The 144,179-nt window shown below is 40.2% G+C and overlaps 3 protein-coding genes across 5 annotated transcripts; all 3 read left to right on the forward strand.

The window, feature by feature from the left end:
* Positions 1-210: 210 nt before the first annotated feature.
* ILDR2 (immunoglobulin like domain containing receptor 2) lies at positions 211-65,208 on the forward strand. 2 transcript variants are annotated; one of them, XM_060770579.2, is made up of 10 exons: positions 212-640; positions 14,844-15,176; positions 16,051-16,170; positions 41,318-41,374; positions 46,749-46,895; positions 52,771-52,941; positions 56,475-56,588; positions 59,673-59,883; positions 61,599-62,292; positions 64,094-65,208. In XM_060770579.2, the coding sequence occupies exons 1-10, from the start codon at positions 595-597 to the stop codon at positions 64,127-64,129; spliced, it is 1,929 nt and encodes a 642-aa protein (XP_060626562.2). In that variant the 5' UTR covers positions 212-594; the 3' UTR covers positions 64,130-65,208. The 2 variants fall into 2 exon arrangements, with proteins under 2 accessions (XP_060626563.2, XP_060626562.2); XM_060770580.2 differs by lacking the exon at positions 41,318-41,374 and having other exon boundaries at positions 211-640.
* A 21,642-nt stretch (positions 65,209-86,850) lies between these two features.
* LOC132771959 (uncharacterized) lies at positions 86,851-107,295 on the forward strand. 2 transcript variants are annotated; one of them, XM_060770576.2, is made up of 6 exons: positions 86,851-87,055; positions 88,851-89,117; positions 95,673-95,927; positions 99,869-100,024; positions 102,794-102,913; positions 104,913-107,295. In XM_060770576.2, the coding sequence occupies exons 1-6, from the start codon at positions 86,986-86,988 to the stop codon at positions 105,101-105,103; spliced, it is 1,059 nt and encodes a 352-aa protein (XP_060626559.2). In that variant the 5' UTR covers positions 86,851-86,985; the 3' UTR covers positions 105,104-107,295. The 2 variants fall into 2 exon arrangements, with proteins under 2 accessions (XP_060626559.2, XP_060626561.2); XM_060770578.2 differs by having other exon boundaries at positions 99,887-100,024.
* An 8,216-nt stretch (positions 107,296-115,511) lies between these two features.
* CD2 (CD2 molecule) lies at positions 115,512-130,851 on the forward strand. The gene is made up of 5 exons (XM_060770575.2): positions 115,512-115,790; positions 117,698-118,012; positions 121,564-121,824; positions 126,925-127,050; positions 129,197-130,851. Exons 1-5 carry the CDS (start codon positions 115,730-115,732, stop codon positions 129,418-129,420), a joined length of 987 nt encoding a protein of 328 aa, XP_060626558.2. The 5' UTR covers positions 115,512-115,729; the 3' UTR covers positions 129,421-130,851.
* The last annotated feature ends 13,328 nt before the right edge of the window (positions 130,852-144,179 follow it).

Below are 144,179 nucleotides of genomic sequence, written 5' to 3' on the forward strand. Positions count from 1 at the left end.
GTCTATCTTATTTGTGTATATGAGTTAAAATAAGAGCTCAGTGGGTTTTTGTGATAAACCTTGCACGTCCTTCTGTGCCCTTTAGCTTCACCAATCTTTGCAGTTAAGTTTTCACTGGAATACATTCTTAATTTTCGCCCAGAAGCATTCTTCAATACTCTTGTATTAGTTGCTCATACTTTCTGCTGGTCCTGAATAGCTTCAATGAACAGGCATGTGATTTAAAAACTCTTGCAGCATTAGATGCTGGTGAGAGGGGAGTAGAGCAGTAAAACATAAGAAGCCTGAACGGTATTTTCAAACTAAGCTATGCTTTGGGGAAATAAGTAGCTAGCACAGATTTTCTCGGCTGTCTGAGATTCCCAAGTGAGCCAAGGGAGCCGAGAGGTGCCAGAGAAGAGCAGTGCTTGCTTTGTTTTTCCCCTGGCAGAATGGTAGCTCCCATTCAGAACTCTGTCGATTCACACAGTGAGTTGTGAGGTGGAGGACCGCCAGATAAAGGCAGGGAAGATTTTAGGTGCCAGTGGATTTGAAGCAGGGAACACTATTCATGTTGATCTCCAGTTTTCCCCATCTCTGCTAAAACTTACCAAGATGGATAGGCTATTCTTGGGCTGGACTGCTTTCTTGTGGGTAACAGGTAAGGATTTGACTTTCAATTTCATGATAAAGTCAATAACTTTAGAGTTATCAACTTTCTAGGTTTCAATAGGAGTTGCCTTTCCTCCTGCTGTGCATGCGGGGTCATTTTTGTTTATGGATGCTGCAAGTGGAGACATGAAGAGCAAATGATCAACACTATTTATGTAAAACTATATGTGTGTGTATACATGTATATAGATATTATAGTTTACCCTCGTATGACTCTTGCTTTATTCCCAGTGCTGCTGACATTAAAGCAAGACATGTTTCGGATCACATCTGCATCTAAACAGAAAAATCACCTTTATTTTTGTTTCTCTCCTTTCCCAAGCCTCTTCCCTCATGGATGCAGTTAGAGAAAGGCAGCCGCAGCCTGGCTATGAATTGCCACATTCTTTTTAGAGAAGGTTTAAGAGCAGCAGGAAGGAACTGCAAAGACTATGGAGGTGATTGTGTTTTCTACAGGGTGGCACTTCTGGAGTCCTTTAGAGTTGGATGGACAGTACATGGAGAAATACTTTCTGGAAGTACTGAGGGATGAGAAAAACCAGAAAAACAGGAACAGCTCAGGATTTTTGTGGGCTAAGTGACTTTTGATGAGAGTTCTAAATTTATCTCTTGATAATTAATATTACTTTAAGTGATAAGTAATTTTAATGTTTATATATGTGTATAGTCTATTTATGTCCCAGCATTGAAAGTTGGACGTTTCTATGTTGTGCTCCACACTGAGTCCCCTTTGGGGTGAGAAAGGCAGAAAATAAATGCTTTAAATAAACAAACTAACAAATAAATATACTTGTTCTCACAGCCGTTAATGCAGTGTTTCTCATCCTTCCTAATGCTGCAACTCCTTAATGCAGTTCCTCATGTTGTGGTGATCCCCAACCATAAAATTATTTTCATTGCTACTTCATAACTGCAATTTTGCTACTGTTATGAATCATAACGTAAATATCTGATATGCAGGATGAATTTCATTCACTGAATGAAATTTGGCACAAATACCTGATACGTCCAAATTTGAATACTGGTGGGGCTGGGGGAGGGGATTGATTTTGTCATTTGGGAGTTGTAGTTGCTGGAATGTATAGTTCACGTACAATCAAAGAGCATTTGGAACTCCACGAAAGATGAAATTTAACCAAACGTGGCACACACAACTTCCATGACCAACAAAAAATACTGAAGGGTTTGGTGGGCATTGACCTTGAGTATGGGAGTTGTAGTTCATCTACATCCAGAGAGCAGTGTGGATTCAAACAATGATGGATCTGGAGCAAACTTGGCATGAATACTCAATATGCCCAAATGTGAACACTGGTGGAGTTTGGGGAAAATAGACGTTGATATTTGGGAGTTGTAGTTGCTGGGATTTATAGTTCACCTACAATCAAAGGGTATTCTGAACGCAACCAACAATAGAATTGGGCCAACGTACCACACAAAACACCCATGGCTAACAGAAAACACTGTTTTCTGATGATCTTTGGTGATCCCTTGGGCATCCCCTCGCAACTCCCCCAGGGGTCCCAACCCCCAGGTTGAGAAATGCTGCGTTAATGCTGATTAATATATTCAATAGGGCAGAAGACTGGAGGAGGAATACACATATATGTGGAGGAATACGGGGTTGGGGACCTTCAAACATCCTTATCTAATTGTCTATTTTTGTATTATCCAAAAGACATAAGTGTAGAGAGGTTTTGTCCAACTGAAGCTTCTTGGCTGGGGAGCCACTTCTATAGACCCTCCTCAAAACTTAGTTGGGTGGTACAGCTTATCCTGCTCAGGAGCGTTTACTGTTTCTTTTTTGCCTTTGTATCTGTTTGGGATTCTGAAGATTTTAAAGTATGTGTTTAAATACAATGTGTTGTCAAAGGCTTTCATGGCTGGAATCACTGTGAATTTTCTGGGGTGTATGACCATGTTCCAGAAGCATTCTCTCCTTACGTTTCACCCACATCTATAGCAGGCATCCTCAGAGGCTGAGGGGTCTGTTGGAAACTAGGCAACTGAGGTTTATATATCTGTGGAATATCCAGGGTGGGAGAAAGAACTCTAGTGTGCCTGAGGCAAGTGTGAATGTCGCAAATGGCCACTTTGATTAGCATTTAATGACCTTGCAGCTTCAAAATTTGGCTGGTTGCTGCCTGGGGGAATCCTGTGTTGGAAGATGATTCTTGTCTGGAATTCACCTGCTTTTTGAGTGTTCCTCTTTATTTACTGTCCTGATTTTAGGGCTTGTTAAATACTGGTAGCCAGATTTTGTTCATTTTCATGGTTTTCTACTTTCTGTTGAAATTGTCCACATGCTTGTGTATTTTAGTGGCATCTCTGTGTAGTCTGATATGGTAGTTGTTAGAGTGGTCCAACATTTCTATCCAAATACACTTTCTATAATTTGTATCCCCATTTATGTATAAGATGCTGGCTTTTTTTGCTGATGAGAGGGTCACCAGTCTGAGCTGACCCCTACTTCTTTCCTGTCCAAGACAACCAAAGTTTGGTCACTCTGCCATCCTATTTCAATTTCCTAGAACTGCAGCATGTCAGCTGAGGCAAGAGCGTCTTGCACATTTGAATTTGAGAACACAGCTGTAGATCGCATGTGGGGGAGGCTACGGAATGGTATTTTAAGTCAGACACTATGGCACTCACCTGAGGTGCCCTGATCACCATGGATGTTCTCAGTAGCTTACCATAGCATAGCTTGCCTAGGAATCAATGGACCCTGCATCTTACAAAAGGAGGGCTAAGAGAAAAGTGAGCATGTGGCAGTTTCTATGTTGTCAGACTGCAGACAAAAGTCTTGTGATGGCAATATGGGTTATTTATCCCTTTCCTTATTCTCAGTGAAGTTCCATTTTTTCCAAATACCAGCAATTAGGCTTGTGAAAGAAGTGATGTAGACTTATCTGGCCCTGGAAGATGCATATTTTACTTGTTAGATTATCAGTTCTGACCAGCAGCTCTCATCATGGATAAAGTTGTATTTTTTGTTACAGTATTTGCTTAGAACACGTAATAGTTTATGTCACATTTCCCCTGTCTATATTTAAATGATCTGGCTTTATTAGTACCAAGTCTGAATTACTTCTTTCATAAGCCTAATTGCTGGTAATGTGACCATAGTTGCTTTTCTACACTTTTTAAATGCCATGTAAGCGTTATGTTCTGCATGAAGATGTCTTCAAATGTCTCCCTATCAGTGTAGGGATCAAGAAGGAGGTTGGATCCTCAGGAATCCATATCAGATTAGCATTTTTATGAGCAGACTGTCAAAGTCTCAGTCGTTTTTGCTGAGGCTTTTTGCAGGGTGGGGGTGGGAGAATTTGACTTGGCCTGAGCTTAGCTGGAGAGAATTGCAGGATTCCTTGCTGCTGTAATACTGAATGAAGTTTCCTAAGTTTTTAGAGTACACTATAACAACAGAAGGCAAGTTTGTTCCCAGTTGCTTTCCAGATTTAAAGTAGAAAGTAGTCCTGTATTGTTACACCCTTTCCCAAAAAAGCAAATGAACCACAGTAAGAACTCATGCATTGCTGCATCTTGGCACTGTACCCCATTTTAAGGTGAATCCGGTGTCTTAGGTTTTTTTCTATGTGTGAACCAAACCCGGTATGCTATGTAATATTACTTACGGTAGGTTGCTCCTGTCTTTTCATCTGTGAAGAGATGGTCAAGTTACAGGGTTTGTTTTTTCTACATTTCTTTTCTTGTATGTTCTTTGTCTGTTTGGTTTTGGCGCCAAACTAGATGCAATATTATCCATATGATGTGAAGAAATAGTAATCATAAATGAAACGTGAAAGATGGACATGAGTTGAAAGTAGATAAAGTATAGTGGACAGAGTGGGAGAAGAAGAAAATGAAGTTAACAACTGTGAAAATGAATAAGTAAATTCTAAAATGCCCATAATAGTATCAATAACATGTTTGTTGTTTTCAGTATCTTACTTTCTCATAAAATCATAGAGCTGAAAGGGTCTTCATGGATCATCAAGACCAAAGCCAGTAAATAGCTGCCCAGCCTCTTTTGGAAAACGTCCAGAAAATGAGGCCTCATAATCTCTCTAGGCCAGGGGTTCTCAAACTTTTTCATCTGCAGAGTCCTTTTTGAAGCAAAAGTTTCTCGTGGAGGGCCAATAATTATTAATCTTTATATATAAAATCTCAGCCTGCATATGTTTGTGCTTGCAAAACTCAAAAAGTAGTCGGTCGATTGACTTGACATTTTACCACAACGTTGCTTCCAATACGCGCATGTTTTTATAGTAAAATGAAAATTTGACACAAAGTTGCATTCTAATACACACGTGTATTTAGAGTAAAACAGGCACCCCAGGAATTGACAAATTGGAATATATGATGCCCAAAGCAACCACGCACAACCTAGCTTTCATTTCACCTCAGCTGTATAAGAAATAAAAACTGAGCTCTAGCAACCAATTGCTGCACAGCTTTCCTTTTACCTCAGCAGTAAAAGAAATAACAATCAATCACAGAACAGCTTTCTTTTTATCTCAGCAGTATAAGAAAAACCAACCAATCACACATGGGGGGGGGGTGTCTGGGCGGCAAGGAAAAGAGTCTGGGCAGTGAGGGAGGTGGGGGAGAAAGGGTCTGTGCCACTGCTGCTACTGCTCTTGCTTCCGGCAGCTCAAAACCTTTATTTCTCTGCATTTCTTAGGAGAGAGAAAGAGGAGACAGGAAGCAGCATGGTGCCACGGAGTCCCTCACTATCAATTGCTGAACCCCAAGGGCTCAGTGGAGCACGCTTTAGGCAGTTGGTTCCACTAACAAACTGTTCTTGCTGTCAAGAAATTTCTTCTAACACTCAGTTTAAATCTAACCTTCTGTAATGTAAAACCATTATATCTGATGCTACTCTCTTGGGCAGTAGAAAACAAGCCTGTACTCGCCTGTCTGTGAAAGCCCTTGAAGTATTTAATGACCATAATCATGTCACCCCTTAGTCATCTCTTCATCAATTTAACATGTCCAGTTCCTCCATATGTTTTGTTTTCCATGCTACTTATAATTCTTGTTGTCCTTCTCTGAACCCATTCCAACCTGTCTATATGCTTCTTAAAATAAGGTGCCCAGAACTAAATGCAGTACTCCAGATAAGGCCTGACCAATGCAGAATATAGTGGGACTATTACTTCCCTTAACTCTTCTGAAGGGGAAAGAACATTTGATTATTATTGTGTTCCTAAGGGGTAATGGAACAAAGTACTTCTTTTATTTTGCTTGACAATTTTCTTTTTTTAAAAAAAAGAACAAAAGTAACATCTGTATGCTATCTTTTAAAAGCAACACCACAAGCTCTGCGACATGCAGCAATTATCATTTCAGCATTTTACGAAGAAAAGTTCTTAACAGACCTCCTCCTGATGGTCTCAGTAAAAGACTGGATTTATTAAAAAAATGCTCTTAGCATTGTATTCAGGGCGAACAGGCTGATAAACTTCAGCCTGTTGTATAGACTTATCCACACAGAATATCCAATGCCTTACAGAAGTATTAACCCCTGCCCCAACTTGCCCATATCCAGTTGTCCTACAGCCTGGAACTCAAGTGGGTTTAACCGGCATCATTACCACTTGATACACACAGTGTGCTCAACACTGTAAAGGTGCAAAATACTGCGGCACAGAAGTTAAATAAGTAGAAAGAAACTGGTACTTGTAGGTTGCATAAGTGTTCACCCTGATTTGCTAATAATCTCTGGTGTAATCCACTGCTCCCAGAAATCACAGAAGCCAATTAAATGATGCCCACTTGTATGTAATGTCAATGTCATGTGAACTCAAATTAAAAATATCTGTCTCTGGAACTGGAAGGCCCCAAAGGTAATCACTCAAACAGCAAAATGAAAATCAAGAAACTATCCAAACCAGCCTGGAATAAAGTTGTGGGTTATAACAAAATATCCCAAACTATGAACGCTCTGACCTTAGGACTGTTGTTCATTCCTTGCTTACAAAATGCCAAATGACTGAGTATGAAGGACATTAGCAAACAAGAAGAATCTGAAAAGCTGGGAAGGTCCACAACTGAGCTGGGAGAAACTATCCATGAGACACTCCACAAAGCTGAGATTTACAGAGAATAGTAAGAAAAAAACCTGTTGTTCAAACAAAGCAAAATCCATTTAAAGAGCATTATAAGCAAAACTACCCTATTTATTCAAATCTTTTTTTTTTTTTTTGCTAAATAACCCACCCAATTTAAGGTGCACATTAGATTCCCATAACACAGTCATCTTAGTGCAAAAAGGGAAGATGCTTCAGGAGCACCTGGACCTCCTGTTTGAGGAACCTCTTCTCTAATTTAATGGCCAGGGCTCAATGGGATTTGTAGTTTGCTGAGGCATCAGCATTCTTTGGCAGAGAAGGTTCAAGGCCTTGTCAAACTCCAGCCTTCATGATATCATAGCAATTAACCAAGGCAATTAAAGTGGATTCATTCTACAACATAGATTCATTCTACAGCACCCTAAGGCCTTCCTTTCCATCTGCTGGAAGCTTTGGTGCTCTAAAACTTTTGCTTTTAAAGAAGGCATTCTAAGCAAGCAGCAACCTTAATGCACACCTTTTAGGGCCAAATGACAAAGAGGGCAGCTTTTGCCACTGTGCATTACATCCAGCATGAAATTCCTTTTTTGGTTTCAGAGTTTTGAAAATTGAGGTTAAACCACTAAGCTGCTGAACTTGAGGACTGAAAGTTTGGCGATTTGAATCCAGGGAGTGGGGTGAGCTTCTGCTGTTAGCCCCAGCTTCTGCCAGCCCAGCAGTTCAAAAACATTCAAAAAGGTACTGCTTCTGCAGGAAGGTAACGGTGCTCCATGTAGTCATGCCAGCCACATGACCTTGGAGGTGTCTAAGGACAATGCAGGCTTTTTGGCTTTGAAATGGAAATGAGCACCACCCTGCAGAGTTGGACACGCCTAGACTTAATGTCAAGGGGAAACCTTTACCTTTTTTTATAAGACTTGATGGTGCATTAGACTCCAGAATATGGGGACGTCCACTGGTTGTTTGTGTGACTTTGTCTGTAAACTGTTTCAAAAGTGTGTAGAACGGAAGATTATTAAGTCAGGAAGCAATAATTTTAAGAGCTACTGATTCACATGGAAGTGGCTGATGGAGCTTAATTTAACGCGTGATAGAGTCTGCCAGAATTGTCCATGTTAGATTGCTTTAGTGATGTTGAAGAGTGGGAGATCCTTGCTAGTATTCCTCTTGCATGATCCTTTAAAAAATTCACCAGGAATTGTGCAATTTTGATATATCACCACTTAGCTGTTTCCATGTTTCCCCTCTTTTTAGGGCCCTTCCACACAGCCTTATATCCCAGAATATCAAGGCAGAAAATCTCACAATATCTGCTTTGAACTGGGTTATCTGAGTCCACACTCAGATAATGTGGGATATTCTGCCTTGATATTCTAGGATATAGGGCTGTGTGGAAGGACCCTTAAACTTAGATTTCGGACTTCTGCAATTCCAAGGTTTTTCCTTTTTTATTTTTATTTTTAAAAGCAGTGTGGCTGGGGGCTACACTCACCTGTCTGATCGGAGTTATCAGTTCTGCAGAGAGTTTCTGTAGAAATGGACAAAAGTACATCACGTGTGATGAGTGTGAATATATTATCAGTTTTCATTATAAATGCAACAGAATGAAACACTATGGTAAGAAGACAATTCCCTCCACTCATGGGATGAGGCCTTGAGTGAAATGCATGGCAATCCTAGAGGCGTCGGTAAAAAGTTCAATATCTATATATGCAAAGTTGATAGAGACTTACCCAAGAAGACTCACAGCTGCCATTACTGGATGAGGTTCCTCTACAAAATAGATAGTTGGGTGTACATGTGAATATTCATGCAACCAGCAAGTATCAAATATTATGTATATTTAACTTCAAACTGCAATATATACACATCTTAACAACTTTGAAAAGACATCACGTGGTAACAACGGCAATTGAATTTCAGTTATGGATTATAGCACAAAAATGTGGAAAAGACAAAGGGATGTGTGATAACTTTCTCAAGGCAGTATAATATAAAGAGTCTTCTGTACTTGAACAGGCTTATTTACAGCTTTGGAAACAAACATACTTCCAGTGATGAATGGTCTACCACCACCAGAGACAATCTAATCCAGGGGTCCTCAAACTTTTTAAACAGAGCGCTGGGTCACAGTCCCTCAAACTGTTGGAGGGACGAATTATAATTTTTTCAAAAAATGAATGAATTCCTGTGCACACTGCACATATCTTATTGGTAGTGCAAAAAATACATAAAAATAATACAATAATTAAAATGAAGAACGATTTTAACAAATATAAACGTATTAGTATTTCAATGGGAAGTGTGGGCCTGGTTTTGGCTGATGACATAGGATTGTTGTTGTTGTTGTTGTTGTTGTTGTTGTTGTGTGCTTTCAAGTCATTTCAGAGTTAGCTTGACCCTGAGTGAGGGCTGGGTAAATGACTTTGGAGGGCCGTATCTGTCCCCCGGGCTTTAATTTGAGGACCCCTGGTCTAATCCATAGTTGAACTGTTGCAGTAAAGAAATTCTGCCTAATGGTTATTTAGGTGGAGTCCTTTCTTGTAATATGAATCCAAGGATTTGTGTTTCAGTCTCTGGAGCAGCAGAAAACAATCTTGCTCCAATGCCTACAGGACATCTCTTTAGATATTTAAAGATATCTGTCATGTCACTACTAATATTTTCTTTTCCAAGTAAACATATCTAACACTGTCAGTCATTTCTCCAAAGGCTTGATTTCCAGACCTTTGATTTCCAGAACTTGGTCACCCCTTCCTGTACATATTTTCACTTATCAGTATGTTGCTTTGATCATCATGTGTTGGATGACCCATTGGAACTCTGCAACTCAATGGTTCAGTCTTAAAATGAATTAATATTCCTAGGGACCACGTATGTTAAAAAACCTCATGTTAGGCCCGTAAAATGTGATCACAGGAATGTAGAAAGGAACATTTGCAGATGCTTCAGATTGAAGAAATTTCTGCCCCCTTAATCCACAAACAATAGTTATGAATGTTTTCTCATCCTGCAGAGATTTATTTATTTATTTATGGTATTTCTATCCCGTTCCTTCTCAACCTCCGAAGGGGAACTCAGGACGGCTTACATTTGGCAGCAATTCGATGCCACTACATATAACATAGCAATATAATAACAATTAAAACAATAAGTAAAACATTCATTAAAACAGTAAAAAACAGTATTAATAGTCGTAACATCATTTCAGTCAATTCTATATCCAATTCCTTATCCAAAGTGCTATCTATGTCTGTTGTCCAAAAGCCTGGTCCCAGAACCATGACTTCAATTTCTTCCTAAATGACAGGAGGGTCGGAGCTGATCTTACCTCAGTGGGAAGCGAGTACCACAGGCGGTGGGCCACAGCTGAGAAGGCCCTGTCTCTCGTCCCCATCAGGGAGCGAGAGCAGGGCCTCCCCGGGTGATCTTAAACTGCAAGTTGGGACGTAGAGGGAGATGTGTTCGGACAAGTAAGCTGGGCCAGAACCGTATAGAGGTTTCTAGCTATGTGGATTCCAACTTTAATCCCATGGCATGTGTTAACGTCACATAGCCTTCCAGATATTGTTGAATGGCAGCTCCCCACATTCTTCATTACTCGATATATTAGCCAGGTTTGTGAGTCCAACAACATCTTGAGAGTTATCTTAATTTCCACTTCTTCCCTGTGATATCAACACTTTTTATTATATGTGAGACATCACCAATTTCCTGATGAAATTATAATACTTGACTGCACCAAAAAATAAATCACAAAAACAGATAACAAGGTATTAAAGGTTATCGCTAATGATGAGCCATCACAGCTGTTCAAACCTGGTTTATCCACAGTTTTTAAAGCTTTAGAACAGGCTGTATTCAAAATAACCATATTGCAGTAGGAACAAAATATGACAACATTTTATTAACTAATCTGAAACAAGAATCTGTCAGTTCCTACCTTCTAATGCTTCTCCTCTGCTTAGTTACATCAATGATAATGTCATCTGGAACGATGAGAAAGAGACCGTTGAGGGATTTCTCAGTTCTATTCATTTTCTTCTCTACCATTCATCTAAGTCTGGAACGTCATGTAGCAGGGTTTTTTTTTTCTAGCCCACTTCACTATAGCTCTGCAAGGGGCAGATATTTTATTACAAACCTATTTCTTCAGAATTCTGTTTTCCATTTAAAACATATCATAGTCATCCATTGCTTACAACAATACAAAAAAATTGTGTGTGAGGAGCGACTTGAGAAACTCTAAGTTGCTTCTGGTGTGAGAGAATTGGCAATCTGCAAGGACATTGCCCGGGGATGCCTGGATGTTTTGATGTTTTACCATCCTTTGGGAGGCATCTCTCATGTCCCTGTATGGGGAGCTGGAGCTGACAGAGGAGCTCAACCCACTCCCCCTGGATTCGAACCACTGACCTGACAACAAAGTGATATGATTCTTATGTAGAGATGGAGACCAAACCTTGCAGAATTTAGATCAGATATAGTTAAAGAAAATACTCAAAAGAGAGAAGGGACAAAACATCACCAAGACAAGAGAAGTATTTCAGAGCTGTCCACCGCAGGGCAGACAAAAGATTAAAGGAACACAATTTCCTAAAATTTCTTCAGTATGTCATTTTGTAGGTCTTTCCTAGCTTACAGATACTTCTTATTGCAAAGGAATTACTAGCCAGAGCGAGCTTTTGTAACAAGAATATAAATCTTAAAAGTTTGCTTAATTATGCTCTGCAGATATTAGTTTTTTGGGTGGATTTGGAGATATTCACCATTAATAACAGAATAGTATCTAAAGGCCACAAATAGCAGGTCTACGTTCACTCTTGTCCTATCTAACAAACTTGTTTCTGTGTTTCCAGGGTACAGCAGCTATTATAGTCATAACCAATATTGCCTGTCCTCTTGGCAACATTCTTGTTATCTTCATTGGTTCTGTATAGATTCATACAATCAGGTTTTTTAAGTGCAATGTTTTGTAATGTTCATTGTGTTTGTTCACTTCATGAATTAATCAAATAGAGATGATAGCCATGGGTAGAAGAAAGGCTAGCCAAGGAAAGCCCAATTATCACATAAAATATTTTCAAATTTATATGTATGGATATGAAAGCTGAATAGTGAAGAAAGCTACCAGGAAGAAGACAAACACATCTGAAATTCCATTCTGGAGGGGAGTTCAGCAGCTATCATGAAATACCAAAAGAGACCTGAGAACACATCAAGCCTGAACTGTCACTAGAAATAACTTACGTAACTGAAGCTATTGCATATTGAACATATCATGGAAAAACTTGATTTATTGAAAAGTATAGTATTTGGGAAAGTGGAAGGCCCACTGCCTTCCACTTTCCCAAGTACTATATTTTTCAATAACTCCAGACAAAAAACGATCAGAAACAACTAATGACCTCTCAACAAAGGATTACCCTAGGCAGTAACAAGCCACTCCTAAAAACTGTCAGGCCATCAAATGCTAATCAAGGTGGTCAATTAAAACATTCACACCTAGCTCCAACAGACAAGAGTTCTTTCTCTCACCTGGACCTTACACAGATACATAAATCCAATTTTCCTAGTTTCCAACAGACCTCACAACTTCTGAGGATGCCTGCCACAGATGCAGGTGAAACGTCAAGAGAGAATGCTTCCAGAACATGGCCATACAGCCCGAAAAACCTACAACAACCCAGTGAAGATGATATCACAGGTAGAATCAGACAATAAAGGAAACTATAGACCTAGATTTGTAAGAATTAAATAAGGCTGTTGATGACAAGGGGTCATGGAGCTTTCAATTCATAGGTTTGTCGTAAATTAGCTTAACTTGATGACAAATAGTAACAAAGCAAACAAAACATCTTCTCATATCTTAGAATCATAGAGTTGGAAGAGACCTCATGGGCCATCCAGTCCAACCCCCTGCCAAGAAGCAGGAAAACCGCATTCAAAGCACCCCTGACAGATGGCCATCCAGCCTCTACTTAAAAGCCTCTAAAGAAGGAGACTCCACCACACTCCAAGGCAGAGAGTTCCACTGCTGAACAGCTCTCACAGTCAGGAAGTTCTTCTTAATGCTCAGGTGGAATCTTCTTTCCTGTAATTTGAAGCCATTGTTCCGCATCCTAGTCTCCAGGGCAGCAGAAAACAAGCTTGTTCCCTCCTCCCTATGACTTCCTCTCACATGGCTATCATGTCTCCTCCCAGCCTTCTCTTCTTCAGGCTAACATGCCCAGCTCTTTAAGCCGTTCCTCACAGGGCTTTTTCTCCAGACCTTTGATCTTTTTAGTCGCCCTCCTCTGGACACATTCCAGCTTGTCAATATCTTTCTTCAATTGTGGTGCCAGAATTGGACACAGTATTTCAGGTGTGGTCTAACCAAGTCAGAATAGAGGGGTAGCATGACTTCCCTGGATCTGGACACTATACTCCTATTGATGAAGGCCAAAATCCCATTGTCTTTTTTTGCTGCCGCATCACATTGTTGTTTCATATTTAACTTGTTGTCGATGATGAGTCCAAGATCTTTTTCACACGTACTGCTCTCAGGCCAGGCGTCCGCCATTCTGTCTTTGCATTTCATTTTTCTTCGCCATCTTAATTGAGGTTTCACCTTTTAAAATGTTTGCAGGTATCTCAGATCATCTACTTATATTTTTCCTGTACTCCTCAATACTTTATATACTGTTGCACAATAATCTTACAGTTAGGCTTATATATATTTTTCACATCCTACTCTACAATCTCCTCAAGCAATTCCTCATCCTTTCTCAGCATGATGAATCTCACCTTCCTTCAGAACTGTGAACGTGTGCTTTGTGCTGCCTTATTTAGATGTGTAAATATTTGAAGAACAGAGAGCTCATTTCATAAAAGTAATGTATGCATTAGTACTACTCCAAAGATGCTTTGAAATCCATAGCTTATCTTCACCCATGATGAAGATTTATAGAAGTTACTGAAGTTATATTCATTACACTGTTTCCTAAACTTTATGTAAAGGTAATATCTTCCAACCCATACTTCTTATACTTTGTCCTATGATAAGTCGCTAGTATTTGTAACTCCTATACTCTTTTATGGCTGTATAGAGATTTTTCTAATCTATTTTTATTAGCCTATTCAAGAATTGCTATAATCAAGATGCAGGTTATAAATATCAGTGAGCAAATGTACTATAATATTCAGCAATCTGTCACCTGAAGTTTAAAACTGGTCTTTTTGTATTTATTGCCTTTATTAGTTTCCTATCAGTCCTGTTCTGTAGGAAGCAAGAAAAGAAATGTTAAAAACAAAACATAAGTAATTCAATAAAGTATAATGAAGTGTAGCTGCAGTATAGAGAATAATAACATAGAGAAGGAACAACAACGACTGTTCTTTACTGATGCCCAGGTTTGAGCTATGTCCACACCAGGAGTTCATCTGCACAGTTAAAGTTAATACACCAGCAGCATCTGTTCCTTGAGAAGTCAGATAGGCTATTCTTCCCCATCTCTCTGCTGCCTCGCAGAGAAGGGTGTGGACCTTGGAAAACTATAACTCCCAGGACTGCATAATATGGAGCTATGGTATTTAAAGTAAGGTCCAGCTGCATTCATTTCACACTGTAGATGCACCCAGAGAAGGTTTATGGACATTGGGAAACTGCAATTTCCAAAACCATCTCATGGCATTTAAAGTAAGGTCCAATTGTATTCATTCCGCAGTAGAGATGCACCCAGAGAAGGGTATGGACCTTGGAAAACTATGACTCCCAGGACAGAGGCTGGATGGCCATCTGTCAGGGGTAATTTGAATGCAATATTCCTGCTTCTTGGCAGGGGGTTGGACTGGATGGCCCATGAGGTCTCTTCCAACTCTATGATTCTATGGCAGAATAATAATAATAATAATAATAATAATAATAATAATGGCATTTAAAATGGGTCCTGGCTGCATTTATTCTCCAGTGCAGGTGCACCCAGAGAAAGGTATGGACTTTGGGAAACTATAAGTCCCATAATCACTGTTATTTACATGTGGTGCAAGGGCATTAATTCCATATTGTAAATGCACCAAGATAACGTAAAGAGGGTTTACATTTGCCAATTCAGTAACACTCATGTTTTTGTTTTGTAGCTCTGACTGAGGCATTGCAAGTCATGGTGCCGGAAAAGAAAAAAGTAGCCATGCTTTTTCAGCCTGTTGTGCTACGTTGCCACTTTTCAACCTCTTCAACACAACCTGCTGTGATACAATGGAAGTTCAAATCCTATTGCCAAGACCGCATGGGAGAAGCTTTGGGAGTGGTTTCTGCAGGAATACAGGCAGTAAACAAGAGAAACCTGGAATGGGATCCCCACTTGGACTGTTTGGACAATCGGAGAACAGTCCGCCCTGTGGCTTCCAAGCAGGGCTCTTTGGTCACAATTGGAGAGTTTTATAAAGGAAGAGATGTCACCATTGTTCATGGTAATTGTACCCACCTTGCAGTTTATTAATGAATTGAGGTCTTCTTAAGTTGGTTGTGGGTGGCAAAGAATAAAGTATGTTCTAAATTTTCTTTGTGGCAATTATTTATCATTATTATAGACATCTTTGTACCATTCTTCATACTCCCAGGGCAAAAAACTACAAGTACCAATAAAAACGAAAAGAAACTAAGAAAAACAGAGACAAGTGAAAGCTTATAAAAACATCTAAAGACACCATAAAATTAGTAAAAATCTTTTTACTTTTATTGCTTTTTTCATAGTGTCTTCAGCTGAGACCCTGGAAAAATAGAACTATTTATGTCTGGCATAAATAGGACTGCAACCAGAATATCTGGAGAGGTTCTGCACGTGTGAGATGCCTTGGGGAATGATTAATTTAATTGGTCTATTTTCATTATAGAATAATACCTTTGAAAGGCATCAGTCAGGATCAGCTAGGGTAAATCAGTCTATGTCACCAAGCAGAGATAGACTTTCCCCTTTATTCTAGAAAATCTGGGTCTACATTTTAACTGAAGCATATACCCTTTGAAATTAAAGATTGCAAATTGGTTTTGTAATCTCATGATATATTTATATATTTTTGTTGTGGAGAGGGCACTTTACTGTGTTTCTAACAAAGCAAGAATGTGAGTGTTGGTTTCCTATATCCAAATCCAGAACAACAAAAAGAGTGCACTGGTTTTCTGGACTGTGTTGGACCTTTACTGTAGTATTTTATGACTCTGTGCTTTATGCTACATTGAGTTTAGCCACTTATGAAAATCCTTCCTTGGTAATTGGAGAGGGAAACGTATTTGTTTTTAGATCTTTTCTCTATTTGATTCTACTTTTTCTCTTTTGTCTTTTAGATGCAGATCTCCATATTGGGAAATTAATGTGGGGAGACAGTGGGTTGTACTACTGTCTAATTATAACACCAGATGACGTGGAGGGCAAGAATGAGGAGTCGGTGGAGCTACTTGTTCTGGGTAAGCAATGTTCTCAGCTTTCTCCTCCACGAAACGTAACTTGCTTCCCTGCTTCTTTCAATATACTTACATATGTGGGAAATATTAAGTGCAAAAAGGCTTGTAAAGCACGCTGGGTCTCATTCTTTATTGCTCTGTATTATGCATTGCTGATTCTGCTAGAGCAAATCTGGTACAAGATACCAGACGGTGAAACTACTTCAAGCTGTCATGTTGCATGTGACAAATGGTTTTGGGTGCTAGTTTTTCCCTGCTAAATTTCAGTGGGAAAATTCCATAGGAGGCGAATTTTATGAAGTGTGGTCTTCCTTAGCTTGGAAGATCTTAATCTATCTTTTCTGTGAAACTCCAGATGACTCATGTTAAAATAAATACCATAAATCAGTAATTTACTTTAAGCCAGTGGTTCCTAACCTGTGGTTCATGGACCACCAGTGATCCCTAAAAACTAAAATATGGTCCACAGCCTCACCGTTACTTCACTGTTGCAACGAGAATGACAGGTCTCACAAAACCCTCTTATAGTGCCGAGCCAACTGAGATGTTGGGAGGGGGGAGGCTGACTACCCACGAAAGGCACGACAACAAGCCTTCTGACTGCTGCTGTCTCTCCTCCTCCTCCTCCCTCCCCCCAGAGCGGAGCCATTCCATGTAACTCCTGGAAGCGGGGGCACCTTCATATCTTCGTTTTTAGGCTTGTTCTTGGCGTTATTTGAGGTTCTGATTCAGACAATTGTACTGGATAGACCACATCAGCTCTAGATTATTAAATATAATTTTCTGTGGGCAAGCAGATGGCGACTACTGGATGGCAATTTTCTGAACCAGCACCTCAAATAATGAAACCAAATCTAAAACTGACCAAAAACTGATTTGTAACCCTTTTGGTACTAATTTTGGAGAGTGGTCCCTTGTCAAAGTGGTCCCTGGTCAAAAAAAAAAAAGGTTGGAACCACTGCTTTAAGCCTAGTATACTATAGTATCATTACCAATAAGAATGGGGATATCACTGGTACATGAAGTAGTGATGGTTGCCAAAGTAGATGGGTTTTGAAGGGGACTGAATAAATTCATGGAGCATGGGGTCATAAACATTGGCCATTGTTTATTGTGATAAACCCTTCAATGTTTCACACATGAAAACCAGGGCATATGTAGAAGAGCAACATCAGAATGTATCCATAATGGCAGAGTATGTTATGGCAGGAAACAAACTCATGCAACCTGCATGCCTTCTACTCCTGTCTCTTCTTCTGGTGCAGCTTAAAGTATTACTTCAGAGGCCCTTCCCATTGTTTTTATTAATCATAGACTTTAATCCAAACTTTCCTAAAATGTGGTTAATCTCAAGAATGGTTTGTTTAAAATGAACCAGTTCTAACCATTATTGTGATGTTTGAACAAACCACAGTTAGGGAGTTAACCATAGTTTTGTGTCTGGATATAAAGTTAAACATCATCAAAAATGAAAGTGAGACTTTTGATTTCATTGTAGCTGTTCGTGGAGAGGAAAAACAAAACTGTGCAGGCTCATTCTGTACAGTAAAACTTGGTTTATCAGGACAACTGAAGGCAGACATTCGCATTTAGCCCAATGTGTTTTTTTAAAATTATTATTATTATTATTATTATTATAACTTTATTTGTACCCCGCTAGCATCTCCCGAAGGATTCGATGCGGATCACAATAGGCCGAAGCCCAACACAATACAATACAATATCTAGCAAATAAAAACAGTTAAGCAGAAAAACAATAACAATAGCAAAACAATAACAATAGCAATACGACAAGACATTATTAAAAACTGAGTTGGCCGGAGTAGGGGTACAAGGTTAAAAGTGCTGATGTATCGGAGGGCTGTGGGATTATGATAAACCTTAGGGAGGAAATACAGATAAACCTTAGGGAGGAAATACTGGATTCTTTTGAGGGAAGGGTAGAATAAATATATTACCTAATTTCAAAATTTAGAAAATCATGAAACACTCAAACACTGCAGCCTATTTTAAATGTTTGTAATACAGGCAGTCCTCTGTATTGAGTTACAAACATCCAACTTACAAACAACTCATGGTTAAGAACAGGGATAAGACAACAGAAAGTGAAATAAATCTATCCATAGGAAGAGAAATTCCCTTCTGGAAGAGTTATCATGGGGAAAAGGTGTATCTACTGAAACTTTATCACCAATCCTTACTTCCGAACAGTCTTCAAAGACAACCCCATGTAGAGAGCATTGAAATAATCTATTCAGGATGTGACCAGAGTATGACCATAGTGGCCAAGACTTACCTTATTTTATTTATATTGCACCTTTTATATTTGCACTTGAGAACTACATGTACTATGAACAGGAAAACTAAGGACTATCAGAAGAGAGGTCTTACAGCCACATGCAGGTAGTTTCTGATACCGGTAACATAACACCCATAGTTACTACAGCACTCATAGAGACAATTTCTCTGGTGTCTGGTTGAGACCCCCAATATTCTCAATTTAAGAGAGTTACATTGTGGCCTTTAAACACCCCCTATTCTCTATGCTTCTTCTCCAAAATGCTTGCACATTAACTCAGTGTGTTCTATAGAAGAGCTGTATGCTTGCTATCCAGCTAGCTAAAAATAAAAATAAAGTGGGTGGGGTTTTTGGCAGGGGAGATGGTTCTGCCAGTAGAGCTGGGAGACAAGTAGGAAGTTACTGGAAACAAGGTGTTTTTGGGAAAAAAATATGGTTGGGAAGGTAAAGGGAACCAGTGTGGGGTAGGAAAAGTAATGGGTTAGGAAGAAAGGTAGCTGTGCAGGTTAGGAAGTATAGTAGAATGTGATTCAAAGAAGCTTGCTGGAGCAATAGAAAGGGAAACTGGGATGCTGGTCTAGAGAGGTCATGAAAGGGAGGCGGAATGCCTAAAGGTCCTGGGAAAGCCAACCAGGGAGATCTTGAGGCAATGCCTGGAAGGGATTTTCAGGGAGATAGGAAGGAGGAAAGAGAAAGAGAGATGAACTGGATAGGTGGATTTTGTGACTAGATGGTGGATAAAAAGGTAAAGGTTCACCCTGACATTAAGTCTAGTTGTATCTGACTCTGGGTGTTGGTGCTCATCTTCATTTCTAATCTGAAGAGCCGGTGTTGTCCGTAGACACCTCCAAGGTCATGTGGCCAGCATGATTGCATGGAGCGCCGTTACCTTCCCACAGAAGTGGTACTTATTGATATACTTACCTTTGAATGTTTTCGGACTGCTAGGTTGGCAGAAGCTGGGCATAACAGTGGGAGCTCACCCTGCTCCCCGGATTCAAACCCGCCAACCTTTTGGTCAGCAAGTTCAGCAGCTCAGCGGTTTAACCGGCTGCATTACCAGGAGGCCTGGATGGTGGATAGGTTTGTGAATTTAGAAAGACACAATGTTATTAAGATTTATAGTAGGAGACACGAAAATGTCATGAGGGGAAATGAATACATGATCAACATTTGGATAGACAGTAGGATCTAAAAGAGTTTAGAGAATTTGGAAAAAAAGAAGATACTTATTTTATGGATTCCAATTCAGATTTCTGACTGGATACTTGACTATATTCAGATTTTTGAAAGAATGTTGCAGGAACCATTACAAACTGCTGTTATTGTACGGTGTTATCAGACACACTACTCTTGCAACAAAGCAAATTTCTTAAGGTTAAACTGATGAGGTTAAAAGTCAAAGTGCATTCCCACAAATGTTCAATTTTCTATCAAACCAATTTCAAAAACAGGCAATTAGCTTTTTTCTAATTGTGAGTCGCTTCTGGTGTGAGAGAATTGGCTGTCTGCAAGGACGATGCCCAGCGGATTCCTGGATGTTTTAGCATCCTGTGGGAGGCTGCTCTCATGTCCCTGTATGAGAAGCTGGATCTGATAGAGGGGAGCTCAGTCCACGCCCTGGATTCTAACCACCGACTTTTTGGTCAGCAGTCCTGCTGGCACAAGGGTTTAACCAATTGCACCACCGGGGGCTCCTCCCTAATTGTGGTCAATGGGTCACTTTTGGTCCATAGACTATAGGCTGCTGGTCCATAATGAGTGTCGAGGAAAGAAACAGGTGTAGCCAATGGGCACAAATAGGGTGCAGTTGCTAACACGTCAGAAAAAAGTTGTTTGCTCCCACAACAGATAGCAGTGTAAGATAGGCACTGCTCTGTACTACTGTTGCAAATGTTTGCCACTCATTATTCACTCTTGGATTTGGCTTGGTCAACAGCCTTTCATAGAAAACATTCACCACCCAGCTATCTAAAACAAAATCCAGTCCTATTTAGGAATGCTGAGTTTTGCCTAGGATCATAATATGAGCAGAAATTTCAGGTTTAGAAACAGTAGTCCTTTGAAGACTAGTTATTTTTAGATGCTTCTAACTGACCACTGCTGGAAACAGGATAGTATCCAGATGCAACGTGAGTTGATTCAGCATGACACTTTTTATATTCTTATACGTGAGCTTAATACAATATAAAAATGCATTCCAATTTTCTGTGTACCCAGTACTATTTTCTTACCACTTCTTTAGCATTTCTCCCACACAAGATGTAAGATATAAATTGAAGAAGAAAGGACGGACAAATCACTTCATAGACTGCATCCCACTGTTGAAATGTGAAAAGAATTCAGCATTTGAATTCTAGTAGAGTCACTAGATTTCCCCCCCTGTTTACACATATTCAAATGGGAGACCAATTACCTTAGAGAGGAATGCAAAAGTAGAACAGTAGAGAGATTAGGGGCTGCTTATTAATTATATAATACTTTGGGGGCTGCAATGCCCCCTTGGATTTATTTGATGTGTATCATTTTATGCTGCTAGGAGTAAACATTTTGAAATAATTAATAAAAATAAATACGTATGGGTAATCAAACAGAGCAGAGAGAATTTAATTTCTTCTTATTTCAGTAGCTTCTGTTGATAATTTATTTTGAAACTCTTTTTTTAAAAAATTCTTGGTTTATTATATTATATCTCAAAAGTGAAGACTGAGAATAAGGGGAAATAATATATCACTCAAATATATCAACTTAGATCTTGCAGTGCAAGGAAAAACTGATAAATAATGTAGTTTAAAAAACTATAAGTGAGTGTATTATTTGATCTGTTCTTTGTATCCTGTCATCTCAAAAGTATTATGAATATGAATATGTATTTATTGGTTTTAATTGAATTTTAATATACCGATGGTATTTAATTCATGTTTATATATTTGAAGATTTTTAATTGTACTGAAATGCTTTTAATGTAAGCCACTTTGAGTCTCCTTGTGGAGAGAAAAATCTGGGTATAAATAAACATAATAGTAATAATAGTAAAAAGAAGAAGTATTGTGTGCCTTAAAACCACTTATTGACCCCATGAATTTCATAGAGTTTTCTTAGGCGAAGGAGATATTTTGTAGAGTGATTTCCATCCTGATGAGGTTTGTGGACCACCAGTGGTACCCAAGAATTAAAATATGGTTCACGGCCTCACCGTTACTACACTGTTGCAATTAGAGTGACTGGTCTCGTGAAGCCCTCTTATAGTGCTGAGGTAATGGGGATGTTGGGAGGGGAGAGGCTGACTACACACAAAAGGTGCGACAATGATCCTCCTGACTGATTCTCCTCCTCCTCCCTCCCCTTCTATGTGGTGCCTGGAAGTGGGGGCACTTTGGTGTCTTCATTTTTAGGCCTGTTCCTCGGGTTATTTGGGGTGCTGATTCAGAAAATTGCGTTGGATAGACCACATCAGCTCTAGATTATTAAATATGGTTTTCTGTGGGTGAGCAGATGGTGACTACTGGGTGGCATATGTTCTGTATCAGAAACTAGATCTGATGTGGTCTCTCCAATGGAATTTTCTGAGTCAGCACTCCAAATAATGAAACCGAATCGAAAGTTGACCAAAACTGATTCGTAAGCCTTTTGGTACTAATGTTGGAGAGTGGTCCCTGGTCAAAGTGGTCCCTGGTAAAAAAAAAAAAAAAAAAAAGGTTGGGAACAATTGCTCTAGCACTTGGTATTTGTTGGTGATATTCCACCAAGTACAAACCAGGGCTGATCCTGCTTAGTGACCAAGATCAGATGAGATTTGGTGCCTTTAGGATATTTAGGCCTCATGCCAGCAGTAACAGTAGTCCTCCCCATTTGGTATTTGAAAAGACCGCTTCTCAGCATAAAACAGTCTGGAATAATTGCCTTTCCCCTGGTGATGTAGCGAACAGATAATTTTCTCAGTTCACAATTTGAAACTTTTGGAAAACCAAGCATTATGCCCTGTGTGTGCATGCTGTTTTAAAGAATGTTGTGTTAAAAACACAACATGACAGGGGAAGATAGAACCTTTTTCACGTTAACTACTCAATATTTTAGATGTAAAATGTTGCACCATAAGCATTGATAAAAACACAAACTGTGAAAGGTCATAAGCTAGACTGGCATTCATACATCATTCCATCACATCTAGAGCTCCCATATTCCTAGTATTTCAACATGGTATTTTCTTATGTGCTAGAAATATCTAAACTCTCAGCTGTGTCTATTGGGTTTCTTGTGGAACAGTAGGCTAGACCTGACGGATGAGGAGACTGAGTTTCAGTGGAATATTTTGATTCTGACTAGTTGCCCTATTCCACTGCCAACAAAGCTTGTACATGTTACACGTACTGCCTTGCTCGAGAGCAGTATGTGTGAAAAAAATCTTTAAGTTCTTGTGTACAATAAGTTAAACATGAGCCAACAATGTGTTGCAGTGGCTAAAAAAGCCAATGGGATTTTGGCCTGCATAAATAGGAATCTAGTGTCTAGATCCAGGGAAGACATGCTACCCCTCTTTTCTGCTTTGGTCAAACTACATCTGGAATACTGTGTCCAATTCTGGGCACCACAATTGAAGGGAGATGTTGACAAGCTGGAATGTGTCCAGAGGAAGGCGACTAAAATGATCAAGAGTCTGGAGAAAAAGGTCTATGAGGAGTGACTTAGAGCTGGGCATGTTTACCTTGCAGAAGAGAAGGCTGAGAGGGGACATAATGAGGGCCATGTATAACTAATGTGAGGAGAAGACCTAGGAAGGAGAGAGCAAGCTTTCTTTCTGCTTCCCTGGAGACTAGGATGCAGAGCAATGGCTTCAAACTACAGGAAAGGAGATTCCACCTAAACATTATAAAAAACTTCCTAACTGTGAGAGCTGTTCAGCACTGGAACTCTCTGCCCCAGAGTGTGGTGGAGTCTCCTTTTCTGGAGGCTTTTAAACAGAGGCTGGGTGGCCATCTGTTGAGGGTGCTTTGAATGCGATTTTCCTGCTTCTTGGCCGGGGTTGGACTGGATAGCCCACGAGGTCCCTTCCGGTGGGTGGCCAGGATGGATTTAGGATTCTATTGGGGATCAAAATTCTCAGGAAGGCTAAAAGAGCAGTCTACAGGCACATGTACACTGGTCTTTTAGGTTGGTGTAGATATGGATCAGTCCTGTGGTGCCTACGTGCTATGCCACATGAGGCCGATCTGGGGTAACTTAGGGAAAGGCCACTTTAATGCAACTTGCCCTAGTTAATCCAAAATCAGAGAAAAGTCTGAATCCTGCTCCAGTCTCATTATCCATGCCTTAGTAGACCAGTGCTATATCTAGAGCCTCTGGTACAGTATTTCTCAACCTGGAGGTTGGGACCCCTGGGGGTGGGGGGTGGGTGGCTTGTGTGGTGGGGTTTCAGAGGGTTCACCAAAGACCATCAGAAAGCACATATTTCTGATGATCTTAAGAACCTTTTTGGCAGAGAAGGCTGAAGATCTCTCCACCTGTCCTTTTCTTCCTTTTTGGAAACAGATGACAAATCCTCTCACTAAAAGCTCTCTTCCTGCTCTAATTGGCTGGCCTTTCAGCTGGCCTCACAGCCAAGGGGGGAGGGCTGTTTCTGAGACTCCAAGCAAGGAGGGGAGAGCAGGTGTACTCGGTGCATGGCAGTGTGGTTCACATGTGTGGTTGAGGGAGATTGAGCAAGGCTGGAGGGAGGCTTGCATCCCTTCAAGGCAGGGGGGAAAGCGCCCAGCAACTACAACTCCCAAATGACAATATCAACCCCCAATCCCACCAGTATTCAAATTTGGGCATATCAGGTATTTGGTCCAGTGAATGAAAATACATCCTGCATAGCAGATATTTACATTATGAATCACAACAGTAGCAAAATTATGAAGTAGCAGTGAAAATAATTTTATGGTTGGGGGTCACCACAACATGAAGAACTGTATTAAGGGGTTGTGGCATTAGTAAGGTTGAGAACCACTACTCTGGTAGATCTAGCTAGTCATTCATTGGCAAGGACATGGTACAGTGTACAGGTTGAAAACTATTTGATTTGACGGACCAGAATCCACAAACTCACTGCAGGATTGAGTTCTGGCACTCATGAGCATGTTTGTACACGGACATTGCAAGATGCAAAGGTCATCCTTTTCTATAAGAAAGAAGCAGTGTTGTCCTTCAATGGCACATGGGAATGCCTGTTTTGGAAAGGGGTGGTGTTGGTGCTCATTTGTTCTCTGCATAATGCAGGTTTTCTGCCAGTCTTTCTGTTGCAAATCCGCATGACACTGTTGGCAGTCCTTGAATCTCTGACCAACCCCATCCTTGACCCCGTTAGGGGTGTTTAGCAATGTGACTTGTTGCCAAAAGATTTCCCCATCATTCCTTCTCATTTGCCAGCCTCAACCACAGGCTACTAACAAAGGATCCCGGCACAATTCAAAAGCCTTAGTTACGAAGGTTTCTATGGTAACAGCCTGCTTGGCAGTCTTTGTTGCCTGTTAAAACTTGGATCGCTGGGAATAGATGTTGCTGTTTCTCCCTTGATTGACAAACCGAGAAAATGAGGGATGAGAAGACAAGTTTATTTTTGTCAGAGGGAGCAAGGTAGAATTCAGTTCAGTAGTCACGCTCTCCCAATAAATCTCCAAGCAACTTCCTGGCTGCCCCTCTGATTTACAAGAACTACATTTCCTCTCCAGTGTATTTTAATCGCTTTCTATGAGCCAAGGCTCAAATAGTGGCCAAAGAGCTGCACACTCCCGCTGCTGGAAGGACAATAGGGTCCAGGCTAATTTATGCCCTGGAGAACGCGCTCTTGCTGCCAGTTTACAGAAACAGATTACCATAATCCTAAACCTCTAAGAATACTATTATCATGAAGTCTTCTCCAAAAGATGCTTCCTCTTGTTATTTTACTACATTTCAGTTTACGTGCCATATATAATTGTGTATATTACCTTCATGTATAAGTCAAGGGCAGGTTTTAGAGGACTGAAATTATGCATTTTTATATGACCCATGAATACATCAAGGGTCACTCTGTCTCACAGGGCCAGCCATTTGACTGCCGGAGCAGAAAAAAAGTGACAACCACAAGTGACACCATGCCAGAGAGAGTAGAGGAGGTCAATGCATCTTCTAAGATCTCCTTAGCTGAACTAAACTTTTGCCTTTTGCCACTTTGCTCAGAGAAAGGAGTTGTTCCTTTTTTTTAATAATAGTTAATGTACAGTAATCACATTGAACCATGGTTAAGTTGACTCAGGTTTTTGAACTGATTTTTTGACTCAAATTTCTAGGACAGTGGTTCCCAACCTGTAGTCCGTGGACCACCAGTGGTCTCCAAGAATGAAAGTATGGTTCACAGCCTCACCATTACTACACTGTTGCATTGAAACCACATGGCAACAAGAGCGACTGGTTTTACGAAACCCTTTTATAGGGATGTTGGGAGGGGAGAGGCCAGCAACCCATGTAAACTACCACATCATCTCTAGATTATTAAATATGGTTTTTTGTGAGCGAGCAGATGGCAACTACTGGATGGCATATGTTCTGTATCGGAAACTAGAACTGATGTGGTCTATCCAATACAATTTTCTGATTCAGCAACCTAAATCACCAACCTGAATATAAAGTTGACCAAAAACCGATTCGTAACCCTTTTGGTACTAATGTTGGAGAGTGGTCCCTGGTCAAGTGGCCCCTGGTCAAGTGGCCCCTGGTCAAAAAAGTTGGCAACCACTGTTACAGAGTATATAAAACTGCTCTCTCTCTCTCTTGCTCTCTCTGTGCATGTGTATGTGTATATATGAGTATATAGTAGGCATGGGCAAACTTTGGCTCTCCAGGTGTTTTGGACTTCAACTCCCACAATTCCTAACAGCCTGCTTAAGCAGCTGAGGGGGAAAAGGAGAGGACCTGACACTGTTACGAATTGTGGGAGTTGAAGTCCAAAACACCTGAAGGACTGAAGTTTGCCCATGCCTGCTATATAGGCTATATAGGCTACAGTTCAGTGTTTGAAATGATGAGTTGTCATTTAGGCATCAATTTCTTTGCAATGAGGCTGTAGGAGGCAAGTGAAGTTTTGTAAAAATTTCATTTATTCTTAAGGCGCAAAGGAAATCTGTCTTGAAAACAGCTACGTTCTTTTACCAGCAGAAACTAGGAAATTTATTATATTGATGTCTTTCTTTCAAGACATTCAAGTGCATTTTTTACCCACCTTCCTTCACTGTTATGCACTGCGCAAACCATCCCATGTGTGCTAGTTCAGAGCCAGTTTATTTTCTTGGGGCAGAACATAAAACTTAGCTCTGGTTTTCAGCATTTATGTTAGAACATAATATAACCTAGAGGTTATAAGTTCCTTTATAATATTAGTTGGATGAGGTCTAAAGTTCTGGCCAGATATGAGACAGGCAGACTACACTGATTAAAAACCCAATCACAGAATGTTAGCACCAGGAATCAAGGAAGGGATTCTGTGAGGATGTATTTCAGGTGTGCATTTGTAGAATTTAACTTATTTATTTGGAACATTTATACCCCGTCCTTTCTCGACCTCCAAGGAGGAACTCAGGACAGCTACCAACAGGCAACAATTTGATGCCAAAACAATAAAACACATCATAAAATACAATCAAATGCCTAAAAATAAATATCAATATACATTAAAACTGTTCGCCAGGTTAAAACGTCATCCAAATCCATCCAAATTGCGGTCCAATAAAATCTCATCATTCCCAGTAAAATCAATCTAATCTGCAAATGCTTGCTCCCATAACTGGGATTTAAGTTTCTTCCGGAAGGTCAAGAGGGAGGGGGCAGATCTAACCTTAGGGAGGGAGTTCCACAGCCGAGGGGCTACCACAGAGAAGGCCCTGTCTCTCGTCCCCACCATACGCGATTGCCATGGCGGTGGGACTGAGAACAGGGCCTCCCCGGATGATCTAAAAGTCCTTGATGGTTTGAAGGGGGAGACATGTTCGGACAGGTAAATTGGGCCGGAACCATTTCGGGCTTTATAGATTAAAACCAGCACTTTGAATTGTGCTTGGAAGCTAATAGGCAGCCAGTGGAGCTGGTGTAGCAAGGGAACTTTTCATCAGTTCCATCATCTACTTCTTTCCTTTGCCATTTATCGTCTCTCTTATGTATAATTTTCCTCCTGCTTCCCCCTCCCCCCCACCTCTCTTCCAAGCAGTGAGTCAGTATATTTTTCCCTTGAATTACTTCAGGTATCAAAATAAGCTACTTCTTCATATGACCCAACATGACCAGCCAAATCAGCATGAGTGACTAATTTTAACACCTTGTTCTCCACTTGTTACATGTTATTGCATGGTGAAAACCTCCACTTATAGCTGAGAGGCAGCAGGTGCATTTGAGGAAATGACTGAGCGGCAGCTGCTGGATGTGCTTGCATAAAAGGTATAATCAGCAGTGCAGCGGGAATAGATACAATGACTGCACGTCCTCGATTTTTTTTATATTGAAACAAGGACAAAATTGCCATTTGGATGTAATCATCTGGGACAGCCCTAATAAACTGGGCCATCTAGTTACCCTAGAAGGAGGATAGCTGCTGCGAGCCATTGACACATGAGAACAGGAGAGGTTGTAGCCCTTCTAATAAAGAGATGTTTATAGAAAAGACACTGAAAACTACTGCTACTGTTACAATCCATTTACCAAATACCTGCACTTCCCTTTCCAGTGTGAAAAAGTAATAATAAACAGAAAGTCAATATGGATGATCTGCTGGCTGAATAACTGAACATGTTATTTTCTCTTGCCAGCTTTTGATTGTGAATTGAGTTTGGCACCTCTGCTAAGTGCTAGACAGAGATGTATTCCCAGTGTACAGTTATGGGAACAGGCATAATGGTGGAATCCTTGTCCTTGTTTATGTCTGTGAAGGAACGTAGGTTTGTTCAGATTGCCATTCAAGAAGAAGTTGCCCCTTGACAAAGGCAATTATGAAGGTTAGCTGTAGTTCCTTCTCCTGGAGTGAGACATTTACTTTGTGGTACTTCCTTCTAAGACATCCACATTGGTCATACTGGTTTGTATGACCAGTGGTATTTTGAACCTGTCTGATGAATGAAATGAAATTTTAAATTTTCATTTATGTTTTAGTAGGATTTTGTGTTTTATGATGTTTACTTTAATTTTATTTGTCTGTATGGTTTTAATTTTTGGTAATATGTTGGAAACCTCCCTGAGTCCCCTTGGGGAAATAGGGCAGTATATAACTAAAGTTATTATTTTACTGACACAAAAACACAGAATGTAACAGCAAACGAGATCTATATGCTGGATTTCGTATCACAAAATCACACATCTAACACTTCGCAAGCGTCTAGGACTGTGTGATGTGTTTTCGAATGATGCAGTCCAGAATTGCATTGACTTTTCCCCCCCCAAGACTGCACTATGCTACTGAGTCATATTTACTTTGTGGTCTATTAAGACCACTACATTATTTTCAAATGTACTACTTTCAGCCAGTGTTACCCATCTCTTGGAGGTCTTTCATTCACTAGGGTTGCCATAAGTTGGAGCAAATTTGATGGTAATAACAACCATAGGTAAGACATTTCAGGGTGTTTTTTTTTTAATTAGGAGGTGGGAGAGAACACCTGTATAAAAGTTCAGAATCTAGCAAGCAGTGTAATAAAAGGGGAAAGTGGAGTCTTTCACTTTTGTCCTAAACAGTGAGCCATCTGGATCTAGGGGCTCTGGATTCACAATTTCCACTTACTGTGGATTTTCCTACTCCGTATTATTAAATGGCAGTGGCATGAGTGTGGATACATTGTAGCATACACATTCACATCACCGCCATTTAATATGAGGCATGATCATCCATGGCTTTTGTTGTCTTGCAGATACCAGAGACGGGCACTGCATTTTCTAGGGCAGTGATTCTCAACCAGTGGGCCGCGAGAATGAAAATCTGGTCCGTGAAACTCCTTCCTCTTTATTTATTTAATTTATTTAATTTCTGCTTCTTTCTGCAGAGCTAACCAGCCCTGCCCCTTTTGGTACTAAGGTTGGAGAGTGCTCCCCGGTCAAAGTGGTCCCCAGTCAAGTGGTCCCATTCAAGTCGGTCCTGGTCCAAAAAAGGTTGGGAAGCACTAGGGCAACACTCCCCTTCATTATAAATATGATCATCTTATAATTGAATAGAATCATAGAATCCTTGAGTTGAAAAAGACCTCGTGGGCCATGCAGTCCAACCCCCTGCCAAAGAGCAGGAAAATCACATTCAAAGCACCTCCAACAGGTGGTCATCCAGCCTCTGCTTAAAAGCTTCCAGAGAAGGAAACCATCACACTCCCAGGCAGAGAGAGAGTTCCAGTGCTGAACAGCTCTCACAGTTAGGAAGTTTTTCCTCATGTTTAGGTGGAATCTCCTTTCCTTTAGTTTGAAGCCATTGTTCCGCATCCTAGTCTCCAGGGCTGCAGAAAACAAGCTTGCTCCCTCCTCCCTATGACTTTACTTCCCATATTTATACATGGCCATCATGTCTCCTCTCAGTCTTCTCTTCTGAAGGCTCAACATGCCCAGCTCTTTAAGCTGCTCCTCATAGGGCTTGTTCTCCAGACCCTTGGTCATTTTAGTCACCCTCCGCTGGACACATTCCAGCTTGTCAACATCTCCTTTGTGGTGCCCAGAATTAGACACAGTATTCCAGATGTGGTCTAACCAAAGCAGAATAGAGGGGTAGCATGACTTCCCTGGATCTAGACACTATACTCCTATATATGCAGGCCAAATTCCCATAGGTTTTTTCTTTTTCTTTTTTTTGCTGCTGCGTGACATTGTTGGCTTATGTTTAACTTGTTGTCCACGAGGTTTTCAAGATCTTTTTGGGTCTGCTTTTGGCTGATGAGATAGGATTGTTGTTGTTGTTGTTGTTGTTGTTGTTATTGTTGTGTGCTTTCAAGTCGTTTCATACTTAGGTTGCCCCTGAGTGAGGGTTGGGTAAATGACCTTGGAGGGCTGTATCAGACCCCTGGGCCTTAGTTTGAGGATCCCTGATCTAAGTCATTAATAAAGATGCTGAACAGGACTGGGCCCAGGACGGAACCCTGTGGCACTCCACTCGCCACTACTTTCCAGGATGAAGAGGAAGCATTGTGAGCACCTGTTGGGTTTGTTGACTTAACCAATTACAGATCCACCTAACTGTAGTTTTGCGTAGCCCACATTTGACTATTTAGTTTGTCAGAAGGTCATGGGGGACCTTGTCGAAGGCCTTACTGAAATCCAGACACACTACATCCACGGCATTCCCTGCATCTACCCAGTTTGTAACTGTTGTTGTAGAAAACAACAACTAAATTATGGGCGATAGAATAGTAAGCTTTCTCTTAGAGACAACTGAAATGAGTTGCTTTCAAGGTAGCCCTGCTCTGTGCTGAAGAATGTGGCAAAGCTTTGTTCACCCTCTTCTGTCCTCCACTCCACATAACGAAATCATATCTTTTGGTTTAGGAAGCACCTCGCTTTTAAATCTGCAAAATGTTTCCACTTCAATATTAAAAGGTCTCCAAGAGGTTTCCAGACCTCTTCCTTTCCCCACCCAGAATGTGTTCTTTTGTCCTTTCTGGTTCTGTATTTTTGGTTCACTTGTTGCTCATCCCTGTGGGAGGAAAGTTGGCCTTCAATTAGGGAGCATTCATGACAAGCCTATGCGCTGCCTCCCCTGCTGCCGTTGCTGTGGAAACTGCTGGTATGAACAAGAGCGGCTGGGTCAGCCGTAGTGTTTTTCGGCAGCCTACTTAACAGCCGGTTTTTTAAAAAGGAGGATCAGGGGGAGGTTTTGTGAAGGAGGGAAATTACGTGCCAGGAGGAAGAGGGGTTCTCACTGCACTCATTCAGCTAGGTGCGGGGAGGAAATAATAAACTCAAAGCTGGTTGTGGTGCCATAGTTATTTAGTAATTGCAATTTGTATTTTGGGGGGAGAAATATGCTGACATAGTTGGGGGAGCGTGCTGGCATATTCCAATCAGTGGGTTCAGATTTAGGCATGGCCACTGATCTGCCTTTTGCAAAAGAGAGCTTAGCAAATTCCCTTCCAGATTAAATTCCTCACAATAGGAAGGGGTTCAAAGAAATCTCTGGGACAAGGGAAAGAAAATACAGCACTTGATAGGGTGTGTGTTTCGATTGGAGTTTTATTAATGTTTATTTTTTTAATTTTTGGAATTCAGTTCCTTAAAACATTCTGCAGGAGTGGTCTTTCTGCCTGTGGATTCAGGTTGATTTGACTGTTTTGCTAGCTAGGAAATGCTGGAAAACAGCTAGAATCACTATTAGGTTTGCTTTTACTTTGGGGGTCTTTTACTTTGGGTGCCATTCCAACTTGTCATTGCACTATTTCATATTTTTTTCTTATTGTACTGATAGATTCCTCACTGAAAGCTTGGTTGGATATCCACATCTTTAGCCTTTTGCTAAATGTCAGGAGGGAGGGGGCTGATCTAATTTCACTCAGAGGGAGTTCCATAGCTAAGGGGCCACCACTGAGAAGGCCCTGTCTCTTGTTCCCACCAACCGCACCTGCAAAGGAGGTGGAACTGAGAGCAGGGCATCCCCAGAAGATCTTAACCTCCTAGGTGGTTCATAGTGGGAGATACACTCAGACAGGTAAACTGGGCCAGAACTGTTTAGGGCTTTATAGGCTAAAGCCAGCACTTTGAATTGTGCTCGGTAGCAAACTGGCAGTGAGTGGAGCTGATGAAAGAGGAAGGATGTCCTCTCTCTGTACACTGCTCCGGCAAGCAGCCTGGCTGCTTCCTGTTGAACTCATTGAAACTTCTGAACAGTCTTCAAAGGCAACCCCACATAGAGTAGTGCACAAGTTTTAATTGTCCAAAAGCTCCCCTGGCCACTGCTGAAACCTGGGGTACCAGGCTCAGCAATGAATCCAGGATCACTCTCAAGCTGCAAACCTGTGTCTTCAGGGGAGTGTAACCCCATCCAACACAGGCTGTAACCCTATACCCTGTTCAGCCTTTCGACTGACCAGGAGTACCTCTATCTTGTCTGGATTCAATTTCAATTTGTTCACCCTCATCCAGATCGTCACAGCTGCCAAACACTGGTTCAGGACCTGACCTGCCTCCTTAGTAGCAGGTGGAAAGGAGTGATAGAGTTGTATGTCATCTGCATACAGATTACAATGAACTCCAGAACTCCAATGGCTCTCCCAGCGGCTTCATGTAGATGTTAAACAACATGGAGGACAATACTGAGTTCTTTGGGACTCCACAGGACAATTACTGTGGGACTATGCCGGTGTCCCCCAACAATACCTTCTGAGTTTGGCCTTCCACGAGAGACTGGAGCCGCTGCAAAAAAAGGCCCCAAGCCCTATTCTTGTGGGTCATCCCAGAAGGATACCATGGTCTATGATATCGAAGGCTGCTGAGAAGTCCAGGAGAACCAACAAGGACAGATTCCCCCTGTCCAGTTCCCTACGCAGATCATCCACTAAGTTGACCAAGGTGTTTCAGTTCCATGCCCCAGCCTAAAGCCAGGCTGTGACATATCCAGACTTTAGTGACCGCTCTACTCCCATTATTTGGAAGGGAATGTTTAAACTTTAAAATTTAGACATTTTCCCCACAGTAAACCCACTGATGTCTTAACAGCAGTTCTCAACCTTTGGTCCTCCAGGTGTTTTGGACCTCAGCTCCCACAATTCCTAACAGCTGGTATGATGGCTGGGATTTCTGGTAGTTTAAGTCCAAAAGGTTGAGAACCACTGTCCTAACATGATAATCAATTCAGTATGTAAAGTGGGTGACCAGAGAACAGAGATCCTGTGACTTTACTAGTTGCAGTTATGTGCTAGAAAGGTGTTTGACTGGGTACGTTGAAGCACCCCAGAGTCATTTTCCTTTTACACGGTTTCAAATACCGTGGAATGGGAATAGCGGAACTAGATAAGGCTGGAATGGTGAAACAATGTGAGTAGAAAGAGTGATATATCCCCTCTTCCCTCTGTTTCTTTCTCACTTAGTCCAGATCCCCTTCATGAAGATGTCTTACATTAGGAAAAGAATGATGCCTGCAGGCAGCCCCTGATAAATAGTTATACAAAAAAGAATTACTTCATAGGGATCTGAACAATTTGTGTTGTAAGAAAATATGAACACATTATCTGAAGTATCAGATTTATCTTCCACTTCAGTTGCAAGAGCCACTCATGACTGACTGCTGATGCTACAGCAATGGTAAAAGGGTGGGTTAGATGAATTCCAATAGGGAGGAAAACACTACTAGAATTTAGAGTAGTTCATTGTTGCTTAAGAGCTGGATAGTCATGTTTACTTCACAGTCAAGGTTATGGATAATTGAGACCAAGGAAGTTCTGTTATTGAGACTGGAATATTTGCTATTATACATACCCTGACTGAATAATGTATTTTGCAATGCTTGGAAAACCTTGTTGTGAAGAATAATAAAGTGTTGGAAATTTTGTGCAGTTTTCATCTAGTATTTATAGATCTTGATTGCAAGATTGGAATGTATGTGTGTGCAAATGATAGGGCTTTGCACAAAAAGACACAAGTGATTCTATTCAAACTGTGCTTTTATGTGAAAAGTATGATTTCAGTGATTTTTTATGGGAAATGCTGTTGAAAAAAAGTATAGATTAAAGAACTCTCTTTTTTAAATAAATACTTTTTGTAGGGATAAAAGCAGAAATGTTAGAACTGATGTAAATCATGCCTTGACAAAGGCAATTGCCATAGTTAAAAAGGTGAGGCAGGGTTGCCTTTTAGCTCTTGAAACATAATTTATATTGATGATGTAGTTTTAGCAATTCATAATAAAGAATTTCATATACCAAAGGCTTTGGATAGACTAGTCAATACCATTTTACATGCAGATGACACGATTTTACTAACTACCATATAAATAAGCTTGTGAGATTATTGAGAATATTTATTTCATATTGTCAGGAAAATAACCTGGTAATCAACAGCACAAAATCAACTGTTCTTGTCTTTGGTAAGAAAAGGAAGCAACATAAATGTTTTTTAAATTCTAACAAAATGTAACATGCAAAGTTTTTTTATAAAAATTATTTGAGTATGGTGTTATTTCTGCAGGGTTTTGTGCATGTAAAAAAGAATAAAAAGAAATTAGTTGAAAGCAATTGCCTGTGTTCAAACTCCAAATAGACCTTTGACCTAAACTTACTCAGACATGTTACATTCAGTCTTGAATATTTTTAAGGCAAAGGTATTGTCTGTATTAAGTTTTGATGCAAATATCTGGACCTTAACAAAGAATAATGTATTATTTATTTATTTATAGTATTTATATGGGTTAATACCTTGTGCCGGCAGGACTGAAAGACCGACAGGTCACAGGTTCGAATCCGGGGAGAGCGCGGATGAGCTCCCTCTATAAGCTCCAGCTCCCCATTGCGGGAACATGAGAGAAGCCTCTCAAAGGATGATAAACTATCAACACATCCAGGCATCCTCTGGGCAATGTCCTTGCAGATGGCCAGTTCTCTAACACCAGAAGCAACTTGCAGTTTCTCAAGTCGCTCCTGACACAGAAAAAAAAAAAAAACCTCTGGGGGGACTCAAAGCGGTTTACAAAAAAATAACAGCAAAATTCAATGCCTTACAAAGATTAAGAAAATTAGAAGGTTTGTCAGCCACTTTGTATGTTTTTATTGGGAGTACCAAGAGTCTGCCCGGCACATATAATTAGATCAGAATTTGGGATAACAGTTTCAGATAAGATACATCTTGGATTATTTACAGTATTAGCTGTGTATCTGTGGGACCAGTACCTGCAGATTCATTTACCCACATCTGACAAAATATGTTTCTTCTTGGTATTTCCTTGTACCTCCAACATAATTCTAGTCTATGGCATGCTTCTGCTGAAGCTGACCACAGAGTTGTGTTGGAGAACCTGACTATTCCTAGAGAGATGTCTTCTCTAGGTATTTCCAAGGTCCTGCAGTGCAACTCTGTCGTATTCTTCCACTAGTTGTTGACTATAAAGTTGCACCAAAGGCCCTATCAATGCTTAGGGGGGTGTCCTTTTTAAGCATTTCATTGATCCCCCCCATCATCACTCTATGATATGCTTCCACAGGAAGTAATTTGTTTTATTTGTTTCCTATTGTCTGCACATTTTCCTTACTGTCAATCCAGTACAGGAATCTAGGATAGAGAATTATGTTTTACTTATGGACTATAGGTATGATAGTTGACATGCAGATAAATCTAGGCTGGAGTTCTAGATCATACAAAATGGTTCATGTTTTCTTAGTCTGAACTTACATTATTTGTGCCTGTTACTATTATTATTTTTATTATTATTAAACTTTATTTGTACCCTGCTAGCATCTCCCGAAGGACTCGATGCAGCTTACAAAGGCCAAGGCCTCAATACACAACATAACAATATACTTAAAGCAAATTAAAAACAATTAAAGCAGTATTAAACAACAAGAACCACAAGCAATAATCAATACATCACACAGATAAAACTGGGCCGGGCCAGAGTAAAGGGTACAAGATTAAAAAGTGCTGATGTGACAGGTGACATGTAAGGATTATAGGGCAGTGCAATGTGCAGTGTGCGGCAGTCTTAATTCTAATAAAGTGCGTCTGGGGCTTGGTATTGGAGATTTCCTAATCTGGAAAGGCACATTGGAACAGCCAGGTCTTCAAGTTCTTTCTGAAGACTGCCAATGTAAGGGCTTGTCTAAGATCCTTGGGGAGAGTGTTCCAGAGACGGGGGGCCACCACGGAAAAGCCCCTGTCTCGTGTCCCCACCAGACGTGCTTGCGACGCCGGCGGGATCACGAGCAGGGCCTCTCCAGGTGAGCGTAGTGAATGCATGGGTTCGTAGCCGGAGATGCGGTCACGCAGGTAGGCTGGTCCCAAACTGTTCAGGGCTTTGTAGGTAAGCACCTGCACCTTAAATTGGGCTCGGAAGATAAACGGCAGCCAGTGGAGCTCCTTGAACAGGAGGGTTGACCTCTCTCTGTAAGGAGCACCAGTTAACATCCTGGCCGCTGCTCGTTGGACAAGTTGGAATTTCCGAGCCGTTTTCAAGGGCAGCCCCACGTAGAGCGCATTACAGTAATCCAACCTAGAGGTGACTAGTTGATGAAAACCTTATTCATAGCACAACCAGCATTATTTTCATTTTTGGATAATCTGCTTTGCAATTCCTTTACTTAGTGCATTTTCAAATGCCTTCTGAATTAGCTTTTTTTGATGTCCCTTTGCTGTCCTCCTCCCTCAACTCCTTCTCTCATCTCCTAATTCCCTTTTTTCAAACTTCCAGTCATATATCAGTTGAATTTCAAATCTTCTGACAGAAACTACTGGATCACTGCCCTAGAGAAATGGACTACATAACATGTACTAACCTATTCTATCAGTTTCTGCAAAGTCCAAACCAATATTCAGTACAGAGTACCAAATGCTTATTTGAAAATGGATAGTGACATTATTGCACAGTGCCATGGTGGCACTACTGCCTAAAATCCTCTACTTCTATGTACGTGTGTCCTATTTTATTTGTGATTTTCACATGATAGACATATAGCAGGAAAGTCACTGCAGGGAACAACAACAGAAAACCTTGATAGCCATCAGATGTTGCTTTCCACTTCCTTCCTCCCCATAAACTGAGTGACTGATCAATGTATTATCAAAAACTTTCATGGCCAGAATCACTGGGTTGTTGTAGATTTTTTGGGGCTGCATGGCCATGTTCTAGAAGCATTCCCTCTTGACGTTTCACCTGCATCTATGGCAGGCACCCTCAGAGGTTGTGAAAAGGAGTGACTGATCGCTTCACTACTTCTTCATGCTTTTCACCTTTTTTTCTGAGAAGACTTAGTGCTTTGTTAGTAGTCCATTAGAAACAGCCTTTGAATAATAAAACACACAACACAGTGTATTTAGAGGTATCCCCTTTTGTCATAATAATCTGTCACCAGTAGCAGCAACAGCAAATAATAATAAAAACAGTGTTTAACAACAGTAAATATTTGTGGATGGCGTGAATCATTGGTAAGAGTATTCAGAGGATGAAGGGAATATTTGGAGAAAATAGTCTGGGATCAAAAGGAAGCATTAAATAAATAAAACACAGCAAAACATTAGAATATATTTTGAATGGATATGTAAAAATGGATGTTTTAAAGCAGGGGTCCTCAAACATTTTAAACAGAGGGCCAGGTCACAGTCCCTCAAGCTGTTGGAGGGCCAGATTATAATTTGAAAAAAAAAATGAATGAATTCCTATGCACTCTACACATATTTTATCTGTAGTGCAAAAAACACAACAATACAATGATTAAAATGAAGAACAAGTTAAACAAATATAAATTTATTAGTATTTCAATGAGAAGTATGGGCCTGCTTTTGGCTGATGAGATAGCATTGTTGTTGTTGTTGTTGTGTGCTTTCAATTCCTTTCAGACTTAGGTTGCCCCTGAGTGAGGGTTGGGTAAATGACCTTGGAGAGCTGTATCAGACCCCCGTGCCTTAGTTTGAGGACCCCTGTTTTAAAGTGACCAATCTGGTCTTCTCCATTGAAGCACATGAATGAACTCTGTAACCAACTAATGCTTATCAGCAAAATTCCTAGCATATTTCTACATTGCTTCTTCCAAATCAAAATGGATTGTAGGGTCAAGATATCAAGCTAACGTCAGTTAAATGCATAGTACACAATACACACATTCAGTTAGTGAGCTTGAAGTTTTTTTGGGAAAAGGTACAGCATGATTGCTTGGAACGTCTCTTTTTTTTCTTTTCCAGTAGAAGTGGTACATATTTATCTTCTCACATTTTCATGTTTTTGAACTGCTAGATTGGCAGGAGCTGGAGCTGACAGACGGGTGCTTGCCCCAGCAGTTCAGCAGCACAAGGGTTTAACCTATTGTGCCACCACAGCTCCTTGCATATTATATGAAAATGAAATGAAAATATATTAGAATGTTGTTGTTATGTGCCTTCAAGTTGTTTCTGAATTATGGTAACCCTAAGTTGAACCAATCAACAGATACAAGTCTGCTCACTACTGAAAAAGTGAGAGTAATCAAACAAATGGCAGAAATCCCTTCAATGATCTTGCTTATCATAATCTTTATGCCCAGCACTCAGGGTTTGCCCCAAACAATATCGCTCCAATGAAGTTTGTATTATTTGCAGGCTGAGTATAATTTTTTTCTGAATCAGTGGTGTCAAACTCAGTTTGAGGATTTTCTCTCTGTTCTTTAGGCCTAATCCAATTCTACATTTGTAATAAGGTCAACAGTTTATTCTTAACTGCACTTCCCTTGCCTTCACAATTCTGTGGTGCCAAAAACCTGATTTGAAAGGTTTACCATCTCTTGTGAACATGTCTTTAGAGCCTACTCATAGAGCAAGCATACCTATTGATTTTAACTATTGCATGTTCCTACATATCATGAAATGTATGCACAAGAGTGTGCTTTAGGAGCGTGCTTTATGCATGTGATACATACATACTATTGTATTGCCTTACTTTTTCAAAAAAAAAGATGTGTGGCAAACAATTGACTTTTGCTAGCTATGTGTGCTGTTCTTCCCTCATTACCTGTGTACATTTACTGGAATGGATACAGATCTCTCTGTGCATATCCCCAAGTAAACTATTAATACTTATCTAAATAGGGAAAAGGTTGGAACTGTAGGAAGCATTGCTATACAGAATATGTCTTGTCTCTGTTATAGCTTCTTATGCACATACATTGCTTAATTAAAGGGTAAAGAATAATTCATATACATATAGGTTGATGTGCCTATACATACACCTATACAATAGATATAGGTGGAATGCCTGTTCCATTTGAGAACTTAAGACAGGTAGTATAATACATTCTACATTGAAACTATAGATTACTTCCAGTTGACATGGAAACAGCCTCTGTTACTTTACAGAATGGAGATAGCATGACATGATTTTTTAAAAGTACTGTCTGCGTGCTCTCATACATATTGTTCTGCTAGTGACAAGTCGGGTCACCCCAACCTTTGTTACTCATAGTGCTTTCAGAAATGCATAGAATACAGCACCCTGGGATAGAAATAGGCTCTGCTGAAGATGATGGATGTAATGAAGTAATTTATCCTTTTTTGCAGTTAAAGCATTGATCTCGGCTAAAATGAGCTAAAATGGAAAATGGGCATAGCTCTGCCTCAAAGATTACTATGGAAATGGAAGACTAGGATATGGTGATTTGACCACTTTCCAAGGACATCATACACCATCCAAAGCAAGCTTCTATTATATATAGTCATAGCTTCCTGTTAAGGAAAAGGAAATTAATCACTCTTCAGTGACAGTGCTTTTAATCTTGAGTTGTTCTTTGAAATATAATGACATTCCCAAAGTTGTCCTTCACTATCTTGCAAACAGTTGAGTGATCTCTACCACTACATCAGGCTATCTGAATCATTTGTATATTCTAACTGCCCTTTATAAGAACTACTGATTATCCAGAGGTAGCACAGGATAATCACATATAAAACACCCATGCTTTGGGATTTTCTGTCATTTTATTGTATACAATATTTACAGGAGCTTTCACTGTGAATTGGAGTCAGGATCCACCCAGCTTACTTTGAAAGTACTGTGGAATATTTTGTCATTGAATGTAATTGAAATCCAAACTACTACTACTACTACTACTACTACTACTACTGTATAATTGATATAATTACAGTATAATTGATATAGTGCAATATAGCAATATTTAAAACTGATATTGTACTATGTTAATAATATATTGTATGTATATATATCTTGTAAGCCGCTCTGAGTCCCCTTTGGGGTGAGAAGGGCGGCATATAAATATCATAAATAAATAAATAAATACTAATAATAATATATATTCCACCCTATCTCCCCAGAGAAACTCAAGGCGGATTCCAGACATAACAAGGCAAATATTCAGTGCCTGAACATAATAAAAATACACCCATAATAACAAAAATCGACAACCCAGCAAATTATAACTTAACAACAAAAAATAAGTGAAAAATGTAACCTATTATACCAGACATGATACAAAACATCAAACATCAAGCATCAATTTCCCAGTTCCTTGGGGGCAAATAAGATTGACCATTGCTCAAGATGTCTATTGAGCTGGTGGGGCAAACAGGGCACGGATACGGATGGCAGCTATTAATCAGAGGTATAATGATAGTATTACCATTGATTCCTCCCCCTCCTCATAAGCCAGTGAACAGAGGTATGTCTTCAGCTGTTTCTTGAAGGTGGGGAGGGGAGTTTAATTCCTTAGGAAGGGAGTTCCAGAGGTGGGAGGGGGCCATGGAGAAGGCCCTTTCTTTCGTTCCCACCGGCTGCACTTGGGACAGGGCTGGGACCAAGAGCAGGGCCTCCTTCAATAACCGTAGTGTTGGAGTTGGTCTGTAGTGGGAGATGCGGTTCATCAAATAGCCTGGACCCGACCCAAGCTAACAGGGTCTTGTGGAAATTCAAAAGCTAACAATGTCATTGTAGTGTAAATGCAATTCAGTATGAAATCTACATGGAATATACAAACAGATCTTGCATTTTCTTGCTTTAGGGCTAAATTATATCATGCCATGCCTAGGTTAGAGGAAGCAATTAAAGTGGGGTTGAGGAGTGGAACCTCCTGAAATACTCAGTTCATATTGCATTGTGTAGAGACCTGACATTGTAGGAAAGAAGAACCACTTGCTAAGTGATAAGGAGTGATTTTCTTGAACTAATTTCTTTCCTTCTTTCTCTTTCTCTGTCTTTTCTAGGCAGGACAGGGCTGTTCGCTGATCTCTTGCCCAGTTTTGCTGCGGAGATTATGCCAGGTACTCTGTCACCTAACACTTTATTTATCTTTTAACTATCCTTTTATTCATACTTTCATTCCTAAATTGTACATATGCCTCAGTTCCTAGTCTGTTCAATGACTTCTTGGAATTGGGAATTGGTAGGAGTAACAGGTGCTTTAGTACATGATGCTGTTGTTACAAAGGCAGTTATTTTAATGACAGAACTGTTGTTAGTAATAGACAATTTTAACGCTACTTTTTAACCAGTTTTGCTTGCATAAAATAATATATTATGTTTCTCTTGTCTTGAGAAATTGTCATCTTTAAGATGGTTACAATTACTGGATGTTACATTTGTGAATGCAGGCCTTCAAGTGTGTGTGTGTGTGTGTGTTTGTAGTACATCCATGCCTCTGGATTGAGTATAAGTGAAAGTTTCTGGTCCTGATGTTTGCTTGTTTGTTTTTTGTTAAGTATTTGTAGGCCTAGTTAAAGCTATCATATAAACTGTTCTCCATCAGCCAGTTGCCTTCTGGATGTGTTACAGTAAATTCCAGCAGTGTCTTAGCCAACATAGCTGAGGAGGATGGATGACATAATGCTATACATCTGGAGATGAAGATGGGATGATGGGAATCTGACATAACTAGAAGGCAGGAAGTTTTTGAAATGAGGTTTATGTTAGCTGCAGCTACATGAGGATTGCATGTAGTTTGGGCAGAAAGGGCATCCTCTGTCAGTCCTCCACCTCATCAAATGCTGAAACATAGAATTATAGAGTTGAAAGAGACCTTGTGGACCATCCAGTCCAACCTCCTGCTAAGAAGCAGAAAAATCACATGTAAAGCACCCCAACAGATGGTCATTCAGCCTCTGCTTAAAAGCTTACAAAGAAGGAACCTCCATCACACTCCGAGGCAGAGAACCCCACTGCTGAACAACTTTCACAGTTAAGTTTTTCCTAATGTTCAGGTGGAATCTCCTTCCTGTAGTTTGAAGCCATTGAAAATGAACCTGAAAAAAATTAAGAAAATACTATGAAAGTGGGACCATTTCAAGATTTTCTGAACAGCCAAAATGTGATTTAAAATTGACAATCAGGAACTAGAATGTCACTTCTGCTGCAGTCTATGGAGGGCCGGAAGGAATGGAAAATAACCCTCCAATTCCTGTGCTTACACAGTTGTCTGAAAAGACCAAAGGGATGCATGAAAAAAACTAACTAGTAGTTACCGATTGTATACACACAAAGCTGGCATGGTTTGTACTACAGGCATTTGATTTGTACTAATCAGCTATAGAAAAAATGTCTTCTTTCCTCATGTATGCAAGATGAAGATAAGAGAGGAGTGCAGTGTTCAGGGCCAAGAATCACTGCATATCATTTGTAAAAACCTAAACCAAGGTTGGGCAGTATGCAGGCCCATAGCCAGGATTTCGATTCGGGGGGGGGGGGGGGGCTGAGTTTCTTTCAGGAGGGTTCGGGGGGGCTGAGTTTCGGGGGGGGGGCTGAGTCTGAGTGAAAGAGGGTCTACCCTAGCAAACCTTTTGTATCGTTACCCCAATACCCCCATGCATATGGGATATATTGAGTAGGGTGATCAGATCATGATATGAATAAACATAACAGTTTAAATAATGCACCAGTAAGGCCTTTTCGCAAACCACCATGAGAATTTGGGGGGGGGGGGGCTGAAGCCCCTCAAGCCCCCCCCCCCCCCCCCCCCCCCCGGCTATATGCCTGGCAGTATGAGTTCCTTGCCATTAAATTAGGCATGGGCAAACTTTCTAACTTGGGGGCTGCATGCTAGCTCTCCCTGCTAGGAGGACTGGCTGCCTGGTGATGGAAGGAAGGGAAAGAGGAAGGAAAGAGAGAAGGAAGGAAGGACAAAATGGAGGAAGGGAAGAATGGAAGGAGAAAGGGAGGAAGGTAAGGAGGAAGGAGGAGGAAGGATGAAAGGGAGGAAGGGAACGATGGAAGGAGAAAGGGAGGGAGGCAAGGAAGAATGAAAGGCTGGAAGGGAATAGAGGGAGAGAGAAAGAGGGAGGGAAGGAAGCGAGGGAGGGAGGAAAGAGAGAAGAAAAGGAAAACAAAGGGGAAGGAAGGAGAAAGAGGGAGAGAGGGAAGGAAGAACGAAAGGGTGGAAGGGAAGTTAGGATGGAGGAGGAAGGAAAGAGAGGAAGGAAGAACGAAAGGGTGGAAGCGAAGGAGAAAGAGGGAGAGAGGGTGGAAGGAAAGAGAGAAGGATGGAAGGATAGGATAGTGAGAGAGAGGAGGGCCTGAGAAAAGAACCCAAGAGGCTGCATTTGCCGCCGCCCCACCCCCTGGACCTGGGTTTGACCATATCTGTACTAAATTCATCTGCTGATGTGACACACCCGTGTTGATTTTAAAACATGGTACATGGGGAAAACGTACCTCCTTTCAAAACAGATTTGGGTGTTTCTTTATCGCAGCTACATCTCCAACTTTGGGTGATAGTGTGTTCATTGCCTTTTTTGCCTTAAACTGTAAACTATAAAGAGGATGATAATGTGAGTTGAGGTACAGTTTAATAAGATGTAGTTTTTTTCTGTCTGATAAAGAAGCATTGGGGGTATTCCCGAAAATAATGGTGAAAGAAAACAAAGAAAATACCTTGAAAAAGTTCAGATTTCTCTATTCAATTAAAAAAAAAGAACAAACATAATGTGAACAAATGGAAAATTGCAGCTGAACATCATATGTATATACCAGATTCAACAATATTTCCATCTGTGCATTAATTTCAGATCAGTTATCCTGAACCCAGAACAGGAGAAACCTGCTGACTTCCTATAAAAGTTGTACATGGTTTCATCTTCTTCCTCTGAATTGACCAATTCAAATTAATTTTAAGAAGCTTAATGCTATTGATGTTTGAAACAATTGTTGACTTGTTATTGAGATAACTTTATGCCACCATGAATTTGCCAAAAATCTAGTGATACAAACGATAAGCCAGGGTTTTATGCACCTCACTACCCCATCCTTCTATGTATTCCTATAATGTCACCAATCGTTTGGATTAATAATATTGTCACGCCTGCCAAATTTTTTGTTTGTCTGCTACAATAGCTTGTATCCAATATGTCTGAAGACAAGAACATTGGGTACGGTAATCTCCAACACTTTCACCTTAAGCCTTTCAGAGTTCCTTCAGATAGCAATTTAGATTAAGCCTCTGTACATATAGTCTTTGTAAATATATTCTGCATCATGTATGTACAGTTCATATACACATACTGAGGCTCTGTACAGATGACCCAAACAATGCATGGATTTGAGGGGCTGGGGTGCAATCTGGCTTGATTTTATGCAGAACTGTTTTCTGTCTTTGGATTATTCCCATAGTCCATGTATTGTATTGTAGCTAAAGGCTACATATGTGTAATTGAAATAATTGCATGTTTTTCTCTGCTTGTTCATGCCTACTATCTTCTTCCTTTCTTGTTTCACTGTGTCTTAAGAGCCTTGCAGCAGAACGTTTTACCTGTTTTTTGTTTTAAAAAGCATAGCAAAAAACAAATTATATTGCATTGATTCTCACAGTCCCATGCCATTACATTATTCTCCACATTTATTAGATGGTGTGTTTTTCAGTCCTGACATTATTGAAGATGCTATTTCATCACTATATCATCTGTACACAGATGATACACAACTTTATTACTCATTTCCACCTCAATCCAAGGAAGCTTCCCAAGTTCTGAACTAGTGCCTGGCAGCTGTGATGGACTCGATAAGGGCTAACAAACTGAAGCTTAAACCAGACAAGACAGAGGTCCTCCTGGTCAGTCACAAGGCTCATCAGGATATAGGGTGGCAACCTGTGCTCAACAGGGTTACACTCCCCTGAGGACACAGGTCTGCAGTCTGGGGTTCCTCCTGGACACAGCACTGACACTTGAAGCTTAGGTGTCGACGATGGCCAGAAGGGCCTTCACACAATTCAACGTCTGTGCCAGTCACGACTGTACCTCCAAAAACCAGATTTGGCCATGGTGGTCCACACTTTAGTCACATCTTGCATGGATTATTGCAATGTACTCTACATGGGGCTGCCTATAAAGACGGTCTGGAAGCTTCAATTAGTGCAAAGATCTGCAGCCATAATGTTGACAGGGAAGGATTGTAGGGAACATACAACCCCTGCCCTTCTTAAAGCAGCTTCATTGGTTACTGATTTGCTTCCGGGCCAAATTCAAAGTGCAGGTTATTACCTACAAAGCCCTATATGGTTCAGGTCCTGCCTATTTACGTGACTGCATCTCTCTTTATGAACCTGTTCAGGCCTTAAGATCAGCCAGGGAGGCCCTCCTCTTGATCCCACCTCCCTCACAATCGAGGTTGGTGAGGACGAGGGAGAGGTCCTTCTTAGTGGTCCCCGACTCTGGAATGTCCTCGACAAGAAATTCAGACAAGCGCCCACTCTCTTAAACTTCAGGAAGGAATTAAAAACCCGGCTATTTAAGCAGACTTTTGACAATGGCTAAGAACATCAACCATTTAAGTGGACAGGACTTTGAACAGCTGCTAGTACTATAATTCATAATTACTGGATATCCTGACCATAGGAATTGGCTGATTCAAGTGGCATTTATATTTTTACAGCTTTTAGAGGGCAAAATAGTTTTTAAATTTGTTTTATTAATATTTACGCTATTGAGTTGTTTTGTTGTATTAAGTGATATGCAATTATGGTCTGTATTGTATTATGTACTGTATTTTATGAATTTTAATGTTTTACATTGTAATTATGTATGTGGGTGATTGTAACTCTATGGTTTTATCGTTTTAGATTTATGTATTGTCTATATGCGACACTTTGCTGTTTTTTATTAGCAGCCCAAAGTGCCTTTGGGGAGATAATGGCGGGGTAGAAATAAAACATTTATTATTATTATTATTATTATTATTATTATTATTAGTAGTAGTAGTAGTAATAGTTTGTTGTAAGCCACCCTGGGGGGGGGGGGATGCAAATAAAGCATTATTATTATTATTATTATTATTATTACAATTACTATTACTAATTAAGTCCTAGTATAAAATTCTAGTGTTCAGTTTAAATTTCAGTACTTGTAATTCATGAAGATTGGTGTTATTTAGGAGAGTTACAAAAACAAGCTTAATGGTTCTTTTTCTATAGCACATCTTTTCCTGTTTGAATCACTCTCATAGGGAGTAAAAGTATCAATGAGAGCCTTTACTTATATGTACTAATCATAGCTTCTCTTTATTAAACTATTTCAAATCTCCTTATTACTTAAATAATATCTATATAGGTTTTTAAAGGATTAATAGTTATTTATAAGATTAGTCAATCAAACATTTCTAATTGATTGATGGTCCCAACATTTCACACCTATGTCTTTTGTTTCTTTGCAGAGTGGGTGTTTGTAGGCTTGGTGATCCTTGGTGCGTTCCTCTTCTTCCTCCTGGTCGGGATCTGCTGGTGCCAGTGCTGCCCGCACAGCTGTTGCTGTTACATCCGCTGCTTTTTCTGTCCAGATACCTGCTGCTGTCCAAGGGCATGTGAGTGATACTTTCACAGTGTAAAACAACTGTTAAAGCAGTCTCCTGGTTGTGCACAATGCTCTCTTGCTATATTCTTTATAAAAAAGAACATTTTTTCTGTGTTCTTTGTGGATCTGTTAATAATGAAACACACCTAACTATAAAATTGGATTGATCAATTGCCTTGGAAACTGAAAACTGGGAGAATCCTCTAGTACAGCGTATTATGTAGTCTGAAGGGTTGCAGTCTGATGGGACACATTGAATAAAATCAGGTCGCCAGTTTGCATGTGTAGAATTGCTTTCCAAAAGTCATCATTTGATACAACTGATAGATTTTACAATTTATTTCTAAAATGGCTATTTATTGACCACTTAGTTATTAAGGAATTTGAACCTTTCTAATACTTGAAAGCCTGCCAGTTTGATGTGGACAGGATAGCTGTTGCAAAGCAGCTATTTCGTAATGAGAGATCCAACTGAATCCTCAGGTTTTTTTGTGTCAGGAGCAACTTGAGAAACTACAAGTCGCTTCTGGTGTGAGAGAATTGGCCATCTGCAAGGACATTTCCCAGGGGATACCTGAATGTTTTGATGTTTTACCATCCGTGCGGGAGGCTTCTCTCATGTCCCTGCATGGGGAGCTGGAGCTGATAGAGGGAGCTCATCCGTGCTCTCCCCGGATTTGAACCTGCAACCTGTCGATCTTCAGTACTGCTGGCACAAGGGTTTAACCCACTGCACCACCTAGCTGTATGCATGCAAACTTCCTTCATCACAAATACGGTATCTCGTTGGATCAAGGTAATGGTGGCATAGATGCATAGGAACTGGTAAGTCAACATTTATGTAAGGTCCATTTAACTAGAATATATCTATTCAATCAGTGGATCTTACATAAATGTTGATTTACCAGTAACACTTGAATTCATTTTTTTGTGTTGAGAAAGATCAGTCCATATGAATGCTCAGCATAGTTGTACCTATTATAGTAAACAGTAATCTCATTCTGATCCAGCCAGGAATCCTGGCCATCGACTTGCAAGTCTGTTATGGAAACCTGAGGCTGTCATTAGTACATTATTAAAAGTGAACTGAAACTAAAGAATAAATTAAACAATGGCTGAATCAACATGAGTGCTGTATCCCAATGTCTCCGGACCCAGTTTGACCCCATTATTTACCTGTTGTGCTCCAACTGCAAATTAATCTTGAAAACCATACAGTTCCCTCTCCCTGAAGTCACACTGGTACAAAAAGAACATTTCTATTATGTCCATATGTGTTCATTGTATCAGATTATTTGGGGTCGGACAGCCATAGTGGCTGTGGTTATTTTTTTCCTGACATGCATATGAATATACAGTTCATATATCAACATATTTCTATCAATCAGTAGTTTTTCTTGTTAATCTTATCATCATCCATAATAGTAATAGTAATCTATATAAATAAAAATGTAATGTACATTTGTGGGATTGACATAACTCAAAAACTACTGGATGAATTGACACCAAATTTGGACACAATACACCTAACAACCCAATGTATGTCCTTCACTCATAAAACACTGAAAAACAGCAGAAGGGATTTAAAAAGCCCCCAAAAGCTAAATGATGAAAAGCTAAATGACAATACAGAAAAAAGGGAAGAAAGAGGGATGGAAGGGGAGGAAAGAAAGAAAGAAATAAAGAAAAGAAAGAGGAAAGGGAGAAGGAAGCATGGAAGCAAAGACAGAAGGACAGAAGGAAAGAGGTAGAGAAGGAAGAAAGGAGAGAAAGAGGGAGGGAAAGAAAAGGGGAAGGAAGGAGAGAAGGAAAGAAAAAAAGGAAAGAAGGAAGGAAAGAGGGGGCGAAGGAAGGGGGGAATGTAGAGAAAGAGGGAGGGAAGGAAAGAAGGAAAGAGAGAAGGAAGAAAAGAGACAGCAGAAGGGAAAGAAAAGGGGGGAAGGAAGGAAAGAGATAGAGAAGGAAGGAAGAAGGAAAGGAAAGACGGGAAGGAAGGAAAGAGGGAGGGAAAGAAGGAGGGAACAAAGGAGAGAAAGAGGGAAGGTTGGCCACAGCAAAGCGTGGCGGGTACAGCTAGTAGTAGTAGTAGTAATAATAATAATAATAATAATACTTTATTTGTATTCTGCCCTATCTCCGTGATGGGACCCATTGGATGGTCTGTGTACTGGGCTTTGCTGGACTTCCTTCTGTTTTCCCCATGTAACCTTATGACAATTTTGCCATTCTATGTCTCTGAGAACCAAATACCTCCTCATTTACTTTAGCACTCAACACTTTGAAATTCCATCACTCACTCAAATAGGAGATGGTTATGGGATGGGATGGGGCTGTGGAAGGAAGCCAGGTGTGTGGGTCTCCCAGGCAGAAAGAGGGAGGCGAGAGAGCCAGGGTAGGTGAGGCTAGGAGAAGGACAGCAAAGGCAGTGATAAGGAGCTGGGACAGCTGTACCTATAGCAGTGCCCTTAAAAGTTCTGGGCTTGACCAGAACTGTATAAATCTCTATTAAATCCAGATCCTTTGAAACCAATGCTAAACGGACAGTGGAAAGGGGCTGCTGCTCCTAAACAGCACCTCTTTCCTCCTCCCCTGTTCCCTAGAGTCCTGCACCATCTGCCCCCCTTCTTCCACTCCTCCATCCATTTTCCCCTCTTGCCTGAGTGAGTGAGGGAATGCTCAGTGCGGCTGGACTGAGTCACTCTATCAGTTTTATTTCCTCACAAAAACTAAAGATTAGACCATTGATGAAGCCTGAAGTAATTGCTCATAGCTGAAGATAAATAGTTACCGCTCCTTCTCAGTAGGACTGCCATGTTATTGATTAGAAATAGACTAAAAAACAGGACCTCATTAATTAGTCCCTTGTCACCTGCATGTCAGGAGCCCCCATTGGTGCAATAGGTTAAACCCTTGTGCTGGCAGGACTGAAGACAGAAAAGTTGAAGGTTCGAATCTGGGGAGAGTGCGGATGAGCTCCTTCCGTCAGCTCCAGCTCCTCATGTGGGGACATGAGAGGACCCTCTCACAAGGATGGTAAAACATCAAAACCTCCAGGCATCCCCTGGGGAACATCCTTGCAGATGGCCAATTCTCTCACACCAGAAGCAACTTGCAGTTTCTCAAGTCGCTTCTGATACGGAACCCCCCCCCCCCAAAAAGATGAAATGTTGCCACTTTAATATTGTATATTTGTTCCCTAAGAGAGGTTCTAATTTCCAATATTGGCCCTTTGGGAAGGAGGGAGGGAAGCAGATGAGGGCCCATAAATATAGAATTAAATTGTATCATTACAGAACATCTATAACGAGGTGGGTCGGCAAAGGTTGGTCTTTCCATCAAGCTAGGCTCAAGGGCTATGTGCAGTTTGGCTTAAATTATTATTATCCAGTTATTATTCATTTTGCCCATTCTATCCAGATAGTTTGCAAACTATCTTAGAAAGCATCTGAAAAGATAACCCTCTGCAACCCTTTTTAAACACCAAGATATCTCTACCCTACACTTGATGCCTACATCATGTGATGAACACATTAGGTTGCCATTTCTTAAGTGGGTGACTCAGTAGGATTTAATGAATGTGATGAAGTGCTGAAACCTTCATGTGCTCAAACACATGCGATGAATTACTTTGCCGGTGTCTGTTTATGTGGCCAGTAGAGTTTTTGTTTGTTTGTTTGCTTGTTTGTTTTGCCTTGCTAATTAGGCTCCTGGAGGTTTTCCTGAAATACCACTTAAAGTTTCTGTTTGTTCATTCAGCTCTCCCAGGCTTAATTCCTGCACTGGAAAAAATTAATTAATCCTCAGGGTATTTTGCACAAACAGACCTACTTGATAGCCATGTTATGGCCCCAGCTTGATTTTAGTACTGGAGCAGTATATCAGCTAAGGCACTTTTCAGATATTGAAACAATTCCGACACCTCCTGTTGTGATTTCTGTTTTCATGTGAATTCAATCTGATATGAATTAAAGTCATAGAAAGGAAAGACTCTTGGAAAAATACATCACCTCCCATATTATCTTAGTTTTATCATTTAACTTGGCTGTGGGACCAAGCCTTTGGAGAATAGTGCAGTGCAATTAACAGATTTGGAATATATGGAATGACTATGGAATGTTTTCGACCACGACTTTGGATGGCATGATTTTAATATGGAATGGAATGTTTTTAAATTTTCCATGTGTTTTAATTTTAATCTAATCTATTTTTTTTAATTGTATGTGTTTTAAGGCATTGCCTCCATGTAAGCTGCCTTGCATCCCCTTCGGGGTAGAGAAAAATGGCATATAAATAGAGTCAATAAATAAATAAATTGTTAAGCTTCCATCTCAAAACGTAAGACTGCGCAAATATTGTGACAAAAGGGATTGTGTCATGAGGGCCTTCTTGATTATTACATAGAATCATAGAATTGGAAGAGACCTTGTGGGCCATTCAGTCCAACCCCCTTCTAAGAAGCAGGAAAATCGCATTTAAAGCATCCCTGACAGATGGTCATCCAGCCTCTGTTTAAAAGCCTCCAAAGAAGGAGCCTCCACCACACTCTGGGGCAGAGGGTTCCACTGCTGAACAGCTCTCACAGTCAGGAAGTTCTTCCTCATGTTCAGGTGGAATCTCCTCTCTTGTCGTTTGAAGCCATTGTTCTGCCTCCTAGTGTTCAGGACTGCAGAAAACAAGCTTGCTCCTTCCTCCCTATGATTTCCTCTCACATATTTATACATAACTATCGTCTCCTCTCAGCCTTCTCTTCTTCAGACTAAACATGCCTAGCTCTTTAAGCTGCTTCTGATAGGGCTTGTGTTCTGTTGCGCGCTGGGCCTGTAATAGCTGTCTTTTTTATAGGACATATACTTTAAACCCAGCGGGAAGTCAGGGGGCCTCAAAGAGAGGTTCTCAGGGATTTTTCTGAAGTGATGGTCTTTAGAGTCTTCAATGGTACAACAAAGTCTTTATTATGGAACAAAAAAACAAATCTTCAGTGGTGCAAACAACACTTCAAGGCTTTCTTAGTCTAGTCCTCAATGGACTGGTACCTGACTTTAATTAACTGTTCTTTCTCTGTAAGAAAAACCCTTTTTAACCACTCCCAGGCTGTTTACTATCTATGCCTCATCGGTGTGGGTGCTACTACCGATTCCAAATGTGTCTGGGTATTGAGTAGACCTACCAGCCGAGGCTTGTAGACATTTCAGCTGGAGTTCCGTGGATCTGTAATGTTGTTCTCCCTCCGAGAATTCTTTGAGAACTTCAGGGCTGTTTTCCCTCTGATTGCTGTGAGGCTGAGAGGCTGTGAGCTCTCAGCCAGAGCCTTGGGGCCTTTTCCCTGGAGTTTCTGTTTCTCCGGATGATCTTGAGAAAAGAAGCTTTTCTACGGGACGAGCTGGTCTACGTCCTATAGTTTAGCTTCCTTGTGTGAGACTGACAAAAAAATGGCTCCTTTCCCTCCCAGAGCCCTGAACAAGGGGTGGAACCAAAGCTTAATTATGATGGACAGCAGACCTGTCATATAACTGCAAACAGATAACAGAAAGAAAATAAAGTTGGAGCTCCTGGTACAGACGTACCAGCACAGCTTTTTATCCAGACCCTTGATCATTTTAGTCGCTTGTCAGCTTGTCAGTATCTCTCTTCCCATTCCAGCTTGTCAGTATTTCTCTTCAATTGTGGTGCCCAAAATTGGACACAGTATTCCAGGTGTGCTCTAACCAAGGCAGAATAGAGGGGTAGCATGACTTCCCTGGATCTAGACACAATACTCCTGTTGATGCAGGCCAAAATCTCGTTGGCTTGTTTTGCCGCCACTTCATATTGTTGGCTCATGTTTAACTTGTTGTCCACGAGGACTCCAAGATCTTTTTCATATGTACTGCTCTTTTATTTTTCAGTGTATGAAGCGGGAAAGGCTGCAAAGGCTGGATACCCCCCTGCAGTCACCTCAATCCCTGGACCTTACTATATTCCGAATGTGGGTAGTGTCCCATCTCATGCCGTTCTGATGGAAAAGTCACATCTTCCTCCGTTGGCGCCAAGTGAATCCACTGCAGGAGGACAAAGTGGTAATCTAGAATTTTTCTACATCTTTGTTACATGCTTGTGAGAACATATGGAGGCTGCAGAGCCCAGCAATGAATTGAAAGCAAGTGGTGTTGTTACATGCTATTATGAGAGTTCACACTGTAACAGTAAAAAGGGTGCTTGTTCAATGAGAATAAAAGTGCAGACTTCAGCACTTGTTTGTAATGTTGGCCTTTCTGTGTATGTTGTTCAGTAGGATTCCTTATTTAGGTTGTGGCATTCTGGATGGCTAGGCTATTGTTCTCCTATTGCAATGCAGAACTGAGATAAGAGTGAAGAAGATGATACTTGCCAAAAGAGCCACAAAGGCTTATTTTTGTGCTACAGTCTTTTTTTCGTACAAACTGGCACAATGTGTCCCTGCAGATGCTGGGTGTTCTGATTACACAAATCTGTCAGCTAAACTATTTTCTGTTTGGATTGGGTCTAGTTCATACATTGCAAATAACAGATACAGCTCACATGAATGGTCCGCTCATATGAGTAAAATAACAGGAAAAAGGAAATTGCTCCAAAAGCATCTGGAGTTATCATTTGGACACTTCCTCTCCATCACAGATGTAACTCCACGGCAGTATTAGTAATAACATTTTTTCCTACATGTTGTTGGATTGATCTAAAAAGGGTGCATGTTGGTACATTTGTGCAAAGTAAAACAAGAGGCTTCCCACCTGTGCCACCCATTGTGTCTGATCCATGGCACTTCTCTTTACACTGTTATGTTTTAGCAGTATTTATTTATTGTATCAGGAGTGAACCAAAGGTACAGCTGTAATGTATTTTAAAAAGCACAAGGTTTAAAGACTTGGCGTTATATGTTTTTTGACCAGTAGCTGGCCAATTGGAGTGCCTCTGGTGTGGCTGTGAGAAGGTCTTCCATTGTGCATATGGCAGGGCTCGAGCTGCATTTTAATAGGTGGTCTGTGGTTTGCTCTTCTCCACACTTGCATGTGATTGATTCCATTTTGTGGCCCCATTTCTTAAGGTTGGCTCTGCATCTCATGGTGCCAGAGCACAGTCTGTTCTGCACCTTCCAAGTCACCCAGTCTTCTGTGTGCCCAGGAGGGTCTCTCTCATTTGGTATCAGCCATGGATTGAGGTCCCGGGTTTTAGCCTGCCACTTTTGGACTCTCGTTTGCTGAGGAGTTCCTGCAGGTGTCTCTGTAGATCTTAGAAAACTATTCCTTGATTTAAGCCATTGGCATGCTGGCTGATATCCGAACAGAGGATGGGCCAGAGATGTCACTGCCTTAATCCTTTCACTATTGGTTGCTACTTCCCGGCAGATGTCAGTTGACGCAATACTGGCTAAACAGTGTAATTTCTCCAGTGGTGTAGGATGCAGACACCCCATGATAATGCGGCATGTCTCATTAAGAGCCACACCCACTGTTTTAGTGTGGTGAGATGTCTTCCACACTGGGCATGCGTATTTAGCAGCAGAGTAGCAAAGGGCAAGGGCAGATGTCTTCATTGTATGTTTTAGCAGTGAATGAGTTCTTTTTCAAACTGGTACTGTATTTTTGTGTGGTGGCAACCTAAGGGTTATGATTAACTGGAATATATACTTAAAACTAAGTGTACTGCATTAGGAGGACCAGATACTCCAGGATCTATGTGTCAGTACAGAAAAGAGAAGAGCTATCCTTATGAGAAAATATGATAAACTAGAAATGGCACCTTATAACAAATAACAACTTTATTCTTATACCCCACCACCATCTTCCCAAAGGGACTTTGGGCAGCTTACATATGGGACAGAATGTCCACAAGACATAAAAGCAAAACAGTCCAAAAACACAATAAAATAAAAACATAATAAACTATAACAATCCAGATAAAAAGAGAATTAAATAAAATATAAGAGTATAAAACAGCAGCATTGAAACTCCATCAAAACATTGGAAAAAAAGTTAAGAAACTCAATCAAAACAATGCATCAAAACCTTGTAGCTCTAAATATATTCTGTGGCTTTTGGACCTTTCACATCAGATTCATCCAGCATCACCAATCATGAAAGGCAATGAGAACACCACAGATTCTGCATTAATTTATTCTTACAGCTTCAATTTCATCGCTATTTTGATTTGTAAACATAATATTTACTCTTTTATATTTCATAGCAAGACTTGTTGTACATATTTAAAGCATCTATCCGGGCTGGAAAACTAAAACAGAAAATAATAGTACAGTGTGTGAATTTTCAAAAATATTCTTGCAATAATTACTGAGCTTGTCAAAATAATAGAAAACCAGGCTTAGCCTATAATGCATACTGGGCCTTTTGTATTATTGGCAACAAGTGAGACTTGGAAACATAATATATGGGAATCTGATGTACATTTGTGTTACCAAAATACATTCCATACTTTAAAGCTACATATTAAGAGGATCATTTGTTTCAAGTCAAAACATAAATTTGCTGACTCTTCCTCTAATGTCAATAGGATTTAAAAGAGTGCAGTTGTTTTCAGTTGTATCCTCTAACAAAAATATTTTAAAGGATCAAGTCTTGTTGCTTGTAACCAAACAAATAGAAGACTTAACTGGGTTGCTGAGAGTTTTCTGGGCCGTATGGCCATGTTCCAAAACATTCTCTTCTGATATTTTGCCCACATCTATGGCAGGTATCTTCAGAAGTTGTGAGGTCTGTTGGAAACTAGGCAAATGGGGTTTATATAGCTGGGGAATGTCCAGGGTGGGAGAAAGAACTCTTGTCTGTTTGAGACAAGTGTGAATGTTGTAATTGACCACTTTGATTAGCATTGAATAGCCTTGCAGCTTCAAAGCCTGGCTGCTTCTTGCCTGGAGGAATTCTTTATTGGGTGCTGTTAGCTGGCCCTGATTGTTTCCTATATGGAATTCCTGTTTTTTGTGTTGTTATTTATTTATTATCCTGATTTTAGAGTTTTTTTAAAATACTGGTAGCCAGATTTTGTCCATTTTCATTGTTACATTCTTTCTGTTGAAATTGTCCACAAGCTTGTGGGTTGTAATGGCTTCTCTGTGTAGTCTGACATAGTGGTTGTTAAGAGTGGTCCAGCATTTCATAGAATCATAGAATCATAGAATCAAAGAGTTGGAAGAGACCTCATGGGCCATCCAGTCCAACCCCCTGCCAAGAAGCAGGAATATTGCATTCAAATCACCCCTGACAAATGGCCATCCAGCCTCTGCTTAAAAGCTTCCAAAGAAGGAGCCTCCACCACACTCCGGGGCAGAGAGTTCCACTGCTGAACGGCTCTCACAGTCAGGAAGTTCTTCCTAATGTTCAGATGGAATCTCCTCTCTTGTAGTTTGAAGCCATTGTTCCGCGTCCCATTGTTCCATTTCTGTGTTCTCAAATAATATACTGCGTCCAGCTATCAACCATCATTATTTGACTGCTGAAACATATTTCTAAACATGTTTCAAAGACATGTAATCAAGCAGAAGGCAACGAGGTCTTTAAAAGCGTATTTCTTGGGAGAAACACATTGGCCACTTATTCATTTCTTTCTTTTTTTTTAACAGTGCGGAAAGGCTACCGAATCCAGACGGACAAAGACAGGGATTCAATGAAAGTGCTGTACTATGTTGAGAAAGAACTGGCTCAGTTTGACCCCGCCAGGAGGATGCGAGAGAGATGTGAGAAAGAGTTTGTTCAACTGTTTGTTCAACTGTTTCTAGTAAAATTCAACATAGCTTCATTTAAAACCACAATTGAATGTTAGTGCAACCCCCTGCTCACCCTTCACTTGTCTTTTAAATAAGGGTACTTGCTTTAAGATAAACTGCTGGCTAAATATACAGTTGCCAAAATATATCCCTGTATTTTCAGAAGTGGTTTGCCTAGTCTTGCCAAAAAAATAAAAAAGTACAAATCACAGTCCAAATCATGCTCAGATATTCACATTCAAGGACATGACAAATATTTACAATGCTGAGTTCAAAAGAAAATGTTAATCAGAAATATCAATTTTCACATTCAAATTCAACACTTCGCTTCACCTTTCCATGATAGGGATATGTATAGTTGTGAATTTTTCTTGCAGACTTGAAGCACTGGTATTTAGATACAGCAAACATTGAAGACAAGCTTGGAAAAGCAGTGAAATAGTCTTATCAGTGTTCATCCATTCAGTGCTAGGAGAAAGTGAGTTTTATTTATGTATCACGTCAGAAACGAATCGGGTGCAGTTATAATGTATTTAAAAATACAAAGTTAAAAATTTGGCATCATGCTAAATGTCCTTTGACCAGAAGTTGGCCACTTGGAGTGTCTCTGGTGTTGCTGTAAGAAGGTCCTCTATTTTGCATGTGGCAGGGCTCAGGTTGCATTGTGGTAGGTGGTCTGTGGTTTGCTCCACACTCGCATGCCATGGACTCCACTATGTAGCCCCATTTATTAAGATTAGCTCTGCATCTCATAGTGCCAGAGCACAGGCTGTTCAGTGTCTTCCAGGTCACCCAGTCTTCTGTGTGCCCAGGAGGGAGTCTCTCATCTGGTATCAGCCACTGATTGAGGTTACAGGTTTTGGCCTGCCACCTTTGGACTCTCACTTGCTGTGGTGTTCCTGTGAGCATCTCTGTAAATTAAGAAACTGTTTCTTGATTTAAGGCATTGGCTTGCTGGCTGATATCCAAAGAGAGGATGTGCCAGAGATGTCAATGCCTTGGTCCTTTCATTGCAGGCTGCTACTTCCTGGTGAATGTCAGGTGGTGCAAGATTGGCTAAACAGTATAGTTTCTCTAGCAGTGTTGGGTGTAGACATCCAGTGATAATGTGGCATGTCTCATTAAGAGCCATATCCACTGTTTTAATGTGGTGAGATGTATTCCATACTGGGCATGCATACTCAGCACAAGGGCAGATGTCTTCACTATATCTGGTTTCGATCCCCAGGTTGTGCCAGTCAGCTTTTGTACAATATTATTTCTAGCACCTATTTTTTGCTTGATAGTCAAGCGGTGCTTTTTGTAAGTTAGAGCATGGTCCAGAGTAACTCCCAGGTATTTCAGTGTGCTGCAATGCTCCAGTGGGATTCCTTCCCAGGTAATACTCAGAGCTTGAGATACCAAGTGAGCTTGAGATGCTGAGCTCGAAAAAAATGAGTGAACATATAGAATTTGATTTTTCTGAGGTCAGTATGGGAGAAAAATATATCTAAGTGCATTTTCAAAGAAGGTCTACCATTTGTGTGCCTGTGCATATACATCATTTTAGTAATAAAAAAAAAAGAAAGAAGAAGTAGTAGTATAGGTTTGGCAGACTCGAATAGTCTTAGTCACTGATTAGTCTAGTACATTCAGCTATGGTTAATACAGATTTTTAAAAACAATAATTGCTGCTTTTTGTTTTTAACGTACACATTGAATAGATTCAGCCTATAACCAGAATTGCCAGTAGATCCTGGCAGTCAGAGACAGATAAGCAACTTCACTTGATTGATCGACAGACTCAAGGAATGACTTTAATCACAGCTCTGAAAAACAAAACCTAACAAATTACATGGTGTTCTAAAACAGTCATTGCTGAACATGCTGCCATTTCCACCCACAAGAAATACTATAATAAGGTTCCCTCCAGATTGGAATGCCTAGGATCCAGATGTCACTTCATACTGTGAGGTAGGCAATAGGGTGATGGAAGGTAAAGATCAAGTCATTTTGGAAAGGTCTGCTTGGTTAATTATATAGAGGTTGTCATATCTCCTGCTCCAGAAAGTGTGAGGATAAGAACTCTGATAAAAGTAAAGGCAAAGGTTTCCCCTTGACATTAAATCTAATCGTGCTCGACTCCTGGGGGGTGGTGCTCATATCTATTTCTAAGCTGAAGAGCTGGCATTGTCCATAGACACCTCCAAGATCATGTGACCAGCATGACTGCATGGAACACCATTACCTTCACCCAGAAGTTGTACCTATTGATCTACTCACGTTTGCCTGTTTTCGAACTGCTAGGTGGGCAGAAGCTGGGCTAACAGCGGGAGCTCTCCTCACTCCCCAGATTCAAACTGCTGACCTCTTGGTCAGCAAATTCATCGGCTCAGCAGTTTAACCCGCCGTGTTACCAAGGGGCTGATAGTCCATGTGTAATCCCACATTTAATTATTTAGAGAAGTATAGAATGAATATGGGCATGCTTAGATGGCAATTCTAGTTTTATGTTGCTTTTGTATTCCCATTGTGTTAGATGAGAATTCAAACGGATACTGTTCTTATCTAGCTTAGAGCTTGGTCATCCACATTGGAATCCTTCCCACCATCCTCACACCATTTGAAGAGCAAACCAGCAAATCACATCACAGATTGTTCTCCATGAGACCATGGAGAAGTCTGGCATCAAGGAATACACAGAAATCTGGATTTAAAGTGAGGTGAGTTTGAACTCACCTCACTTTAAATCCAGATTTCTGTGTATTCCTTGATGCCAGACTTCTCCATGGTCTCAATTTGGTTACAACTGCTAGTCTGTGTGTCTCCACTGAAAGTGGCACTGAGGATAACACTATCAAGATTGCTTTTAATAAATCATCTTACACTTTGGATGAAACTCATTCCTGTTTAAAGAAACAGAGGGAAAAACTGTTCTGCAGTCTTTCTTGGGTTAATGTAAACTTATCTGGTGATATAAGAAAACTTTCCAACTACAGTATTACTGATTTATTTTCCCGAAGTCTTCTGTAATGTCCAAAGTTTCCCTCATTCCAATGCCTCATTTTTCCCCAGACAATAACACTATCTCAGAGCTTAGCTCCCTCCATGATGAGGATGGCAGCTTCCGCCAACCTTATCGCCAAGTGCGCAGGAAGCAACTTCCACCTTCAGGAGATATGGATGGTGATGCTGAGTATTGGGCAGGAGTTGTCAGTGGAGGTGGGGCATCCAGGCCGCAGACATGCTCCGATTACAGGGAGGAGAGAGGCAGCTTCAAGTTCAGGTGAGTGCAAAACTTGGGAGATGCGGAAAGCCTGAACTCATAACATCTTTTCACCACTTTTGCTTCTTTAGGTTTCATCTAGCTAAATGGCAAGGAAGAGATTAAGTGGCTGGGAAGATGTTCATTTAACCCAGTTATTAGTTCTGACTGTACCCTTTGAATAAATAGAAATTAAATAAGTGTTATTTTCCTAAATTTTCTTTGATTAAATGGGTATAACAGTTTGTATCAAAGAGTGACACTTTTTTACCAGAACAATAGATTTCTTGGGAATTTGATGGGTACAAGCTAACTAGCAAAGAACGTGGGATAATGGTCACATTGGGAGTCAAGGTTCTTCTGGACTCTTGGACCAGTTCTTAAACACGCTTCTGGAATGAGCTTCGTGTATTCCAAGTAGACTGGAACGTACTTAGTCCTAACCCTTTTTTTATACTGGTTTTAAACGACTTCATTGGATGTGTTGCAATAGCAGATTCCCAGATTAGTTTAGTGTTTACACCTTATTTTATTTTTCTGGTTATTTAATATTTAATGTTTATTTTACTTAAGTGATATTTGTCTTTACTGTTCTAATGTAGCACAAATCCTATGTAAAATCATACTATGTATTTTTGACATTAATATTGAAACTTGAAATATATACACAAAGTCTTTATTTTGGATCTCAGGGTCCTTCCACACAGCCCTATATTCCAAAATATCAAGGCAGAAAATCCCACAATATCTGCTTTGAACTGGTTTATCTGAGTCCACACTCAGATAATGTGGGATTTTCTGCCTTGATATTCTGGGATATAGGGCTATGTGGAAGGGCCCTTAGTCAGCCCACCGTACTCATAATATAGTAATAAGGTGGTGTTTATATCCATTTACATACAGAACAGACATATCTTGCTGATATAAGCTTCATTGCTAAGAGAAGAAAATAAACAAATACTCAATTAGGAAACAGCAGGAGTGGAGGGGAAAAATCCAAATAATTAATAAGAAAACTGATTATGATAATAAATAATAAACAAAAGAGTAACAAAAACATTATAGTTCCTATGAAGGCCTACGGTCCATAAACCACGTATCATTGGCACCATGCGATGAAGTGTTGAACATGGTGGGATGAAGAGCTGTAGTATATGACTACTGGAAACATGGAGCTATTTCAATTAGTCTTCCTCAGTAGTTAGATAAAAATAGCATTATTCTGTAATTATCCAAAGTTTATTGATAGCATATTCCAGATTCCAGAAATGCTATATGGTATAAAGGTAAAGATTTCCCCTGACATTAAGTCTAGTTGTGTCCACCTCTGGGGGATGGTGCTCATCTCCATTTCTAAGCCAAAGAGCCGGTGTTGTCCATAGACACTTCCAAGGTCATGCAGCTGGCATGACTGCATGGAGCGCAGTTACCTTCCTACAGAAGTGGTACCTATTAATCTACTCACATTTGCATGTTTTTGAACTGCTAGGATGGCAGAAGCTGGACCTAACAGTGGGAGCTCACCCTGCTCTCCGGATTCAAACTGCCCAGATGTTTTGGCCTTCAACTCCCAGAAATCCTAACAGCTGGTAAACTGGCTGGGATTTCTGGGAGTTGTAGGCCAAAACACCTGGGGACCCACAGGCTGAGAACCACTGATCCAGGGTCTTTCAATAATTATGGAAACAGCCGTTATATACATTTGTAATCCTAATTTATTTTCCTGTCTTCTACAGTCAGCAGAGATCGAAGTCTGAAAGGCTTTTGAGGAAGAATTTCTCACTGGGGGCACCAGCTGTCTCCATGGATGAACTTGCAGCCTTTGCAGAGTCTTATAGTCAGCATGTCCGTCGGACTGAGGGCAGCCAGGAAACCAGGCGCTTTGAAAGGTCAGGAACACGAGGGGGCCATGGTGGGTCACTACAACATCCGGACAACTTAGAGGAATATTACAACAAACGCAGAGGAGGAGGAGGAAACCGTGAACCACTGGCGGATACTGATCATGGCTGGGCATACACCCCACCCAGGAGATGTACCCAGGAAGAGAAACCCTTGCCCAGACTAGTGTGTCGGACACCAGGAGGGAGTCAAAAGTATGATCACTCGTACCTTTCCAGTGCCCTTGAGAGGAAATCACGAAGCTATGACGAAGGTGGTGAGCACAGCGAGACACTTTCAAAGCTGAGCTCACAATCCAGCCACAGAGGAGGAACATATTATGCTTGGTCGCCACCATCCACTTACAAACCAGGACAGCAACAGCAACAGCAGCAGCAGCAGCAGCGACCTCCGCAGCAAGAGGAAGGAGAAGATACTTTGCCTCCTTACACTGAGAGCGAGCTGAACCGCGGTCCTTCATACAGAAACCGAGAACAATCTAACCTCAATGCCGCAGATAAGAAGAGGAAAAAAGAACCTAAAAAACCAGTGAGACCTTATTTTGGATTTCTCACCCAAATAGGCTCGGCAGGGATCACTAGGCAAAGTGCCTGGGTTCTAGGTTCTAATTGGTTACTTCTTCACAACCATTTTGTATTCTGGTTATTCAAACCACACTATGTCTAACAAGAAAAAAAATTAATACTACTACTGCTACTACTACTACTACTACTACTAATAATAATAATAATAACTTTATTTTTGTACCCCGCCTCCACTTCTCCAAAGGGACTTGGTGCGGCTTACATGGGGACAAGTTCAACAACATCATTAAAATAGCACATTAAAATTCAATAAGAACATCATAAAACAATATAAAACAACCAGATACATAACACAATATAAAAACAACCATTGAGCAACAACCAGTGGCCCTAAATAGTAACAGTTTTTGATCTCGGGCAATGAATTGTGAGGACAGGGCTAAGGGATAAAGTGCAAATATCAGATGACAAAAATGGCAAAATAGAGATTGAAAACATTATAACTCTGAGCAGGGAACAGTAGAAAAGTGCAGGAACTAGATTTTAGTTCACAGGGTTTGAAATTATGAAAATAGCACAACTACATGCTAGCCTCCAGAACAAATATATTAGACTAGCTTCAAGAGTGAAGAAAAGTAATTTGTATTTAGTAAATTGTAAATAAATTTTAGGAGACAGGACTTGCTGGTATATGATCCTAGTGACCAGAGAAGAAAGGTAATTCTCTTTCACCTTGGAAAAGTATCAGAGAGCTAGGATGTATCTCCCCCTCTCTGTAGCATTAACATTAGACAATCGGCCGTTTTTCTTATTTCCCCCCCTCTTTCATTTTGAGCAGTGAAAGCAATATTATAAGAGGAACTAAAAGCAAGGAAAAAAAACTTTTATAAATCCCTTTAATGGAATAGAGGCATTGCATTCTGGGTTGATGTCTGGCTTAAAAGGTAAATGCTTCCCCTTGACATTAAGTCTAGTCATGTCTGACACTGGGAGGTGCCCATCTCTATTTCTAAGCTGAAGAGCCGACATTGTCCATAGACGCCTCCAGGGTCATGTGGCCAGCATTACTGCATGTAGCGCCGTTACCTTCCCACAGAAGCCGTACGTATTGATCTGCTCACATTTGCATGTTTTCAGATTGCTAAGTTGGTAGAAGCTAGGCCTAACAGTGGGAGCTCATCCCGCTCCCCATATTCGAACCACCAACCTTTCGGTCAGCAAGTTCAGCAGCTCAGCAGTTTAACCTGCTATGCCACCAGGGGGCCCCAATGTCTGGCTGGATTGATGGAAAGTGTTTTACTTTCATTCTGAAACATATTTTATGTTGCAAAAGATGCCCCCCCCCCCCCCCCAGTTTCTGATATTCTAGAGTTGGGCCCCATCATTACCAAGTTTAGATGGTGCCATTTGTTGTACTATTTGGCCCAGATACATTCTATCACTTAGCTAGTCAGCATACAGAGGACATTAAGTAACCCATTTCAAGAAAATAGGTTACTTAATGGCCATTTGGCCTAAAAGCACTAAATTCCAAAGTCTACTTCTGGTCTCTTCTATGTTGAGATTGTGTTTTCTTTCTATGTTATGACTTTGGACTGTTTTTACCAGTTGTATGTTATTTGTGCCCCCTGGAATGCTTTGTAAGCTGCCCCGAGTCCCTTCAGGGAGATGGTGGCGGGATATAAATAAGGTATTATTTTACTGACATAAAAACACAGTATGTTACAGCAAACAAGATATATATGCTATTATTATTGTTACTTTTTAAAAACAATTTTTGCCCCTCTTTTCCCCTGTTTCCTCAGAATGAGTTCCCAACAAGGATGTCCCTTGTGGTGTGATGCTAATAAAGAAGAGTTGTGTTAATGGATTGGGATCACAGAAGAAGTCATCACAATGACCCACACATTCTTCAAGGAACATGCGCAATCACCAAATTGATATTGTGCCTGCTTCATCAGGGACTTGGAGTATTACGGAGCGGCCAAATCAAAACAGTTGCTCTCATCCAGTTGATCTCCTAGAAAGCTACAGCTCACTCTGCCGGAATATTAAACACGAGAAGGTTTCTTATGGCAAGCTCATCTGATTTTTCTCAGCAGAGATAGTTTCTTTATATTTTGTGTATACCTGCAGTATTAGAGGACCTGTTTTCTTGTATCATATGCATTCCCTCTCCTATGTGATCTATTTCAACCCAAGCTGTTTTGCATTCTGTAGTTGACAGGAAAGGTGGTTACATATTCAGACCTATTCCCAGTTTCTCCTTCTCTTTTAATGCTGAGAGAAATAAGGACTTCATGCCATACTTGGATACTGCTTTAAAATGAGTGACACTTCCAAGAGAACTTGCAAAAGGAAATGCTCGTCCTTTTTGAAATCACCCAAAACTAAGACCTGGGCACTGTACTAAGAAGACTAAGATGGTATTGAATGAAGTTTGAAATTCTTGCATTTAAATACCACGTATTCAGTAATGGGAGTTGCCAGTGAGATTAATATTTTGTTTTGAAAGTGAAACTCAGTAGATTTTGCTGTAATGAGAATGTGCTATGTTATTTCACTGTTGTCTGCTATGATGTATTAGTGTTGCCTTACAGCTGAACCATAGCCATAAAAGGCTTCACCTGGGACTGCTGATTGGTCCTTTTATAAGCAGAGCCTTAAGCTCCGGTTCTGCTGACAGTACTGTCTGTACAATGATGATTATTTTTTTAAAGCCAGCCAGTAGAAAAACAACAGAGCTGGAAGGAGAAAATCAGGGTGTGGAAGACACAAACTCAAGCCATTGCTTTTATATTTCTTATAATAGGACTGGTAAAGGATCTGTATTACCCCTTTCTTGTAACGGGCTGAGGCCATTCAAAAAGGCAACCAAAATATAAAATTGGAACAATAAATATTTTTTATAAAACAGTAACTCTGAAAATCAGTTTTTGTTCTTTAGTAAACTTCTGTGTTATTTTCAATTAGTAAAGAATTAGTACGTGAATAATTTGCTCCAAAGGTTGTAGCTTCCATAGTAACACCATCCAAAGTGGTTAAGATTAGCCAATTTGAAAAATCACATTGTTTTCAAGATTTTCAAAGTCTTTCTTCTTTGAGATCATATTGTAAATCCAACTAATTAAATTCATTGGGATTTCTATTGTGAAATTTAAATTATCTCCTGAATGAGCTGCAGGCTAATGTAATGAAATTCAGAATGATCAAGAATTAGGGCCCATCCACACAGTACTTTTATCCCAGGAGCTCCCAGTTCAAAATGTTGGTTGGTCAAACTATGTCCCCTGAAAACATGGGAGGAATCATTGTTGTTGTTCATTCGTTCAGTCGTCTCCGACTCTTCGTGACCTCATGGACCAGCCCACGCCAGAGCTCCCTGTCGGCCGTTACCACCCCCAGCTCCCTCAAGGTCAGTCCAGTCACTTCAAGGATGCCATCCATCCATCTTGCCCTTGGTCGGCCCCTCTTCCTTTTACCTTCCACTTTCCCCAGCATAATTGTCTTCTCTAGGCTTTCCTGTCTCCTCATGATGTGACCAAAGTACTTCAACTTTGTCTCTAGTATCTTTCCCTCCAGTGAGCAGTCGGGCTTTATTTCCTGGAGGATGGACTGGTTGGATCTTCTCACAGTCCAAGGCACTCTCAGCACTTTCCTCCAACACCACAGCTCAAAAGCATCGATCTTCCTTCGCTCAGCCTTCCCTAAGGTCCAGCTCTCACATCCGTAGGTGACTACAGGAAATACCATGGCTTTGACTAGGCGGATCTTTGTTGCCAGTCTGATGTCTCTACTCTTTACTATTTTATCGAGATTGGACACTGCTCTCCTCCCAAGAAGTAAGCGTCTTCTGATTTCCTGGCCACAGTCTGCATCTGCAGTAATCTTTGCACCTAGAAATACAAAGTCTGTCACGGCCTCCACGGTTTCTCCCTCTATTTTCCAGTTGTCAATCATTCTTGTTGCCATAATCTTGGTTTTTTTGACGTTTAGCTGCAACCCGGCTTTTGCGCTTTCTTCTTTCACCTTGATTAGAAGGCTCCTCAGCTCCTCCTCGCTTTCGGCCATCAGAGTAGTGTCATCTGCATATCTGAGGTTGTTAGTTTCTTCCAGCAATTTTCACCCCAGCTTTGCATTCATCCAGCCCCGCACATCGCATGAATGAGGAATCATTACAAAGTGCTAAAAAGGTGAGATTTTCAGTTGTGGGAATATCCCAGTTCTGGCCAGAAAATGCAGATATTCAAATCCTGACACTTGGAAAATATGAGATTTTTTATGTTGGTTTGTTCTAGTTGCCCAGAGAGTGAAAACTTTATTCTGGCAAGAGAAATTTCATCCTCCACATGTTTAATGAAGTTTGTGAGACACAAACTGAGGTTTTGCCATGTAATCAACTTTCCCCATGTTTTATGATAAAGGCAATGAGGAACAGACATGTATAATCACCCTATTATTCTTGGGCACAAGTACACAACCAAACCTGTCTGGCCAGGTGACCATGCAGCCTCTGAATGATAATAACAATGAAGAAGTTCTGTTCCTGGCTTGAAAGTGTCAATTCGTGTTTAATAGTATAGACCTGTCTTTGCAAGTAGTGGTTCTACTCCACAAACTATGTTTGTGTGCCTCAAACTTCATTAAACATGTGGAGGATGAACTTTCTCTTACCAGGACAAAGTTTTCACCCTCTAGACAACTTTTGCCATGTTTCAGGATAAAAGCAATGAAGAACAGATATGTATGAGCCAGAAACAAAACTTGTATGAATAATGTGCATATTCGCATCTGTGCATTTCAAGTTTTTTTTATTATAAAGAAGCCAACATTTCCAGCAGACATCTCACAGTGGCCATCTTGCGGGTTTTGAAATCTCATAACGAAGCAGCAAGTCTGGGCATCGCAGGCAGAAATTCCAGGACCAATAGGTCTGTGTGCGGACCTGCTTTCAGGTCCTCAGGGGTTTTTTTGCCTTTCATGGAAAACCCGCCATTTGGTACTGTCTGGAAGTGCCCTGGGACTAATACCTCAATGTTGATTGTAAAAAGAGACTATTTGCATAAAAATGATTTGACTATTGTAGCCTAAACTCAGCCAGTTTGAGTTAATAGCAACCAACTTTCATCTATATAGTTTCTATGTTTAAAATAACATTAAATAACATATATCGACGGAGGTGACATGCTACACTATGGTTTATTGAATATACAAGATTCCTGTTCTTTCTAGAAGCTTGTGGCTATATGGCTTTGTCCTGTTCACAAGGAATCTATGTAAGGAGAAAGTATAGTATCCAAAGAGCATACAGTATATAATTTTATCAAATTCCCAATATACGGTTCAATATGGTGGCATAAAGCAAAGTGAAAAGGAGCAACCACTCTCAAACATAACAGTTTTGAGACTGCTAGATTCTCTCTCTCTCTCTCACACACACATATATATATAGGCTTCAGGGATATGTGTTCAATGAAGAAACATTTCAAAGTAAACGGACAATGAGTCATGAAGTCCAAAGGAATGTCCAAATAGCATCAAAATCCAAGTAAAGTCCAGTGATAATGGAGCACCGCTCTCAAAAACGTCTTCATAGACAAAATCTAAATGGCATCGACAGGGGTGCCCAGGTATTTTTGTACCCTGGTTCTGGGAGGGGGGGGGGGACCTTCTTCAGGAGTTGATATGCAGAGTGACTCTAGACTCATATGTAAAACAAAACATAGAGGAACAAGTATTTTCCAGAAAAATTATAAAAGTAGAGATAACACATATAACAAACATATACTCACACAGTGCTTGATAGGTTTATAAGAAATGACACTGCTTGTAGTAATTCCAACTGCAAGTAATCTTAAAGCTTCATCCCCAGGTTTATAAGGAGTATTTAGAAACTTAAAGGAAACAGCTAGAATTAAGTGACTCATTAAGTCCCTGAGGGAAAAGGTTTTGAACTTAAAGATCCAGGACATTTCCTTTTGGGATAATAGTTTTTCAAGTCCATATGAGGTTTTAGAGTGATACATTCCAGAGGACAAAATTTAAAAGAGTTAGATGAATGTTTGAATTGTGTAAAGTGAGAATATAGAAAGGACTCAGTAGATAGACATTTGATTCTAGATTTATGTTCAAAGATTCTAATTCTCAGAGGTCTGATGGTCTTTCCAATATAGCACAAATCACAATCACATGTCAAGAGGTAAATGACATTGATGCTATTACAAGTGGAAAAATATTTAAGTGTAGTGCCCACTTTGTTCCTAAAGTTGTATACCTCCTACACAACATACCTTATGAAAACCTTTCATATATTATTTCACATAGATGCAGAAGTTTCTTATGTTCAAACAGCACACCTACACACTGTGGGTGACACACTAGCATATCTCGACATACAGTCTGGAAAGCTCTGGTCTACAGAATGCTAGTCTCCCTATCCTCAGGTGTATTTAATATGGATTTCTTGAAAACCAAATATTTGCCTGTGCCCTGTTTTAATAATTATGAATGCACATCAAGAAGTGGGAAAGGCAGACTGTGATTGTGACCAAGCTGGACTACTGCTTAATGAGAGGTTGAGAGCAGAGGCAGGGATTCCTTAGGCTGCAGTTCATCTTCCTATTCTTCACATTTTAGCCTCAGGCATAGTCTGGAAGCCTCTGATGCAGGAATCCTGGTGCAGCTGAACAGATTTGGGTTGGATAGGTGATTTGATACAATAGCTCCTGAGAGTATTATATATACCTATCTGAATTCTATCATGGCAGAAATGCAATATATGTAGGACCTTCAATGCATTTGCTTGTTTTGTTTTAGTGACTTCCAGCCCTACCAAATTTATTGCTGATAGGTTTGGAAAGCTGCTGAAGAATCTGTCAGCATAGTTTTATGCTGCCACTCCCATCATCATAATCAAACTTTATTACAGTCCAAAGATTCACTCCTATCCCTAATGGAGTCTCTGATTTAAACATTGCCAAAAATAGTTGGCAGCCCTCTCAGCCCAGTCATAGCAAATTTCTACAAGGAACACTCTGACAAACAAGCCCTGGAAACAACAACAAAAAAGCCCACTGTATAGTTCAAATCTGTGGATGACACTTTCACCATTTGGAACCATGGAGAAGAAGAACTAAACAAGTTGCTGGACCACCTCAACAGCATCTACCCAAACATCCAATTAACCATGAAAAAAGAAAACCATTTCTAGATGTCCTAGTTATCTGCAAACCCAGTCAACAATTGGGCCACACAGTTTACAGAAAACCTACACACATGGATAGATACCTATATAAAAACTCCAACCATCACCCAAACCAAAAAAGAAGCATGATTACAGCCCTAGCAGACCATGCAAAAAAGAATCTCCAAACCCTGCCTCCTCCAAGGTGAACTGAACCACCTAAACTAGGCTCTACAGGCCAATGGATACTCCACCACAGACATCAGAAGAGCTACAAGACCGAGAACAAACCACAAGAGTAAAGACGAAGATCAACCCAGAGGAAAAGTGTTCTTACCATACATCAAGGGAACCACTGACTGCACAGGGAAGCTGATAAAGAAACACAAAATACAAACTATCTACAGACCCACTAAGAAAATCGAACAAATGCTACATTGAACAAAGGACTTCCCCAGGCAGGAAGCAGCCAGACTTTGAAATTGCCAGGCTATGCCAATCAAGTGGCCAATTGCAACATTCAGGCTTGCCTCAAACAGACAGGAGTTTTTTCTCCCACCCTAGACATTCCACAGATATATAAACCTCACTTGGCTAGTTTCCAACTGATATCACAGTCTCTGAGGATGCCTGCCATAGATGTGGGTGAAACATCAGGAGAGAATGCTTCTGGAACATGGCCATACCGCCCGGAAAACTCACAACAACCCAGTTTTATCATAAGCTGCATTTGTCTATGATGGATATGGTAGGCCCTATCATCTTGTGGAAGATTATTTTGTAAGATAATTAAAGCACATAATTCATCTCTAATCAGAATATTTACCTTAAAAAGTTAACACAGATTTATAAGGAAGTTATTGTAACTGTGTAAAACATTTGTCCAGGATTGCAACAAATGCTTTGCACATTTTTTTGCCTTCTTTATAATCCTGAATGTCAGTGATGGATGAATTTGTTTTGCTTCTCCCCATATTATTTCTTATTTATGTCTAAGGTTCTTGCCTTATTTAAGAAGAAACTCATAAGTTTTGGAAAGTTTACATCAAACTTCTCAGTCCTCATACTTGGCCAAATTCAGTAAGTATGAGTATTCCCGAGAAGCATCCTGGTATAGTCATTTCAGCACTGGACTACTACTCTGGAGACACGGGTTCAAATTCCTGCTTGGCCATGGAAACCCATTAGTGACTTTGAGCAAGTCACATTCTCTCAGCCTCAGAAACAGACAAAGGCAACTCCCTCTGAACAAATCTTGCTAAAGAAAACCTCATAGGTTCACTTTAGATCTCCATAAGTTTAAAATGGCAAAAGGCACGCACTAAATATAATTGCATTTCAAAGCATTTATTTATTTATTTTCCATTTTAAAATGGTTTGTTCCAAAAGCGTTGACAGATTTTATACGAGATCATTTGTTTTTATTTTGAGTGAAGGTTAAAAGAAAAGAAATTCAATTGGATGCCTGACCTTTTGGCTGGAGCCTCAAAAAGTTTGTATCAAAAAGTGGTGCAAAAGCTTTAGTGGCAGAACATGGTCATTAATTTTCCCCCCATAAATGTCATTTGAACGTGGCATGTCTTTCTTGTGGCTATACCTGTCATGGAAACCCACTGGGTGAACTTGAGCAAGTCAAAATCTCTGTGTCAGAGAAAGGCAAATCTTTCTAAGAAAATCCCATGGTTGTCACCTTAAAGTTGCCATAAATCAGATATGGCTTGAAGGCACACAACAATGTGATGTAGCGACTAAAAAAGCCAATGGGATTTGGGGCTGCATCAAAATAAGTATAACGTCTATGTCACGAATAACTTTTATTCAACAGCTTTAAAGCATGGGTTCTTCTTATTGCAATTTCCAGGGTGAGAGGGTATCAGAACTTTTACAGAACTTTAAAACTTTTACCCAAAGAATGACATTTGACATAAAGACATACTGATTCTATGCAACTATAGAATAGTGAAGAGTAGAGACATCACACTGGCAACGAAGATCCTCATAGTTAAAGCAATGGTATTCCCCATAGTCACCTACAGATGTGAGAGCTGGACCTTAGGGAAGGCTGAGCAAAGGAAGATAGATGCTTTTGAACGGTGTTGTTGGAGGAAAATTCTGAGAGTGCCTTGGACCACGAGAAGATCCAACCAGTCCATACTTCAGGAAATAAAGCCCGACTGCTCATTAGAGGGAAGGATAGTAGAGGCAAAGATGAAGTACTTTGACCACATGGGAAAATGGAAGGAAAAAGGAAGAGGGGATGACCAAGGGCAAGATGGATGGATGGCATCCTTGAAGTGACTAGATTGACCTTGTAGGAGCTGGGGGTAGTGACAGCCAACAGGGAGGTCTGGCGTGGGCTAGTCCATGAGGTCACGAAGAGTCGGAAATGACTGAACGAATGAACAACAACAATAGTAGAGTCTCGCATATCCAACCTTCGCTGATCCAACGTTCCGCATTATCCAACACAGTTCCGCCTGGATGCATAGCTGTTTTAATACATTGCTATGTTTTGGTGCTAAATTTGTAAATACAGTAATTACTACATAACGTTGCTGCGTATTGACCTGCTTTTTTTGTCAATTTGTTGTAAAACATGATGTTTTTGTGCTTAATTTGTAAAATCATAACATCATTTGGCGTTTAATAGGCTTTTCTTTAATCCCTCCTTATTATCCAACATTTTTGCTTATCCAATATTCTGCTGGCCCATTTATGTTGGATAAGTGAGACTTTACTGTACACTGGATTCACAATTACATGGCTAACAAACAAACCAAAGGGAAATTACATTTAAAAGCTGTGCACTGGGCCAAAATATGCCACTTCATTTTCTGCGGTTAGATTTGTGAAATCTAAAGTTCTTTGTACTTAATTTATGGAGAAATATATGGATGTGTTCACACATCCACAAACAAAAACTAAAAAGAAATGTATTGTCCACCCATTTTCAGTACTTTCTTGAGATAGCAGCACCATCTTGTGGACAATAGAGACCACTTATGACACTCCTGTACCAATGCTAAATATAGAAAGGCTATAGACTGCAGATCTAAGTCTATTTACTTGGAGGTAAATCCCATTGAAATTGATAGTACTTATATCTGAGTATATGTCTATTGTCTAGATCACAAGTCAACATCTTTTATTGTTTTCAAGAGCAGGTGCTTTACAATTTTCTCCTTTCTGATATGTGTTGCTTAGAAACAGGATGTAATTTCATACTAACTATACAGATGCAAAATTGTTACATATTTCTGGTGTGGCTTAAAAGCCAGCACTGGACAATCCAATAAACACTCCATGATTATAGAAGATCAATTACTGTCATACGTGGGTCAAGAAAGAATCCACAACCAAGAAATATGACACGTTAATGACTAGTCTTTGTGAAGACCCTTAATGTGATATAGACAGTAATTTTAAGTTTGAGGGACAGGTTGCCTTTTATTTCTACTGACCTTTGAATATCTTTGAGAACTTTTTGAAATAGGCGAAAGGCAAGACCACTGGATAAATGAATTCCTTTCCTCACATGTGTTGCAGAGAGCAAGGAAGAAAGCAGAGTGAACGACGACTTTATCCAAACAATAGTTCATTGCAGATTGAGCATCCCTTACCCAAAATTCCAAAATATATAAATGGAAAAACAAACAAACTTCAAACTGCTGTAAGAACCCAGGGTTTTGCCAGTGTTGGTAGACACAGTCTCCTAGTTCAGATGGAACACTGTGATAAATCAATGACATTCCCATTGTATTTTGGTACAGTGTGAAAACAGTTACTTATATGAGCCAGAGTTAAATTATAAATACTTCCCATATCAGGTATAAGGTTTTGATGAAATGATGGTATAACCTTTTGAGGAATGGAAATCTACATAACCTTTTTGGAAAATGGAATTCAGAACCATTTGGGAAAACCAGGAACCTACCTGAGAAGAGTTTAAAACTCTTTTGAGTCAACCTTCACCATAGTGGTAAAGATCCACTAGTATTCATATGTCCCTGTGAGGCTGAGGCAGTGGAAATGGTGGAGCATGTTTTGTTGTACTGCTCTTTTTACCAAGACCTTCATAAACATTTTATAAATCCAGTTTTAGAAAGTTTTCCAGAGAGAACTGAAAGGTTTTATGTTGATTATCTTTTGGCTGACCAACACCCCAAAATTACTGCTAAAGTTTCCGTAGCAATAGCTTGTCGACACAAGATGCTGTTACAGTCTTAGAAGGTTGTAAGATTTATTTAAGTTTTTACAATTGTCATTTTAGTATATAAATGTTTAATACTGTTTTAACTATCATATTCAATATTTTAACTTTGATTTTGACAGTGTTTCTTAGTACCTAAATGTATATGTTCTTATTCTGATGTTTGTACATTTTTTGTGCTGTTCATTGATCGATATATAGAATCATAGAATCATAGAGTTGGAAGAAACCTCATGGGCCATCCAGTCCAAGCCCCTGCCAAGAAGCAGGAAAATTGCATTCAAATCACCCCTGACAGATGGCCATCCAGCCTCTGTTTAAAAGCTTCCAAAGAAGGAGCCTCCACCACACTCTGTGGCAGAGAGTTCCACTGCTGAATGGCTCTCACAGTCAGGAAGTTCTTCCTCATGTTCAGGTGGAAATTCTTTTCTTGTAGTTTGAAGCCATTGTTCCACGTCCTAGTCTCCAGGGAAGCAGAAAACAAGCTTGCTCCCTCCTCCCTGTGACTTCCTCTCACATATTTATACATGGCTATCATATCTCCTCTCAGTCTTCTCTTCTTCAGGCTAAACATGAGAGAGAGAGAGAGAGAGGGAGGGAGAGAGAGAGATATCATGCAAGGCAGTTAGGTTTCTCAGCTGTTAAACTGATATATCTAGATATCCCTTTGAACTGTTAGGGACAAAGTTATGCCAATGCACAAAAATACATATATAGTAGTTTCAGAAGTGTTATTTCAGGTGCCCCAAAACATCTACTCTCAGCCAGCAGAGTTTAGCTCTTAACAGTCAGAATGCTTAACATTAACTACTTCATTTGCATGCCTTCCATCTATTGCTGAGACTGACCCTTGGTTTCTGTGACCTCATTGTGTTCTTCATGCTAGAAAAAGAGTAGTTTTAAATTCTTTTGCAACTGAGTAATGAAGTATGGAGTTTGACACATTTGTAACAGACGCTCAGAATCATCACCATTTTCCCTTGAGGATATTCAGAATTCCACTTTAGCTAAATTAGTTTTAATGCCAAACTGCACTAGTAGAGTGCTATGCTTATAATAATATTAACAGAAAGCATCAATCAAACTGTTCTGTGGGTTGTTTCCAGCAGCACCTACAATAGCAGTAGACTTGAGATCAGATTCATTTTTATCCATTCCCTTCGGTCAATCCTGCTTCTTTGGTTTGATCTGGTATCCATAACAGCAAGGGCCCAGCCAACATGGAGTCCCATCTGAAAAGGACCACATGGCAGCTGATCACAGCTTCGCCTCTCCTATTCGGCATCATAGTTGAATCTTTTTGATTTTCCTTTTTTCCTGATTATTTTTATTTAGTGGGACTGACTGGGAGTTGGGGACCTGGGGAACAGTAGGTGGGGTGTGTGTGCGCTTGAGGGCTTGGAGAGTCATCCTTTTAGTTTCTTTTTCCCCTTCCCTTCCTCTTCTTCAGGAAATACTTTCAAAAGATAATAATAATTATTAATAATAGTAATCCCAGCAAACAAAAAGAGAAGCCTACCTCTCCTCTAGTGTAAAAAGTAGAAACAGCTTTAAGGAATCAAAACCCCAAGCAGAAAGGAAATTGTAGGCAGTAGAGAGAGGGGATTTTTAAGATAGTCTAGGGAGGATAGTTCCACTGAGTTCCAGGTCATCACTTTTTCCTTTCCTGTGCCTCCTTAAAATGCCTTGGAAACCTGGATGGTGTGCTGCTGGTGCTGAGAGAGAAAGTATGCATGCCTGCCTCTCCTCTAAAGTAGAAACAGCTTTAAGAAGCATTAAACCTGGTCTCCTCTACAACCAGAAGGGAAAAGATCCACAAAGAGTGATATCTTAACTCTGATACTTTTAAAATCCAGGTCTTAATGAATATGGAAGAGGAGCCAGTGGGAAGCTCCCCCCCCCCCCCACCCATAATGGGCTGGATAAGGTGCTTTCTTAACCCTGTTGCTGAAGCCCAGGCTCCTTTGAAGAGAAGAAACATAAGGTTCCCAGGGGTAAGTTCCTCTATGCTGGCAATGGGCTGAAAGAGCCACTTTTTTTCAGATGTGGAACAAAAACGCCCATTCGGCAGCGTGCCACTTTTCCAGAGGTGAGTGAAAATGGATATGGGGGGCTTCCTGTATCTGACAAATACAAAATGGATAGCTATTCGCCCACAATGCACAAGTCTATATACCAGTAATAATTAATAATTAATAATAACAATTACAGTATTTATATTCCGCCCTTCTCACCCTGCAGGGGACTCAGGGCAGATTACAATGCAGATATACATGACAAACATTTAATGCCATTTAGATATACAACATATATAGACAGACACAGAGGCAATTTAACTTTCCAGCTTTTTCCGGCTTCATGAGGGTATGCTCGATTCCGGCCACAGGGGGAGTTGCTGCTTAACTGTGTCCTTTGATGGAGTACTTCCTCATTCTTCTGCACTCTGCTCAAAAGTTTTATGGCATCATAAATTAATTAAATTAGCCCACCTGCATAGTGTGGCACCTATATTTCCTACTTGACAGATTCAACTGTCTTTTGGGCTCCATAGGTCAACAGCAAACTAGACTATTAATGATTAGGAGCTCACTTCGATCCAAGCTGGCTTTGAACTCCTGACCTCTTGGTCAGTAGTGATTTAATGCAGCTGGCTACTAACTAGCTGCGCCACAGCCCAGTCCTGTGATATTTTAGGTAATATTTTAGGGTCACCATAAATTGGAAATGACTTGAAGGCATACAACAACAACAGAGTATATACTTTGAACAAAGGAAGGTCTCAATACAATCCCTGATATTTCGCTCACGTTCAAAGATTTTATGCTAGCAGATATGAATAAGATAATATCAGGCATTATTTTATCAGGTGAGCTAATGGACAATTGGCTTGGCTTAATGAAAATTTAATCTCACACTGAATATTATGGCCAATTCAGTTTGTGAATTTTAACAGGAGATGTCTATTCCAGTATCAGTGGAACATAATGTTTCCCAATCAAGACATAATTTAAATTGGTTTTTCACACACAATTCTAGTTTTTGTAGATGTCCTCAAGTTATCAGCTCTACTGAATTAATTTAACATTTATTTTATTTAGTTAATTGATGGAAATGTTAGGAACAAGCCGATTAACCGAAATCATTGAAATCATTTAATCAGTTGACAGGTTAACATTAATATTTTATACAGCGCTGTATGCCACTGAAAGTACAAACAGCTCTTTGTGAAAGTATCTGTCAGGAGTAATTTAAAATAGGTAATTATGTTCACAATTGCAATCTAATTTTAGAGACAAAGCCAAGAAAGACAATAAACTGCACCCATTTATGACTTTTTAAACATCTTGCCTGGAGTTTAGATGACAGTGTTTCTTGTATTGAGCTCATTTCTATATCATTTCAGAAAGTGGGGGAAGTACAAGTAATGCTGATCTTTCTTTTAAAAGTTATCTTATTAGGGAAAACTTGCTTAAAACATACAATTGATGGGCTGTTCCTTAATCTTTACAAGACAACAAGCATGCCTTGTTTGGCACATTTTCAGAATGAAATCATATACATTTCCTATGCTTAAATTAAGGTAAAGGTTGTCCCCTGACATTAAATCCAGTCATGCCCAACTCTGGGGGCTGGTGCTCATCTCAATTTCTAAGCACAGGTGCCGGCATTGTCCTTAGACGCCTCCAAGGTCATGTGGCCGGCATGGCTGCATGGAGTGCAGTCAGAGTGGTACTTATTGATCTACTCACATTTGCATGTTTTCAAACTGGCAGCCAGGTTACTAACTGGGATTCCATACAGGGAGAGAACCACTCCCATGTTACGATAGCTCCATTGGCTGCTGGTCCACTTCCGGGCTAAATACAAAGTCCTGGTCATTACCTATAAAGCCCTGAATGGTTCGGGTCCAGGCTATTTGTCTAATTGCATCTCCCTATACAGGCCATCTCGCACACTGTGATCAGTGGAGGAGACTCTCCTCTCGGTCCCATCCCCGTCACAAGTGTGGCTGGTGGGAATGAGAGAGGGGCCTTCTCTGTGATCGCTCCCCATTTCTGGAACTCTCATCCCATAAAAATGACCTTACTCTCTTTTCCTTAAAAAAAAACCTTCTTAATACACACTTATGCACTTTAGTGTATAGAGAGGAGGAGGACTAGCACACTAATCCCACTAATTTATTTGCTTTTTATGACTGCTATAGTATATTAGGCACTTTTTATACATTTTATCATCTAATTGTCTGGGGCACATGTTTTTTTTAGTGTAATTTATGTTTTATTAATTTAACTATGCTTTATTTAATTATTTGTATTTGTCTTTATTATTTTAACTCTAATTCTATTTCTTCTTTAGTTATAAGTTCTCTGATGTTATTTTGTATTATTTTGATTCGTGTGAATTTGACTAGGGCATTAAATGATTGCCTTTTTTGGTATGTGAACTGCCCTGAGTGGAGAGAGGGTGGTTTATAAATAAAGTTATTATTATTATTATTATTATTATTATTATTATTATTAAATTTACTTACATGTTTGTGTAAGATATAATAGGTTGTTGTAGGTTTTTCAGGCTGTATGGCCATGTTCTAGAAGGATTCTCTCCTGACGTTTTGCCTGCATTTGTGGCAGGCATCCTCAGAGGTTGTGAGGTCAGTTGGAAACTAGGAAAATTGGGTTTATATATCTGTGGAAAGTCCATTTCTGTGTTCTCAAATAATATGCTATGTCCAGGTTGGTTCCTTGTGTGCTCTGCTATGGCCTTTCATGTTCCTTGATTCGTGTTTGGGCAATGCTGTGTTTGGTGGTCCCTATGTAGACTTGTCCACAGCTGCATGGTATATAGTAGACTCCTGCAGAGGTGAGAGGATCCCTCTTGTCCTTTGCTGAACATTTGTTGCATTTGTTGGATTTTCTTAGTGGGTCTGTAGATAGTTTGTATGTTGTGGTTTCTCATCAGCTTCCCTATGTGGTCAGTGGTTCCCTTGATGTATGGCAAGAACACTTTTCGTCTGGGTGGATCTTTGTCTTTACTCTCATGGCTTGTTCTCCACCTCAGTTCTTCTGATGTCTGAGGTGGAGCCCTGTAAAGCCCAGTTTAGGTGGTTCAGTTTGACTATTGAGCTTTCGACAATACATTAAGATATAATATGTTACATATGTCTTTGTTGAGATTGCTATCTCATTTCCCCTCTTCAAGATGAAGTTGTCTATTGCAGATGACAAAACGAACAAACAAAAGCAGAAGTCCAAGCATAAAATTGCTGCTCTCCTGCATTATAATTATTGTATTATTTTTCAATTGCTTCATATGCAACATTTCTTTTCCACTTGTGATTTCTAAAAATAATGTTGACAAAGGGCGATGTTAATTACAATGGATCATAGTGTGAGAGTAAAAACTCTGTACATAGATCAACCTCTAATTTGAAAAGGGCTAACACAGTAGAAAGACCTCATAATAAGGTTGTGGATAGATGTAGTGCATTGAACCAATCTGGACGTAAGGTTAAACTGGGATTTACTGAATAAGCTGATCCTTTGAACACACCAGCTTCCCTTTCCTTCCTTTAGTTATAGCAGGAAAAGAGAATGAGAAGCATTTATTTCCTGGGTTAAATTAACTAAAAATCGTTATTTTGAAAAACAAGAAACTGTTTTGTTTTTTTTAAAAAGTATGAGAATCATGCTGTCCTGATTTTCTTGAACTGCAACTCCCAGCACTCTTCCCAATTGACTTCACTAGCCAGATATGCAGGGAACTGGTTCATAATCATCTGGAGGGTTGCATGATTCTTTCTGTTTGCTTAAATGAGAGGCGAGGAACCTTTTTTTCCCCTTCTTGTGCCCACTTGATAGGCCACATAAGCTCAAGCGATGTGATGTCATATTTTGGGTGATTTTTTGGATCTCTTGGGGAGTAGGATTGTATCACTGTGCTATCCCCTGTCACTTTGCAGCCAAACATCCATGCTAGGGATGGGTGAACTTTTTAACCTCAAAGGAAAGAAAAAGGTGAATTTGGATACCTCTGCCTTCTTTTGGCAAGCTTCTGGTCTTCAGCAGTGAAATGGTGAGCAGTTCCTCTTTTCCATATTAAGAACAAATAAACCCATCAAATTTGCCCAGTTGAAATGGGTGAAATAAATTGTTGATTTTTTTAAAAAAGGAAAATTTGTCACAATTTGTGATTTTTTTTGTAAATGATATGGAAAGATTTTGAGGTCAAAATGTTTCCCTTTTTGTGGAGCTTTATTTCACAGGGAATGCATTTTGCGAAGTTTTTCACACAAACAATGATGTTCCACTTCCCACATAGAAGCTGGCCTGCCAAATGCTGTGTTCACTGAAAAAGTGAACATGCTGTGCATAACAGCTCAGCCCATTGGGCCAGAGGCTTCACTGTTCCAGAAACAATTGCATAAAAATAATCAGAGGCATGTGTTTAAAGTTTTTTTTGTGGTGTGTATCAGGAGTTACTTGAGAAACTGCAAGTCACTTCTGGTGTGAGAGAATTGGCCGTCTGCAAGGACATTGCCCATGGGAAGCCCGGAGGTACATGCACTAAGATCTTCCAGTCCTAACCCCTTTTCTATTTATTGATGGCATTTATAGAAGGGCCCCCGGTAGCGCAATGGGTTAAAGCGCTGAACTGCTGAACTTGCTGACCAAAAGATTGCAGGTTTGAATCCAAGGAGCGGGGTGAGCTCCCGCTGTTAGCCCCAGCTTCTGCCAACCTAGTAGTTCAAAAACATGCAAATGATAGTAGATCAGAAGGTACCACTCTGGCAGGAAGGTAACGGTGCTCCATGCAGTCATGCTGGCCATAGGACCTTGGAGGTGCCTATGGACAACACCGGCTTTTCGGCTTAGATGAGATGAGCACCACCCCCCAGAGTTGGACACGTCTAGACTTAATATCAGGGAAAAACCTTTATCTTTACTTTACATCTTGTGCCTTGCTCTTATTGCATAGAATCATAGAGCTGGAAGAGACCATAACAATAATTCAGGCCAATCTTTTATCATGCAGCAATACACAATCAGGGCATTCCTGGAATATGTTTATCTAACTTCTATTTAAAAACAAAACAAAAACAAAAACAAAAACAGAAAAGGAGTCTCCAAGGCAGCATATTCCATTGCCTAACAGCTCTTACCACCTGGAAGTTTTTCTAATGTTTTGGTGGAATCTCTTTTCCTAAATATTGAATCCACTGCTTGGTGTCCCAGTCTTCAGGGCAGCAGAAAATAAATTTGTCCCCTCTTCAGTGTGACATCCTTTCAAATATTTAAATTTGGCTCATGTCCCCTCTCAGCCTTCTTTTCTCCAAGCTAAGCATGCCCAGCTCTCTATGCTGCTCTTCATAGGGCTCGGCTTCCAGACCATTGACTATTTTGGTCACACTTCTCTAACCATATGCTAATCAATATCCTTCCTGAAGGAGCCCCCAATGGTGCAGTGGGTTGAGCCCTTGTGCTGGCAGGATTGCCGACTGATGGGTCGGCAGTTTGAATTCAGGGAAAGCAGGTTAAGCTTCTTGTGTCAGCTCCAGCTCCCCTTGCGGGGACGTGAGAGAAGCCTCCCACAAGGAAGGTAAAACATCAAACATCCTTGCAGACGGCCAATTCTCTCACACCAGAAGCGACTTGCAGTTTCTCAAGTTGCTCCTGAGACACACACAAAAATATCCTTCTTGAATTCTGGTGCTCAGAACTGGACACAGCATTCCAGATGAAGCCTGACCAAAGTATAATGGAGTGATACTATTACTTCCCTCTGTCTAGACACTGTACTGCTATAGATACGGTCCCTCCCTGCCATCAATTACCTTCCCCTTTCCTGTTTATGGAAGTACATCCTTTCTTTTTGTGCAACAATAAAAGAGGTGTTTTTGGAAGGCTCTGTTTTTCCGCACATAAATCCTTCTTTGTGTTTTAATTACAATTCTTTTTGGTTCTGCAGGGTGCCTAGCAGTTATAATTAGCACTGTCACCATTGCTGTGGCTCTTGTCAGCAGGTACCTTCATACAAAGGGACAAAGAAATCTTAAAATGAAGTTGAGAGTACCACTGGGCATCTTAAATACTTGCTCAGTTCCTTCTTAGATGTGATTGCTGATATATAACAATTGTAGCTGCTGCCAATTGTTTCTTTCACAGTTCATACAGTTTTATATATGCCAGTTCAATACACACACACACACACACACACATAAATAGAAAGCACTTGGAGCTTCTTTATTGTGCTTCTTTTTAGGTAGTGCCTATATATTTTTATCACTGTACTTTGCTTTTAACTGTTGGATGCTCCATACATTACTTTCGACTGACACTAAGTGCATTTTTAGAGTTCAGTGACCAGCATATTCAGGGGTACATCTGAGGTGATTATGGCGCAAATGAAGGCATTGCACAGACAGTAAAAATTCTGGTGCATAATGAAATTTTCTTCCAGTCTCCAAACTTTGAGCCTCGCTGTAACATAAAATTTTAGAAGAGAATCCAGAATTACAGTTTAGGTATCCCAAGAAAAGAAGAAGGCAAGAATACCAAGGAAATGCAACATGATAAATGCAAGTGTTCTAGGTGTGAAAAAAATGCATTGCTTTACCCTGCAATACTAGAAATGTGGGGATTGAATGAAAATTTCATTGAGAGGCAGAATTCTTATGTGGGGGTCCACTGTTCTAATTTTGCTCGCTTGGAGAATACCCATGTGGCCACTGTCATGTAGGAAGCAGGAAATCCTGCAGTTTTGCATATGAATGTGTGTGAGCAAGAATTTTTGGCTTTAGAGCTGTGATGGCGAACCTATGACATGCGTGTCAATACTGACATGCGTAGCCATTTTCGATGACATGCAGCCACATGCGGTTGAATACAGAGAAGTATGGGGCTGCATGCCAAGAAGGACGTTCTAAATGGCTTGGGTTCTTCGTACTTAAAGGAGTGCCTCTCTTTCTATATATGCCTGCCTGAGAACTAAGATGTATTGGTGGGCCCCATTTCTGTGTCCCCTTAGTAAGGGAAATGCATTGCGGGAGAACATGGGAGAGGGCATTTTCTGTGATGGATCCTGGTTATGAAGTTCCCTCCCCCTGGAGGCCCAAAGGATGACAATGTCTGGCAAATTAAAGCTCAGTTATTAAAAAATTAAAGTCTCAACATGACTGGTAACATATAAACATTTTAAGAGCTTCGAAAAGTTCACTGTTTGGACAATAACTTCCAAAATTCCAAACTTCTCCCGAGTAACTAGAAGACTCTGTAAGTTGTAGTTTTAAAAATAAATTTTCAATATACTGAAGCATTTAATCAACAAATGACTCTGATTGGCCAAGAATAGAATAGGCAGTTAACCAGATGCAAACTCGTGAATTTATTTTGAGTAACCTGTTTTCTGACTTTTGTGGCCAGGATGAGTAATTACCTGGGCAGGAGTCAGAGAAAGAAAGCCAGACCATGGATGGAAAATAAAGTTGCTGAGGCATATTGTACTGTTTATAAGTGTGAAGGTAGAATGGAAAATACAGAGAAAGGAAATATTAAGTGAAAAATGGGAATGATGCAGCACTCCAGAGGTGACTGAACTACAACACCAGCAGCACTAGTCAGCATAAGCCCTTTCCACACAGCTGTATAAAATCCACATTGAATTGGATTATAGGACAGTGTGGACTCAGATAATCCAGTTCAAAGCAGATATTGTAGATTATCTGCCTTGATCTTCTGGGTTATATGGCTGTGTGGAAGGGCCCATAGTTAATGAAGAGAAATGCCAGAAACTTCAGAGTTAATGAAGAGGAATGCTAGAGGGTGCCATACGACACTGTAAAAAACAGTATAATTCCCATCCCTATATTAAGAAAAGAAGTTAACTCTGCCTGATCAAAAATGAAATGAACCATAAGAAGGGAAAGTGAGAAATTCTACTTGTGAAAGATGAGTTCAATAGAAATAGAATGGATATTGAACAGTTGTATTTGTATTTGTAGTAATGGCTGGGAATAAATGGTAATCTTAATCTGACATGATCTTAGAGAAAGAGAGACTGAGAGAATCAAGTACTTCTTCCTTTCACTTCCCCATCTTCTTCCAGTTATTCTTGGATGCGACATTAAAGAGTCTCATGTTCCTGTTCTCACACTTTCATTTAAGATGCAGGAAAACAAATCTGTTAACATATAGGCTGCAGTTATGGTGTGCTCATCTAAAACATAAAGAACAAGTGCACCCATGGATGACTTCCTAATTGCAAATGACTTTTTTCTCTCTCCACTGGCTTGCAGATGTCTGGAGATTCAGATCACTGCCTTTCTCACACAAGGCTATTTTTATCACATCTTAGATCATACTGAAGGGCTTTTTTAAAGTGTGCAGGCATGTGTAGAGACAAAATAGAGTTATCCTGACCTTCAGCTAGTCCTACAGGTTTTTAAAAAGGCAGATTTGATTGATTTGGGAAATGGGGGAATCCACTACAGGACTGTGGATTGTGAAACTTGCAAATTCTTACATGGAGGTCACCTTTGTGTTGCAAGTAAACACTATCCATTATCCCGAACCTTGCAACTAAGGCACATGTACAGTATCATAGCCTGTATTTTAACTGCATTTTTCACAACTTAAATAGAAATTTGAGAATGGAAAATGGGGAAGCATAAGAGACCTTCTCCCCAAAATAGATTTGGCACCTTGGAGAGCTCATTGGATATTTAGACCAGTGGTTCCCCAATCTGTGGTCCATGGACCACCAGTGGTCCGGAAGATCTAAAATATGGTCCGTGACCTCACCATTATTAAACCATTGCAATAAGATCAACTGGTCTTGCAAAACCCTCTTATAGTGCTGAGGCATATTATTATTATTATTTTTTGTGGGCGAGCAGATGGCAATTATTGGATAACATATGTTCTGTATCAGAAAGTAGAGATGATGTGGTCTATCCAATACAATTTTCTGAATCAGCACCCCAAATAAACAAACTGAATCCAAAAACTGATTTATAACCCTTTTGGTACTAATGTCGGAGACTGGTCCCTAGTCAAAGTAGTCCTCAGTCAGGTGGTCACTGGTAAAAAAAAAAAAGGTCAGGAACCACTGATGAGAGCTATCAGTGTAATTCAGGGGTCCCCAAACTAAGGCCCAGAGGCCGGATAGGTCAAGGTCATATACCCGGCCCCCACTCAGGGTCAACCTAAGTCTGAAATGACCTGAAAGCACACAACAACAACAACAACAATCCTATCTCATCAGCCAAAAGCAGGCCCACACTTCCCATTGAAATACTAATAAGTTTATATTAGTTAAAATTGTTCTTCATTTTAATTATTGTATTGTTTTGAAGTGTTTTTTTGCACTACAAAAAAGCACTTATGTGCCGTGTGCATAGGAATTCATTCATGCTTTTTTCAAATTATAATCCGGCCCTCAGTTTGAGGGACTGTGACCTGGCCCTCTGTTTAAAAAGTTTGAGGACCCCTGGTGTAAGCAATATGTTTGCAAGGGTAACTGACACTTTTCTGTATCTTCATTTTTTTGGCTAAATTACATTACATCCTAAATTCTTGGGCAACTGACATTTGCAATTTGCTGCAAATCAACTTCAGTGTATAGCAACCTAATGAATAAGACATCTCTAAGATTTCTCATCATTAATTGTCCTGCTCAGGTCTTGCAAAACCAGGACTGAGGCTTTTTGAGTTGAACCAATCTAACTGTATTTCAGACTTCCTCCCTCCTTTTTGTCATCCTCTCCTCCAAAACCATGTTTCAAATGAGTTGATTTCCTTGTCGCTTTTCTTCACTATCCATCTGTGACAACCAATCACAGAAATCAGAAATACTGGAGCCTGGATAATTTTAATTCTGCAATGATATGATTTCTTTACCAATGAAGATCTAGTCCCTTCATGGCTGCATTACCAAATCTTAGTCTTCTAATTTCTTGACTAGGGTCTCCATTTTGGTTAATGGCACAACTAAGGTATAGAAATTTTTAAAATTGTTTCAGTGCCTTCATTACAGATTTTAAAATTATGTTACAGAATTTGTGTAACTGAAGCAATTACAGTCAACCCTCCACGTGTGCACGTTTAACTTTTGTGGATTTGATTATTTCCTGATTTGATTAATATATTCACTCGAGGAATCTTTAGGTCCTCCATGGTCTTTAGGAATCTCTAGATTTTCTAGGGCCATTATATGGCCAACCTCTGGCAGATTCCTAGAGATTCCTAGAAAGGTGTTCTCTCAGGTAAAAATAATAGCATTTTTATTTGTGCTTTTTTCCACTTTTCTGTCCCTAACCCCAGAAAAAAATTGAGGACGTACTGAATAATTATGATAGTAGACATGCAGGTCAGTAGTTTTATTCAGGTGATCAAAACAAAGACCAATAGCATTGGGTCCCACTCTAGAAGAAATCAGGCAAACGAAATATATAGAAAATAAGAGTTGGATTAACTTGAATATTGTTTATATGATAAACATAGTTAATTTGCGGGACAAATGAGAAGCATGTGGTTCTCCAGAAGAAATATATGGTGAAGCAATCTGTGAGGTTCAGTCCAACAACAATTAGGGAACAACAATGTGTGTTCTATGGTATGAATTAGGGTTATGAACAATGCTTCTTCAGTTTGCGGTGGTAATTCTCTTCCTATTACTATAGAATTTCTTCAGCTCATACTAACCCTCAAAATCTATATGAGGTGTTTATAGAATGTCTAATATGCATTCTGTATATAATGGTAGATTGGGATTCTGAAGATTTTCATTCCAAACTATTGATTTTTGTCATGTATAACTTATCATTTTTCTGATTTTTTTTGCTTTTATTGGTGTCATGTTATGTCCATCTTTAGCTGGATAGGAGCTTTAAGTTTCCTTGTATTTTATATTCTATATTATATCAGTCAAAACATCTAAGACTCAAGGGCTTAAATGAGCATAGGAAAAAACAAAAAATATCAGGATATGCTGTGGGTAGTTCTTAGCTCTGACATTATCGAGAGTGGTCTTGTTTAGACCACTATTTCATCTCTTTGCTATCTTATTCTTGCACACCTCATTTCCTGCATACAGAGCCATAGAAATAGATCATGAGGGTGATGTGGCTACTGCACGAGGTCAGTCAACCAAGCACCCTTCTGCTCTATTTTCAATCTGCATTAGTCTTGGACCCCTCCAGTGCATGTTCTTCTTTTCCTTTTTTGTTCCTCTATTTGACATCATTTCCTGAGTGGTATCATGGTTTAACAGCAAAGCCAGACCTTCTTCTCTCCACACAATGCAAGAAGATGTTTAAAATGGATGTCCATCTTTTCCCCCTCTTGCCATGCCTTGTGTTGATTCTGACCAGTATTGATGGTAAGTGGAAAATTTCTTTATAAAATCGGCATTGCTTTGGTTAGGTAAGCAGAAACAGTCATTTTATTCAGGTGTTCCCCCCGCTTCAGAAGAGTAAGACTAAGGGAAATATTGCTCTCACAATCGCCAAAGCATGAAAAGGGACAGGCACTCCAAAGTAAGACGGATCTTTCCTCATAAAACTAATTGTAACTCTATTTTCTCAATGCTCTACATTTGAAATGCAAGAGAAATAAGGATTGCTGAGAGTTTCTGCATGCAATATAATAGTCAGAATGGGAGACTGGACAACTTGGTTCTAGGATATCTTCTTATTTATTGATGTGACATGCAGGAAATAATTTAATGTCTTATATAAAACAATCCCAAAATAATTTAGTTGCCCTGGTCCATGCACACAGGTTTCCAACTAATCTTCTGTTTTAAGCTCTTTTTGAAAATTGTACTTTGATCCTTTTGTATATCATTTCATGTCTTTGGAAACAGTAACCAATGTTACTACTCTAAATCTATCCAGACTTGCAAGCAGCGCTCTATAATCGGCATCATTTGAATATTGTGCAGTAGCTGGAAAATATTTCTATTATTGTTTTTTTGTGCCATATCAATATATTTCTGCTAGTCATTGCTTTTTTGAGACTGGTGAATTAAACAAAGACCAATTTCAGATTGATACATCAGGACAAATGACAGTTTAAGGCTATTAAAGATAATGCTCATTCAGTGTCACCCTCTTCCGAATTAAATGCTTTACCTGGATAAAATGCTACATTTTGGTTGTTTTACTTGCTTGCAAAATGTATAACTATGTACCCTTTCGAATGAGATGCTGTCATAAATTTGACATCTGTGAACTGAACCAAAATGTATAGTAGTGGTTGAGATGCTATCTAATGTGCGAGACCGGCAGATTTTCCCCACAGTGTGCCAGGTTGACTACAACTGTTTCCTTGCTGTGAGTTTTCCAGGCTGAATGGCCATGTTTCAGAAGCATTCTCTCCTGACATTTCACCCGCATCTATGGCAGGTATCCTCAGAGGTTGTGAGGTTGACTCTGAGGATGCCTTCCATAGATGTGGGGGAAACATCAGGAAAGAATGCTTCTGGAACATGGCCATTTTGCCCAGAAAATTCACAACAACCCAGTGATTCCGGACATGAAAGCCTTCAACAACAGTTTCTTTCTTTTCTGGAAACTCACAATGGGCTGGCAAACAATATCTTGTAGAGCAGCACTCATACAAAAAACTATTGTTTTGAGTAGGTGTAGTGTAGAGTTCTGTCTTACTGACATCAATGGAACCCATTTCTGAGGAATAAGAAAAAAATGTAGCCTTTCTGTGCCATCTTATAAATGCCTGACAAAAGTCTTAGTGAATTCAATGGGACTTTCCGTCAACCAAGTAAATATGTATAGAACTGCATTGGTCATCACTAAGGACAGCCTGTGTGATGAACTGGATATTAGTGAATTTATAGACACATGGTTTGTGCCCATATCTCGATGGATCTAAATTGAAATGGTATTTAGTTATGAGGGAACAGAAGAAAAGGCAACTAGATATTTTTCAGATGTGTCCTTCACACAAACAAACAAACAAACAAACAAACACTTATCATCTTTTTGTATTAGGGATCACAGTATGGTCAAAATTAGGGCTATTTTTTCCTGCACATTCAACAACTTCAGAGAATGCTTGCCATGATGTTGAGACTTTTCCTCCTTCTGTCAGTACTAAGCCAGATATGAATATTCCTTACAGCACAATAATAACAAACTTTGTTCCTATTGCAGGTCGGGCTTGTAGTGACACAATTTGGGCTACTGGAGACATTGGCGGCAACGTTTCCATCCCTTTAGGAATTCAAAATATAAGTCAGTTCTCGGTAATGAACCAAATGAATTCAAAAAACCTCAGCATGGGTTGTTGCAGTGATTGTGATGGACGGATCTGCCTGAGGAAAGAAGTCCTGGAGATAATGAATTTGACAGAAAATGATGAAGGAAAATACACTCTTTTGTCTGAAAATGACAGCCAAACATTTTTACTGAGAGTGTGTGGTAAGTATCCTAATTTTGGAAGCAACATTGGCAAACACTGAGAGCTTTCTGGTGCAGTTTATGGGTTTATCTGCCATTATGAGCCTAAGTGGTTTTATTAAGAAAATCTGAATCACTTTTCCAATGTGTCTTATTCCCAAGTTAGCATCCAACTATAGGTTGTGTCTTAAAAATTCCTGGCCAACTAGTCTGAGCTATGCCTGAGATGCGGTGGCACACATTTCCATAAGATGAGGGCTACAGAGCAAAGCATGATTTGTGTTTGTTGTAATACTTTCATCCCACTACTTATATGATATGGACTGAAAGAAACAATGCTTGTTTCCATGCAGAGTAGTTTTGTGAATTTGTCCTCAGTCTGCTTTAATTCAAGATACCTTGCAGGGTATGGGCTCAAAAGCTCCTTAACAGTCGCAGAGCAGACAGAAGTCTAGACAATGGTCTGCCATTTTGCATGGCACAGCTTCTTTCCAATGTGAAAGTCAGAATTTTGAAACATTAATATTTTTGGAGTATAATTTTCCAGTACATTCAGAACTATCCTGTTTCCCCGAAAATAAGATGTAGCGTACAAGGTCGACGCCCCCTATCATGTTCCGGTTGTTCTGTGCATGCTGGAAGCTGAAACATAGAGGGAGACATAGAAAGTGAAAGTGAACGTCTCCTCAGTGAAGTGAGGAGCAGGACACTCTGCTTTAGGCATTGTGCATCCTCAGGGGGAAGAAGTAAAGCTGTAGCTGCCATTTTACTCAGCACTGTGGGTCCCTCTCTCCCGGCATTGACCAGCAACAGTCGTGGGTCTCTCTCACCCCACACAAACACCAGAGGATAGGGGGAAAGCTTCAGCAAGCAGTCTGCTACTGAGCCCAGAGGGATCATACTATAAATGCAGATTGTTGTTCCACACTTAATAAAAATAAGACATCCCCTGAAAATAAGCCCTAGTGTGTCTTCTTGAGGAAAAACAAATGCCTTATTTTTGGGGAAACGTTTTAATGTTCTTGTCTTTATTGGGTTTTTTATGCTATTCTTTTTTAAGAATAGCATAAAAAATCCTTGGTGAGGGATTGTGGGTCCCTTAGCCAGTATGTCCAGTTTGTATGTTGGTTGGGTATTCTGGGAGATGTAGTACAAAACAGTATATTTTCTAAGCTATAACTAGAGTGACACGGGCTACAATAATTCTTACTAGGAGTAGATCCACTCAAGCTTAGTATACTTTTTATCAAAGGAGTGTGAATAGGGTTAGTCCCTGGTGACACAATGGGTTAAAGCGCTGAACTGCTGAACTTATTGACCAAAAGGTCACAGGTTTGAATCTAGGGAGCGGCATGAGCTTCCACTGTTAGCTCCAGCTTTTGCCAACCTAGCAGTTAGAAAACATGTAAAATGTGAGTAGAGCAACAGGTACCATTCTGGCGGGAAGGTAACAGTGCTCCATGCAGTCATGCTGGCCATATGATCTTGGAGGTGTCTACGGACAACGCTGGCTCTTTGGCTTAGAAATGGAGTTGAGCACCCACCTCCAGAGTCAAACACAACTGGACCTAATGTCAGGGGAAAACCTTTATCTTTACCTTTAAGTAAAATACAACAACCATGTTCATCACACAACCAAAGTATTAGTTTAATTATCTAAAATGATCTGTGAAGATTTTTCCCCATCTTTAGTGAAAACTTGACGTCATAGTCTAGTAACACTCCAGAACACTCAAGAACAAAAATACAATCTCAATACTGAAATCTTGTAAAAGCTGAGGTTTCCGAACTTCATTGCCATAAGAACTGCTCAGAAGAGACATCAGTCTTACTGATTCCTGATATCATTCTTACTGAATTGCAAAGAACAGGGGGGAATGTAAGTTTTTATTCAAAGATGTAGGTGAGTAGCTAGTAAGCTAAATCAGAGAGGACCTGTTTATTTATTTCCTGTCACTGTAGTAAAATGAAACAACAGCTCCGCATGCATTTAGATCAGGTCATTAAAACATAAGAAAGGGATTTGGAAGCAAATATAAAAGGTTTGAAATTATGAGACAAGTGTTGAAACATTACTCTTGATGCCACCTGGAGACCAAAATGTAGACTTACACTTGCTGTGAACTTGGAAATGGGGTTTTGAAATTATAAAGAGGGAATGGGAGAGCAAGTACTATTTTTTTTCCTTTATCTAAAATATATTCTTACATTTTGACCTCATAGAATGCAACCTATTCCAGCAATATTTGCATGGCAAATTAGGCAGAGAAGTATTGGTATTGTCCTGAAGGCCTTTTGTATTGTGCAACTTTCTTTTGTGTGTGCAAAGTTCTCCTTCTGTCTCTTTCTCATCATCAGACTACAGGCAGTCCCTGAGTTACTAACATCTCACCTACAAATTACTCATAGTTAAGAACAGGGGTGAGATGACAGGAAGTGAGAGAAATCTATCCCTTAGAAGGGAAATTCACTCCTGAAAGAATTATCATTGGGGGAAAGATGTCTGCACTGAAGCTTTCTCACCAATCCTTGTTTCCACAAAAAAGCCAAATTTTTCAAAACCCAATTATCACAGGGACAGAAAGTGAGTTGAAATCATCTGAACAGGGGCACAGACAGCAAAACAAATACAACAGTTATGTTAACCTTTCCTGTGCTATCCAAAGACTACACACACACACACACAGACATATGGCTGGAGTTACACTTTAAAATGTATCCATTCCAACTTACAAACAAAATCAACTTAAGAACAAACTTACAGAACCTATCTTGTTTATTCCTTGGGGACTGCCCTTATATATGTATCTTCTCTTCTCTTCTCTTCTCTTCATTGTATCTTTCTCCTAACAAGCTACCTAAGGTGATTTACAAAAAAGATAAAACTAAACACGAGACAACAAAATAGTTAAAACACAATCGAACAAGCAATTGTAATAAAACACTGTTAATTGTAAAGTATCCTAAATGTGTATGACGAGGAACAGATATCCCTTGTGTAGTGTGCCCAGTGATCTGAGTTATTAAGGAACACTTTGTAGTTTTTTTTGTCTTGTGCCCATATGCTGCACTTTGGTTTTACTGAGTTGTGGGGACATTAGTAAGGCAGGTGCTGGTGTGTATTTGTGGGGAAGATTATTATTTTCTAATTTATTTTCTCTCTGTTTGAAGTCAGTGGTTTCAGTGAGATGGGCAGATATGCCACTGCAAGTACTATATAACTGTGGTCTTCCAGCTTGGATATCAATGTGTTGGTGGACTCCCAGTGGTCAGTCAGGTGTCATCCAATAACACATGCGAATCCAAGCTTGGGAATCACTAATATAGAATATGTCTGTTGGAGTTCAGCCTGTGATTGTGTCTAATGATCAGGGTACTCTGGATGTTGGGAGTGACAATGAGGTTCATGTTTCTAATGATGTTTCTAATGATGAGGTTGATCTAGATGCAGAGAATGTCAATGGGATTCCTGCTCAAAGTGATTTTTCTGATGAGAATGTTCCTGAAGGGTTTAGGGATGATGGTATGTTCCCTAGGCCTGAATTGCTACCAGAGAATTCCCAAGGCTTTGAGTCTGAGAAAAGTTCAACACCTGGCCAGCTGTAGAAATTAATGAGACAGTGGATAGGAGAAATGCTTTGAGTCAGCACAGACAAACAAACCTAGCTCTCAGATGCTCTGCCAGATAGCAAGAGAGATCGATAATAGAGTCAAGGCTGAAAAGAAATGCATTCCTGGATGCTTGGGATAAAGAGTAGATTAGTGGATAAAAGTACAGAAACTGTAGCCAGACGAAGCAACGTTGGAATTAAGTCAAGATGTTGTCCCAAGTCCCTAGAAGCCTTGCCCTGGATAGATTCCTGTGCTAAGTGCCTTGTTTGATTCATGTTCAAGTTTGGGGGTTTTACCTTGGAAGTTTCAGTATTTATTTTCATGAATTCTAATGGACTAATTTCCTGGACTATTTGTTTCTATCTATCTTTCTATTAATTAGATTTACCTATTTTTGTGGATTGGTTTTTACTGCTACTGCTTTAAAAATATCTCAATAAACTGCTTGCATTTTTACTCAGCTGTGTGGTGTTTAAAGTCAAAGGGCTTTGCCTGCCTTGAGTGCAACAATGTCATACAGGGCTGTAGCCAAAGGGGGGGGGGGTGTTAGAGGTTCAACCCCCCCCCCCCATTTTTTTTAGGTAAAAATACCTGGTCTACTCATGAATTCTAACTGGTTAATCAAATTGGCATGATAAGTTTATGAGAAGCAAATATTAAACAACTCTCCCCAGAACTGCAAGCATTATCTCAAGCAAATTTACTTGCAGCAATAGCTGTCAATAGCCGATATAGTACATGGCTAACTGCCTGGTTTGGGGTGGAAATCCTGGCTTCTCACCCTAAACGTCAGGCCTGTATTTTTGCCTCACGCTTGATCACACATTAGGCCCTTCCTGGAAAAGGTTGTTTGCTTTGCTGCCACAGGGAGTGCCATTTTCTACAGTGTTTGAGAGGACTTGGCAGGTCCTGCTTGCTCAGGCTCATAGTTTAGCCCCCTGAAAGGCACAGAAGTTAGGCAGTCACATGCTTTCAGCCATAGGGTAAGACACACACACTCAGATTAAAAACAAATCTTCATTATATTACTTATGTTCATTATGGTGAATATCCTGGCAGTGTCTTTTAGGGCTGTGCTTTTTTCATATGCCAAGCCTCATTCATTTGGGAGATTGTAATCCCAAAACCTCCATAAGAAAACCCTAACTTTAAATACACTTTAAAATGTTTCCAGGTACTGTATATTTGTGCTTCCTTTAAAAGTTTATACTTTAATTTCTCTTAAACTATCAAGTAATTTTTGAATAATTAGATACCAGATTAAAGATATTTTATGTAGTTTCTAAAATTCTGATACATGTATGGGTTATTGATCTTAATGTGTGTGTATGTATGTAAATATATAGGTCATTTTCAACTCTTAAATGTTTGAAAACATACAGAAGAAGCACAATGGGGCAAGAAAGTCTGATTGGAATTGCACTCTTGAGTGTCCAGCAAAGTTTATCATCGGAACCTGATTTCTGTTAAAGTGTAATAATAATACACTTAATAAACTTTATTTATATCCCACCACCATATCCCAAAAAGGCAGCTTACAAGGCACTCCAAGTGCAATATAACACAAACAGTACATCAGTATAATACAATATCATGTATAAAGTAAAAAAAAAAACAACAACCCTGCTATCAACACATAAAATAAAATAATGTAATTTAAAAATACAGACCATCAATAGTTAAAGCTAGCTGCCATCAATTTACAACTAAAGTGCCAGAGTGTCAACCTCATATGGATCCATTTCAGCCTACTCGAGGCCCAAAGCCTGTTCAAAAACCCATGTTTTTAGGCTGTATTGACACAGTTTTCAAGTGTTTCCAACAGATGTTGTGGCATTCTTTTGTAACTATAAATTATCAATTAACAGTCATTTTCAGTTCTTTTAATACTTGAAACTCTGTAACTAAAATAGAAAACTAAAATAGAAAAACCAAAATAGAAAACTGATTTAATTAAATCTATATAAAATATAGAATGAACCATACAATTTAAATTATTTTGTGTTATGAAGCTACTCTTCACGGTTTGCTAAAAAAAGTCCCCCCCCCCCCATTTTTTTTGCTACTGCCTTGATGACATAAGTAGAATCCTTCTTGTGGGCAGGATTAACAATGGTTCAGTTGGTCCAGTTGCTTCAAATCCATCAACATCATTTTATGTGCTAATAGTTTGGGTAGGTCTGTTTTAAATGCTGACAGCTCATTTAGCTATCGGAGCTCTTCCAGCAGGTCATTCCTGTCTAGGGATAGTCCTCAGTTGGCTTCTGAGTGGTTGAAGTAGATGCCCCCCAGAGGACCGAAGTGTGTAGATTATATGGGAGAAGGCAATCCTATAGATAACCTGGACCCAAACCCTGTAGGGCTTTAAAGGTGAAGGGGGAAAGGGTGGACAGTGGGCAACTTTTGTTATATGTTACCAATGAATCTCTGTGTTATCTGCTAACAGGTTTAAGGACATGAACATAAAATTGAAATTGTACATGAACTTGAACTTGAACTTACACTTGAATTTGTTGTCTAATAAAAACGAGGCAGTGGCCATCAGAGACCAACTCATCCTCCGATAATGGGCGAGACACCACAGTCCCTGGATGCAACCCAAATGTTGCATTAGGTAAATGGGTGGAGCACTGAGCCTCCATCTGCCCTCTTTCATGATGCACATGGATGTGTCGCTATTCCTATTTTATGTATGTGGAGCCTACTTAGAACCCACTCACCCAATTTGCCACGGATTAACCAATGTAGGGTAGGTGAAAAAAAACCCCAAAACCAAACACTCACCCTCATGCTGAGGACAAGAAATGAATTCTTATGAAAAGCTTTTCATACCTCTCTCATGTAGAAGCTAGTCCAAAACCTGTTTTATACCTTTGGAATCACTAATCACTAATGTATGTGCCACTTGCGAGGCATACATGATTGTCTTGTCACATTAACTTCCACCTCTCTTCCACTGCTTAGAGCTGCCTCTAGTTGTTCATATTCGTTGTTTACCTGACGGAGGAGCCGATCTTTCCTGTGAAACACCTGGACAAGCCAATGACAGTATTTATTGGACTCTGAATGGAAGTACAATGGATGATGTTGATGTTTGTCACAAGGATGGTGGCAAGAGGATTATTTTAGGAAAAGAAGTCCATGGAAAGCTGGTTTGCCACAGAAGAAACAGCTGCAGCCATTCCTCCATTGTGTTGTCATGTAATGAAGGCAATGATGGTAAGTCATATTTTAATTCCCTTTTAGGGAAGTTGAAAGTGCTGTCTTGATGCTTATCTGCAAATCTGTCTCTTTTATACTCCAAAAGGTGAGAGAAGAAAGGAAGATGATTTGTAATGTAATCTTTTTAATATTTCATGTAGTGGATTTCATTACCAGTGTGATTGCAGTTCTTGTACTAGAATAAGTAAACAATTAGAAAGAGAAATAGTTTGTCCCCATTTAAGTCCTTTTTCAACTTGATTTTTCCTGTTGCTGTGTAGCATTTCAGTGAATTAGAGGCCTCTTAAAACAGCTGCTAAGGGTATGTCCCTGATACAAAGATGGGGAAAATGTGGCTCTCCAGCTGCTATTGAGTTACAATGCCCATCATTCCTGACATTAGCAATGTTAGCTAGGCCCAACGGGAGCTGTGTTACAACAACATCTGGAGCACTTTTTTCCTAGTTGTAGATGGTGAAAAACTGATATTTTTGCTGAAGAGGCCATAAACCTTATTCATGCATGTATGGCTAATGCTGGTGATAAGCAGAAATGCTTGTTATGGACATATCTAATTATGTGACATTGTTCTAGAAGTAGAAAAACACATTAGACCTCTCTCCATGTCCTTACTTCTCCAGGCCCAAAGCATCATAGTATAAGCAGTCTGCTCTTAAGATCCCATTTGTTCTAATTTGCTTGAACCTAATTTGTATAGGGCTTCATAAATTCACAACCAATACTCTGCAGCCAGTGTAGCTGATGCAGCAGGGGAGTTGTATGGTTCCTTTAGCCTGCCCTAGTTAAGACTTTTGTCACAGCTCTTTACAATAGATGAAGTTTCCAAACATCTTCAGAGGTGGCCTCATATACAGCAATAGTAAAGGTAAAGGTTTCCCTTGACATTAAGTCTAGTCGTGTCCAACTCTGGGGTGGTGGTGCTTATTTCCATTTCTAAGCTGAAGAGTTGGTGTTGTCCATAGACACCTCCAAGGTCAAGTGGCTAGCAAGACTGCATGGGGCTCCGTTACCTTCCTGCCAGAGCGGTACCTATTGATCTACTTACATTTGCTTGTTTTTGAACTGCTAGGTCGGCAGAAGCTGAGGCTAACAGCAGGAACTCACTCTGCTCCCAGATTCAAACTGTCTACCTTTTGGTCAGCAAGTTCAGCAGCTCAGCGGTTTAACCCACTGCACCATTGGGTGCTCCAATATATAGACAGTAATTGAAAAAGGATGTAACTAAAGCATATATCACCCAGGAAAGATGAGGCGTTTCACAGAATAGACACAGTTGCCTCACAAGAGTTAAATGTGCAAAGGCACTTCCGGCCATCACAGAAACCTGGGCCTCTAGGCTTAAGCCTGAGTGCAGAGTACATCCAAACTGTGGGGTTATAACACAATTTAAGACAAGGAGAATCCCTGTTCCTTGATCTGCATTTTGATTGAGAAGAAGCACCTCTGCCTTATCTGAATTAAACTTGTTTGTAACATCCAATGATGGATGTTAGGCACTGGTTTAAAATGGAAACCCCTGTTTTGAAGTTAGATAGGAATTTGGCTGTCATTGGCATATTGAAAGCCAAATCTCTGGACAGAAATTGCCCAGCAGTTTCATGTAGTTTTTGGATAACATAGAGGTCAGGGGCGACTCCACAAGTCAGCAGCTAAGGACCTAATTTAAGGATCCCTCCAACATCATTTTTGGTACTAGGGAAATCAGCTTTCCTTCAGTAAAGACTAGAGATGATATAAAACAGTGCCTCCACATCCTGTGCCAGTGGGCTGGCCAGAAAGTGAATGGTATCAAAAGCAGACAAGAGGTCAAGCAAACCCAACAGGGACATATTCCTCTTGTCCCATTCCTGGCCATGTACTAAAGTGATCTATGATGTCTTTGAAAGAAGGATTCGGGAAATAATTTTTCAACAGAAGCCTTACAATGGCCACCTTTAGGCTACAAGCCCACCCTCCCCATTCACATCTCTCTTTTTAAAAACAGCCTTGCACTAAGATCAAATTTGAACCAGTAGATTATAGTGTGCTGCCACCAAAAGCTATTAACCTTGGCAAGCTCAATTTTGAATTTTCCAACCATGTGTTTTTCCCAGTCTTTATTGCATTGTTTTTCTAGCACTGACACAGAAGAAAAAGCTCTCAATATGATGACCGAATGCTCCAGGGCTCAACTTGTGATTCTTGCCTAGATATCCTTTGCCAAATTATTACAAATGCTAGCAATTTACAACACAGTATTACAATATCTACCTCATGTATAATTGGATCACTTATAATTTCAACAATGAATTTTGCTTTTTAATGCTTATGTCCTTGTCTAAGCTGATTACTACACAAACAAGCAAATTGTGTATGAGTGTGTAAATATCTTTATTATCCATTGCTTCCTCAATGTTTTGAACGAATTGCAGTCAATAATGGGTTGCTTACAAGCTGCTAACTGCAAGCAGTCGTGCATTGCTTTGCTATTTATGGTTCAATAAGTGTGCTGTGCAGTCCCCTCTGTCACAAAGAGCTATTTGTGCTCTTTCATACTGTTGCAGACTTAGAGGCAGAGCAGCAATTGCAAGACTCATGCCCTGTCTCATTTCTATACTCAGATTAATATAAGAGGGTTGGGTAGACTGACTTTTGTTTTTTATGCATGCATTGTTACCTAAACACTTCTGCTAAAAAAATGCAGTTTTAAATGCTACCAGAAATGTTCCCAATTATATTTGGAATACATTTGCTTTGCTTCTTCTTCTGTTGTTTTGGAAACCTCTGCCTTCAAGATGGAAATATTTCTTTTGAGGTGGGTAACTCTAGTGGGAGCCCACGGTGGTGCAGCAGGTTAAACCACTGAGTTGCTGAACTTGCCAACCAAAAGGTTGGTGGTTCAAATCTGGGGAGCGGGGCGAGCTCCCACTGTTAGGCCCAGCTTCTGCCAAACTAGTAGTTTGAAAATATGCAAATATGAGTAGATCAATAAGTACTGCTTTGGCATGAAGGTCAGGGCACTCCATGCAGTCATGCCGGTCACATGACCTAGAAGGTTTCTACAGACAACACCGGCTCTTCAACTTAGAAATGGAGATAAGACTATTAACTGAAGCAGACCAGCAGGATGGCAATGAAAACAAGGTTCCTCACCCTTTCTCTCCCTTCTATTGTTCTTTGTGCTTTTTATTAATTTGTCCGATGTTAGGGTCTTCTTTAGCCTTTCGGTTTTTTAGGAAAACTAGCACCCAATTAATTCCTGGTTCCACGATTCTAATCAATGTTATTGATTAGAATTTTGAACAAATAATAGTTTGGATTCTATCCAAGAACTAGAAATCTATGCCGTATTGTCAGATAATATGCAATGCTCAAAGCAGTTTTCTTTTTTGTACTCACTATGATGATTTCATTCAAATGTTTGGCCAATCTATTTAGAATGGTCCAGAGCAGTGGTTCCTTGTTTTGACCAGGGACCACTTTGACCAGGGACCATTCTCCAACATTAGTATCAAAAGGGTTACGAATCAGTTTTTGGTCAACTTTAGATTTGGTTTGGTTATTTGGGGTACTGATTCAGAAAATTGCATTGGATAGGCCACATCAGCTCTAGTTTCTGATACAGAACATATGCCATCAAGTAATCACCATCTGCTTGCCCACAGAAAACCATATTTAATAAGCCTCGGCATTATAAGAGGGTTTTGTGAGATCAGCTACTCTCCTTGCAACGGTGTAGTAACAGTGAGGTCATGGACCATGTTTTAGTTCTTGCAGACCAAAGGTGGACCACAGGCTGGGAACCACTGGTCCAGAGACACCTATCTGGAACCACAATTAGTTTCTTTTCCTAGAGGTGCTGAAGCTCAATTTTTAGGACTCAGTATTTCACAATGCTTCCCCTCTCTTTGTTCTCAACAATCCTCCTCCTCTTCTTCCTCTTCCTCCTTTTTAAACAGGTTCTTTGTTTCGCTCAGGGGATCTACTGCAGAACCCATTGTTCCTGTACATTCTGTCAGGATGTGGTGGTGGGGCTGTCCTTCTGGCCATCCTCGCCTCACTGATTACTTGCTGTTGCATGAAAAGCAAACATCATTTCATCCCAGTGCCTGCCGGTAAGTAGACATTTTCCTGTTCTTAGAGGCTGCTTCAAAACACAATCCTATGATGTTTACTCAAACTGAGTGAAAATCATTCCAAAAGCATATTAGAAAAAGACATCTTCCCACCCCCACCCCCTCTAATCAGGGCTTTTCTCTTCAGATTTAGGGGGCAAGACTTTCTCCTTAGAAGGGATGAAAGGGTGTTTACCTAATCACACTAGAGAATGAATCCACTTTAAAACCAGTTTCTGTCTCCTGCGAATTTTGGGGTTTGTAGTTTAGGGAGAAATCTTTAACTGCCTCACTAAACTACAAACCTCAGAATTCTGCAGGAGGCAGCACCTCAGTTTAAAGTGGGTTCATTCTCTAGTGTGATGAAGTAGTAAGACAAGGTATTACTACTCACTCAAATATCTTCCTGAAAGACGATCGATCGGCAGCAACCTTCTCCAGCCTGGTGCACTCAAAATATGTTGGACTGTAACTCCCAATCCATCTGTAGGGAACAGGTTGATAAAAGCCAACTACAGTTTTATATAATGGACCACCTATATATAACTGAAGAATTCAATATTTTCATTATTACAAAACTCAACTTGAGATCCCACTGTGTTAAGACTGTGGCTTCTGTTTAACCAACACACTCTCCCCACATTTGTGGTTTCTAATTTTAGGTTTTTTCCCCAGCTAGATGATAAATAAGAAATTTTATTTATTTATCATGTCAGGCAGGCCCGTAGCCAGGATTTCGTTTCGGGGCGGGAGGGGGGGCTGAATTTTTTTCAGGGGGGTTGGGGGGGGGGCTGAGTCTGAGTGAAAGAGGGTCTACCCTAGCAAACCTTTTGTATCATTACCCCAATACCCCCATGCATATGGGATATATTGAGTATGGTGATCAGATCATGATATGAATAAACATAACAGTTTAAGTAATGCACCAGTAAGGCCTTTTCATGGACCACCATGAGAATTTTTTTTGGGGGGGGGGGCTGAAGCCCCCCGAGGCCCCCCCCCCCCCCCCCCCCGGCTACATGCCTGATGTCAGGCAACCAAACAGTTGTATTACATTTTTGGCAGAACAAACAAACATACAAAAGACGCAGAGTTTGCAAGCTTTGTAGTTGATTAAATGTCCTTTGACCAGTATCTGGCCACTTGGAGTGCTTCTGGTGTTGCTGCAAGAAGGTCCTCCATTGTGCATGTAGCAGGGCTCAGGTTGCATTGCAGCAGGTGGTCTGTAGTTTGCTCTTCTCCACACTCGCATGTTGTGGATTTCACTTTGTAGCCCCATTTCTGAAGGTTGGCTCTGCATCTCGAAGTACTGGTGTTTGTAGCTTTCTGTTTTTACCACTCTAGTTACATAGTGATAATTTTCTTTATAGAAAACTAAAACATAAACTAGATTACAGGCTAATTTTAGGATATTTGGTAAACTGAGTATTAATAGAGTTGTGCTGTTGAAGGCTTTCATGGCCAGAATCACTGGGCTACTATGAGTTTTCTGGGCTGTATGGCCATGTTCCAGAAGCATTCTCTCCTGACATTTTGCACATATCTATGACAGGCATCCTCAGAAGTTGTGAGGTATGTTGGAAACTAGGCAAGTGAATTTTGTATTTCATTAAAAAAAATAAGTATTCCATATAACTCTATTTTTGTTTTGATCTCACTCCAATAAATTTGGGAGTGAATGCCACTGTAAGAACCTCAAACACTGCAAACACTAATAGAATTGTTTCACATATGCATAGTATTACAGCCTCCATTGTGCCTTTATAAAAGTGATTATTAAAGAACCTAAGCTTCTTTCTGGTTTAACTTTTTGTACGTCTGGTACTCAAAGTGGACATTTTGCAGTTACATCAGCCGCATTTTGCAATTGGCCAGGGTAAAGTTTTGATCTTCACTTGCAATCATGTCTTTGTCCCAGAGTCTGAAAATTTACTTATTGTATTGAATGGATCTGAATTCAGGCCGAGAACATACATTTTATTTTGCATTTTGAAGCTTCACACACTTTGAAAGAGACATATATCAAATTATGTACTGTATTTTGTAGGCCAGCATTTCTTAAACTCTGCTCCTCTTGATGTTTTGGATTTCAGCTCCCACAATTTCTAACAGCTGGTAAGCTGGTTGAGATTTCTTGGAGCAGAAGCTCAAAACACCTGGAGGAGCAGTTTGAGAAGCACTGTTTTTGTAGGCTATGTTGACTTCGAGAGGCCAGATATAAATTTAAGTGAGTTTGACAAAGACCTAAAAATTTGGGAGCCGTATTAAGGACGGAAAGCTACATATAATCCACACAGTGGAAACTAGTGGTTCCAATAATAATAATAATAATAATAATAATAATAATAATAATAATAAGTTTTATTATTTATATTCCACCCTATCTCCCCAGAAGGACCCAGGGCAGATATGCATGCTTTTAGTATTCTTGTTATGGTTTTATATTATGTGTTAATGTTTTTAAATGTTTTATGGTGTTTTTGGGCATTGAATCGTTGCCATTGTAAACCGTCCTGAGTTGCCTAAGGGCTGAGAAGGGCGGTATGCAAATATAGTAAGTAAGTAAACAAATAAATATACCAGTGGGACAGGAAATTCATTCCAGGTTTTAATTCAGGCTTAAAAGGCTTTCTATAATAAATTCAGCACATTGGAGAGCTCATTTTATGCTAGCAAGAACCTGGAATGGCTTTACCACTCCATTGATATGTGTGTTACCAGTCCTAACTGGATTTGTCCCTCCCAAGCTCTTGTCATGTTTTCCAACAGAGGACGAGAAAGATGAAGGGATAACCCTGGCAGCCATATCCAGTGAAGAGCAAAAGAGTTCATCTAATGGAGAACACTGTGAACCTGCAAGTGCCCTTGGTGACAACACTGCCAATCCTGGTATGTACAACAATGCAGCTCTTATTATATGTAAAAAAACAACCTTATCACATGGCCGCCAAAGTTTCTCCATGTTGTTGGGATGTGTGGGGAACCCAATGCTCCACACCCCACATTGCCCGGCTCCAGAAAAGGGCAATAACATGTGGGGAAGTGTCGATCTTGTGGCTTCCCTCCATGGATTCCAATGGCAACACAGGAAGCCTCTTGTGTTTCTGCTCTACGTTACTACATCCACAGAGCCCTGCCAGGGACACTTGAGGGGATTAGGCAGGCTTTGTGGGTGACTTGGGCTAAACAGGCATATGGCACTGATTTTAGCCCTTTGTGATGAGGTGAGACTTGTGTAGGTGTGTCTCAAAACAGTTTTCCCAGATTGCACAGTGATGTGGAGAAGGATAATGGCAGCAAAACTGACACATCCTTTGATTGGGAGGTCAGTGAATTTGTTGCAGACACCATAAAGGTTGCTTGAGGCTGTTTTGTGCAGCAGCTGCTCTACACAATAGAGTAGCCTACGACATGGACTGGTCACATTGTGCAGAGTTTCTCCACTACCATGGGTCCATTTGCTGAGCATTTTCTTGACATTTTTCTATAATGAATGCACTCTACCCAGATAGCCACACAGAAAGTGTTGGAGTCCAGAGGGATGCTGCTGCTTGTAACACATAAGCAGAGATATCCTTCTCTCAACACTGGTCCAGAATCCAAAGTGCCCATCAGGAGCTGAGGAAGCAGGAGGTAGCTGTATCAAACAGTCCAGAGTAAAGAAAGCAGAAAAACAGAACAGAGGTCAATGAGATGCAGGAGCAGTTTCTTCAAAAGTCATAAATCCAGTACTTCTAAGAATCAAGTCACTGAGAGGTGGATAGGAATCTTTGAAAACTGTGCAACTTTTGATCACTATTGACAGTTCAGGACTTATTTGGTGCAAAATTTGCAGGCATTATTTTTGTGCTGAAAACAGTATTTTGTATACTGAACACAGCAATTTATGCACAGAAAACATCTATGTTGGAAAATGCTGTTTCCTCCATAGAAATATTATTTTGAGCACAGAAAACTGTGTTTTAATTGCATTATATGATCAGTGTAGACTCATATAATGCAGTTCAATGCAGCTAAACATTCCACCTTTGAAGCTTCTCATTAGTCCAGGATTATTCTCATCAGGGTTTCTTGAGATTTAAGAAATACATGCTAAACATTTTTCAAATGTTTTTGATTTTTTTCTCTTCTCCATTTTGATATAATGTGTAACATACTTTTCTGACACTTTCGAGTGGAAGTTTTCAGGGTTTCCTTTTTGGCATTCTCAAACTATCAAAGGGCCCATCTACACAGGCCACATACCTTGGAGCTAATCTGAAAGGGGTATTCCGCAGGCACCTGGCGGATGTACGCACTGTCCCAAACTGAGCCAACCCGGTGGCTGTATGGAGTCCGCATGGCATAGTGGTGCTGAACTCATTTGGCACTGCTGAACTACTACTCATACCATCTTCTTGTAGCAGATTGGTGGCAAAATGCCAGTCATGCAGGTTGTTAGGTGCAATGTTTTTAAAGAAGGGCCTGTTAATAAAGAATGTCATTGATCTAAGGGCATTGGATTGTGGGATTTGTACATATTTAGAAAGTGCCAGGCTGGGAAGGGAATTTAAATCCCCTAAAGAGTAATTGCAGATGCCAACATCAAAATATGCCGCTTCTGGGCAACAGTATTGACTAAATTATAATATACCATTTGCTTCATCAATCCTATAATTTCGTACTTTGTTGGCAATGACTTACGTAATGACAATAGAAAATTTAAACCCCTTCCCACAAACATTGGGAGAAACTGATTAGATTTTGAGCTTACTAAGAGTTACTGCAACATGTTGAGACTTTCTATGAATGTGCCAATCTCTACATTAAGTTAAGAGGTGGGCAAAGGTGGAAAAAAGAAATGCTGTGTAATAAATTGTATATACTTTCCTAATTTGTTCCTGAAAAGGTGCTGAGACTGGTGAAGGTTGTAAGCAAGAGTCGAAGATTGAGCTGAATCCTTCAACTGGAGCCAAGGTAGAATCAAAACCCAAAACAGAGGAAAAGGCTGAAACAGAGACAGAGTTTCGAGAGGTTTTGGTTGACAGTGCAGCCTTGGAAGTCATTGAGGACTGTTTTCCTGATCCAACTGAAGCTTGATTAGATTTACTCCTCTTGTGTTTTCTTGAAGTCTTGGAAACTGATGGTTTTTCACTGTAACCCATCTCAGAATAATAATAACATCCTTTGTAAATCACCTGCCTATACTAGACAAGCCCACACAGCTTTCTCAAAATAATCCACGCGGGTTAATATGGTTCTTCTACATCAGCATCAGCTTTAGAATTAAATATGAGAAATGTGTAGATGTAAGAGTTTTTATCCTCAGATCATCTGAATAGTTTCAGTGATGTTTCTGTGTCAACATTTGGTCTCCTGAAATCCTTGATGGTTCTGTCCAGGACTTGACACACAATGGAGAAAACACCAAAGAAAAAAAATATCAAAAGCAGAATTTCCCTAGACAATGGTTCTCAACCCATGGGTTCCCAGGTGTGTTACCAGCTGTTAGGATTTCTGGGAGTTGAAGGCCAAAACATCTGGGGATCCACAGGTTGAGAAACACTGCCCTAGAAAATCCCAGAAAGCATTTCGGATTCATCAGCGAGATGTTTAGGTTATGCATATTCTTATGAGCTAAAGTTGTATAATCTAATATTCAAATTATTCCCATCCCAGATGCCAGGATCCATTAAGTAAAATACCTCCTATAGACTTCCTTCACTAGGAAGCAATGAGGTGTATATTTAATGGACCTTGGGAATTTTCTCCTTGTTCTTTACAAAGTGAGGATTGTGAGGCTTATTGGATGGGATTTTTGGAGCCTAGAAATAAGTTGAAATGCACATCATCTGTGATTTGAACCAAACTCTTAACTATTTCACCCAGCTCTTTGCGCAGATAAAGTGATCCCCTACCCTCTCATTGCTTTTTGCATTTTCAAAAGGAATGCTAACAGATGTTCTACACCTGTTATAACTCACTACGCATTACTAACAGCTAGTATTGTTTTTTGTATTTTACTTTCTTAGTAATTTTCAGCCACAATTGACTGCTGGGCTAAGCAACGTAATCATTCTTAGCATTCATCTTGTGCTTTTCTTAGCATTTCAAGCAGTTTGCACACATCATGAATATAATTTACAGCAGGTGCTTCATTATGGTTTTTGTCTCTGGTGTGGCTGAAGTTACAGCTTATTTCAAATGAAAAGTTTTAGAAATCCTTGTATCCTTCAGGACTTTTTTGGTGTAGTCTTGAACAATCATATGAAGAAAAAACTACCAATGGCTGCCAGTTAGGATGGGGCATATGCCTCTGAGTACTGGATGCAGGGGAATATGAATTAGAGGGTGCTATTGTACCCACATCTTGCTTCTTGACCAATGTAAGAAACAAGATGCTGGATTTAACAAGCCAACATGACTCTTCTTATGTCATATTGACTTTGCCACAATTTTATGTAAGCATTAACATCAATGCACTATTTGGAACTGGAATTCTAACTTGATGTTCTTGGAGCCACAGTCAAAGAAATATGGGATTGTATCTTGCTTAGCATACTACAGGGAGAAGGAGCGTACAATTAAGTGGTTTCTTTGTGTTTGGCCACTGTGTGCTTTTCCAAAAGCACTGGTGAGGCTGATTATGACTTCAGCTTGACAACAATTGAAGTCATAATAGTTGAAGGGCTAAGAGAAAGATCTAACAAGGCTGATAGCTTGAGAACTTTTTATATGAGAACCAAAAGCTGTTTCAGGACCAAACCTATATTATGAATTCTTTAGACCTTGGGGGTGGGGGGAGAAGGGTCAAGAAGTTCATTTCCTCTTCCTCTTCTGAGAACATTCCTTGACGACCACATATAGGACCAATTGCTTGTTCCACCAATGTTTTGCACAACTCACGGCTTGGTACAGGGTCTTGCCACTTGTCTACCTAAAGCCTTATTGCTATAGTGGTGAATGTGATGATGGGAGTCTTAGAAACCTTAACTAAATGGGTCTCTTCTTTGCTCTAAAATACTGAAAGTTGAGGATCCTGCTGTGCTTTTTCAATACTGGGAAGGGGTGGGTGGGATGCATGCTTACTGCATTATGGAAGATGCATGAGCAGCTAACAAAAATTGCTTCAAGAATTCTGCAGTATAGCTACAGCTAGTCGTGTCACTCCATTTTCTTACTCTGTATTGCAGCAATATAAAGCTAGAAAACCCATGTAATGTTTTTATCTGTGTTCATGTTATAATGGTTTTTTTAATGATGCAACACCTAATAAAAGAGATTGTTTTGTACACCTAATGTGGAAAAATAGAAGCATTTATTTCCACTGTCTTTTCCTTATACTGGCCAAACTTGTTGGGAATGTTAATGCTTACAGCGTGGAAGGGCTGGTCATTTGACCAAAGACAAACTAATTTGTTTGAATGAGTTTAACCTTCCTTTTAAAGCATAACATTGGCAGAGTAAAAACACAATGGAGGGCTGAGGTATGAGATAATTTGCTATTTAAAAAGAGAGAGAGGTAGAGGTAAAGCTTACTTAATGATTTATCAAAGCACCCCCTTTTTAGTATGCAAAGGAATACATATTCAGTATGCCAGAAAACAACAACTCCACATGAATTGCTTGACGTAACTAAAAGAGATTACTCACGAAAACTTGTGCAAAGGGATCACACAGGTACAGCTTAATTTCATTGTAGATCATCAAAAATTGTAATCCACAGATAGATAGTGAAAGGATAGATTTCTCTAGCTTGAGCGCAGACCTAACAAAGGATCAGGCCACACACATGCAAGATGCTCCAAGAGCCATGCCATGTTCATTAGAGATATCATAAAACTGACAGGATAGGAAGCAAGGTAACACAGAAACATGGAGACAAGAGAACCATTTAAATATGTATGCAAGATTGTTAGTTTCCCAACAAAACTATCACTTAGGAAGTTTCAGTACAACAGAGCAGATCCTGCATCTAAAAGAGCAAAATACATTTTCTTTGCCACATGGAGTAATGCAGTCCCAACCAGATACCTCCAATCCACAAAACTCATGCTAAAAAAGCACAAAAAGGCTCATCACAAGCCTTAGGAGCCATGGTTTGTAGGCCTGTTTGATCAAGAAAAAATTTGTTTCTAAAATTGATTTGTAATTGGGGTGTTTTTTTGTTTCGTTATTTAAAATATTTACAAAACTTTACAAAAAAATGTTTTGTTATTTACGAAATTTCATAAATATTTACAAAACATTTTTTAAACTCCATTTGCCTAGTTTCCAACAGACCTCTGAGGATGCCTGCCATAGATGTGGGCAAAATGTCAGGAGAGAATGCTTCTGGAACATGGTCATACATACAGCCCTGAAAACTCACACAAACGGCCTCCGCGCGCCATCCGGCTCCGGCTCCTGCGCCCTCCTCCTCCTCCTCCTCCTCGGGTGAGCGGGTGAGCGCGCGCGCGCCATCCAATCGGCTCCGGCTTCTGCGCCCTCCTCCTCCCCCTCCTCCCAGCTGTGTTGCAGGAAGTGCGAGGAGGAGGAGGAGGAGGAGGAGGGCGCAGAAGCCGGAGCCAATTGGATGGCGCGCGCACACTCACCCTTACAACCGGCCTCCGCGCGCCATCCGGCTCCGGCTCCTGCGCCCTCCTCCTCCTCCTCCTCCTCCTCCTGACACTTCCTGCAACACAGCTGGGAGGAGGAGGAGGAGGAGGAGGGGGGCGCAGGAGCCGGAGCCGGATGGCGCGCGGAGGCCGGTTGTAAGGGTGAGCGCGCGCGCGCCATCCAATCGGCTCCGGCTTCTGCCACGGTGCACTGCTGGGGTGCTTGGGAGCGCCGGATTGGCTCCCAGGCACCAGCAGCAGCACTCAGTCAGCACAGCAGCCTCCATCCCATTAACGACACGAGCTGAAGCTCGTAAAATATATGGGGCTGCTGTTTCGATATTTTTAAACCCTTCCGGGTTTGAAAATGTGTTTTGAAATCGCTTCGGATATGGTAAAAATAACGATTTAATTACGAAATAACGAATTAACGAACGAAATCGCACAGGCCTAATGGTTTGTCATTCAAAGCCTGTTTTCCCTTGTGCCTAGAAAAATCCATCAAGGTCTGCAAAAGGATGAAAATGGCTTCCAAACGCTTACAAATAGCTCACCCCTTCCTCTTGAAAGTAAGGATCCAATAAGTTATTCTCTTCCAAGCTACCCCAACCAAAGTTCTTTGGATTCCATCTTTTCAAAACACCTTCCTAATTTATCCACTTGAACTACACCAACGGAAACAATGCTGATTAGCACCTGTATCTAAGGAAAGTCCATTTTCATAGGCATTAAGTACTTAGCCTTTAATTGGGGGCCAACTGCAAACTTCGCTCCTCAAAGTCCAGCTGAATAGTACAGGGAGGACAGCTCTCTTTCAGGATCTCTGTTTTCACTCCACAGAAAATATAGAAAAAAGACATCTTACCCCCTGCTCCCCATACCTCTTTACCAAGATATGGTTAGGTATGTTTGCATGTTTGGTGGGGAACAGGAGGAGATAACATATGTGTGCACATAAACCTTAACAACATGGGATGTGATTCCTAAGTTTTTTTCCCCTTGTTGTCATTGACTAACTCAATGGACCAGCCAATACAATGATAAATTTCAAGCATCTCTAGAACAGGATGGATCCTTAGAAAGTTTGTGGTACATTATTCTTTTCAAATCCCTATTCATGGTCAGTTAGAGATCCTGACATATCTTGGTGTTTGCTTTATTCAAGCTTCAGTCACTTCTATTTTTTCACTGCTTTTACTTGCCTAATAAATAGTGTCTAGACATCAAATTTTCTGTCCCACTTTGACTATGGATTTAATCCAAAGTAAAAAGTTTGGAAAAATAAGTCCTTCCATTACTATCAACACACAGTCTTGGGGCTCTATATTTCAGTCTGTTCATTACAATGAATTATATAGGAAACTATATAATGTCACTACAGATAATTTTGCAAGTCCCACAAGTGCTCAACTGGCCACAAGGCTGTCACATAAAGAATTGCATTTTAATAAAATTGCCACTAGGTGACAGCAAATCTTCAAGACAAACCTATAGAATTACAAGGTTGTTTCTCAGAAGCTAAACAAAGTTTGTCCCAGGCCTCTTCTATACTGCCATATAAAATCCAGATTATCTGCTTGGAACTGGATTATATGGCAGAGTAGACTCATATAACCCAGTTCAAAGCAGATAATGTGGATTGTCATCTTTGAGAATCTGGATTATATGACAGTATACATGGGGTCTCAGGTCCATTTTTTTAAAAAAAAGGTATCTAGTCTTCTCTGCCAGAGTGCTGATATCTTACCAAGCTCTAAATCCCTGTTAAAGTGATGTCACACTGAATTAATTCAGCACTTTACATGCATGTGTGCACCCTACCCACCATCCCTTAGTCAGTCCCACTCCCAGTCAGTCCCACTAAATAAAATGAATCAGGAAAATCAAGGAAAATCAAAAAGATTTGACTGTGGTACTGAATAGGGGAGGAGGATCTGTGGTGGTTCCTTTTCAGATGGGAATCGTGATGGCTGGGTCTTTGCCGTTACAGACACCTGAACAAACTGAATAAGCCAGATTGGCCGGAGGGAATGGCTATAAATGGATCCGGGCTCAAGCCTAATAGATAGTAAACACATTGGTAAAGAGTATTTATTTGGGGAAGAGTGGCTTAAACATTTTACTCTATTCTTGACAAAGGACCTAAGAGTGAAATAATGGAGAGAATCCAATGGAATCTGACAGAGAGGGCAATGCATCTCCAAGGGTTCAATGGATGGCTGTTTTAATCTTAGGGAAAGTCCAACGTGTTGAGTACTTGGAGATATATCCAGCTTCCCCCGCCTCCCTTGTGGCTTAACAAAAGGCATGCCAGCAATATTACCCTTTGGCAAGCTGTGTGCCTTGCACTCTAGCACTAGTATTTATAAACAACCCACTGCAACAAAATGTCTGGAGCTCTAGTGCACTGAATTTACATTTGCTTACAACACTGACAGGAAATTGTGTGTGTGAGAGAGAAAGAAAGCATGCACTAGGCATTGTTTCCTTTATGCAAGAAATAGCTTGTTTTTTTTAAAAAAATCATAGGACCGTTATTTCCTGTTCTTGTAAGTAAAAGACTGCTGAAATGCAGAGAAATTGCTCATCTTGGGAACAATTTGATGACTATCAGTGGAACAGTACAGCAATGTGGCCTCTTTTCTGATCTCTGCTTTTTTTCTCACACTGGTGTCTAAGTTTATCATGCTGCTTGGCAATTCAGTGCAAAACAAAGTACATCCTTTCAGTGTGTAGGTTCAGAACCTGGGAACATAGTTTTATTTTTAATGTAAAAATAAAGATACAGAATGGAGGACAATGCCTGGCTCGAGAGCAGTACGTGTGAAAAAGATCTTGGAGTCCTCATGGACAACTAGTTAAACATGAGCCAACAATGTGATGTGGCGGCAAAAAAAGCCAATGGGATTTTGGCCTGCATCAATAGGAGCATAGTGTCTAGTTCTAGGGAAGTAATGCTACCCCTCTATTCTGCTCTGGTTAGACCACACCTGGAATATTGTGTCCAATTCTGGGCACCACAATTCAAGAGAGATATTGACAAGCTGGAATGTGTCCAGAGGAGGGCGACTAAAATGATCAAGGGTCTGGAGAACAAGCCCTATGAGGAGTGTCTTAAGGAGCTGGGCATGTTTAGCCTGAAGAAGAGAAGTCTGAGAGGAGATATGATAGCCATGTATAAATATGTGAGAGGAAGCCACAGGGAGGAGGGAGCAAGCTTGTTCTCTGCTTCCATTGAGAGAACCTGAAAATCAGAATTAGTGAACACCGCTCTCAAATAAGAAATGGGTCTACTGACTCTTCTTTATATGCACATTTCCAAGAGAAGGCACACTCTTGCTATAGCTTTAAATTTTGTGCTTTGGAGAAGGTATCACCTAAACCTCATGCTGACGTGAAAAGGTACTTGTTACAGAGAGAGTCATTTTGGATTTTCAAATTACAAACACTTATTCCCCAAGGGCTTAATGATAGAATAGATTACACTTGCTTCCTGTAACATTCTATCCTACTTAAGAGTCACCAGTTACCATCACAATTGCTCTATCCAGAACTCCTTACTCAGAGCCAAGGCTGTTTACAGGAATGTAAGTAGACTTACATGGGTTTGAGAATCCCTTCAAACAATGGGGTTTTGGGCATTCTAGTATATCTTTTTGTTTATATATTGTCCTTTTCCTATCTAGTGAATCCTAAAACTATAATGCTGATAGGAAATCAAAACAGAACTGATAGCCACCTATAAGAATGTAAGTAGGCATGCATGTACAATGACAACTTTTTAAAAAACTTTTCAAAACTATGTCAATTTGGGGATTGTAGTATATCTATTATTTGTATGTTGCTGTGTTTCTTATTTAGTGAATTACAACATCATAACACCTGATGAAGACATTGTGAAACAAGGGAAACAACCCGGGAGACCTTGTTGTGTGTCACTATCATTGATGTTGTTTATGGAAGAAGATCTTTCGACAACATAGAAAGTGTTATTTTGTGCCATTGTGCCGGATATTGTTTAACTGTTGTTTTGGAAGCTCTAAGCTCATTGTATTGACGAAATATTGATAAACCATGTGTCATTGTTTTTGATGTTGTTTATGAAAGAAGATCTTTCGATAATATAGGAAGTGTTATTTTGTGTCACTGTGCCTGACATTATGTAATTGTGATTTTGGAAGCTCTAGTTTTACTATGTTAACAAAGTATTGAAAAATTATCTTCCAATTATAAACAGTCTTTAATTAATCGTGTGAATGTTCTCATGTTACATTCAATGTAGAAATTCTTAGAATATAGAAATTGTGTTTGGCAATCTACAGTTTTTGTAATTGTTGTTATAGATATCTGTGCATGTTACAACAACAATCCATGGAGATTAGGACAAGGAACAATGGCTTCAAACTACAAGAAAGGAGATTCCATCTGAACATGAGGAAGAACTTCCTGACTGTGAGAGCCGTTCAGCAGTGGAACTCTCTGCCCCGGAGTGTGGTGGAGGCTCCTTCTTTGGAAGCTTTTAAGCAGAGGCTGGATGGCCATCTGTCAGGGGTGACTGGAATGCAATATTCCTGCTTCTTGGCAGGGGGTTGGACTGGATGGCCCATGAGGTCTCTTCCAACTCTTTGATTCTATGATTCTATGTTTCAAATAAGCATGGATATGTTAAAATAGCTCAGTCTAACAACAGTAGCAGAACCAGCCATTTTGGATCTTGTGCAAGGAGAAAGGTGGAATATAAATTACATGAACAAAATTACAATAAAATTAAAATTACAAATTATCACGTCAAAGCATATTTAATACCATAGTACTCAACTGCCCCAAATCTCTTACCATATTCTTTTTTTCACTCTGCTCACTCTAATATAATTCCAGCTCTATCCAGGTGTTGTGCCCATGCAGTGTGTGCATGTGGGTGTGTTGTATGACCCCAAGGGAAATCTGTCCCAGAATTGTATTACAAGGTTTCTTCAGCAGAGGCTTGCCATTGTCAACTTTTGAAGCTGAGAGAGTGTCATGTTCTCAACTCACCAAGACGATGTCGGTGGTCAAGTGTGGATTTGAACCCAGATTTCCCAGAATCCTTGTCTAGCACTCAGACAACTACACCATGCTGGCACTAAAAGGAGAGGGCCATTGCAAATATCTGCTTGTTCAGAAGGGCTTTAACTAAAATGAATTCTGGCTGTACAAATGGTTCTACTCACATTTTAATTCTCCTGTGAATTCCCCATTTACAACAATCAAGATAGGATACAAGGATGTTGGAGAGACATCTCTTGTTGGAGAGACATCCTTGTTCCATGCTTCTGGAACAGCAACCCAGTTATTCCGGCTATGAAAGCCTTCGACAAAATTGATTTTGCTGATGCTTGTGTCCTACTCTCTGAAATAGCAGAAAGAAATCTAAATGTACATGCCAGCTCTTCAGATAACTGAATTGAGTTTTCTTGGCAAAATTTGTTCAGATAGGATGTCTAGTCTTTGCCTTCTTTTGAGGATAACAAAATGTGACTTATGCAGGCTCATCCAGTGGGTTTCCATGGCCAAGCGAGGATTTGAAACCTGGTCCAGAATTGTAGTCGAATACTCAAACCACTATACCATATAGACTCACTGTTATCTGTAAATTTCTGATATAATCTCTCTCTTCGAAAATATTTTAACTGATGGTATGTGCAGCTGCCTCTAAAGATTTAATGAAAGCAACAGTTAGCACAAAACAACTGTTAGCTTCTAACTGAGCATATTATACAGAGTTGGCATGGTGCCATGCTTTTGGCAAGTCACAGACAGGAGATAAACCTAAAATAGGGGAAAGGATTGTTATCCCCTGGTTTTAAGCCTCAGAGGAAGGTAATTGCAAACTCTCTCTAAACAAAACTGGCTAGGGGTGCCATAACAAATGACTTGAAGGTACCCACTCCCCTGCCCTCTCCCTCACTCCTCCTTTCACTGTCACAAGTACAGGATGTCTGGTTGTTTAAGGATGCAATTCCCAGTGCTAATCCACCTTCTCAGCATGAACTTATTTTATACACATGGATTGTGAAACAAATTAGTTTTAAGAAAATCTACAGAGGCAATTTTTTTTCACTCTCTCTTCCAGCTAATATAGAATCACAGAATCATTGAGTTGAAAGAGACCTCATGGGCCATCCAGTTCAACTCCCTGCCAAGAAGCAAGAAAATCGCAAATCACTCCCGACAGATGACCATCCAGCTTTTGTTTAAAAGCCTCCAAAGAAGGAGCCTTCACCACACTCCGGGGCAGAGAGTTCCACTGCTGAATGGCTCTCACAGTCAGGAAGTTCTTCCTAATGTTCAGTGGAATCTCCTTTCTTGTAGTTTGAAGCCATTGTTCCACGTCCTAGTCTCCAGGGCAGCAGAAAACAAGCTTGCTCCCTCCTCCCTGTGACTTCCTCTCACATATTTATACATGGCTATCATATCTCCTCTCACCCTTCTCTTCTTTAGGCTAAACATGCCCAGCTTTTTAAGCTACTCCTCATTGGGCTTGTTCTCCAGATCCTTGATCATAATGCCTAGTGCTCCCTCTCTGACACCTTAGGGGGCCTTGGAGTATATAGGGGTCTGTGTGTGTTGTCGTTGTTGGGGGTCCATGTACAGGGATGAAAAACACTCCTTTCCTTAATGTTCTTACACCTCATTGGCCAGTCCAAACAGCTGTGTCAGTTTAGACTGTTTTCTGTCTGTTTCCCTTTGACTAAAGACTGGGGTAGGCATTAAATAATAATAATAAAAAGAAACAAATGAGGCACACTCTATCCAAATTTGAGAAGTTGAAGGGCTCTCCAAGGCATCAAATGATATGCCTAACTTTCAGTTTTGTTTTTCACAATATTAAGCTCCCAAGCCTGCAAATCTGACCAATTAAAAAAGGGATGCCAAGTCAGCTAGATACTTCTATAAACCTTGCATAGAGAAGAGAGCAACAATCATAAGCTCTACCTTACCCTTTTGCACATGAAAGACAGGAAAGAAAGGTTTACCAGGTTTGGGAGGAGGTGTGAAAGCGGTCTGCTGGTGACAGCACCCAACTAGATCAGCAAGCTTAGTTAGAAGTACACACCTCATTATTGCCTGCAACACACTTTTCTTGAAAATGAACTTGGGCCCTGTTTTCCTGGTTATATTCCTGATGGCTTTCCCCTTCAGCCTGAAAGGTGAGTTCGAATCCAATTCCTTCCTTTTCATTCCTGGGTGTGGCAGAATACTACCGCATTATAAATTTTTACAATACAGATATATATTTTATTCCAAAATATTTAAATGGGACTGTGTTTACTCCAACCAGGATGTGCAGTTTTTGAATTTAGGACTAAAATTAAAGTTTTCCAGCATGAGTTCAATGGACCTGCAATGCTGTAACTGCAATTGAGCTTTGGAAATTCTGGGTATTAATTCAGACACTGTGGTTTGGCAAGTACATGATGACTTCTATCACAAATATTACAGCTTTATTTGGGGCATGGCGAGTAACTTGAATATTGATTAGTTTCCCCATGCTGCAGATACTGAGCACAGTTCACTTGGTAAATAGTATTGAGCAACCCATTAATTTCAGCATGGTTTGGATAATTTTGAAGCAGATGTTAAAAGACGATTAAAGGAAGATGATGTAAACTTTAATGCAGTGTTTCTCAACTTGGGGGTTGGGACCCCTGGGGGGGATTCACAAGGGGGTTTCAGAAGGGTTGCCAAAGACCATAAGAAAACACATATTTCTGATGGTTTTAGGAACCCCATTTGGCAGAGAAGGCTGAAGTTCTCTCCGCCTGTCCTTGTCTTCCTTTTCGGAAACAGACGGCAAATACTCCCACCAAAGGCCCTCCTCCACTGTGATCAAATTTGGGCATATTGAGTATTTGAGTATTCATGCCAAGTTTGGTCCAGATCCATCATTGTTTGAGTCCACAGTGCTCTCTGGATGCAGGTGAACTACAATGTCCAAACTCAAGGTCAATGCCCACCAAACCCTTTCAGTATTTTCTGCTGATTGTGGGAGTTCAGTGTGGGAAGTTTGGCTCAATTCTATCATTGGTGGAGTTCAAAATGCTCTTTGACTGTAGGTGAATTATAAATCTCAACAACGACAACTCCCAAATGACAAAATCAACCCCCCCCCCCCAATGCCACCAGTATTCAATTTTGGGGGTATTTGTGCCAAATACCAGAGCCATCAGATCCACAGATATGCAGGATGTATTTTAATTGTTACAAATGGAACATAATTAAAGCATAGTGATTAATCACAAAAACAATACGTTTGGAGGAATATAGACAGTGGATGATGGAATTTGCAGTACCTTCAAGCAACTCAGCTCTGACTTCCACAGACCACTGAGACCCCCATAAATGACCTGGACCAAACTTGGCACACAGACCTCCCATGACCAACAGAAACTACTGGAGGAGTTTTGGGGGAATTGACAGTGATTTAGGAGATATGTAGGTCAATCCTCCCCAATGCCACCAGTATTCAATTTTGGGGAGTTTGGGAGGAATTGACAATGATTTAGGAGATATGTAGTTCTCCAGATGTAGGTGAACTACATATCTCCAGGTCATTTATGGGGGTCTCAGTGGTCTGTGGAAGTCAGAGCTGAGTTGCTTGAAGGTACTGCAAATGCTTGAAGGTACTGCAAATTCCATCATCCACTGTCTATATTCCTCCAAATGTATTGTTTTGTGATTAATCACTATGCTTTAATTATGTTCCATTTGTAACAATGAAAATACATCCTGCATATCAGACATTTACACTACGATTCATAACAGGAGCAAAATTACAGTTATGAAGTATCAACGAAAATAATTTTATGGTCACCACAACGTAAGGAACGGTATTAAAGGGTCGTGGCATTAAAAGGTTGAGAACCATTGCTCTAATGGATGAAACATTGTTCATGAACATTCTTGCTTCAGGCTACTTTGACAGGATCCATTATTTTTGCTTGTTTCATTATAAAATATCATCTATATTTATTTGTGCTATATAAATACATGATCATAGCAATAATAATTCCTAAGGAGTAACATCTGAGTCAATCTGTTTATCCCCTCTCCGTAGGTGCTGAACCCAGGAATGAGGTGGTTTGTGGCTTTTTGGGTGATTCAGTTCTTCTGCCTGTTCCCAAATTCACAGGGAAATTAAGCCGACTACAATGGAATTTGTTACTTGCTAACAATACTGAAAACCTTATTGAACGCAAAACAATATGGGACAATGCAAGTGAAAAAATGAAGAAGCACAATATTTTAAATGATGGAAACCTGAGAATAGATAAATTGGTAAAGGGAGATGCTCGAAAATACATAGTAAAGGGGCATGATGCAAATAATGCTCCATTATTTAAGCCAACCACAGTTACTTTGGAAGTTCATGGTGAGTCTCTAAACTCCAAATCACTCTGTACTGTGGGATAAGCTTTTCTGTTTCTCTTCCTTTCTCCATCTGTGTCTAGGGTTGGTGAAGCACCAGCACTCTTCAGCACAAAAGTCTGAAGACCTTGTAAAACTACAGTTCCCATGATTTCATAGCATTAAGCCATGGTAGTTAAAGTGGTGTCAAACTGCATTATTTCTACAATTTAGTTTTTTTTATCATGTCAGGAGCAACTTGAGAAATTGCAAGTCGCTTCTGGAGTAAAAGAATTGGCCGTCTGCAAGGACGTTGCTCAGGGGATGCCCAGATGTTTTACCATCCTGTGGGAGGCTACTCTCATATCCCCACATGAGGAGCTGGAGCTGACAGACGGGAGCTTACCCAGCTCCCTGGATTTGAACCACTGACTCCCTGGATTCGAACCACTTTCGATCAGCAGTCTTGCTGGCACAAAGATTTAACCCATTGCACCACCAATGTAGATGCACTGTTAGTTTCTCTTCATTCATGGAATCATAGAATCATAGAGTTGGAAGGGACCTCATGGGCCATCCAGTCCAACCCCCTGCCAAGAAGCAGGAAAATTGCATTCAAAGCACACCTCCCTCCCTCCCTCCCCCCCCCCCGACAGATGGCCACCTAGCCTCTGTTTAAAAGCCTCCAAAGAAGGAGCCTCCACCACGCTCTGGGGCACAGAGGTCCACTGCTGAATAGCTTTCACAGTCAGGAAGTTCTTCCTAATGTTCAGATGGAATCTCCTTTCTTGTAGTTTGAAGCCAATGATATGCATTGCTTTTCTATGTTCCTTTCTGGGCTATGACTACCATGCTTTTGATTTCCTGGAAGCATATGTTAGCTATTGCAGAGGGAAGCATACAGGACTAGATGATGGCTTAGTGTAACCCATCAAAACTATTCCATATACTCCAGTTCTTCCCACTTGCCAGGGACAGTCCAGATTAATCTATCATTGTCCCACTTTTCCAAGCGCTTTTCAAATGTCTCATTTCCCTCCTCCCTACAGGGAGAACCTACAGGGAGAACCTTGCCCTCCCTGTAGGTGGAGGCTCCTTCTTTGGAGGCTTGTACTCAGAGGCTGGATGGCCATCTGTCGGGGGTGCTTTGAATACGATTTTCCTGCTTCTTGCAGGGGGTTGGACTGGATGGCCCACGAGGTCTCTTCCAACTCTATGATTCTATAAAAAAGAAACTGCTGCAGTATCATGAGGTAAAGGTAAAGATTTCCCTTGAGGGGTGGTGCTCATCTCCATTTCTAAGCTGAAGAGCTGGCATTGTCTGTAGACGCCTCCATGGTCATATGGGTGGCATGACTGCATGGAGTGCTCTTACCTTCCTGCTGAAGTGGTACCCATTGATCTACTCATATTTGCATGTTTTCTAATTGGTAGATTGGCAGAAGCTGGGGCTAACTATGGGAGCTCACCCCACTCCCAGGATTTGAACCTCTGACCTTTCAGTCAGCAAGTTTAGCAGCTCAGTGGTTTAACCTGCCACACCACCAGGGGCTCTTCATACTTTGACTTTTATTAATAATCCTTGCCATCTTGACCACACATCAGCGTTGCTTGGTTACATGGGTACTAGTTTCATAAGGGATATGTTGGAGGCTGCAAAAGGTCAGACTTAGATGCTGTTGACATCAAGAAAAGCGGCTTGTTCTGGAAATCATAAAACCAAAGTAGACTCATACAACTGAAGGTGACTCTTCAGATAGCTAATCCTGAGTTGTAAAGGGCCTTTGAAAGTCATAACTAGCCTTTTGAAGTGGGCAAATAAGTTGTTGCATCAAGGTATCCCCTTAAAGGCTTAAGTGATGCCAAGTTTAAGTGGCTTTTTGGCAGTGGTTTTGCAACAGCCTTCTTCTGGCAAGCTGGACCTCTGTCTTATTTTAGTGAGGCATTAACCACTCTCTCTACCTGCTCAGCTAGTCCTTCTCTAGCTCTTTTAATAAGCCAGGAAGAGCAAGGGTTTAAAATACATGTGGCAGCTCTCATATCTCTAGGGGTTACATCCACATCCTCCAGTAGCACAAATTGAAACGTATCCATTGTCACTGGACAAATGGAGTAGAGTTGGACCCACGGGATCTTTATCAATGACAGCATCTAAGTTAGAATGAATCTGAATTATTTTATCTGCAAAGTAGAATCATATAATCATAGAGTTGGAAGAGACCTCGTGGGCCAACCCCCTGCCAAGTAGCAGGAAAATCACATTCAAAGCATCCCCGACAGATGGCCATCCAGCCTCTGTTTATAAGCCTCCAAAGAAGGAGCCTCCAAGTACCAAGTAGATGCATGTCCAACTTATACCTGCATATGTTATTGTTGTTGTTCTTGACATAAGGATTCTTTACTAGCCTATCACAGTGTCAACCCTCTTGACCTACGTTTTTCATGCTGCCTCTCCTACTCCCAGTCTTAGCCATTTGAGTGGTCATTGGAGAGCATGGGATGACTAAGAAGCATCCGGGTATTTACAGATGCATTAACATGAAGGTTTTTAAAGTTTTAATGAAATATATTTTCAAGTTGTCTTTTAATTTTTATTGTCAGCATTTTAGATTGGATTACTCTAATGCACTCTACGTGGGGCTGCCCTTGAAAACGACCCAGAAATTTCAATTGGTACAACGGGTGGTGGCCAGGTTGTTAACTGGTGCTCCTTACAGGGAGCAGTCAACCCTCCTGTTTAAGGAGCTCCACTGGCTGCCATTCATTTTCTGGTCCCAATTCAAGGTGCAGGTTCTTACCTACAAAGCCCTGAATGGTTTGGGACCCACCTACCTGTGTGACCGCATTTCTGTGTACGAACTCACACGATCCCTTCGATCATCTGGAGAGGCCCTGCTCGCGCTCCCACCTCCATCGCAGGCGTGATTGGTGGGGACGAAGGAGAGGGCCTTCTCGGTAGTGGCCCCTCGACTCTGGAACTCACTGCCTAAGGACATCAGACATGCCCCAACTTTGGCAGTCTTTAGGAGGAGCCTGAAAACATGGTTGTTCCAGTGTGCCTTCCCAGAATAAGGAAATACTCTCAGCAATAGGTCCTCTAAATGCACTTTATCATTGATTTAGGTTGTTTGTTCGCCCCATCTCTTGCCAAAAATTCTATCCCAGTATATTACCTTGTTCATGCCCAGCATTATTTTTTAATTTTTAATTATCACATTTGGCCCAACCATAGGTTTTTAAATGCTTGTTGTTACTATTACTGTTTATTGTTTATTTTTTGTTTATGAGATTTATTTTGATTGTTTTGTATTGATGTTTTGTTATGGCTTTTATTATTGTTGTTCTATGGGCTCAGCCTCATGTAAGCTGCACCGAGTCCCTTGGGGAGATGGTAGCGGGGTATAAATAAAGTTTTATAATATTATTTTATTTTTATTATTTAGTTGAGGTGCATTGTAGTTCTGTTACGGCAGAACTTTATATTAAATTCCTTAACGTGGAAACTAAGCCAATGTGTTTTAAACCAGAGTTGGTTCCTCACATTTTCTGTGACTTTTCTTCTTTCCTATTTTCCAGAACCCTTGCCTCAACCACAGATCATTGAGAATTGCTCCAAGAAGGAACTGATCTGTCAGGTTGAAACCAGTAAAAATTGCGCCATTACAGTAAAGCTGTTTCAAAATGATAAAGTGGAAAATATTAAAGAACCAATATATGCCAATGGGACATGGCAGTGGACATTTCGACAAAGAAATCTTTCAGGGAAATTCAAGTGTGAGATTACCAGCAATCCTTTGAAGAATCAGATTGAGAAGGATATCAACTGCCTGGGAACAGGTATAAGTTCATATTGCTAAAAAACAAACAACCCCCCCCCCCAAAAAAACCCCCCACCCAAACCAAAACTGTTAAATAGAGAAGAAAATGTGTTTTCTCAAAAAAAAAGGTTGTTGGAAGAGACCACAATGGCCATTTAACCAAATCCCTTACCATAGAGAAATAGGCAAAGTACTCCTATAATTCTTAAATTCCATATATCATCTTTTTTGTTCTCAGACAACTCCAGTCTATATGTTCTCCAAGTGGTGTCCATCCAAGTTAGTGCAACAAAGAGCAGAGCAGGAAGGTGGAGCCAGCTATTTTAGTTTGCTACCCAAATATGTTCTTGTAGAAAAGGGCATCCAGGTTCATTGAGGCACAGAAGTGAAGCGACAAACAAGTCAACATATTGTTATGATAAAGGACCCACTTCTTCAAGATTTAACAGAGCAGAAAGGGAGAAACATGCTGAACCACAATGTCAAATCAAGAGAGAATGCAGGTATTATTGCAACGTAAGAGAAGGCTTTGAACTCACATTTGTCTAGTTTGAGAACCATAAAGGAAACCAAAGAAAGATAACTTTGAAAAGCTAACATGGCTGAATATGTGTATGTACGTAGTGGTGAGAGAATAAATATTTTGAATCACATACAGAAGACAAATTCACAATTAGAAATGAAAAAAATATCCACTGTAATTCATTTAACAGCTCAAAAGTTCAGAAACGTCAGGGAGAAATGTGTGTTTGTATTTAAAATTGTGGTTTCTTTCTACAAATTTTTTTTTTGTGAAAAAATAACTGCTTCCAGGTATCTCTGGGGGATTTCTTTGGGTACAATGTTAGTTTTGCAAAAGAAAAATGTGGGTTTGGAACATTTGAATGAAAATGTGTTTTGCTTTCTAGAAAGCCACATTGGCCTTATTTTGGTACAAAATTCATGTTTTCACAGAGAAGACACTTTCACAAAGTAATACATTTTGCACAATCTCCTCCCCACAACTGTTTTTTTTCTTTTAAGAAAAGTCGCCACCTTTGTGATTTTGTACAACAAACTGGCATTTCTTTCTATGCAGAATAATTTATTGGAATACTTAGGGATGTGCTAATACCAAGTGAGAACTGTACAGAAAGAAGCTGGACTTATGCCTATAAATGTCACTAGCAGAATCTGTCAGTTTTTGTTTAAACGGAATAACAGTAGTCGATGCCTAACCCTGAAATTGTTTTGAAATCGTCCTAGCACCCACAAACACATTTAAGAACAATCCTGAACAACCCCATTATTTAAATTTTTTTTAAAGAATTACTACAAATTCAATTGTTAACATTGACCCATTATGAATGATTTTTTTAAAACAGCTGTTCTGCCCCAGAAGGAAAGGCATTAAATATTATTTTAAAATTGGAAGGGATTTCACTCAGAAAGGGATATAATGACCTTTTATATGTAAAAATTATTGATAGACTGAAGATATGGGGAAATGCTCTGGAGGGCCTGAGCTTGGTTGTTTCTACTTGTTGCATTCTGGCCTGACACTAGAGTCCAGTAGTACTAACCAAACAGTTTATTGAAGAAAGCAAATATAAAAAGGCAAAAGGCAATGTAAAAAAGCAATGTCCAAAAAGCAATAAGAAAAGGCTTTCAAAAGGCAATAGTCCAAAACATCAAAGTTCTGTTCAAAAGTGACAAGGTACATGCAAAAACTAGGAATCAAAACATAGGCATGAAGCCATAACCAGGAACACAGGAACTTCTTCCAAAACATGAATCCATGAACATGAGCACAAGACTTTCCCGAAGATCTTAGACATAAACTTGAACACGGAACAGGAAAAAGACCCAAGGTGTACACGGTAACGCAGCGCTGCCTGCTCTAACCCTTCAGTAAACAATCCTGCAATTTAAGGTCCACAAGCCATGAAGTCAGACCTTTAACATCTGGTCTGTTCCAAGATTTCTCACAAAGTCTCTGTGACCTCCATAATCTGACTCCCTCCTCCCATAGATCGAGTCTTATGCTGCTACTGATCTCAGGGGAAAGATCTTTCCCTTCCAGCTCCTTATCTTCCATTGCCAAGAAATGACGAGGAGAAAGGTCTTCCTTGTCTTATGCTAAAGCATCTCCATCTCCTCCTTGCTCTGAAGCCATTTTTTCTGATCAGACACAGACTCATTCTCCCAAACAGAATCATGATCTAAAGTCCCCTCAATTCCCACACTGGAAAGCCCATCACTCCTCACAACCTCTGATTTAACCATCCCCTCATCTTCAGCCTCTGGCTGAACTACAACACTACTAGTTGCCCATAGCACTAGGAAGTGGGTCAAGTAGGAAAACTAGTAGCTGCACTCCAAATGTTGTTTCCATATACGTTCACCCACATTCCCCATCATATTCCATTAAAGTTTACATTAATTTGCAAAGAGGGAAGATGTAGAGAGTAATTCCATATCAGTGAAGCATTTGCTCTGCCTGAGTTCATAAAGGAAAATCTGCTCTCTGCAAATGGAACTGGAAATAGGCCCTGATTTTGCATTCCTTCTCCTCCTTCATTTTTAAAATGATGGCTTGGCTATAAGCATCAAGCACCCCATCAGGTAGTTCAAGATTCTGGGCAGATGCTGATTTCTTGCCATGTAGGGCATCCAGGTAGATAGGGAAGGGCAAAGCTCCTGTCTGGCTACCTGGTTTATCCTCTTATCCTAAAAAAGAGACATTTCCCACTATGGCAATCATTGTCATATCCTTTCATTACCCTAGCAGCCTTCATGGGACAGCCCTACAATGCTAGTGCAATGTGCCTGTGTGTTTTAATTATGGTAATATTTGCTTGTGTTCTGTAGAGCACTGGATGCAGGTGGGATTGAGGCAGGTGGGGCAGCATTGCTTTTTTCTCAGTGACTCCCATTGCATTCTTAGCAGTAGAATTGAATTGAAAATGGAAGAATACTGCTGATATTCCACATTGCCAACTTTGTTCAGAATTCACAATCATAGGTAAATCTATACTTCATTATTGCAGTTTCACAAAGCTTAAATTGCCAATGCTATAGTATCCTGGATGGTGTAGCTTGGTGAGGCACCAGCTCTGTGGCAGAGAAGGCCGAACAATTCATGAGAAATGCAATTTTACAAGATTTTACAATGTTTATCATAGAGTTTTCCTAGCAAAATGTGTTCAGAGGGGATTACCTTTGTCTTCCTCTGAAGCTAAGAGAATGTGACTTGTCCAATACCACCCAGTGGGTTTCCATAAAGCAGGGCTTCAAATCCTGGTCTCCAGAGTTGCAGTCCAGTACTCAAATCATTACTCCATAATGGTCCTAGATTTAAAAAAATATGTTCCAAAGATTATGTACAGAATTGAATTATGAAGCATTTAAGCCTCTGCAATAATGACAGTGTCAACAAGCTTACTTAATGCTGTCAATATCCATGGACGTTTTATGTTCTGTCTAACATGCATGTAGCCAGCCATCCATCACAACAGTATAAACAATGCAAGTTATTTTACTAGTTTCATTCATTCTCCTTATCTCTTTAATACATTCATTCTACTCAAATGCTTAATATGACCATGCTTTTAGCTTTAAAAATAGGTTTTGTGTTTTGAAGTAGAGTTGCACCTGCTGGAAAACATAGATGAGCAGATGAAAGATATGCATTCTTGAGAAAGTTGTGGTTTGGTTTATCTTTTGCAAAGTTTAATTTTGTTTTTCTCCATGGCAAAGGATGGGTCTCAGCTGTTTCATCTAGGAAATGCACAATATAAGTTAAAAAGAAGTGACCTAGATATTCAACAGAGGGAAGGCAGCAAATCTGCCATATTCATGTTATGTTTTGGCTTTAAGAGAAAGAGATCGAACACCAGTTCCAATACATTAATCTGCATGGGCTTTACAGGCTGCAAGACTGAGAACAAGCCAAGAGAGTAAAGACAAAAATCCACCCAGAGGAAAAGTGTTCTTGCCATACATCAAGGGAACCACTGACCGCATAGGGAAGCTGATGAGGAAGCACAACATACAAACTAGCTACAGACCCACCAAGAAAATCCAACAAATGCTACATTCAGCAAAGGACAAGAGGGATCCTCTCACTTCTGCAGGAGTCTACCATATACCATGCAGCTGTGGACAAGTCTACATAGGGACCACCAAACGCAGCGCCCACACACGAATCAAGGAACATGAAAGGCACTGCTGACTACTTCAACCATAGAAGTCAGCCATAGCAGAGCACCTGATGAACCAACCTGGACACAGCATATTATTTGAAAACACAGAAATGCTGGATCACTCCAACAACCACCATGTCAGACTACACAGAGAAGCCATTGAAATTCACAAGCATGTGGACAATTTCAACAGAAAGGAGGAAACCATGAAAATGAACAAAATCTGGCTACCAGTATTAAAAAAACTCAAAAATTACAACAGCAAAACAACAGAGAGGAAATAATCAGGGACATCTAATCACCTCTCAATAAAAGATTGCCCCAGGCACTAACAAGCCACACCAAACAACTGCCAGGCCATCAAATGGTCAGTTGAAACATTCACACCTAACTTCAACAGATAAAAGTCCTTTGTCCCACCCTGGTCATTCCACAGATATATAAACCCATTTTCCTAGTTCCAACAGACCTCACTACCTCTGAGGTAGTGAGGTCTCTTTTGCATAGAGCAGGCAAAACGTGCGGAGAGAATGCCTCTAGAACATGGCCATATAGCCTGAAAAAAATCTACAACATCCCAGTGATTCCAGCCATGAAAGCCTTCAACAATACATGTGATTATCCTTGTTTTAGTTTATTGAGAAAGTCAGGGAATGAGCCTGCATGTGATGTGTTGCAAGTTACCCATTTTTGGTTTAGAGTTGTACATAAACATAATAATAAACCAAAAATAAAATTTCAACCAAGTGATATGTCATCAAAAGATTGGCATATTATATTGAGATGTACATCTATGTGTAAATTAGCCCTTACATGGATCAGAAACTATGACTTTTCCAGGGCACCCTCACTATATTCATATTAGCTACTACATATTAAGGCCATCCATATTGTATCCTTCTATCATTTATCTGCCTGCCATTTTTGTGTTTTAGCTTCTCTGCCATTGGATTTGAATCTTCTAATGATGATTGCAGGCGGTGTTGTCGTCTTTATCATCTCTATAGCTCTGATAGTTTATTGTGTCAGAAAGAAGAGAAGAGAAAGACGTGAAGCTGAAGGTAATTCCAACTTGCTTTGATATATGAGCATGTAAACAGTTATTCTTTTTTTATGGACCAGGGGTCTTAGAGTTATCATAAGTTGATTAAATGGTGCTTATTGGCTTTCATAGAGTTAATGTGAATTTATGTGTGATGCATATTGCAAAGGGAATAAAGAGACAAGAGATTTGGGTGAGAGATTGTACTGACAGGTTTTAGTAGAACATTTCAGTGCAAAGAGCAACAGGGAGTTTCAGAGGAATTTAAGGGAAGGTGTTCAGATTAGCAAGAGAAAAGTAAAGAATAAAGGGAAAGAAATGTGTGATTTGGAAAACATTTAAGACATAAGGGCACTTATTGCAGGTGTGCAGACACCGGAGAAGAGGGAGAGAGAAATAGAGAGTAGAGGTAGGGATGGGTTGCTGTGAGTTTTCTGAGCTGTATGGCCATGTTCCATTCTCTCCTGATGTTTCACCCACATCTATGTCAGGCATCCTCAGAGGTTGTGAGGTCTGTTGGAAACTAGGCAAGTGGGGTTTATATATCTGGAATGTTCAGGGTGGAGAAAGAACTCTTGTCTACCTGAGGCAAGTGTGAATGTTGTAATTGGCCAGCTTGTTTAGCACTGAATGGCTTTGCAGTTTCAAAGTCTGGCTTCTTTCTGTCCGAGGGAATCCTTTGTTGGGAGATAATAGCAACAACAATTTATTTTTATACCCCACCAACCATCTCCCCAAGGGGACTCAGGGCGGCTTACAAGGGAGAATCCCAAAAATTACAAATCAAACACAACAGATAAAAACATCAGATATAAAGCTATAATAACAATCACAATTGTAAACAACAACAAAACAATATGGCTGAAATAAAGAACATAGCTGAGGTACAGGCTCACTGAATACAATACATTCTAAAGGAGCGCAAGAGAAGTGAACAATCAAGTAGGCAGGGCTGGAAATATTGTCATCAAAAGTGTTGAGATAGACAATAAGAGGGCCGATGTAAAGTGCTGAACTTAAAATAGGGACAGGAAAATTACTGGTGGCCTGCTTAATCAAAAGCACACCAGAACATGCCAACTGGCCCTGGTTGTTTCTTTTCTGGAGTTTCCCTGTCTTCTGAGTGTCCTGATTTTAGAGTTTTTTTTAATATTGGTAGCCAGATTTTGTTCATTTTCATGGTGTTCTCCTTTCTGTTGAAATTGCCCACATACTTGTGGATTTCAGTGGCTTCTCTGTGTAGCCTGACATAGTAGTTATTAGATTGGCCCAGCATTTCTGTGTTCTCAAATAATATGCTGTGTCCAGGTTGGTTCATCAAATGCTCTGCTATGGCTGACTTCCCTGGTTGAATTAGTCTGCAGAGTCTTTCAAGTTCCTTGATCCGTGTTTGGGTGCGGTGTTTGGGAGACTTGTCTACAGCTGCATGGTATACAGTAGACTCCTACAGAGGTGAGACGATCCCTCTTGTCCTTTGCTAAATGTAGAGGTAGGTGTGTGTCTTCTAGGATCTCTCACCAGAAACTGAGTTCCAGGTTAAGTAAGCCTAGAAGCAACAGCAGCTATGACCCCTGCTTCCCTCCCCACTAACCCTAACAGGGCCTGGGGAAGAGGAGGAAAGAGAGAGAAGACAGGTTGTTTCTCGGGAGATAGGAGAAAGCAAAGGCAGGTTGTTGGGGTAGGGAGGCAATAGAGTTGTTTCTTCTTGGATTTCTCTGCCTAGCGGAGAAGTTCCAATACAGTAGGTTATTGTAGGTTTTTCTGCCTGCCACAGGTTTTTCTGTGGCAGGCATTCTCACAACCTCTGAGGATGCCTGCTGCAGATGAAGGCAAAACGTCAGGAGAGAATGCTTCTAGAACATGGAGATACAGCCCAAAAAACCTACAACAACCCAGTGATTCCGGCCATGAAAGCCTTCAACAATACATAGTTCCAATACAGCTTCCACCATTGCCACAGCTGACTTTTTTTAAACAGGTATTTGAACAGAATTTTAACCCAGATTTTTAGGGTCAATTTTTAACCAAAATGTTTAAACTTATATACATAGTTTTCTTTTTCTAAAAAGCTCACTATCTACAAAGCTGTTGTGCTGCTACTATCCTGTCCTGTCAGATCAATCACTAGCAGTTCAGAGGTTTTTTCTTTTTAATCCTTGTTACAGATCAGGAGAGAGAACTGCTGGCCCGGATGGCAGATGAGGATTTGAAACATCGGAAGCTTCCTCAACCTCCGGTTCCTTCTGGTCCTAACCAGACACACCAGCAACAACAAAGGGGGCCACTGGTTCGTCCTGATCCAAAGCAGGAGGGGCCCCCACCTAAGCCATGTCCGCGTCCACCTCAACGAAAGCCGCCACGGCACAAGATGGAAAGGCCAAACATTTGAAAGTGTCATGCATCATCACAAGTGCCTATGTTGGTAGATCTTGATGAACAACTTAGCGTATTCATCCAATACATTTAAGACAGTGGTTCTCAACCTTCCTCATGTCGCGGACCCCTTAATACAGTTCCTCATGTTGTGGTGACCCCCAACCATAAAAATATTTTAATTGCTACTTCATAACTGTAATTTTGCTACTGTTATGAATTGTAATGTAAATATCTGATATGAAGGACATGTTTTCATTCACTGGACCAAATTTGGCACAAATACCCGATACACCCAAATTTGAATACTGGTGAGGTTGGGGGGGAGGCCCGATTTTGTCATTTAGGAGAGATAGTTGCTGGGATTTATAGTTAACCTACAATCAAAGTGTTCTGAACTCCACCAATGATGGAATTGAACCAAACTTGGCACATAGAATTCCCAGGACCAACAGAAAAAAATGGAAGTGTTTGGTGGGCATTGATCTTGAGTTTTGGAGTTGTAGTTCACCTACATCCAGAGAGGACTGTGGACTCAAAGAATGATGGATCTGGACCAAACTTGGCATGAATACTCAATATGCCCAAATGTGAACACTGGTGGAGTTTGGGGAAAATAGACCTTGACATTTGGGAGTTGTAGTTGCTGGGATTTATAGTTCACCTACAATCAAAGAGCATTCTGAACTCAACTAACAATAAAATTGGGCCAAACTTTCCACACAAAACCCCCATGACCAACAGAAAATACAGTGTTTTCTGATGGTCTTTCGCGACCCTTCTGACATCCCCTCACGACCCCCCCAGGGGTCCTGACCCCCAGGTTGAGAAACACTGATTTAAGAGATCTTAATAATGAAACATTTACCATTGTAATTCATTTATTGTGCCATGGGCTGTTCCAGAGTCCCCTTTATCAGAATGCAACAGTTTAGGTTCAAATCATGAAGGTTTATCTCACAATATATAATATGGTTATTAATCTTTGAAGATCCATATTAATCTTCTTTTTTCTTGTTGCAACAGAATCAATTGAGGTGCGGATTCCTGATTTCAGGTCTATACATTCCAGTTTGTAAGAATGAATATGAATCATAATATATATTTACATGTTTGATGATGTTGAGAGAAATCTTAGGTAAGAGGCAACAGGAGTGCACCCGGTACATAAAGATGAACATATATGATACAGAGAGACAGTATATGCATATAGCTTTGATTGGTATCATATATGTTACTCCCACATGCAGAACATGCCAGACGTATCCTGAGCAAGAACTTTTCCTGCCTCAGCAACATCGTCATCTTTTTCAAGAAAGATAAAACATTTACGTTGTGCCTTTTAAAAATGTTATATTCATAATTATTTTTGTATAATCCTAAAGTGTTATGATGTATTTGAACCGTGTGTGTACATTATATTATATGTGAAGAAATAAAAAGATGGCTTGGGATAAAACATATTGAATTTAATAATTATCGTAATCATAATAATACACTTCCTTTATATTTTGCTTTATCTCTCTGGAGGGACTCAAAGTGGATTACAGTTTTACATATATAAGGCAAACATTAAATACCTTTTTACACAGTGAACAATGACATACAATACACAAACAGAGGTAAAGGTCTTCTCCTTTCCATCTCCGGCGTCTAGAGGTGATGCTCACCTCCAGCCATGGGGAGGTGCTCTTGTTCCATTTTTTCCATGCCAAGGAGCCTGTTGTCCATAGACTTCTCAGATCGTTGCTGGCATGTCTGCATGGGGCACCCATTTACCTCCCCGCTGAAGCGGTACCTACTGGTCTACTCACATTACATGCTTTTGAACTGCTAGGTAGGCAGAAGCTAGGATTGACAGCCAGGAATACACCCCGACTCGCAGCTTCAAACTGCTAACTCTCCGGTCAGCAGATTTTCTGCAGCTAGCAGTTTGACCCGCCGTGCTACCACGGCCCCTTTAACACTATTTAACACTATATGAGTTTTTATAGAGTATTTTAAATGTTAAGAGATGACAAGAAAGGAATTCCATAATTTCCCAAATTGAACTTTTGTACTACCAACACCCAGCAAGGTCTGATCCAAAGGATTATCTGTGCGTAATTTGACCATATTTAGATTAATACTGAAAGTTGCTAGGTACCCCAGAATACCCAATAGTATCTCTCTCTCTCTCTCTCTCTAGAGAGAGAGGGGGGTGGGGGATACAACCACGTGATTTAGAAGATACATACCAATGAAATTTCTCTAGCTGGGGTATAAAATAATGGTATTTATTTCTTATTTAAAGATCATAAAGTAGCTAAAATAATGATAATCCAAAGATGTCTTAAAAGTACCAATTCATTTTTTTAATCTTATGACCATCTACACTGACCATTTAATGCAGTTTCAAACCAGTATAAATGAAAGTGGTTTCGCTGTGCAGATATAAGAAATCCTGGAATCACTTTGGTGACACATCTTTTAGACATGCATCATTTCACAACACAGTCATTCAGTTTTACTGGTAAATGGGAGGTAAAACCACCCCCTTAGAAGAGATATGGTCACATATATAAATTGTAATATTTATTTATTTATTTATGACATTTGAAGTCTGCTTTTCTCAACCTTACAGTGACTCATGGCGGCTTACAGAATTCGCAGAATTTGATGCCATACATTCATAAAAATACACTTAAAACATTCAACCTCATATTATAAAAAACATATAAAACCATTAAAAACATATAATTACCAGTGCCATCCTGTTAAAATCATTATCCAGCAGCATTGTCTAGCCTTCCATGTTCATTCTTTCTATTTCATAATTATTTATTTTGCCGCATTTCCAAATGCTTGTTCAAAAAGCATAGTTTTTACTCTTTTCCTGAAGGTCAGGAGGGAGGGGGCCGATCTAACATCCCTAGGGAGGGAGTTCACAAAAATAGTGAAATGTATGGTGATACAACATATACCATGAAAACCTTTCATTTATAAATATTTAAAATATATGATTTATTGCTTATTTCACATTGACTCAGAGGTTTCTTGTTACAGTCGCATGACATAGAATCATAGAATCATAGAGTTGGAAGAGACCTCATGGGCCATCCAGTCCAAGCCCCTGCCAAGAAGCAGGAATATTGCATTCAAAGAACCCCCGACATATGGCCATCCAGCCTCTGTTTAAAAGCTTCCAAAGAAGGAGCCTCCACTACACTTTGGGGCAGAGAGTTCCACTGCTGAACGGCTCTCACAGTCAGGAAATTCTTCCTCATGTTCAGATGGAACATACCTACACACTGCAAGCCAACACCAAAGTGTTGTGACACACAGTTTGGAAAGCTCTGCACTAACATTCAATGGCATTTTATATTGTGTTTGGTTCTTTTGGATTGTCTGGAGTCTAGGTTTGAGGGCTATAATTCCCATAATTCTAAATAACTGGCCCAGTGATTACAGTGTATGGGAATTATAGTTCTACACATCTTGATAGCACCAGAATCGCACTACAGCAGAAGTAAAGCACTTCTGACTATCCAGATGCCTACATATTCCATACTCTCTCAATGCTGGAATGGGAATGATAGAAATTGGGAGTCTATCAACATTTGTATGGGCACATATTTGCTAGCCCTGGGCTGTAGTACAGTCAGCTTTTTCTCCTTCTATTCATCTTCCCTTTCCTGGGCTCAATGCTTTTGAAAATGTCATTGAATGTTTGTCAGAAGCTGATTCCACCTTCAGTTCATCAATATTCTGGAAAAAGTTGCACATGTTAAATTCCATCATGCTGTTGTTGTGTGCCTTCAAATAATTTCTGACTTGTACAGACCCTAAGGCAAACCAGTCACAGGGTTTTCTTGGCCAAGTTTGTTCAGAAGGGTTCTGCCTTTGCTTTCTTCTAAGGCCAAGAAAGTATGAGTATACATCATATTAGGGGCTAGTATAAAAATTGCTGGGAGAAACATTGAAGTATGGTATGACAGCACTAAAACGTCTGTACTCACCCTGCACTTCACATCGCGCTTCAAGGTTTCAGAACTGAGTCCCATGTGGGTAGAAGTACTGAACCACAGGTTGCAAGAAAAATCATGGTTTCCTGTGAAAACATTGTTGACAGTGTATGACAAAGTTTTGCCTTTTGCTCAGGAGAAGCCTCAAGAGCCTATTAAAAAGGCAACACATTATGTGTGTCAGCAAAGCTAGATTTTTGTTTTTTTCTGACTTTTCTGTGTCTAATAAATGAATGCGTTGAGTATCTTCTGATGCAACCCAGAAATATAAATGAAGTCAAAGAACGGATTGTGATCTGCTAGGCAAGAGCCAGACAAAACGGAGATTATGTTATAGTGCCTATATTTCCACATCATGGGAAACTGGTTAAGTTTACACTTTGGGTTTGCACAGTATATTTTCCATAGTAAATTCTTTCTTTCCTACCAGTGAAAGTGTAAGGAGAAGAAACTAAGTTACCATTACCCTATATAGTTATATATAAGTCTAGAAATTTTAGTCAAAACACCAACCCTAAAAACTGATTCAAATTATTCACAAAGTATGACTACTCTTATCTTAATAGTTATCAAAAAATGAGCCACTCCCTTCTCTGAGTAGAGTGGAGAAAGACAAAAGCTTAATCTGTCCTGGAAGATCCCAAAAGAAGCACTGATCCCTCTTCTCTTTCTGCCTTTCGGATTTTGGAATGCTGTTTTCCCATCTCTGTGGAATGACCATAGACATATCCAGAGGTCACATGAAAACCAATAATTTTGCCCCACAAAGTGCCCAGGACTTATACATAAGGCTGACACAAGTATGGTTATCGTAACCGTGGTTTATGGAAACAGCTAGAGCCATAATTCATGGTTTGAAGTTGATTTGTTTTGGTGAACCATCGCTGAAATTGGCTGTTGTCTGTCTGGGTTTCATATAATGCTTACTTGTAGTTGTCAAAAATGCAAGTGAAAACTTTCTATTCCTCTTTGAAGCTAGAAAGGGAGGGTAATTCTGGTAACAGGAGCTGGGGAAATGCATGAAATCTCTTCTTAAGCTGGATCTACACCACCATAAAAAAAGATAAAGGTTTTTCCCTGACGTTAAGTCCAGTCATGTCCGACTCTGTGGAGGAGGGAAGTGGTAGTGCTCATCTTCATTTCTAAGCCGAAGAGCCGGCATTATCCATAGACACCTCCAAGGTCATGTGGCCGGCATGACTGCATGAAGTGCTGTTACCTTCCTGCTGAAGCATTACCTATTGATCTACTCACATTTGCATGTTTTTGAACTGCTAGATTGGAAGAAGCTGGGGCTAATAGCAGGAGCTCACTCTGTTCCCTGGATTCGAGCCACCAACCTTTCAGTCAGCAAGTTCAGCAGCTCAGTGGTTTAACCTGCTGCGCCACCGACAATGCAGTTATCAGTGTAGACTCATAAAATGCGATTCATTATATGCATTTACACTGACAGTTGTCTGCTAAGGTACCCCTAAGTTGCAGGCCTCCAGCAAAGGAGATTCTGTCATTTTTTCAATAGGAAGATGCTATAGTTTTCCTGGAAAGTCATATTTTTCAGTGGTTGTCTCCAAATATGGAAGATGTATGTATGTATGTATGTATGTATGTATATCCTGCTTATCTCTCCGTACGGAGACTCAAAGTGGCTCACAATTAAAAGCATTACAATACAACTTAAAATATACAAATATCTATACACATAGTAAAAGCTAAAATATGTATGTGTGTGCATTGCTGGATGTCCACTTACACAAACAGGCTCCTGCCTTCACAAACCGCTATAGCTCCTACTACTCAGGAGACACCAATGACTCTCCCTCCAATGACATTGCAGGTTATAGTGAGTGTCATGAGCATGTCCAAGAGTCCTGCCAATGTCCTCCACAAACACAATCCTGGCCCACACCCAAGTGAAGATTAGAGCTTTCATGGTAAGAACTTGCAGAAAATTATGGACTAGGGAGAGTGGATACGGCAAAGCATTTCAAGAAAGCTTGACAGAAATATCTCTATACAGGATGCATTTGTTTACCAACAAGCTCCCAGGTTCCACATTTAATGGGACCCAACATGCATGCTACTCATCCTATGTGAAGACAGCATCTTCTTATTCATTAATTCCTCATACTGTAGGTGAAAAAAAAACACACTCAAACATTAGGGGAAGCTGTCTGAGAGTGGAATATTCTGCCTCAGTGTGCGGTGGAGTCTGTTTTGGAGGTTTTTAAGCAGACGCTGGATCTCCATCTGTCAGGAATGTTTCGATTGTGTGTTCCTTCATGGCAGGGGATCAGACTGGATGACCCTTGGGGGTTTCTTCTAATTCTATGATTTTATTATTTAAATGAATTTCTTTTAGGTAATGAAGAGAAACCCTATACATGTTGAAGCTATTTGAATGCGAACATGCAATACCTAATAGATGCTTACTGTTTCATAGGCATGTTTATTTACAGGATATGAGAGAAACACATTCATAGTGTTAATATATAGGCTCCTGCATGCTCATTCACCATCTGCAAAATGAAACCCACAACCACACCAACGCTTTCCTTCCCTGTTAGAGCTGCTGGTTTCAGCACCTTTTGACACCTTGTGGCAGGAAGTGATTAAAGTGCATATCTATAAAGCAGATGGTTTGTCCCTGGGAATTATCCTACAGACCTGCTAATTCTGTCAGTGGCAAAGCATTATCATAGAATCATGAAGTTGGAAGAGACCCTCTGCTAGGCAGCAAAAGCACAATCAAAGCATGCCCAACAGATGCCCATCCACCCTCTGCTCAAAACATCCAGAGAAGGAGATTCCAACACCCTGCAAGGGTGCGGGAATCCATTACCAAACAGCTCTTACTGCCATGAAGTTCTTCCTGTTGTTTAGGTGGAATCTCTTTTCCTGCAATTTGAAACCATTGCTCCATGTCCTAGGCCGCTTCTACACTGCTATATAAAATCCAGATTATCTGCTTTGAACTGGATTATATGGCAGTGTAGACTCATATTATCCATTTCACAGCAGATAATCTGGATAATCTGATTTGATAATATGAATTATGTGGCAGTGTAGAAGGGGGGTCTAGTCTCCAGAGGTGCGAAAAATCAGGACTCTTCCCTCTCAGCCAATGAAATACACTGGGTGACTTTGAATATGTCACCCTATTCCAACCTCAAAGAAAGGCAATGGCAATATCTCTCTAGAAATGGGTCAGTATAAATCAGAAATAGTCTATGCAATACCATCATCTTCATCATCATCATCAAGTTATCCTATCAACAAATTAACCAAAATTGAAAACTTCATTTCTTCTGGAACCAAAACAGTAATAATGCTGCCATCTAGTGGACAATATATTTACTCACAATTCTCATCAATAGTTTTTACTGTCCTGTTATTGTTTTTTAAAGGAACATGTTGTTATGTGTCTTCAAGTTATGATAACCTTATCATATATTTTTCTTGCTAATCTTTATTCAGTTTGCCACTGCCTTCCTCAGAGGCTTCCAGAATGAGACTTTTCCAAGGTCACCCATAAGTCTGTTAGCAACAACATGCAATGTTTACACTGGATTCTACAGAAAAACTTAATCTGTACTCCACAAAAAGGAAAATCAGCCTGTTTAGTAAGCCTTGTAAATGCTGATTTATTTTACGTAATGTTTGATTTTATACTATTTTATATACCTATATACCTGTGTTATCAAGAAATCCCCCCTCCCGCAAAAAAATTATATGCAGTTATATGAATCTTCATGAAATGGCAAAGCCAAAGTCTTGCAATGTCCAGCAGGCTGTTTCCTGTTCATCAAAACTCATCCTGAGAAGCAGACCAACTACACACCAGAGGAAATTTGCATAATCTCTTTATTAAACAGGGAAATTCAGCTAAGAAAGAAATGGCTAAGCACCACAATCTCCCTGATACGAGAAGGAACAAGCCATGCCCATTCATACATTTTCCCTATTCAGGAACCTCTACCGTCTATTTTGATCTCTGGCACTCATTCATAAATTCCAAGGCTTCATTCATAAAATTATCATAGAATCATAGAGTTGGAAGACACCTCGTGGGCCATCCAGTCCAACCCCCTGCCAAGAAGCAGGAAAATCTCATTCCAAGAACCCCCAACAGATGGCCATTCAGCCTCTGTTTAAAAGCCTCCAAAGAAGGAACCTCCACCACACTCTGGGACAGAGATTTCCACTGCTGAACAGCTCTCAAGGTCAGGAAGTTCTTCCTAAAGTTCAGGTTGAATCTCCTTTCCTGTAGTTTGAAGCCATTGTTCCGTGTCCTAGTCTCCGGGGCAGCAGAAAACCAGCCTGTTCCCTCCTCCCTATGACTTCCCCTCACATATTTATACATGGCCATCATGTCTCCTCTCAGCCTTCTCTTCTGCAGGCTAAACATGCCCAGCTCTGTCTAATATTATCCCTAATATTTTTCTCAGAATACCAGCAGATTGCTCTTTCAGAACCTGCAACTGCGAGGAGGGCAAACAGGTTGTGCCTCACCCTTTCTTCTTTATTCTTTCTAATATCCTAGCCTGGAATGTGTACTTAGCCGCACCTAGATGTGTGCACCCAATTTATATAATCTCGTCGTGATAGGGCAGCAAGCGAGAGGAAGAGGTATTCCAGGAAGAGGTGCTCAAAGTTCTCCCGCTCCCATAGATGAGATCTTTACTAATATTATTGACTGAAACCTCTTCCCATTGAATCTATTGATATATTTCCTGCTGTCATTGAGATGTTTTTCTGGCTTTCATTGATATCTGCTGATAATCAGAGCACAAGTTGCAAGAGAGGTTTCACCCATTGTACTTGTATATCACTCATAACTTATCATTGTCTTTGGCGGACCCACTCCTTTGTGTATACTCAAGCTGAATTGCTAAGTCAATTAGGAATTCCTTTACATGTTGCCACATTACATTTCTGGGGTTTGCTCCCCTCTGCAGGAGTCTACCGTATAACATGCAGCTATGGACAAGTCTACACAGGGACCATCAAATACAGCACCCAAACACGAATCAAAGAACATCAAAGGCACTGCAGACTAATTCAATCAGAGAAGTCAGCTATAGCAAAGCACATGATAAACCAACCTGGACACCAGTCATGTAGCCGGGGGGGGGGGGGGGGGTGAGGGGCTTCAGCCCCCCCGAAATTCTCATGGTGGTTCGTGAAAAGGCCTTACTGGTGCATTATTTAAACTGTTATGTTTATTCATATCATGATCTGATCACCATACTCAATATATCCCATATGCATGGGGGTATTGGGGCAACGATACAAAAGGTTTGCTAGGGTAGACCCTCTTTCACTCAGACTCAGCCTCCCCCCAACTCAGCCCCCCGAAACCCCCCTGAAAAAAACTCAGCCCCCCCCCCCCCCCCGAATCGAAATCCTGGTTACGGGCCTGCTGGACACAGAATGCTATTTGTGAACACAGAAATGCTGGACCACTCTGACAACCATTATGTCAGACTACACAGAGAAGCCATGGAAATCCACAAGCACATGGACAATTTCACCAGAAAGGAGAAGACCTTGAAAATCAGCAAAGTCTGGTTACCAGTATTTAAAAATACCAGAATCAAGATTGTAATGAACACCACTCAGAAACAGGAGAATTTCAGACAACAAGCAATCAATCCAAACAGAGGATGCCTCCAGGCAACAAAAGCCAAGCTAGCTGTATGCAGATAAGCTCACTGACTGACATTGTAAAATCCATGGTTACTCAAATGCTAATTCAAGCTTGACACTTGCAACATTCCCACTATATTGTCAAAAGCTTTCATGGCTGGAATCACTGGGTTGTTGTAGGTTTTTCAGGCTATATGGCCATGTTCTAGAAGCATTCTCTCCTGACGTTTTGCCTGCATCTATGGCAAGCATTCTCAGAAGAATGCTTGCCATAGCTGCAAGCGAAACGTCAGGAGAGAATGCTTCTAGAACATGGCCATATAGCCCGAAAACCTACAACAATCCAACATTCATACTGCTTTACAAATTCAAGGGTTCTTTCTCCCACCCTGGACATTCCACAGGTATATATACACTCCACTTGCCTCACTGCCAACAGAACCTCTGGAAGATGCCAGCCACAGATGGAGGCGAAACATTAGGAGAGAATGGTGCTGGAACATGGCCATCCAGCCCAAAAAACTCACAGCAACCCAGTGATTCTGGCCATGAAAGCCTTTGATAAAAAATTAACACATTTCTTGACTGCCAGACATGATAGGCCATAATTTCAAATAACATCCTTACAACAATTGATTGAGTGCATATTTTTTATGTTTTTATGTTGATTTTTCATGGGATTCTTTAAAAAAAAGAAAAAGAAAAAGGTCGTTGAGAAATCATTATTATCATCCGAAGTAACGAACGTAGTAGAAGACACATACCTACACATCCATGTTGCACTTTAATACTTTATGATCCATCTTTTTGGAGAGAGAGTTGTCAACCACTTCAGGGATTTCTGTTGGATGCCCCTGAGGAAGGCCTTTCTTTACGAGACATGTTGGGCTTTTAAAAGGAACGAACAGCGGGTCATCAATTAGCACATGGAGCTCATTTCCTTTTTGTTTCCTGCTCATCTATGTGCTTTTCAGTACCCTTGCTACAAATATAAAAACCAATATTTGGTTGACTGAATAATCAGATCATAATCATGCAATAAAAGTTAGAGTGCAGATGGTGCAGGAAAATGTGTATAAAACAAAAGTGCAATGTACAGTACACCAGAAACTTAAAATTAGCTTTGAGAACGTACAGTATGGTACAATGTATTTCCAGTTCTACTTCATGCATGGAATCAAGGAAATGTGGAATCATCACAGAATAATGTGAATATCCTGGACCAAGAGGATGACCATCAGAAAGCTATTTAATAGAATGTATACAGATACACTGGAGCCCCCGGATGGCACAGTGGGTTAAACCACTGATCTGCTGAACTTGCTGACTGAAAGGTGAGTGGTTTGAATGCTGGGAGTGGGGTGAGTTCCTGCTGTTAGCCCCAGCTTCTACCAACTTGAACTTGTACAGCTTGGAAACAACCACTGAAAAGGGCCTTCCTCATATTTTCTCCAATGTGTCTGGAAAATCAGTGCAACTGAGAGAGAGGCCTCTCGCACAAATCTCAGTGCCTGGTCAATCTTATTTGGCAAAATATCGACTTTTTAAATTGCATCATAGTAGGAGTTGATAGGAGCCCCTGGTGGTGAAGTGGGTTAAACTGCTGCTGAAGCTGTTGACCAAAAAGTCGGTGGTTCAAATCTGAGATGTGGGGTGAGCTCCTGATGTTAGTCCCAGCTTCTGCCAACCTAGCAGTTCGAAAAGATGGAAATGTGAGATCAATAGGTACCGCTGCTGCGGTAACAGCACTCCATGCAGACATGCCGGCCACACAACCTTGGAGGCGTCTATGGACAACGCCTTCTCTTCAGCTTAGAAATGGATGTGATCACCCCCCCCCCCCCAGAGTCGGACACAACTAGACTTAATGTCAAGGGGAAACCTTTACCTTTTATACAGATCAAGAAATATGGAACACATACATTTTAGAAAACCAGAACATTCTGATCAAGCAAGAAGAATTTTTTTAAAAATACAGATTGTTACAAGGTAAAATAATTAGGTAAATAAGTGGAGGAAAATAAACTTTTTGGTTGAAAAAGCATGGTTGGAACACTATCTATTTTTGTTTAGAGCAGTCACATCCAAAACTAGGGCAGGGGATGTGGGTGACCAACCTTCAGTAGGAGAAGAGTGTTGATGAAATAGTAGCAGTAATGTAGTTCATATCAACAGTTTTTGAAAGATGTTGAACCAGCTGCTGATCTAACTTCCTGAGGGCCTACTTAAAGACTGTGCTATGTGTAATGAAGGAAAGCAGTAGAGAAAGAATCCCATCCAGAGACTTCTGAAAAGGAAATCAATTGGCCTTTCCAGTAAGAACAGACTGTATCTTATTTCCATGCAGTTTTTAAGACTTGTATGATCCAAGCAAAGGTGAAAGAACTCAGACAGCGTTGCCAGAGTGAAAACCGGAGACAGCTTTTCTAGCTTGAATGGTTGTGTAAAGGAGGAAATATCAGCAAGTGTTGCTTGTTACAAGGGGACATAACAAGCAAAAGCTCTTGAAAGTCCCTCTTATGTATGATATTTAAAAGTGCAGGCAATCACCAAGTTATGAACAAGATAGGTTCTGTAGGTTTGTTTCTTGGCTAGCATAGGGAAGGGTTAACACCTCTGTGGTGTTTGTTTTGCTGTCTGTGTCCGTTTGGAAGGTTTCGCCTCACTTTCTTCCCTGTGGTGATCACATTTTGAAAAATGTGAGGGGTAGATTTCTCTCATTTCCTGTTGTCTCACCCTTGCTCTTAACTGTGAGTCATTTGGAAGTTCGATCTTTGAAACTCGTGCCATAATTTCTTTGAAATCAGACCTGGCTCAAGAAATTTAGGCCTCATCTAAACTGCCATAGGGGCCTTCCACACAGCCATATAACCCAGAATAGCAAGGCAGATAATCCACAATATCTGCTTTGAACTGAGTTATCTGAGTCCACACTGCCATATAATCCAGATCAATGTAGATTTTGAACAGTTGTATCAAAGTGGCCATACACCAAACCAGGGAGATGTAGAATTGTATTAACTATTAAGCAAGTGTGTAGGATATCAAGGAAAAGGGGTACCATAGAAAAGTTCAACTGCTGGATTTACCATGGACCGTATGGTGCAAAACTGCAAATGCTGCAGTTAACCAAGTTTCAGAAAAAAGGCCTCCCACAATCAAAGACTTTGCAATTAGAAAAAGCAGATTTTTCCAAGTATAAATAAAGTGGAAGTATACAGAAATAAACATTATTTTCATCAGACAGTAAGTTTTGTTTCATTTTGAAAAATAAAATGTTATTTTACCATTTATTTTTGCTTACATTTTGAATTAGAAAAGTATTTTAGCCTAGGGCCTCTAAAGGTCCTGGAGGGATAGCACCCAAAACACAACTGAGCAAGGCAGAAAATGCCGCAAGAATCTATCCTTATCCCTAGTCATAAAAATTCTACACAAAGTTATTACCAATGCTACCTTAAGTAACCTCATCTTACCTAATAATAATAATAATAATAATAATAATAATAATAATAATACACTTTCTGCCACTTCTGTGATTGTTCATTTGTATTTTTATTCTGTCTCCCACCTGTCGATGGATGTCCAGAATCAGCAGCATCCACCCCGGTCCTTTTTATCCTGGGCGTTGGCTGAGCCAGTATAGGCTTCCTTTTGGTTTGCTTCTCCATAGTGCTAATGGGTTAGGTGCTCCTGGTTCAACCCCTCAGCTGAGACCTCTCTGGCTTGGACCTGCAGGTAGTTACACTACCGCCAGCACAGCTCTCAGCATCCTTGGAGTAGTTAATCCCCCCACCACGACAAGGTGGCACTCATCGTTTTGAATTTTTGGACAAAGTTTTGGAACACAATACACCAAACATCACGATTGTGGAAAAGAAAAAAGTTTGGATTATTGATGTCGCCATACCAGGTGACAGTAGCATTGAGGAAAAACAACAGGAAAAACTCAGCCATTATCAAGACCTCAAAATTGAACTGCAAAGGCTCTGGCATAAACCAGTACTGGTAGTCCCAGTGGTCATTGGTACACTGGGTGCCATGCAAAACGATCTCAGCCGGCCTTTGGAAACAATAAATATTGACAAAATCACAATCCGTCAACTGCAAAAGGCAGATCAAAAATACATCACACAGTCCTAGATGCTTGGGAAGTGTTCGACTTGTTATTTTGTTATATGAAATCCAGCATATAGATCTCATTTGCTTGTGACATGCTTTGTTTTTGTGTCAGTAAAATAATACACTTTATTTATATTCCGCTTTAACTCCCCGGAGGGACTCAGAGAGGATTACAGTTTTACATCTATAAGGCAAACATTCAATGGTTTTTTACACAGGAAACAGCGACATACAATACACAGACAGAGCTAAAGATCTTCCCCTTCTATCTCTGGCGTCTGGGGACGATGTTCAACTCCGGCTATGGGGAGGTGCTCTTGTTCCATTTTTCCATGCTGAGGAGCCCGTTGTCCATAGACTTCTCCGATTGTGTTGCCAGCATGTCTGCATGGGACACCCTTTTATCTCCCTGCCGAGGCAGTACCTATTATTTACTCACATTACATGCTTTTGAATTGCTAGGTAGGCAGAAACTAGGGCTGACAGCCGGGAGCTCACCCCACTCAAAGCTTTGAACTGCTTACCCTCCAGTCAGAAGTTTTTCTGCAGTTAGTGGTCTAGCCCCACAATGGTGGGATCACCCATACATGAAGAGACTATGCAGTGTCCACAGGGCATCTACATTGTAGAATTAATGCAGTTTGACACCACTTTAGCCTCCATGAATTAATGCTATGGAATCCTGGGAGCTGAAATTAGGCAAGGCACCAGCCCTCCTCTTTGGCAGAGAAAGCTAAATATCTTGTTTATCTGCAACTTCAATATGTCCGTGACTTTTTGCCATGCAATTAAAGTGGTGTCAAACTGCATTAATTCTATGTTGTAGATCCATGCTCTGAGCATGCACCTATTCTTTATTTTCTGTTTCTGTTTAGCATTTTGATTTATTTACTTACTTTGTTTCTTACTGCATTTTTATACTACCCAATAATTGAAGCTCTCCGGGGGGCTTCCATAATAGAGGATGCAATCATAAAATCCAAAACGATAGCAATAAAAGAAG

The sequence above is a fragment of the Anolis sagrei genome, chromosome 3, assembly GCF_037176765.1.
Source record: "Anolis sagrei isolate rAnoSag1 chromosome 3, rAnoSag1.mat, whole genome shotgun sequence".
NCBI lineage: Eukaryota > Metazoa > Chordata > Lepidosauria > Squamata > Dactyloidae > Anolis > Anolis sagrei.

Bases quoted from the DNA above. Each gene is read 5' to 3' on its own strand.
- LOC132771959 (XM_060770576.2), top strand. From the start codon at position 86,986: ATGTTTAAAATGGATGTCCATCTTTTCCCCCTCTTGCCATGCCTTGTG. The intron at 87,056-88,850 runs GTAAGTGGAAAA...TTCCTATTGCAG, and splicing joins GATTCTGACCAGTATTGATG to GTCGGGCTTGTAGTGACACA. The intron at 100,025-102,793 runs GTAAGTAGACAT...GTTTTCCAACAG, and splicing joins TTTCATCCCAGTGCCTGCCG to AGGACGAGAAAGATGAAGGG.
- ILDR2 (XM_060770579.2), top strand. From the start codon at position 595: ATGGATAGGCTATTCTTGGGCTGGACTGCTTTCTTGTGGGTAACAG. The intron at 41,375-46,748 runs GTACTCTGTCAC...GTTTCTTTGCAG, and splicing joins TGCTGCGGAGATTATGCCAG to AGTGGGTGTTTGTAGGCTTG. The intron at 56,589-59,672 runs GTGAGAAAGAGT...ATTTTTCCCCAG, and splicing joins CAGGAGGATGCGAGAGAGAT to ACAATAACACTATCTCAGAG.
- CD2 (XM_060770575.2), top strand. From the start codon at position 115,730: ATGAACTTGGGCCCTGTTTTCCTGGTTATATTCCTGATGGCTTTCCCC. The intron at 118,013-121,563 runs GTGAGTCTCTAA...CCTATTTTCCAG, and splicing joins AGTTACTTTGGAAGTTCATG to AACCCTTGCCTCAACCACAG. The intron at 127,051-129,196 runs GTAATTCCAACT...TCCTTGTTACAG, and splicing joins AGAAAGACGTGAAGCTGAAG to ATCAGGAGAGAGAACTGCTG.